The sequence below is a fragment of the Lampetra planeri genome, chromosome 8 (assembly GCF_965212315.1).
Source record: "Lampetra planeri chromosome 8, kcLamPlan1.2.h2, whole genome shotgun sequence".
Lineage (NCBI taxonomy): Eukaryota > Metazoa > Chordata > Hyperoartia > Petromyzontiformes > Petromyzontidae > Lampetra > Lampetra planeri.
Window position 1 is genome coordinate 14,564,429 of NC_136114.1, and position 103,888 is coordinate 14,668,316.

General features: G+C 56.4%; 2 protein-coding genes across 2 annotated transcripts; one reads left to right on the top strand and one right to left on the bottom strand.

Annotated features, from left to right (window-relative positions):
* The first annotated feature begins 3,301 nt into the window (after positions 1–3,301).
* Positions 3,302–42,963, top strand: LOC144720461 (DENN domain-containing protein 2B-like). Its single transcript, XM_078597264.1, has 22 exons — positions 3,302–3,339; positions 3,924–4,231; positions 5,049–5,306; positions 5,915–6,436; positions 7,969–8,404; positions 9,048–9,181; positions 9,684–9,832; positions 10,916–11,215; positions 12,514–12,610; positions 13,496–13,540; positions 14,160–14,344; positions 14,546–14,655; positions 15,323–15,392; positions 15,968–16,045; positions 25,186–25,326; positions 27,032–27,180; positions 32,237–32,414; positions 33,485–33,526; positions 37,666–37,798; positions 38,203–38,451; positions 39,362–39,448; positions 40,557–42,963. The coding sequence occupies exons 1-22, from the start codon at positions 3,302–3,304 to the stop codon at positions 40,589–40,591; spliced, it is 3,744 nt and encodes a 1,247-aa protein (XP_078453390.1). The 3' UTR covers positions 40,592–42,963.
* Positions 42,957–95,137, bottom strand: LOC144720396 (beta-1,4-N-acetylgalactosaminyltransferase 3-like). The gene is made up of 20 exons (XM_078597142.1): positions 93,804–95,137; positions 89,400–89,479; positions 85,359–85,493; positions 72,888–72,983; positions 72,070–72,160; positions 71,546–71,646; positions 68,634–68,701; positions 66,099–66,177; positions 62,966–63,032; positions 59,513–59,662; positions 57,886–57,995; positions 57,422–57,543; positions 55,204–55,289; positions 51,882–52,746; positions 50,098–50,603; positions 49,189–49,342; positions 48,079–48,151; positions 46,147–46,300; positions 45,095–45,221; positions 42,957–44,491 (listed from the first exon to the last, which is right to left on the bottom strand). Exons 1-20 carry the CDS (start codon positions 94,009–94,011, stop codon positions 44,368–44,370), a joined length of 3,396 nt encoding a protein of 1,131 aa, XP_078453268.1. The 5' UTR covers positions 94,012–95,137; the 3' UTR covers positions 42,957–44,367.
* Positions 95,138–103,888: the final 8,751 nt, after the last annotated feature.

Consider the following 103,888-nt stretch of genomic DNA (forward strand, 5'->3'; position numbering starts at 1 on the left):
GATGATGATGTTGTTGATGATGTTGTTGACGTTATTGATGTTATTGACAACGACCCACTCGGGCCACGACGGAGTGGAGGGGGGGCTCGCCAGACCGCTCCTTGACGATGACGACGATTTGATTCGTGGGCTTTCACGACCGATGTTACGATTCACGATTCATTGATTTGGCTTGGCCCGTGTGGGCACGACGCCTTGGGCACGCGGCACAGGAACCCCCCCCCCCCCCCGCAATGCTGGGTCGTGATCCTCCGGCGGCAATGCGTCCAGCAAAGGTTGTCCGCGCTTTTCGTTTCTCGCACCTTTTCTTGTTGTTGTTGTTGCGGTGAAAACACAAACTCGGTCGGCAGCTTTCATTTTTGTTCGGCCCGTGGTCGGGGTGGTGGAGTACTCGTCAGGTTGTCCATCACACCCACACGCTGCGACCCACAACACTCGACATGAATAACGATGATGATGATCACGATGACGACGACGATGCTGATGGTCGTGACCGGTAGCAGGCGTGGACGGCTCCCGCGATGACGTCGTGAAACCACGGTGGCTGACTGTGACGACGTCCCTGTGACGCGTGTCCGCAGGTCACGATGAGGCCGGGCGGTCGCGATGACGGCCAATAGGAGCGGTGGTGGCGGTGGTGGCGGCGGTGGCGGCGGTGGCGGCGGTGGTGTTGCCTTGAGGAACGGGCTCAGCACCAGCCGCTCCCAGACAGCGACGACGCCGACGAAGACGGCGGCGCCAGCGGCGAACCTGTGCGGGGCGCGGGAGTGCGGGGGGGCAGCGGATGAGCGGTGAGCGGCGGTGAGCGGCGGTGAGCGGCGGTGAGCGGCGTTTGTGGAGCGAGTGCTTTCGCGAGAACCGGTCGCGCCGGCGTCGTCGGTTCGAGCAAGCGCGGCTCTGCCGATGGGACGCCGGTAGTCCAAGCCGGTGCGTGTGCGGCGCGTTGGTTATTGACGCTGCCGAGTGTGCACGGACGTGCCGGGTTCCTGGTTGTACGAAGGGGTGGACGCCGCCTTCGTCGCGTGAATCGCCGAGGCCAGGAGAAAGTCTTTTCAATGCAGAGGTAAATAAATAATTCCCGCTGCTCTTCCTCGTGTGGTGCGTGGTGCTGGTCTGCTCGGATCAAATACGAGACCCCCTCCCCCTCCTTACCCCCTCCCCCCCCGACCACCACGCACTCCGTCGTGGTCTCCACGCGGCGCCTGCAGAACGTGCGACTCAGCAGCGATGAACGGGGAGGGGCCCTTCTCTCCGCTTCCTCTTCACTCCTGCGCTATCTTTTCCTCCCCCTTCTGCTCCTCCATCTCCTCTTTGTTCCAACCTCCTCCTCGCTATGACTCCTCCTCCTGCTCATCCTCACCGAGGCTCACAGAGACTATGCTCAGGATCTGCCCAGTCGGCCCGCCGCTGATGTTGACACTGCCGCTGCTGATGGTGTTGATGAAAGTGGATGTGTGAGGAGGAGGAGGATGTTGATGATAGTGATGTTTGCACTGGAGGTGATGGTGCGTACGTGGGCCGGGGTTGGCCTGTGGGATGTGCCTGGACCCCCACGCAGGGGACTGGGACTCCTGCCAAGGGATGATCTCATTGCGTTGAACAAGCAAATGCATTTGCAGGCCGTGCTTGCGCACGTGTGTGCGTGTGTGCGTGTGTGCGCGTGTGCGCGTGTGTGCGTGTGTGCGTGTGCGCGTGTGTGCGTGTGTGCGCGTGTGCGCGTGTGTGCGCGTGTGCGCGTGCGCGCGTGTGTGCGCGTGTGCGCGTGTGCGCGTGTGCGCGTGTGTGCGTGTGTGGGTGAGTCTGTGCGTCGGGAGTGGTAGTGTAGCTGTTAGCGCTACGCTGCGCCACGAACTCGGCGACCCGAGTTCGATTCCCGCTCACGGCTAACACCAGTGACGATTATCTGAACCGGTCCTGGGCATCCTCTAGGTTGACTCAGCCTGAAATGAGTATCTGGGTGCGGTGTGTAAAAAAAAACATCGCCACTGGGGAGACAAAGGCGGGTCGGGCGTGGTGTTAGCCACCAAAAACCCCCTTGTGTACCGTGCCGCCCTTCAGAGGTGCTCGCTAATGGCACTTGCCCCAACAGTCTGTTAAGGCTATATGGGGGATCTTTGTCTTTGTGGGTCCTGCCACATTAACATGTTTAGACAACTCCAACTGCACAGTGCTGTTGTAATCTGAAGTGGTGTTTGTCATGCGGCAATCAACGCGAGTTGTATTTTTAGTCCTCGGTGCTGTCGTTTTGCAACCATTGAATGTGCAACGGGAAGTTACAGTAATGATTTCTATGTATATTGCATCATTGGCGTTCGTGCAAATTGCATCTAAATTGCCGAGGCAGCAGAGCTGGGCGGTGAGCCAGAGCTGCCAAACAACTTCCCAAGATCTGTGGTCCTCTGTTGATTAATATACTTGTCAGCCAATTAGCGATGAGTGTTTATACACGTGGCAAGAATCGGGAGCTCCTCGAGCAAACCCACGCGTGCGAGGGCGCAACGCTCTATCCCCCGTATAGAAGGGACAGATGATGTTGGTGTTAGTCCGCCACTTTGCTGTGCCACCTTCTCCTGGCGAGCCAGGGTACGACTCCTCCGGGACATCCACAGGAACAACATCTGTGTGTGTAGTGATCTACCAGCCCTCGCTGCTGCCTCGACAGTGCTGGATTACAGGCCCCCCGGTCAATTGATGACCGGCTGCCGACACCCTCCACTTTCGATGCTTGAGAATCCGGATTAAGCACGGGCGGCTGAAACGAGGATTCAAACCCATGATCTCAGGCTTGCCGCGTTTCTTAACTCCGCGTTTAAATCGTTCGCAATTCACGACGATCCCCCCCCCCGCCAGATTCACGAGGATGCCATTCGCGCCGTCGGGAGTGAATGCGCGATTGCGAAACGTCTCCCTGCGCATGCAGCGAAGTTTCCCCTCGCTCAGCGTTCCATAAAAACTAAACAAAAAAATTTTTTTTTTACTTTACCTAAGTAAGTCCCACTGAGCTACGTAGCTCTTTTTCAGAAGCGACCTGGCCACAGATGGTAGCTCAACGAAGTGGCTTGTCACGTGGGAATGTACAGTAGCAGCCAAATACTGTACACGCACGTTGCTTCTATATGTGGGGGCACAAACGTGACCGCGGGGAGAGAGAGAGACACGCAGACTCCAAATATACAGCAGGCATCAGCGTTGGGATTGAACCGATGACCTCCTGTATACCAGGCGAGGTAGTTAACATCTCGCCTCTGTGGTGCCCTCAACTGGGATCACACACAGCAGTATCAGCATCACCCAAACGTCCATGGAGGCTTGTGACGTCCTGGGTCACAAGCCTCCATGGCATGGGTGGCGAGTCTCTCCAAGAGCACAACCTCTGTTGACCTTCCCGATGTAAAGAGCGGTACTCGTTTTATCGAACCCCCCGCCCCGGAGGGAGGGATGATGGGCCGAGCCGACCACCACCGCCCCAACCAGGACCCGAGCTCTCGACCTTCCGATTGCGAACCGCTCGCTCCACCGCTCGCTCCACCGCTCGGGCCAACGGTCCGGGTTTACTTTTACCGGAATCTTGAATGTCCCCGTTGAACCCCCCCCCTTTGCGTTACCACGGGGGGGCTGGGGGGGAGGCTGGGCGGGGGGGGTGCTTTCTCCCTCGTGCTGTTCCCGCTGCGTCTTCCCCCCTTTCCGCGCTGCGCTGTTCGGCGACGCGTCTACAGGAGCGACGCCCGGGATCGCGACCGGTTCTCACCTCGCTTCATTAAAGGGCCGGCACGCCGAGCGGCCAGCAACAAACAGCACTGGCGGGGGGGGGGGGCGGTGTGGGGTGTCAATGGCGGGTGGTGGCGGGTGCCAACCACGCCGCTGAGGCCGGGCTCTATCGACGCTCCGGCGACGCGGCCGTTATGAACCACGTGTGTCCGCAGGAGCGGCCTCAAGGCGGCGGCGGCGCTGAAGGCGTCCGTGGGGGGCCGGTCATGCGGAGCCCGCGGCGGGGGGGGGCCCTGCACGGCGGAGCCCCCCCGCTACGTGAGCTCCGCGCTGCAGGCCCGGCCCCGGGGCCCGGCCGTGCTGCCCCCGGAGCAGCAGAGGGGGGCGGGAGCAGGAGGAGGAGGGGGGGCGGCGGGGACCCCTAGGGGACCCGTGACCCCCGCGGCCGAGGTCACCGGCGCCGGCTGCCCCCCCAAAACGGCGGAGGGTGCGGTGCCGAACGGCGTCGCCGTGAAGAATGGAGGTGAGCCTTTTGGGTTTTTGGTTTTAGGTTTTAGATGTTTGGGTTTTATTTCGGGATACGGGCGTGGACGCGCCACTCCCTGCATTGCACCGGATCAATTGTAACCGTTCGCAGCTTCGGATCACGCATGCACACACGCACACACACACATACATACGGGGGGCCATTTGACCGTACTTAACTGCACTGCCCAGCGTCGGTTGGTTGGAAGGGGAGGCCGTCTCTTGGGGCCGGTTCGGACTCGCAAGCGATGTTCGCTACGGCGAGGCATTGAACCCGGCCGGATTCACGGTTGCGGAGTGTTCGCCCCTTCGCCACCGCTCATTTTGGACCTCGATGACTAAATGAGTTTAAGAGTCTCTGTGTAAGTCTGTGGGTCTCTGTGTAAGTCTGTGGGTGTCTATGTAAGTCAATGGGTCTCTGTGTAAGTCAATGGGTCTCTGTGTAAGTCGATGAACTCGGTATGTACGTATGTTTGCATGCGGTATTTCGTGCACCGGACCACAATTAACCTGGGTTCGATTCCCCGCCACGAGCAACGTTAGTTGCGAGTGATATCTGCATTGGTCCTGGGCCCCTCTCCTCGGTCGACCAAACCTTCACAGAATACCCGGCGTATCAAACGTCGCCACTGGGGAGACAAAGGCGGCCGGGCGGATGCGGTGCCGGCACACACCATCCCGTCGAGCCCACGCCATCGCTCCTCCCTCCACCGTCGCTCGATAACGCCACTTGCCCCAACAGCCTCGTGCGGGCTACACGGCTCGACCTTTGTCTGTGTAACGCCCCCCCCCTCCCCCATATGGCTGTCCCGCAGCGACGGTCCCGGCCGGCTCGGCCACGGGGGAGATGGCACGGGCCCCGGCCGGGTACCGCGTCTCCATCATCAGCCGCTTCAGCGTCACGGGCGGCGGCGGCGGCGTCGCCCGCGCGGTCACCGCCGCCCCCCCCCTCGAGGGCGCGAGGGGGGGGGCGGGGGGCCCCCCACCCGGCGAGGGCAACGCCTTCCCGGGAGGCGACGGCGCCGGCGGACGAAGCGACGGCGACGCCGGAGGTTGCCGGGGAGCGGAGAACGGTAACGGGAGTCGACCCCCGGGTTTTGCGTTTTGCTGCCGGCGTCGCAGCAACGAGTGGGCCTTGAAGTGGCTTGGGGAGTGGGGATGGGGGGTGATGACAGATGATGAGCCAGCACCGCTAAGGGTGTGGGGTTGGAATCCGGGTTTAAGCCGCACGTCACTAAAGTGGGGGGTCTCAAGGACACCAGTGACTCATAGAAACTCATGAACTCACATAGAGACCCATAGAGTTACACAGAGAGCCATATACTCGTATAGACACCCACAGATGTGCATAGGGACCCATTGACTCACACAGAGATCCATCAACTCGCACAGAGATGCACAGCAATCACATAGAACGAATTGTTCGCCGGCGTGAAAACTCAAATGATAACAAGAAACGTACGTGTGTGTGTGTGGTGTGTGCGCGTGTGCTTGCCCGTGTGTGTGTGTGTGCGTGGGTGTGTGCTTGCCTGTGTGTGTGTGCGTGCGTGTGTGCTTGCCTGTATGTGTGTGTATGTGTGCATGCGTGTGTGCTTATGTGTGTGTGTGTGGTGCGTGTGCTTGCCCGTGTGTGTGTGTGCTTGCCCGTGTGTGTGTGTGTGCGTGCGTGTGCCCATCCCAGGCGGCGTCCCTGCCCCGTGTCCGGGCGCCGGCGCGAGCGTGCGCCTCCGTGCCAGGGACCCCGACCGCGCGTGCCGCCACCCTTCCCCCTCCGACGCCGCCGCCGCCGCCAGCGCCAGCGCCGACTCGAAGCGGCGCGAGTCGGTGCTGCAGCGCGTGCGGACCTTCGAGAAGGCCGCCAAGGAAGGCCTGGCCGGCTCGCCCGGCCCTCCCGCCACCTCCGCCGCCTCCGGTGCCGGCGGGGCAACGGGGGCAGCGACCCCCCTCGCCTCCCTCCTGCAGTTCCCCGGGAACTACTACAGCCCCGACGCGGCGCTCGTCCGCAGGATGGAGTCGGCGAGCCTCTCGCTCGGCACCGCGGACGGCGGCAGGGGGAGGTTCGCGATGGGCGGCTCGAGGAGGAGTGGGGAGCGCTGCGGCGGCGGCGATGACGACGCCAGCCCCACGGAGACCGGGTGGAGGAGAGTGAGTGGGGAGTCGCTGCTGGATGACGTCGAGGCCACGCTGGGAGCCTCCATCCTCGGTACTGGGCGATCAGCCTCCCCCCGTGTTCGCTCGGCGGCCGTTGAGAAGCGACCGCCGTAGTTCGGCAGGGTTAGGGATGCCGAGTTGAAATGTCACGATGGGTTTTTTTTTGTCTTCGTTTGTGAAGTCATCGGTGACTAGGCTGACGATCCCGGCTTGATTATAAGTTCTGTCCATGTGTTTATGGGTCTCTGTGTGAGTCTATGGGTCTTTGTGTAAGTTGTTGAAAACTGACCAGGGACCATCACATCGCTAAACCTGAGAACCATGGACTGCTGAACCCCGTGACCTCCCGTTACGCTATCTGAGACAACTCTCTTGCTTATCCCAGGCGTTGGTACATGACGTTTGGAAACTGTTCGTCAGACTGCGAATGCTTCTCGCAGGGGGAGAATGCAATTGAATCGCTTGCATTTCAAATCCATTCCCTCCCACTGAGCGTTCAGTGGGAGAGTGTAATTGTTGTCCGAGTTTCTCAAGGGTTGACGAATTATCGCAATTTGGGGTGAAAATTGTATTGTTTTTTTCTTGTGTTTATACTATTCCGTTGTTCTTCTTGGTTCTTTTGGTAAAGTCACGTAGAAGGGAAATAATAAAAGAAAAATTTAAATAAAATAATATTTTATTTTATGTTTTATTTTTATTGTATTATTATTTCATTATTTCCCTTCTACGTGACTTTACCGAAAGAACCAAGAAGATGAATACCTGCAGTCACGAAAGCTTTAAATCGAAATTTATTCCGTTGTTTTTCATCTTTTTTATATCTCCTTCGTAATTGTTTTCTGTCCGTCTGGTTTTTGTGTTGTCTGCGTTTGCAGATGGGGCGCAGAAATGTGTAGCGAGACGCACAACCAAGTGTGCATATGCAAAATAAAAAAAAACCATCGGCACTTCCTGAAGCACTGCATTGTGGTCTCCTCTTGTTGAGTGACCCTGACTGACAGCGGCTACAGCAGTGACACACAGGCTCTGGAGCGGTGCCGTCCTAATCACGACTCATCGGCACAGCGCTAGTCAAGAACGCTCACAATTGTGCTGGCAGTGATCTAAGAAGAGAGAGGACCACAATGCTTTTCTTCGGGATATGCTGATGTTTATTTTTGGTTGCGAAAAGGCCGTGTGATTTGTGCGCACGTTTGTGCCTTGTTCGTGGTTTTCCAGCCTGCGCCGTTATTCGGTGGCTATGACGGCGGCGTGTTTGTAGTCGCCTACAGGCTCGACCGTCCGTGTTCTTGGCACCAGCGCCTGCCTGAATTGTCCTCCTGTCCTGTGTACTCTCCAGTCTGCGTGGTGTCACGAGTGTTGCACCGTTGCTTGGGGGCTGTCTGCTGTGTGCGTCTCATTCGATCATTTATACTGTAACACTAACCCTAACCACAACCCTAACCATAACCCTAACCATCACCTTACCAATTGCGGTGAGACTGACATGTGTTGCAAGCCTCCAAGTTGTGCGTCGTCGCAACCAAACTTTTACGCTCGCCGAGCATCCCACCGATCATTGCCGTGCCGACCCGCTGTGCCCAGACGGAGCGTCGCTCAGGCCCACGGCCGCCGCCACGGTCTCCTCGCCAGCAACGCCGCCGCCACCATCGCCGGGTTCGTCATCGGCCTCGCCGCCGAACGATTTCGCCGCCTCCGGCGCAAGGTCGGCAGCCGCGTCGGGGGGAGGGCCGGGGGGCGGCGGCGTCATGGCGGCGTTCACGCCGATCTCGGTGAACCCCGTGCCCAAGCCGCGGCGGACGTTCGAGTACCACGCCGAGCGGACGACGCCGGCACCGGGGGCGGTGGATGGCGCCGGGGAGGAGGGGGACGGGGGGGATGGGGAGGAGTCCGGCAGCGTGGGGGTGGGATGCCGAGTAGGAGGAGAGCGACTGCTGGAGGAGACGCCCGTGGTGTCGCGAAAGCCGAGGGCCGCCCGTGGCAAGAGTCGGTTCGGCAGCGGCGGCAGCGGAGGCAGCAAGTGCGTCGGCGGCATTAACGGTCACTCGCGGTCACTCGCTTTCACTGGCGCGCACAAAGAGATGCGCTCCGTTGGAGGGCTGCACTCATCATTTGGAGTTTATCTCATTTACAAAACGAGCGTCCGAAAGCGAGAGATATTATTTACACGTGTGTATGTATGTAGGTTGAACTTCTGTTGCACCGTATGAAGCCAACCGTGCTAATCGGAGGTGCGGAGGGAAGAACAACAAACTAAATACAAAGATTAGTTCGAAAGAAAAGCTTTTTCAATGTGTCCTCGTGTCTATGTACACGTGTGTATGTGTGTACACGTGTGTATGTGTGTACACGTGTGTATGTGTGTACACGTGTGTATGTGTGTACACGTGTGTCTGTGTGTACACGTGTGTCTGTGTGTACACGTGTGTATGTGTGTACACGTGTCTGTGTGTACACGTGTGTACACGTGTCTGTGTGTACACGTGTGTACACGTGTCTGTGTGTACACGTGTGTACACGTGTCTGTGTGTACACGTGTGTACACGTGTCTATGTGTGTACACGTGTGTACACGTGTCTATGTGTGTACACGTGTGTATGTGTGTCCTCGTGTCTATGTACACGTGTGTATGTGTGTACACGTGTGCATTCCTTCATGGGCAGGAAATCTCTGGAGGGCAGTGAGACCCCGAGGGATCGAGGTGATGGGCTCCCGCCCATCGGCAGGAAAAACCCGGAGCGGAGGAGCGCACACGGGCGGAACGGCTCGGAGGAGAATGTGTACGAGGATATCGTCGGTAAGGGAGCTGCCCCCCCCTCACCCCGTCATCATAGGTGCCGGCCTTAATAAACTATAAAAAAACGATTAAACTATTTTTATTTCACCAGGTTAGGCCCACTGAGCTGTACGGCTCTTTTTCAGAAGTGACCTTGCTATCACAAATGGATAGCTCAACGGAGTTCGCTTATCATCATCATGGCGTGGCAATGTATAGCAGTAAAATAGTCTGAGCGTGTGATGTTGGTTCTAAATGTGGAGAGATAAAAAACAGAGGACCCGGAAAAACATCCACGCGTCCAAGGGGATAGAGAGAGACACTGCAAACTCCAAATATACAGCAGGCATCGTCAGGGTCGGGGTCGAACCCACGAGCTCCTGTGTACCGGGCGAGGCACACAGGAGCTCTGATAGGGGCCCCTACCGGCTATGTATGTCCACCCGGTGGGAGGTGCGGGGGACTTTACCTGTGTCTGTGTCTGTGCATGGCGGTGGCGCCGGCGTCGCTGGGGGAGCGCCAGCAGACGCGTCGCGGGAGAACCCCTACGAGGACGTGGAGCCGCACTGCTTCTTCACGGGGCGCAAGCGGGCCTTCTCGTCGCGCAACGGGCGCCGCTCCTCCGCACAGCGGCCCTGGGGACAGCTGCGCAAGTTCTCCACTCCATCGCCGGTATGCGTGCGCGCATGTGTGTGTGCACACGCCTATGTGAACGTCTCTTTGCGTGATAACAGTCTGTTAGGGCTATACGGGGGATCTTTGTCATTGGGGAGTGGTGGCGCAGCGGTTAGCGCTACGCTGCACAACGAACCCGGCCACTGGCGTTCGATTCCCGCTCACGGACAACATTGAACTTGTCCTGGGCTTCCCCGAGGTCAACTCAGCCTTAAATGAGCACCTCGGCGCGGTTTGTGTAAACTGGAGACAAAGGGCGGCCTGCCGTGATGGCCGCGGGCACACCACCGCCACATTGCGCCGTGCCGGCCTCACCGGGCGCTGCTGAGCGCGGTGTCCCTGGGTTCGGCCGAGCGCCGACAACCCCCCCAAGAGTGGGTGGCGCAAGCCGTGGGCGTCCCTCGCCGGCGTCTCAACACCGTGGGGGGGGGGGGGGTAGAGGCCAACCGCACGAGCCGGTGGGACCAGGCGAGAGAAGCGGAATTAGAATCTCTCTTTAGACGGGAGGAGGAATCTGGTGAGCTATGAAGCTCTTTTTCACAGATGTCCAGTCAGGGGAATGGGGTCAGCAAAGTTACAGCAGCAACAATAACAACAATTAGCAATACAAAAAACTAAAGGAGTGAAAAGTAGAGAAAACGTAAGCAAGTCACTAAAAACTAAATAACGTTTATTAGTAGAAATTGCATAAGTAGATGCATTCCTGGCGATTTTTCAACACTCAATGCAAGCTTGGGCAAGGCAATAAAACAGCAACAGTCCCAGAGCACACCGAGGCAACTCGTAGTCTCTCAATGAAATTGCACATTCAAGTTGAAGGATCGAGACTGCAAGCTGGGGGTGGTCATCAGAGTCTCAACAAATCACAGCATCGGGTGTCGCTGGAGAATCGAGCGATGATCCAGGGTTGAGCGTCAACTAAAACCCCAAATATACAGGCATCGTCAGTGTCAGGGTCGGGATCAAACCGACGACCTCCTGCATACCAGGCGAGGGATATAACATCTACTGGCCACCGTGGCGCCAGTGCCTCACCTCCTCTTCCACATCGTTTCCCGCCCCCCCGCCCCTCTCTCCCAGAGCCACCGCAGAACCCAGAGCCTCATGGGCAGCTGTCCCCACTCTGCCTCATCGACGACGGCGGCGGCGGCATCCCCATCGTCGCCGTCGGGGGCGGTGGGGCTCAATGGGGGCGACTCGGAGGGGCGGCGACGCCTGCCGCTCAAGAAGACGCTGACGGAGCCGGCGATCGCGACGCTGGTGGGGCCCCGGCGCTCCCTGGGCGGGGGGGGATCCCCCCGCGGGGGGGCCACGGAGGACACCGCGAGCACGGCCAGCGACGTCTCCTTCCGGCAGCAGCACCCCCGCCGTGTGCCCAAGGTAAGGGGGGGGCGGGGGGGCGGTGGTCAGATGTTATCTCCGTCGCCTGGTGTGCAGGAGAGCGTGGGTTCGATCCCGACCCTGACGACGCCTGCTGCTGCTGCTGTATATTTGGAGTTTGCTCTTCTCTCTCTCTCTATCTCCTTGTGATTGCGTGGATTTTTCCCTTGGTCGTCTGCTTTTTCCCTCCACATTTCGAATCAACGTGTGCAATTATAGTATTTGGCTGCATGATGTGTGAATGTATGTTGAACTACTATCGCACCGTACGAAGCCAACCGTGCTAATCGGAGGTGCGTGGGAACAACAACAACAAATTGTTATTTTATTTCTATTATTATTTTTATAATTTTTATTATTTATTTTTATTTTTACCTACGTGACTTTACCGAAAAAACAACAAACTAGACACAAAAAGCAGCGTTTCCACACGACAAGCCACTTCTTTGAGCTCTCACTCGTTGCCAGGTGGCTTCTGAAAGAGAACTACGTAGCTCAGTGTGGGCTTACCTGGTAAAATAAAAAATAGTTGAGTTTTAGATGCGGGGGGGGGGGGGTGAGGGAGCTATGACCTGGCGTCTAGGCTGCTGCTGCTGCTGCTGCTGTTGCCACTGCACACAGAGAGGGATTGGCCACCGCGTGCGGCCCCAGTTGCTCCCCAGATGGGATCAAAAGGCGAGCGGCGGAACTGCCAACTGGGGTGGTGGGAAAGGGATGGAGAGGGGGGGGGGGTTGGGTCGGTGGGGGGGGGGCGAGACCGGAGCCAGTAGCCACGTGCTTTGCCTTAAAACCACACGGGCACGCGCGCACACAAAGACAAAGGTCCACCGTGTAGCCCACCCCACACAGGGTCCGGGGGCAAGTGAAGTGCCGTTACCCTTCACCTGCAAAGGCCGGCACGGCGCGCAAAGTACACGTGGCGTGTCCAGCACCGCCCCGCCTCGGCTACCTTTGTCTCCCCGGTGCTGAAATTATTATTATAACAAGGTAACCATACCATAGATGTAACAACACGTAAGGATGCGTATTGAGCTGGTGGTCTGGGCAAGGCTGGGAACCTTTGCACGAGCAACACCTTTGCTCCTATCGCTATTTGTTTGTTTGTTGTTGTAACTCGCTGTGACCGGAGGACATATGTGGAAAAGAGCTTCACGGCTCATCAGATTCCTCCGGCAGTCCAGATAAAGATTCTGAGATCCGTCCTTTTTTTCCCGGCCGGCGATTGCGCTGCGACGAGGTTCGCCCCGTCGCTCGCCCAGCTGACTTTCCCTCTCCGCTCGTCTCTCCCCCTCCCCAAGATGGTGCAGAAGATCAACGAGGTGTTCACGGCGAAGCGTGGGAAGAAGCGCTGGAGGAAGACCTCGCCTAGCAACGCGGAGACCGCCTCCCTGCGCGGTGAGCCCCGTCGTCGCCACGGCGACCGCTCCTTGTCACGGTTGCCACGGCCATCGTGAGCCACAAACGGCGTCAAGTCAATGGGTCCCCCATACCATGGACTCCCCCCCCCCCCACCACCCTCCCCCCCCATTGGACCCCCCTCGTTCCAGTTTTGCGAGTTCACCACGACGTCGGTTCGTTCCGTCAACCCACCATCGCGTGTGTGCCCTTCGGAGATCTGATCCGGTACCTGGCCTTCCTCGAGGTCGACTCGGCCTTTACGTGAGAACTCCGCCTTTGTCTCATTGGGAAGACAAAGGCGGTCGGGCAATGTCCTGGTCACACTACCTTCTCGTGTGCCGAGCCGCCGGCCTTCATAGGTGCTGCTCTTCGCTAACAGCACTTCAGGCCGTACGGGGGGGGGGGGGGGGGTGATCTTTGCTTTTGTGCTCGTACACTTGACGTAGCGTCGAGAGGAATGTGGTCCTGCTCTGTCTGACCTCCATCCCCACCCCAACCCCGTCATAGATCAGCAAACCAAGGGCAACGCAAATAATTAACAATTAGGAGCCGATATTTCACGGGGTTATTTTCTTCAAAAAAATTCCAGCGCGCGTAGCTTTCCCATCGTTGCTCGACCGTGAACTCTGACCCCTTGCGATTACTTCACGGGAAGGTGAAGCGTGGGGGGGATGAGCGATGGCCACGGCCTCGTGTGACACACCACCACGAGTTTATTTGATGTTTTTTTTTTTAAACTCCACATTCCTATGGCAGGGTGCAGTTTATTCAATGGGGGGACGGTGTTGACAGTGGCCATGTAATGGAATGTCATGCGACGTCTGTTTCTTCTGCTGTTCCCCCCCCACATGCCCCCCCCCGCTCACCCCCACCCACGGTCAGGCGACAACAGCGAGAGCGATAGCGACTCGGACGATCACAGCAAAGGTGCGGCGTGAGATGGCCCCGTGGTGGCGTTGACACGAGGGACGGTGACGGACGGACGTGACCCTGCGGACTGCTGCCCATCGCACACAGAGACGACGGATCCCCCGTGTAGCCTGAACACTGTTGGAGCAAGCGCTGTTTGCGAGCACCTATGACAGCCGGCACGGCATAGGAGGGGGTGGGTGGCCAGCAACCACCCCCGGCCGCCTTTGTTTCCCCAGCGGTGATGTTTGTTATCCACCCACCGCCAGGTACGGATGAAAGGGCCCAGCTAACCTAGGGGAAGCCCAAGCTCGGTATAGATATTAGTCACTGATGTTGGCCGTGAGCGGGAATCGAACTTGGGTCACCGGATTCGTAGCACGGCACGCTAATTATTACGCTCCCGCTACATGCCCACACGCACACATGCATATACGCAGTTTTTACGCACACGCAAACATTTACGCAAGAACGCACATCCCGGCTAGATTATTACGTGCATTACAATCGACCGATCGATCATCACGGTGCCCATATTTTACTTTCAACCGCTCCCCGACCACCACCCCCCTGCTCCCCCCTCTCCCTAAGCCCCGTGACCTCTGACCTCCCTCCCTCCCCATGGTGTGGCGAGCAGAGCATGCGTGGAGGCTGGTGCGCATGGCGCGGCTGCGCGCCCGCACACGTGGCCACCGCACGCTGGAGCGCGAGCTGCTCGAGTGGCAGGAGCGCCAGCTGTTCGAGTGCTTCCTGGTGGTGGCGCTGCGTGCCAAGCCGACGGGGCGCGGATACCAGCCCGAGGTCACCTACCAGTTCCCGAAGGTACGTGAGCACCAGCCCCAGGTCACCTACCAGTTCCCCAAGGGGCGCGCTGGTTGTGTTTATGAAAGCTCAAGAGAAGAGGGTCGGAGTCTCGTTCGCGCGGGGACGACCCGGCTCACCGGCAGGCCTTGTGCCCCCCCCTCTCCACCTACCCCGGCGTTGTGTGACGTCACCCGGGGGATGTTTGTCTGTGACGTGAAGCTGGAGCGCCTGACGAAGGAGGTGCGGGAGTCCGAGGAGAGGATCAAGGCCATCCCCCAGTTCTGCTTCCCAGACGCACGTGACTGGGCGCCCATCACCCACTACACCAGGTGGGGAGGGGGTGTCTCACTGTGTGTGTCTCACCGTGTGTGTCTCACCGTGTGTGTGTCTCACCGTGTGTGTGTCTCACCGAGTGTGTGTCTCACCGTGTGTGTGTCACCGTGTGTGTGTCACCGTGTTTGTCTCACCGTGTGTGTGTCACCGTGTGTGTCTTACCGTGTGTGTGTGGGGAGCGGTGGTGTAGCGGTCAGCGCGCTGCGCTCCGAACCTGGCGATCCGAGTTTGATTCCCGCTCACGGCCAACACCAGTGACGATTATTTGAACCGGTCCTGGGCCTCCCCTAGGTTGACTCAGACTCAAATGAGTACCTGGGTGCGGTGTGTAAAAACATCGCCACTGGGGAGACAAAGGCAGTTGGGCGTGGTGCTGGCCACCCACCCCCTCGTGTGCCATGCCGGCCTTCATAGGTGCTGCTCGCTAACAGCACTTGCCGCTTCAGCCTGTTAAGGCTATCTGGGGGATCTTTGTCTCCGTTGTTCCGTGACCCCAGTCGGAGAAACTTCGACACCTCACATGACAGCCTGCCGAACGTGCACCTAGCCTGGCACAAGCGCTGTGGCGACATCACCGCCACTGGCTGGCCGTTGTGGCTGTTGTTGTTGATCTGTGTTGAGCCGTGCGGTGTTGACACGCTTGCCCCGTCCGGCCGTGCGCAGCGAGATGTTCTCCTTCGTGCTGACGACGAGCGACGGGAGCCGCCGGTTCGGCTACTGCAGGCGTCTCCTGGTAACCGCCGCAACCACCGCAATCATCACGGCCACAACCACCGCAACTGCCACAACCACCACAACTGGCGCAATAACACAACCACCGCGATCAGCATCGCAACCATCACAACCAAACCACGACAACCACCGGAACCAATGGAACCATGAAATCACGGCAACCACTGCAACTACCCACAATCTTTTGCAACCGTCGCAACGACCGAAACCTTGCAGCGGCAGCCAGGGTCGTCCTGATGGGGGTGGTGCAGGGCTTGGGGCAGCTTGCACCGTGTGGGCCGCGACGCCTTCAAACTAAAGCGGGAGTGTGATATCAGACGCCGTCACGTCGAATTGTGGGGCCCCCATCGGGGATGGCTCTGAGCGCAGCAGGAGAATGGCGCTCCCGGCCTGCGAATGCGAGGCAGCATGTTTCCCCGTGTTTCCCCCACGTTTTTCCCCATGTTTCCCCGTGTTTCCCCCACGTGTTTCCCCGTGTTTCCCCGTGTTTCCCCGCGTTTCCCCGCGTGTTTCCCCGCGTTTCCCCCGCGTGCTTCCCGGTTCCCGAGCGCTGCGCTGCCGTTTTGTGTCTCGCAGCCGAGCGGCAAGGGGCCGCGCCTGCCGGAGGTTCACTGCATCGTCAGCCGCCTCGGCTGCTTCACCCTCTTCTCAAAGGTGCGCGGGGGCGGCGGAGAGGGAGAGTGGCAGGGTGGGAGATGGAGTGGGAGAGAGAGTGAGTGGGAGAGTCAGTGAGTGAGTGAGTGGGAGCGTCAGTGAGTGAGTGAGTGGGAGCGTCAGTGAGTGAGTGAGTGGGAGAGTCAGTGAGTGAGTGAGTGGGATAGTCAGTGAGTGAGTGAGTGGGAGCCTCAGTGAGAGAGTGAGTGGGAGAGTCAGTGAGTGAGTGAGTGGGAGCGTCAGTGAGTGAGTGAGTGGGAGCGTCAGTGAGTGAGTGAGTGGGAGAGTCAGTGAGTGAGTGGGAGAGTCAGGGAGTGAGTGAGTGGGAGAGTCAGTGAGTGAGTGGGAGAGTCAGTGAGTGAGTGAGTGGGAGCGTCAGTGAGTGAGTGAGTGGGAGCGTCAGTGAGTGAGTGAGTGGGAGAGTCAGTGAGTGAGTGAGTGGGAGCGTCAGTGAGTGAGTGAGTGGGAGCGTCAGTGAGTGATTGAGTGGGAGAGTCAGTGAGTGAGTGAGTGGGAGAGTCAGTGAGTGAGTGAGTGGGAGAGTCAGTGAGTGAGTGAGTGGGATAGTCAGTGAGTGAGTGGGAGAGTCAGGGAGTGAGTGGGAGAGTCAGTGAGTGAGTGAGTGGGAGCGTCGGTGAGTGAGTGGGAGAGTCAGTGAGTGAGTGAGTGGGAGAGTCAGTGAGTGAGTGAGTGGGAGAGTCAGTGAGTGAGTGAGTGAGTGGGAGAGTCAGTGAGTGAGTGAGTGGGAGAGTCAGTGAGTGAGTGAGTGGGAGAGTCAGTGAGTGAGTGAGTGAGTGGGAGAGTCAGTGAGTGAGTGAGTGGGAGAGTCAGTGAGTGAGTGAGTGAGTGGGAGCGTCAGTGAGTGAGTGAGTGGGAGCGTCAGTGAGTGAGTGAGTGGGAGCGTCAGTGAGTGAGTGAGTGGGAGCATCAGTGAGTTAGTGGGTGAGTGGGAGAGTCAGTGAGTGAGTGAGTGGGAGAGTCAGTGAGTGAGTGAGTGGGAGCGTCAGTGAGTGAGTGGGCGCATCAGTGAGTGAGTGAGTGGGAGCGTCAGTGAGTGAGTGAGTGGGAGCGTCAGTGAGTGAGTGGGTGAGTGGGAGAGTCAGTTAGTGAGTGGGAGCGTCAGTTAGTGAGTGAAAGTGTCAGTGAGTAGGAGAGAGTGATTGAGTGAGTGGGAGAGAGTGAGTGAGTGGGAGAGTCAGTGAATGAGTGAGGGGGAGAGTGGAGTGTGTTTGCGAAGGACGTTGCTACTGGGCAGTTGGAGGCAGTCACCCTCCAACAACAGCGGAGGACAGCGGAGCAACGCTCACAACAACCCGCGGAGCGCCGGGCGTATAAAACGCAGCGACATTCGTAGCACTGTGCGCTCACCACAGCGCCCCGCCGCCCCCTCACCAACCCATCGATGTTATCGTCGCGCGGAACTGTTGAAGACTTCACAGGCTAAATGGTTGCTCCACTCAGTAGGGGGTGGTGGTGGTTGAGAGCTGGGGGCTTCCGCCTCCCGGGGTACAACACCCAGGAGGAAGAGCCACGTGTGAATGCATCGTCTCGAGTGCCTGGTGCGGTGTTGTTCTGATTATTATTATTGTAATTATTACGCAATGAAGTTGCCCACTGATCGGTGGAGGTGATGGCTACCACGGGAGACGGTGTCTGAATGACAATCCACGTGACCTCCCTTACCCTCCCTTACCACCCTTACCCTCGTCTTTGCGTCCTCTGTGTCTCTGTGTCTTGTGTCCCAGTGTCCCCGTGTCTCTGGATCAGTGGCGGCTGGGGGCAGGGGAGCCTCTCTGCAGTCCAGATAATCCCCCAGGGCATCTCCACACTGTCGCAAAGCCAATGACAAATCAAGGCCACAGGAAGTCCAGGAAGTCGGAGGGGGGCTGGGGGTGGCGGGGTTGGAGAGTATAGTGGCAGGGCAATGGGGGGAGAGGGATAGTGGGGGGCTAAAGCGGGTAGGGGGCCGCTTTCAGTTAACCGGTGCCCCCTCCCTCTTCTCATTGGCCATGCCCCCCCCCCCTGCGATTCGCTGCGTTGTTGCCATTCAAGAACCAATTTATATTTAAAAAAATATTCCGCGTGACCCAAAAGTATTTTTTTCGTCGTTTTCACCGAGCCAAAGCTCCACCCAGCTCAAGCTTGACTCGCTATCACAGAGTCAACTGTGTGGAGCGCGCCAGTGGCCCCAGGTGGCCGCTGAAATCACGAGACCCGACCATGCGACCGGCGAGAGGCAGAGAGAGACAGAGAGACAGAGAGGCAGAGAGAGAGAGCGAGAGACAGAGAGAGAGAGACAGAGAGAGGCAGAGAGAGATACAGGGAGAGAGAGGCAGAGGAGCGCGCGCTTGGCTTGAGAGCCGATGGACAAGGGGTCCGATCCGTCAGCTCTCTCCGCCGCCCCCCCTCGCTACAGCGTGGGGGGCTCTTTTATCCGAGCGCTACTCCACCCCCCCCCCCCCACTCTTCTACCGCGCATTTTAGCGGGGGGGGGGGGTGGTGAATGGGACGCTTCGTAACATCGCGAACCACCTGCTCCGGATTGACGGCTGTCCCTGGTTGTACTGGACAGGTCAGGTCCTCGTTTAGCGCGCTAGGAGATGTGTCCCTACACAGTTTCGCGTTAAGCGAAAACAAGTCTCCCCTCACCCACGTAAGTAACGTGATGGTAACAGTAATGATGGTGATGGTCACGTGTGGCGAGATTCCGCCGGCTGACACGAACTGCCTCGCGGGACAAATAACCGAGTGTACGCCTCCGCGTCATTGTATCACTCCGCTCAGCCACGCAGCTCAAGAAAGTAGTTCGCCGTCAACCCCCGAGACCCTGCGTTCTAACGGGGAGGGGGGGGTCAAAGCGATATCGCGTTAAGCGAGGACTTGCCTTACTGGTTTGCGCCGAGCGTCTCGTTTCTGGTGGCGTGGGGGGGGGGGTGTGGAATTCTCTGTACGACCCTTGTGATGGAGACACCGGGCCCGACACGCGGGCACGTGGGGGTTGCGATGAGGCGGCGGACTTGCACTCAGAGTGGTTCACGCACCCAGCAATCCGAGTGCGCGCGCGTGTGTGTGTGCGTGTGTGCGTGTGTGTGTACGTGTGTGTACGTGCGTGTGTGTACGTGCGTGTGTGTGTGTACGTGTGTGTGTACGTGTGTGTGTGTACGTGTGTATACGTGTGTGTATATACGTGTGTGTGTGACAAAACGTGCGTGTGACAATACGTGTGTGTACATGTGTGTGTGTGTTTATACGTGCGTGTTTGTACGTGCGTGTGTGTGTTTCCGTGTGTATACGTGGGGAGCGGTGGCGTAGCAGTTAGCGCGCTGCGCTACGAATCCGGCTACACGAGCTCGATTCCCGCTTACGGCCAACGGTCTCGGACCACACCTAGGTCGACTCAACCTCAAATGAGTACCTGGTGCGATGTGTAAACATCGCCACTGCGGAGACAAAGGCGGCCGGGCGTGGTGCTGGCCACCCCAGCCATTCTCGAGCGCCGTGCCGGCCTTCGTGGGTGCTCGCCAACAGCACTTGCCCCAGCAGTCTATTAAAGGCTATACGGGGGACCTTTGCCTTTGTGAGTCTGCTCAAGTGGGGGTGAGTTGGCGAGTGCTGGGAACCCATCGGCGCCCGATTGTTTTCTCGCCCGGCGGCTGCTGCTGCTGCTGACTCACTCCACTGACTCACTCCACTGACTCACCCGACACGCGCCAGTCTGTCAAACTCGTTCACTCGCTCGAATCGATCGCCCTGCAGCGCTCGCCCCGTCGTAACCCCCTGCCCCCCCTCCCCTGCTCCCCCCCCCCCCGTGCCCCCCACCTCGCTACGGCCTGATTCACTGCAGCCAGAAACGACACAGCCTTGCTCCGCTGAGCTCAGAACGGCCAGGTTCAACCCCACAAACCAGGTGCGAAGGCACATATCCGGCCCCTTGCTACCTGAGATGCATACGTGTTATTTGGCACGATGTCCGACGTTTCGTTTCCCGGAGCTTCAGAATGACACCGTGCACGAACGACGCGCGGCGCGAACAACAACAAAAACAACCCACGGCTGCCATGCCTCCGACTCTGCCTAGACCCTCGTGTTGTTTCTGTCCTGAGGGGTGCCCCCCCCCCGCCCCCGTCTATCTCAAACATCAAAGAGGTGGGGGGGGGACATCTGGTGGTCTCAGGTGTGGCAGGCGCGAGACGCCGTGGTGACGTCGTCACGCCCTCACCGTCGCTCCGTTCCTGTCCCGTCAAATTACTGCGGCGCCGAACATCGCGCGCGGAATTTTTGTTGTTGCCGTTGCCCGGCGGGGGGCGGTGGGGGGGGCACGGCGAGCCGCTGACTCGGTCCCTTCCTTCGCCTGCCACGCGGGAGGGACGTGGGCTCGATCCCGGATCACCCCGACGATGCCCCCTTAGTTGTGTTGCTTTTACAAGAGCTGCTCTCAATGTCCGCGTGATGAGCAAATTGGTTGAGCGATCGTTTGTGGTCAGGTCGTTTCTGAAAGATAGCTTAGTGGGCCTTACCCGGTAAAAGAAAAAAATGTTTATAGTTTTTTTTAGTTTCTAGAAAATATTTAAAAATCCGCGTCTTCTCTCTCTCTTCCCGTGTTGGTGGCGTGGATTCTTCTCCGGGTTCCTCCGATTCTACCCCCCTCCCCCCCCACATGTATAAACGACACGCGTTTAGATGATACGGCCGCAACTATGAATTCCCACGTGCGAAGATGATGACGACGACGACGACGATGATGATGTAATCCACTTCGGTGAGCTGTCACGTGTGGCCCCAGGCCGCCTCTGAAAAGAAGTAGCTCGTAGCTCAGGTGCGAGCTCTACCTGCTGAATAATTTAGTTTTTCATTTCTTTATTTTTTTTCCTACGTGACTTTATCGAAAAAAACAAAGAGTATGAATCCTTGCAGTCACGAAAACTTCAAATCTAGAATCAATGACGACCCCTTTTATTGATCCAGTAGCTCAGGTGCGAGCTCTACCTGCTGAATGAAACGGCCCAGCTCCAGCGTAATGACGACCCCTTTTATTGATCCCCGAGAAGAGCGTTGCGGGAGCGCGATCGGAGCGCGACTGGGAGGAGACGGGGGATGGGTGGGGGGGTTGCCGCCGCCTTGGGACGTTCGGCCGATCCCATTGCGACTACGACGACGAAGGTTTTTTGGGGCTCACGAAAGGCGGGGGGACGCCAAACCCCACGTGATGGGGTTGGGAGAAAACCCAGCCGGGCACACGGCGGGGATGGAGGTGGGGGGAGACCGCCCAATGCTCCGCCGCACGGGTAGATTAAATAATCTAAATGGAGGAACTCTTCTCTTGAGCCGAGTCGCGAGCAAGTATTAACTCTCGATGTTTGAAATAAGGAGCGCTGGCATTTCCTGGGGGGTCCTGGCGCCGTGCGCGGATCTGTGGCGTGCACACACACACACGGACACACACGGACACGCGTGTACGTGTGTGTGTGTACGTGTGTGCACGCCTGGGATAGAGGCAGGGCGGAGGGGGGTTGCGCTATCAAAAGCAGCTGGCAGTGAATTACAAAAAACTAAAAAATTAAACCGGAACCAGCGACTCCTAAAGAGCACAGCCTTCCCTACGGCCCTGTCCCCCCCACCCCCCTCATCCCCTCCCATCCCCTCCCATCCCCTCCCATCCCCCCATCCTGCTCGCACGCTCCCCCCACCCCTCCTCCCTCCATTGCCCGCTCCTGAAATCGCCCCCCGCCCCCCTTGCGGTCCAAATCAGCTCCAGGTGACGTGGGGAGTTCACGAGATGCCTCCTTCCTTCAAAGCCACAACCGGCACGCACACGCACACACGTGCACGCGCACCCACGTGCACGCGCACCCACGTGCACGCGCACACACGTGCACGCGCACCCACGTGCACGCGCACCCACGTGCACGCGCACCCACGTGCACGCGCACCCACGTGCACGCGCACACACGTGTTCGTGTGTGTGCGTGCGATGCAGACAGAGAGGCCCACGCGTAGCCAACACGAAACCGTTGGGGCCAGCGCTGTTAGCGAGCACCCAAGCAAGGCCGGCACGGCGCAACGTGCACGGCCGCTGTGCCACCACTCCCCGCGCATTGTCATTGCACAAGTGTGTAACATGGCACACGTATACGTACATACAAAGACAAAGGTCCCCCGTATAACCTTAACAGACTGTGGGGGCAAGTGCTGTAAGCAAGGACATGTCACACACACACGTAGATACACATGACGCACGTACACACCATGCACACAGTACACACGAACAGTGCAGACGTGCATCACACATGCATATCTCACGCACACATCAAAGACACATTATACACACACCATACAAACGCGCTTCTCATTTAAGGCAGAATCGACCTAGGGGAGGCACAGGACCGGTTCAAATATTCACCACTGTTGTTGCTCGTGGGTGGGAATCGAACTCGGGCCGCCAGGTCGACGACGTTCCGCAGTGCGCTCACCACTGCGCCACCGCTCCCCACGCACAGGCACACACACGCACAGGCACACACATGCACACACCGTCACACCCCCCCCCCCCAAACGGGGGCGGATGTGCGTGCTTCAGCATTGGGTCCCACAAGATGACCCGCACCACGGCATGCGCCGCAATCGATCCCACGGCAGTGAGACTCGGCGCTGGTGACACTCGCGCCTCGCAGCAACAAGGGCCTGGGTTTGACTCCCTATCACGGGCGTCTTTCTTTTTTTGCAGTTTGTACGTTCTCCCCCCCCCCCCCCCCCGGTTCGGTTCGGGCACCTCTGGGTCATTTGGCCACAGGACCGCTGCTGCTGTGAGCGGCTCTCCATCCGTTTCCTCGGTGTATTCTGGTTCCCTCCCAGAACTGGTATGCATGTACGTTGGACTTCCTTCGCACCGTACATATCTAACCATGCTAAACGGGGGTGAACGTATGTTTGTTGAACTTCTTTTGCAGCGTACGTAGCCAACCGTGCTAATGGGAGGTGCGGGGGAAGGACGTTAAACTAAAACGCAAGAAACAGTTTTCGCTGAAGAAACAACCGTGCAATGCAATTGGTATTGGCCAATAAATAAATCCCATTAGCTGGGGAAATTAGCTGCAAATTAATTGGGATTCGTACGCGAGCAGCAGCAACATCATCAAAGCCCCCCCCTCCTCCCTCACCCATACTGTGACAAACGTGGCAAGACTCCAGAAGAAGATTCTTGAGACTCGGCGAGGCTCTCGTGGGCAAGCAAGCGGAACGATAATAATAGCGACAGAGGAGACGCACACGGGCCCCTTGCTCTGGAGTGATCGTCAGCGTTCATCATGGGCATAACCACCATCATCATCATCGTGCACATTCATTCATTGTCTTCATGCAGTGGTCATCATCCAATCACCATCGGCGTAATCACACTTCACCGTTGTCATTTTGCGATCGTCATGAGCATTAACTTAACGTGGGATTAACACGATGCGTGATAGTTTTACGTCACTCATGAAGTTACTCATCACACTGCATGGCCATCGAAGGCGCCACCACCGCCACCACCGCCACCATGGTCGCTGTCGTCGTCGTCGAAACGGAATGAGATTGTTTTCAAGTGACCCGTCATCATCGTCTCGGTATCATCATCATCATCATCTCGGTATCATCGTCATCGTCTTGGTATCATCATCACGACCATCGGCTCTCCATCCTTCGGTGGCTCACGTTCTCACAGTCGTCACGTTTTTAGGTCAGTTCCTAAAAAACGTACAGCTGCGCCGGGTGTTATTTTTAGAAACTCCAGCGTCGACTTCCAATTCTAGCCACGAGTAAAGAAATAAATAGGAATAATAAAAATAGTAGTAGTAGTAATAATAATAGCTCCCGGGTCGGGGTTCTGGGTGAGACCCAGGCCAGAAACACCCCCCCCCCCCACGTCGCGCGCTTTCCTGTTTGCAGTGCGTCTTCCTGTCTTTGTGTGTGTCTCTCTCTGTGTCTCTGTCTCTCTCTCCCCTCTCTTCTCTCGCCCTCCCCTCCCCTCTCGAGTCTCCCTTCCCACAACCCCCCGCTCTCAACTCCTTCACATTTCCCCCTCGTGCTGGGTTTGTCCCCTCCAAAATCTGTCTCCGCCGCTGGGGCCTCGCAGCGGCTTTTGGCGCGACCATCGAACAAAGGCGGCGGTCACCGCATCGTCACACGGCACTTTCAGATACGCTTCTGTGGCCGTCTGGAACGCTCTTTCTTCCGATATTAGGAGCCACTGGAGCTGTGTACTTTTAACTCATCATCATCTAGATCGACAAACTAATTTATTTAGAGCAGCTTGTTGTTGTGTTTAGTTTGTTGTTCTTCCCCCGCACCTCCGATTAGCACGGATAGCTACGTACGGTGGTGCGAAAGAAGTTCAACATACATACAAAGGCGTGAGCATGTGATCTCTGTGTATTGTGGCCTTAGCAAACAGGGTGAGGGGGGGTGCTTGAGCGGGGGGACCTCCATAACCACCCACAAGGTTGTGAACCTCTGGTTCAAGACTCCACCTGGGGCAGGGATCTTTATTGCAAGGCCCGTGGGCCGCTGGCAGCCTGTAGTGCGGCCCCCTGACAACTGCCAACACGTGACAACATCCCCACAATCATCATCATCATCATCGTGCTGCTGTCAAACCCCCAATGGTTTCAAATGTGTGGCGGCCGTCACACTGACGATGTCTTTGCCACTGAAAAGAAAGGTTCCATATTGTAGCTGCTCACCCCGAGCTCCCAATGCTCTGAGAGTGGCGTTGTCTTTGTGCTGTTCGCCTTTTGGCGTCCTCTGGTCGAGCACTTTGAGACGAGGCTCGAAAGAAAGCTGTCTCTGGTGTGGACCAATCAGTTTCAAAGACAAAGCCTCATATATTATATCAGAGTACGTTCTTTTGTGTTTGCATGTTCACCACAATTACGTGTGGTTAATGCAGACAGGATTCCTTTGAAAAATGTGATTCTGTTTGGTGTTATAACATCTTAACACCACTGTTTTATTACAAGAAAGAGTAAAACCTATTGTTTTATGTTTCCATGATGATCATGTCTCTGACTGATGAGTGAAGAACATTGACCCGGGGCTTCCTTCGTGGCTGTGGTGATGACGTCATGTGCCCCCCCCCCCCCGTGCCCCCACCCCCACCGCAGATCCTGGACGAGGTGGAGAGGCGGCGGGGGCTGTCGGCCGCCCTCGTCTACCCGTTCATGCGCGCACTCGTGGAGGCGCCCTTCCCGGCCCCGGGCCGCACCGTCCGCGTGTCGCTCTTCCTGCCGGGCGCCGGACACGAGGTGAGGAGGGAGGCTCCGTCCGCTGCTGGATGGCGAGGGCCTGCGACCCGCGTGGGGCTGGCGGGCGGGTGGCGGGGGGGGACGTCACGGCGTCCTCCGTTGCGCGTCAGGGGGGGTTGTGCGCCGCGAGGTCCGACGTTTCGCTTCACCGCCCCACGCGCGCAAGCGAGCTTTATTGAGAAATCCGAGAACCCGTTGCAGCGGAAAATCCACGCCAGTATTGTACCGTACTACGGTGAGCAGCATAGCGATGTGATTAGACAAGAGGAGCCACGCTGCTGTATAATCGCCTCGGTGCGACCGTGCGAGACAAATCAAAGGTTGGAGGGCCCCACCTGACCGATTGCCGCACCCCCCCCCCCCCCCCCAGCTGATAATGTCGTGACTACGTCACTGGTTAGTGCGGTAGGGGTCAGTGCCACCTTTGTGTCTCCACTGCTCACCACGCTGCTGATCAAAGGACACAACGCTTGAGTAGTAATAAGAGGCGGAGGTGCCAATTAACCGGAGCCGCCTGCCGCTGGAGACGAGACGGAGGTGCCGCGCCTTGGGCCACGTGGTCGACGCCGGCCCGAGGGCGACCACTACGCAGGCCAGGGTGCTTATTTAGTGTCATTATTTTAAAGTGCTCCTTTGAGTGATTTATATCAACGCGTTTATCTCCCACTACTTATCTCCAAATAAGACTCGGCCGTCCGGACGGGGTCAGGGTTTTAGCCCTGGAAGGATAAGGCGAGCAAAACTTGACACCGCAGAACGACAACAACAGCAGGAGCTGCAGGAGCAGGTCGTTGTGCACAGGAGAACAAAGCTTTTGTGTTTGAGAGGAGGCCGACCTGAGCGGACGAATGAAGGGAGATGCGTGCGTTGCGGTGGCCGGCGGTGGTGCCCACTATACACAGACGACGATAACGCGCGGATTGGAAAGCGTTTCGACGAAGCTGCCAGCGGTTATCTTGCTGTGTCCTATGATCAGCAGCGTGGTGAGCAGTGGAGAGACAAAGGCGGCACTGACCCCTACCGCCCTAACCAGTGACGTAGTCACGACATTATCAACTCGGGGGGGGGGGGGGGTCTCGCACGGTCACACCGAGGCTATTAACACAGCAGCGTGGCACCGCTTGGCCAATCACATCACAGCCCCTGAGACGGATGAAGAGCAGCAGCAGTGTGATGGGCACAGACACGAGTTCCATTCCCGCTCACGGCCGCCAACATCAGTGACGATTATCTGAAGCGGTCCTGGGCGTCTCCTAGGTCGACTCGACCTCAAATGAGTACCTGGTGCGGTGTGCAAACATCGCCAGTAGGGAGACAAAAGCGGCCGGGCGTGGTGTTGGCCACCCACCCTCTCGTGTGCCGTGTCGGCCTTCATAGGTGCTGCTACTCGCTTCCCCTACAGCCTGAACAGTCTGTTACAGGCTATAGGGGAGGGGGGTCGTTTACAGAATGTATCACACAGACGAGGCCTCTCCACCCTCGCCTTCACGCCCCCCCCCCCCACTTTCGCTCCCCCCCCCCCACCTTCGCCCCCCCCCCCACCTTCGCCCCCCCCCCACCTTCGCCCCCCTCCCCCCCACCTTTGCCCCCCACACCTTTGCTCTCCCCCACCTTTGCCCCCTCCCACCTACCTTCGCCCCCTCCCCCCCACCTTCGCCCCCCCCCCCCACCTTCGCCCCCCCCCCTCCCTCCCTCCCCCAAACAGACGATCGAGCTGCGGCGGCCCAGCGACTCCCGCCTGGAGCACGTGGACTTCTCCTGCCTCCTGTCGTGCCTGGGCCCGCGGCAGCTGCTGCGCGTCTTCTCCTCGCTGCTCATGGAGCGCAGGGTCATCTTCACCGCCGATAAACTCAGGTGGTGCAGGGGCTGGGGGAGGGGGGGGCATCAGGGTGGGGGGTATGGAGCAGGGAGGAGGGTAGGGGGCTAATTCTAATTGATTGGCAGTCCTAAGCCAGTGGTGCAGGTTGTACAGGCCGATTTGGATGTGTGCGCGTGCGTGCGTGTGTGGTGGTGGTGGTGGTGTCTGTGTATGGGGAGCGGTGGCACAATGGTTAGCGCACTGTGTGTGCGCGCGAGGGTGTGGGGAGTGGTTAGTAGCGCGCTGCTCCACGAACCTGGTAGAGACCCGAGTTTGATTCGCACTCACGGCTACCAACACCGGTGACGATGATCTAAACCGGTCCTGGGCATCCTCTAGGTCGACTCGGCCTCACATCAGCATCTGGTTGGGTGTGTAATTTTCGGCGCTAGGGAGAAAGAAGTCGGCCGGGCGCGGTGCTGGCCACCCGCCACCTCGTGTGCCGTGTCGGCATTCACAGGTGCTCGCTAGAACATCACTTGATCCAAGGCGACACGGGGAGGGGGTGGGGGTGTTTGTCTTTGTTGTGGGTTAGGGTTGCCACACTATCCAATGTGGACCAAACCCTCACCTAAGGCAGTCCAGGTCTCACATCAAACCTGTGCTGTCGGCAGTCATAAAGTTCAGCACAACAGCGATACCCGATATCGATGCAAATCAATTCCTGACACCGCAACACAGGAATGCCAATTCCCGGGCAGCTGGCAACCCCCCTGGCTCTGTGTGTGTGTGGAGCGGTGGCCTCAACGTGCACGTAGCCTGGCACAAGCGCCGTGGTGACGTCACCGCCACTTAGTGGCGAATGGAGGTTGTTGTTGTTGTTGTTGGAGCGGTGGCGCTGCGAAATTTGGCGACGCATGGTTTATTCCCGACTCGTGGACAAAATCTGAATATCTCTCCTGGCCACCTCCGCAAGTTCAACTCGGCCTCGTTACAGGGAGCGGTCCTTTCGCTGTGGACGTCGGGGAGACGAAGGCGGCCCCTGGGGTGGGGCTGCCCCCCCCACCACGCCCCCCTCCCGCTTCACAGGAGACTTCCTTGCGCCCTCCTCTGCTTGAGAACGGAATAGCGGGGGAAGGTGGTGGCCGGGCCCTGAGAAGAGTATCTGCTGCTGGTGCTGCTGCTGCTGCTGCGTTGGCAGCGGTGCACATGCAAAGACAACAACAACAGTGTGGCCTTGAATTGAGAATTGTACAAAAGGCGACGTTTCGGGTAATGACCCTACTTACATTTTTTTACGAGGTGTTAAAGCCCACTGAGCTATGCTGCATGGCTCTTTTTCTGAAGCGACCTGGCCACAAATGATAGTTTAGCGAAGTGGCTTATCATTTGGGAGTCTCACGACTTGTGTGTCTTCTGGAGTCATGGGCCTCAGGTTCTTGGAGACTCTTGATCTCAATGCCTCCGAATCTCAGTCCACAGGTTCTCTAAAGAGTTTCATGGTTCAGGGTCTCAATAGTCTCTGAGATTAAACGACAACTCAACTATTTTTTATTTTACCAGGTTAGGTCCACTGAGCTGTATAGCTCTTTTTCTGAAGCGACCTGGCACAAATTATAGTTTAGCGAAGTGGCTTATCATGTCGGAATTCATAGCAGCCAAATACTCTGAAGTGCATGTTTATTCTAAATGTGGAGGTTAAACCCGGAGGACCCGGAGAAAAATGCACGCCACCACCGGGAGAACATACAAACTCCAAATATACAGGCGTCGGGATCGAATGCACGACGTCCTGTATACCAGGCGAGGTAGTTACCATCTCGTCACCACGGTGCCCTTCGTAGCGAGTGACCAGCAGCAGGCTTTGTGTCTGCTTCATATCGGCTTCAGTGACACACTCGATGGAAGGCACGTGATGTGGTTCACCGATGATGAGGATAGCGTGATGTGCAGTTGTCGTTTAGCACGAGACGTGAAGTGATGTGAAACTTTAGACCGAGGCCGCTCTATGAGTGGAGCATTTTTGGAACTGTCCAGATGGAAGTGAGACATGGCGTGAGTGTGTGTCCAGGGGAGCAGTCGTGTAGAGGTTACCGCGCTGCGCTACGTAGCCGGCCACCCGAGTTCGATTCCTGCTCACGTTCAACACTAGTGACAATTATTTGAACCGGTACTGGGCCTCCCCTAGGTCGACTCGGCCTCAAATGAGTACCTAGCGCAGTGTGTAAACATTGCCAATAGGGAGACAAAGGCGGCCGGGTGTGGTGCTGGCCACCCACCCGCTCGCGTGCCGTCTCAGCCTTCATAGGCGCTCGCTAACAGCACTTGCTCCAACAGTCTGCTAAGGCTACACGGGGGATCTTTGTCTCTGTGCCTAGGGTGGGGGTTGAGGGTGGGAGCCACAGTGGGGGAATGTTAGCAGATGTCCGGGATGAGACCAGCATCGCGAGCAAAACATTCCTCAACTTCCACAAATTCCTGAATTTCCACAAGTGCTTACACGTGTGCGTCCATATGCAAGTGTGCACGTGCGTGTGTGTGTGCGTGTGTGTGTGCGTGTGCGTGTGTGGGTGAGAAGCAATGGCACAGCGGTTAGCGCGCTGCGCTACGATACCAGCGGCCCAGGTTCGATTCCCCTCTCACGGCCACCAGCGTCAATGATCTGAATCGGTCACGGGCCTCTCCTAGGTCGACTCAGCCACAAATGAATACCTTGGTGTGATGTGCAAACTTTGGCACTGGGGAGACAAAGTTGGCTGGGCGTGGGCCTGGCCACCCACCACCTCGTGTGTCGTGCCAGCCTTCATAGGTGCTGCAACTCGCTAACAGCACTTGCCCCGACAGTCTGTTAAGGCTACACTGGGGGATATTTGTCTTTTGTGGCACCACGCTCGCGTGTGCCATTCCGACCTTCGTAGCCTCTCCCATGCAGCACTTGACCCGGACCGTTCTCCGTGGGGCTGAAGGGGAGATCTTTGTCTGCGTGTGTGCGTGCGTGTGTGTGTGTGTGGTAGGCTTTGTTAAGTACGAGCCATTCACTGCTGGCAAGTGACCCCCAGGAGTTAGGTCTAATCATTACCAGCCTGGGCAACAGAGAGAGAGAGAGCGGCCGCCCCTGACCTCTCTGGGTGCTGCACATCGGAGAGAGCGGAGAGGGGGCGGTTCAAATCCCAACGGCTTCCGTGAACGATGGGAAATCATCGCATCGCAGCACGGGGGTCGAGTCACCATCCGTACTTTGTGGCAGCGACGCGCCCTGGCGGTGTCGCGTTCGCCGCTCGCCGCCGACGTGTTGGCGCTCCGAATCCAGCGGCCACTCTGGTTAATAAAACTTCATTTGGAGCTTTCGTGACTGCAGGAATGACTCTTTGGTTCTTTCGGTAAAGTCACGTAGAAAGAGAAAATAATAAATTAAAATACTAGCATACGACGTTTCGATTGCAACACAAGCAATCATCATCAGGTATAAATGAAATAGAAACACAAATCTAGTATACTTAGAAATGTAATGTAATACAACAGATAGTCGGATAACATAACAGTCAACACCCTACCTGGTTGATTACGTTCTTCCTGAGAATGCTAAATTTGAGAGAGAGATAAAACACAGAACCAGAGACATATAGACAGACATATAAGCAGACAGATATCACCTCTGGTTAATGCCGCGGGTGTAACGAGCACAGCAATACTGAATCAAGGTTGCCTCGCGCTCGGGATGTAGCGTTAGTGCGAGAGATGATGATTGCCGGAGATGACTCGTGTGTGGGGCAGTGCTTTGTCTAATGGGGCAAGGAAAGACATGGGGGCAATGGTTGTGTCTCATGGGGGCAAGACGGCACGTGTGGGGCATCGCTGCACCTGGCGGGCATGGCCGTGCATGCATAGCCAGCGGCTATGTTGTTGTGTGTTGAACTTCTTTCGCACCATACGCAGCCAACCGTGCTAATGCGTGGGCAATGGCTATCATCACGAGGCTTTGTGATTGTGTTATCCCAATGCATGCATTGAAACCCCCTCCATCCGCCCCCCCCCCCACCACCCCCACCCCACGCCCACCCCCCACACGCACCTCAGCAGAGGGGACATGGATATTTATAGGGTGAGTTGTAAAGGTTCGTGCCGTTTCCTCCGCGCCGTCCGTCCGCGTGTGCGGGGTTATTCCTGCAGGATGTGCTCGCGCGCTCGGAGGGGGGGGGGGTTAGGGAGGGGGGAGGGGGGGGGGTGGGGAGGGGGAGGGGGGGTGGGGGGTGTTGGGTGGGGAGGGGGGGGGCCGTCGGGGGCTGTCAGCGGTAGTGCAGCGTCTCGGGGGGGGGGGGGGGGCAGTGCCGTCCCGACTCACGCCACGCGCGACGATCGAAGGCGTGCACCTAGCCTGGCACGAGCGCCGTGGTGACGTCCGCCGCCACTTGGTGGCGAGCGGTGGTTGTAGTTGTGACGATTTGGGAGTCGGATGCAAGAAAAACATTTCACCCATCGCGGTCGAACTCGCTCATTCCCTGCGGGGCTCCAATCAGCGCCCAGGCACCGGCGCTCATCGCACGTTTACAGCCCTGCAGAGCCAGTGGTGGAAATTCCTCGTTCATTGGCCACTCACAATTTAATAAATAGAGGACCGCAGAAATTTGGGGAGGGGGGGCATTCTGTGCCGCCGCATTGTCCGGCGGCTCCTTTCCCCACTCAGCAACAACAACAACTACCACAACGGTGGTGCGCCCTCTGGGCTCGTGAGTCTCCCGCCAGGGTGTGCGTGTTCACGATGTGAATACAAAACAAATGTTTTATTGGACAAGTGCCCCCGAGGGCAGGTTGCTGACGGGGCAAGAGACGGGGGAGGAGGAGGTTCCGCTCTGTCCTCCTCGCGTCGAGGCGGCGGCGGCGAACCATGGTGTTTTCTCGAGGAGGGTGGAATGTACCCACACACACAAACTACCACGTAGAACGGCGTACACGTGCCGAGCGAGCTTGTCGTCAACGTACATCCCCTGGGGCAGCGACTATCTCATGCCTAACCACGGAGGTGGTGAACAATTATTCTTCAAATCTGAATTCTAACCCTACCCCCTTCTTCACGCCTTGGCCGTGTGCCCCCCCTGCCCCCCCCCCCCCCAGCACCCTGTCGAAGTGCGGGCACGCGGCGGCGGCGCTGCTCTACCCCTTCGCGTGGCAGCACACCTACGTGCCCGTCCTGCCCGCCTCCATGCTGGACATCGCCTGCTCCCCCACGCCCTTCCTCATGGGCGTCCTCTCCTCCACGCTGCCCAAACTCCAGGAGCTGCCGCTCGAGGAGGTGACCACGGGGAGGGGAGTGGAGGGAGGAAGTGGAGGGAGGCAGGGAGTGGAGGGAGGGAGGGAGGGAGTGGAGTGGAGGGAGGGGAGTGGAGGGAGGGAGTGGAGTGGAGGGAGTGGAGGGAGTAAGTGGAGGAAGTGGAGGGAGTGGAGGGAGTGGAGTGGAGGGAGTGGAGTGGAGGGAGTGGAGTGGAGGGAGTGGAGTGGAGGGAGTGGAGTGGAGGGAGTGGAGTGGAGGGAGGAAATGGAGGGAGGGAGTGGAGGGAGGCAGGGAGTGGAGGGAGGGAGGGAGTGGAGGGAGGCAGGGAGTGGAGGGAGGGAGGGAGTGGAGGGAGGGGGAGTGGAGGGAGGGCCTCGCCAAGTCCCACAGCTCGTTCCACGGGGCACTGTGGAGGCTAGGAGATGTTAACTACCTCGCTTGGTATCCCAACCCTGACGCCTGTTGTATATTTGGAGTTTGAGTGTCTCTCTCCCCGTGGCTGCTTGGTTTTTTTGGCTGCTATAAATTTCCACACGATGATAAGCCACTTCCTAGAGCTATCATTTGTGCCAAGGTCATGTCTGAAAGAGAGATTTCTAGCTCAATGGGCCTTACATGGCAAAACAAGTTGATAGTTTGTCGTTCGCAGGAGGGTCCTGCCAACTTAGTTCTGACAGTGGCCCGAGCCATGGTTGTTTATTATATGTTTCCGGTTGGGAGTAATTTGCGAGTAATCTTTGCAGCATTGGGATGTTTACATTGCGTGGTTTTTATCTACGTCTGCGGTGGTAATTCTTCAACTTTGGACCATGACGCAGGCACACAATGACCCCACGGGGGGACCTTTAACGTCGACGGTGAAACGCACCCTGCACAGTGGCAATATTATTGCGGTTATTCCACCCGCAGTACTAACGAGGGCGGCCGCTGGATTCGAACCTCTTCAACGAGTGGCCGCTAGTTCACGATCGCTGTGCGCGGTGATCCACCCAACCCTCGCTGCTGCCTCCACACTGGTCACGTGCAGCAGCAGCGTAGCCACCAGCACCACCACCTGGCTCACCACAGTCTGTGCCGCGTGTCGCGTGCAGGTGCTCGTGGTGGACCTGTGCAATAACCGCTTCATCAGACAGGTGAGTAACCTCGCACACAGACACAGATCTCCCGTGTAGAGCCTTGACAGCAGCCTGTTGGGGTAAGTGTTGTTAGCGAACACCTATGAAGGCCGACACGGCACACGAGGCGGTGGGTGGACACCAGCACCAGGCGTGGGTTTGAATCCCGCTCATGGTCCAAGCCAGTGACGATTACCTGAACTGGGGCTGGAACCCCGACTTGAACCAAGCATCATGCTGCTGAAGGACGTCGTGTGCATGTCACTTTGAACCCGGTGACCCGAGTTCCATTCACACCCACGGCCAATAACAGCGACGAATATCTGAATCGGTCACGGGCCTCCCCGTAGGTTGGCTCAGCCTCAAATTAGTACTTGGTGCGGTGTGTAAACCTCAGCACTGGGGAGACAAAGGTGGCCGGGCGTGGTGCTGGCCACCCACCCCCTCGTGTGCCACGGCAGCCTTCATCGGTGCTACTCGCTAACAGCACTTGCCTCAACAGTCTATGAAGACTATCCGGGGTATATTTATCTTTGTCTGGGAAAGCGGGTGGGGGTTCGGCAGGAAGCTCTGTCCGAGACCAGCTACACAAACACTCGTTACCACCACCACCACCACAAGCAGCAGCAGCTGCCCCACATCCACCGTCTCCACAGGGCCACTTTCATATCGTTTCACAAAATACATAAGGTGACATCATACCTCCGTCCCTTTATCTGTGCATAAAATAAATAAATAAACATATATATATAATTATATAACTTGTATTTTTGTTACACATTTATTTACATGTCCCCATCAATCCGCCGCACGGCCTTCTGGGGGTGCATCTTATCAGCAGCTTTTTTTTCCTTTAATACGAGTACAACTTGCATCGGTTTCAACACTCAGTGCCTCATCAGTAGAGGTCATACTCTCTTGAGTCAATGCTGATGATCTGCCAGATGTTTGCAGACAGAGAACTCTCTCTCTCTCTCTTAGAGATGTGGGTGGCAGTTCAACGCAAAACGATGTAAATATAAGCAGATGCAACTCCTGCTTAGGCATCGTTATTATGTCGTTTGGATTCGTGTGCGGCGTTCACCGAAATGAAGCATCGCTTGTAGAAGCAACGGTAGAAACACCACAAATCAAACTGTTTTAATTTCAGTACATAGACAGCATTTGTAATTTTTGTTTTGTCGTCGAGTGATTGAAGGAGTACGGCGAAACGCCTGCACGACACCGGGCAGCGTGGTGGTGCTGTGATGAAAACTCGCGGCTATCCGTACGGAGTTCGTACGTGTCTCCCCCTGCTCTCCGTGGGCTTTCTCCGGTGGCCTCCCGCAGGCCGGGCCAGCGAGTGGCCAAACCCTTCCCGCGGCAGGGACTGCCAATCTTGAAAACTTCAACAACACGGACAGCAGAATTCTTATTGATCATTATTGTTGTTTACCCAAGAAAGCCTCACCGAGTCTCGAGACTCTTTTTCAGGAGGGTCTTGCCACTCTTCCGCGGTAGGCGGGGAGGGGTGACGATTGCCAAGCAGTTCCCCAATGAAGGAATTGGCGGTGTGAAGTTTCAAATGTCGACAGTAACGTCGGCCCGCTGCTTCCTCGGATGACGTCACGGGATTTTGAACGCGCCTTCGACCGGCACGGTCGGCTACGTATACGGCGTGGAAGAAGTTCAACATACGTACGTATGTTGAACGCACGTACGAACATACGTACGGCATCCACTGAAAAGCCAGACGGCGGGTGGAATTTTACTCTTAATGCTCATGGCCACCAACCTCCCCACTGGAGACTAAACCCACGCACACATTTCTCAGTCCGCACTCGGCCTCTAATCAAAACTTTGCAGTGCGTTGCAGCGAAGTCACAAAACTGCGATACCGCAACCACATCCCGTAAAAACAAATCGATTCCCGCTTCCACCCGAAGACAGACGTCGATTATTCCCGACCTGTCCTGGCCGCAGCCGATCGGGCGACGATCCTCATACACCCGGCAGCATCAACCAGGGCGGCTCACTGGGGTCAGACCCGCGAGCCTCTGCAACGAAAAGGCGATCGCGCTGCGTCTGGGCTGCGCGTGCGAATCGCCCATCCATCTCCACGCCGCCCCTCGCTCGCCGTCCCCCCATCTCCCGGCTCTCGATTTCACAGTGCCGGCGTCCCGTGGGCTTTTACGGACGGCATTGGTCGATGGAATTTCCAGGAAAACGGCGGTGATTTACGGACGGGGAGGCCTCGTGCATTGAGTGGGCGAGGACTCGCGTGAGTCAGCGCGAGTGTGCGCAAGCGTGTGTGTGGTAATGTGCGTGGGGAGCGGTAGCGCACTGCGCTATGAACCTGGCGACCCGAGTTCGATTCCCGCTCACGGTCAACACCAGTGACGATTATCTGAACCGGTCCTGGGCCTCCCCTAGGTCGACTCGGCCTCAAATTAGAACCTGGTGCGGTGTGTAAATGTTGCCACTGGGGAGATAAAGGCAGTTGGGCGTGGTGCTGGTCACCCACGCCCTCGTGTGTCGTGCTGGCCTTCATAGGTGCTCGCTAACAGCACTTGCCCCTACAGTCTGTTAAGGCTATACGTGTGTGCGTGTACGTGTGTGTGTACGGGGAGCGGTAGTGCAACGGTTAGCGCGCTGCGCTACAAACCCAGCGACCCGAGTTCAATTCCTGCTCATGGCCAACACCAGTGATGATTATCTGAACCGGTCCTGGGCCACACCACCCCACCCCCTTGTGTGCCGTGCCGGGCGGGATCTTTGCCAGGGTGTGCGTGTTCACGTGTTCGTGCGTGTTCACGTGTTCACGTGTTCGTTCGTGCGTGCGTGCGCACGATTCGGTGGCTCCCAAGACACCTGATCTCTTCTCCCACGCGTCTGATCGATAGAAATTCTCGTGACCGCAAAATGTGAATGGATTTTTCTGGTCGGAGAGGCCGGTCACGATGGTCTTAAAGAAACGCATGTGGGAGACTGTGTGCGTGTCTTTGTATGTGTGTACGTGTGTGTGTGTACGTGTGTGTGTGTACGTGTGTGTGTGTACGTGTGTGTGTGTACGTGTGTGTGTGTACGTGTGTGTGTGCACGTGCGTGTGTGTGTACGTGTGTGTGGAGCGGTAGTGTAGCGGGTTATCACGCTGCACTGCGAACCCGGCGACCCGAGTTCGATTCCCGTTCACGGCCAACACCAATGACGATTATCTGAACCGGTTCTGGGTCTCCCCTAGGTCGACTCAGCCTCAAATGAGTACCTAGTGTGGTGTGCAGTAAACATCACCACTAAGGAGACAAAGGCGGCTGGGCGTGGTGCTGGTTACCCACCCCCTCGTGTGCCATTCTGGCCTTCATATGTGCTCGCTAACAGCACTTGCCCCAACAGTATGTTTAGGCTATATGGGGGATCTTTGTTTTTGTTGGCAGTTAGCGTTTCACTGCGCTATGAAACCGGCTACCCGAGTTCACGGCCAACATCAGTGACGATTATCTGAAGCAGTCCTGGGCCTCCCCTTGGTCGACTCAGCCTCAAATTCGTACCTGCTGTGGTGTGATATAAACATCGTTACTGGGGAGACAAAGGCAGTTTGGCGTGGTGCTGCCCACCCACCCCCTCGTGTGCCAACCCAGCCTTCAAAGGTGCTCGCTAATAGCCCTTGCCCCAACCATCTGATCAGGCTATTTGGGGGGTATTTGTCTTTTTTAGAGATATGTGTGCGTGCCTTAGTCATCTGCCAGTCATCTCAGTCAACTCATAACACCTGGGCCTGTTCCGTGACCTCCTATCAGCATTCCTTCAGCACTTCACGTGATAGCCTCAAGGTGCACTTAGCCTGGCACAGGTGCTGCAGTGATGTCACTACCATTTGGCATCCAATTATTCGTGTGTGTGTGCCAACGTTGTTTGTGTGCTGCACTACAAACAATTCCCAGCAATGGCTGTTGCCTCCTTTTGGGTCGACTCAGCCTTAAATGAGTAGCTGGTGCGGTAACTAAACATCAGCCGGGGGGAGGGAGACAAAGGCGGCCGGGCGTGCTGCCGCCAACACCACGCCGTGGCGGTCTTCATAGGTTCCTGCTGCTGGCTTTTAACAGCACTTGCCCCGAGAGGCTGTGAAGCTATAACGGGGGGGGGGGGATCATTTGCCTTTGCCTGTGCGGCGGTGCCAGTTGGACGATGACGACGGCGTCATTCCGCGCAAGCTGCACGCCGCCCTCGAGCAGGTGCTGGAGCAGCGCAAGCTCATCGCCAGCAGCGCCGTGGACAGCGACGACGACGACGACGCGGACGACGGAGACGCAGGTGACCCGCCCACCTCCCCCCAACACCAACACGCGCCATTGGCCACTGAGTGACGGTGACGTCGGAGCCTGCGCCAGGCCAGGTGCGCTTTGACAGGAGGTCACGTGACAGACGCAGCAGGTGCCGTGGTTGGCTGACTGAGATGACCGGCAGACGCGCCAGCTGTGCCAACTTGGTGCATTTTAGCTGCCGGGCGCTCCGCTGGTTGTTGTGAGTGTTTTGTAGTAAAGTAAAACAAATAAAACGACGCCACGACGAGGCAACTCTAAAACCGGCTAACGGCGCCCACGGGGCCTTTCTTCCCCCCCGCCCCCCTTCCCCCCCCCCTTCCCCCCTTCCCCCCCCTTCCCCCCCCTTCCCCCCCGCCCCTGCCCCTTGCCCCCCCCCCACGCGCACGGCGACAGGCGAGGCCAGCGCGGCGCTCAACGCGCTGGTGTCGGAGGCGTTTGTGCGTTTCTTCGCGGAGACGGTGGGACACTTTGCGCTGCACGTGCGCGCCGACGAGCAGGGCGCCCGCCGCCTGCACGCCGACGCCTTCCGCAAGGCGGTCGCCTCCAAGAGCGTCCGCCGCTTCCTCGAGGTCTTCATGCAGACGCAGATGTTCGCCGGCTTCGTGCAGGACCGCGAGCTGCGGCGCTGCCACCACGCCAGAGGTGAACTAAAGCCCCTGTCGACCGATAAAAAAAAATATATATATGATTTTGCCGTGCAAGGCCCTCCAACCCCACCTACCGAGCTACGCAGCTGTTTCTCGCGAAGCGACGTGGCCTGCAACGAATGATAGCTCGGCGAAAGCGGCTTATCGTCGTCGTCATCGTCGCGTGGAGATTGGTGGCAGCCGCAGCAGCAGCAGCCGAATACTCGAAACGGTGGGCCAGGACGCGGGGGGCGGGCAACGTGGTTGGGGGGCGGTGGGGCGGTGACGCGGGGCGGGCGACACGGGGGGTGGGGGACGTTGTCGTGTCGTGCGGCTCGCCCCAGCGCCGTGACGTGCCGCGGCTTGCCGAACCCAAGTGCCGCGTCGCCCTTTACGCCGGCGGCGGCGCCGTCCCGGTCTGTCGTGCTCGAGGGCTCCGCGCGACACGGCGTCGCCCCGTGTCAAACACGAGTCCCGCCGGCTACCTCCACGCGGCTCACCGATGGCCGTTTACGGAGGGGCCGACGCCGGGCCGGCTGCACCGCTGGGATCCCGGGCTCGAGGCCGGGTGTCAGCGGCACCGAGCACGGCGAGTGGCCGGTCACAGCTCCGTCACCGGTGACTTGTACAACAAACCCAGAGACTCGCACAGAGACCTCTGGGCTTCGTATAAAGATCCATTCCAGACTCGCATGAACATACGATTGAACCGACGGCCCAGGCCTGGTCTGTCACTGCACCAAAAGGAAGAACGCACGACGATAACCCCGGTGTGCGTGGGCGACTTGCCACGGCTGCTCCTCGACACGAGGTGGTTCACCGCTCACTGATGATGATGACGACGACGGTGATGATGGTGATGATGGTGATGATGGTGATGATGGTGATGATGATATTAATCGCGGTGTTTGTGGGCGACCCTCCAGGGCTGTTCGAGCTGCGGGCGTCGCAGTTCCTGGACGAAGTTCCCAACGTGGAGCAGAGCGGAGTGAACCGCTTCCTCAAGGAGCTCGGTGAGCAGAGACACCGCCCCCGCTGCTTGTTGTGTTTCGTTCGTCGTCCCCCGCACCTCCGATTAGAACGGTTGGCTACGTACGGTGCGAAAGAAGTTCAACGTACACACGTACGTACAACCCCGCGCTGGCGCCGGCGCGGGCACGGCCACCGGCCCTGAGTCGTAGCGCCGAGGACTGGCGGCAGCGCCAGCAGCAGCGCCAGCAGCAGCGGCAGCGCCAGCAGCAGCGGCAGCGCCAGCAGCAGCGCCAGCAGCAGCGGCAGCGCAACCCAGCGCACAGGGAGCCTTGCCTCAGCGGTGCAGGGTGGCGCCACCCCCTGGCACAGAGCGTAGATACCGCACGAAGCCGACGGGCAGATTGCCACGAATGTCAGAAAGCTAAGCAGAGTTAAGCCTGAAGGATGGATGGGATGGGATGGGACTGCCCGTGGACAACCCGGTGTTGTCGGCCAGGGGTGTTGTGGTCCGGGAGACGGGAGTGAGGGATGTTAATTGTTGATGTGTGCGTGCGTGTCCGTGAGTGTGAGTGAACGTTTTTCTTTACACTCGCGCCATTGCACGCCATTTGTGGCACTTGAGCCGGAGAAGTCTGTAATAAAAAAAAAAATTCGTACAATCTTTTTTATCTTACATAACTTTTTTTTTACGATTATCTGTCAAACAACGGATGGACTCGAAACCTCTACGATTGATATTACAGATGGGATTAAGAGCACAGGAAGGCTTGGCTTGTATAACATGTGGTGAATGAGACTAGGCGTCTACGCGCTAAATAGATAGGAAGACTGGGATTGGACTCGAACCAATACGATCAATCAGCTGTTGTTAAACCTCCAGCTCCAGCCCCGAGTCAACCCACTGCGGGATTGAGGCCTCCCCCACACCATGTCGCTCGTGATCATACTTCACCACGCTGGTCAACCTGAACAGGGCACGATCGGGGGAATAGGGGAGGAACCGGTCCAGTTGAGATATCCCTCGCCGCTGCCGTTAGCCCAGGCGGGGAATCGAACCCGGGTCGCTGGGTTCATAGGTGCAGCACGTTAACCGATGCTGCTCCACTGCCCCTAAACCTCTCAATGGGTGTTGCCTGCCGTGTGTTGCAGGGAGTCGCATGAAGTTCCTTTCCAAGAAGCAGTAGTCTCCTCCAGGACCAGCCGGCGCCAGGATGGGAGCAGCGCGGAGACACAGCTCTCCGCCGGCGGCAGCCTGTCGCAGCAGCTACAGCTGCACCAGCTGCACCAGCTGAACCAGCTGCAGGAGCACCGGCAGCACCAGCAGCAGTAGCAGCAGAAGTACAGCAGCAGAAGCACAGCAGAACCAGCAGCACCAGCTGCACCAGCAGCAGTAACAGCAGCAAAAGCACCAGCTCCACCAGCTGCAGTAGCAGAAGCACCAGCAGCACCAGCTGCATCAGCTGCAGTAGCAGCAGAAGCACCAGCAGCACCAGCTGCATCAGCTGCAGTAGCAGCAGAAGCACAGCAGCACCGGCTGGGCACCTTTGGCCAGGAGCTACCGGTGTGGACCAATCCGATCACGCCTGCCGCTAGATTTCCTCACCGAGTGCTGAATAAACGCCGATGCCGACGACGCCACCTGGGGTGCAAGCGGCGCCACTCGCGGTCGCGCGGCGGCTGCCGAATGCGGCCTGGGAGGAGAACGCACGGCGAGCGAGAGAGGTCGGCGCATTCGTTTGCGGCGAAGATTTTGCACGCGGATCCGTCCGCACTTGGGTTTTCGCGGTGGACGCAACAACGGTGGACACGAGACGTTCGAGCGGACGTTCAGTGGCGAGATGCTGCGGTGCCGGCGGTGGGTGCCGGTGGTGGTGCGGGTGTCGCGGCGAGCCCACGCCCTGCGGCGATTCCCGTACGGCACAGAACCACGGCGCGGTTCCTTGGCAGCCCGAAAAACGAGCAGCTCTTATCTTGTAGCGACGTCACACCCAGGGTGTCACACCCAGTAGGGTGTGACGTCCCGCGCTTTTGTTCAACGCGAGCGGGAAGATTCATTAATGGGGGGGGGGGGGGGTGAAAAGACTTTAAAGTGACGGGCCGGTGCTCTCGACCGACTCCGTAGCGCAGCAAATGGCTCGAGCTTCCAGAGACTTCCAGCTCCACCCTGCAGGGCCCAAGTGGGATTAACGATGATGATGAGGAGTTGAAGTTTGAGGAGGAGGGAGGAGGGGGAGGGAGGGAGGAGGAGGAGAGGTTCGGCCAAGCAGCAGTCGGATGACAGTGAGCATGGCCACGTCTGGGACGGGGTGATCACGCCAGACATTGTGCACATCGACCGCCGACGGCCGTGAGAGGTGCGGAGGGTTTGCGGCTCGTGTCGGCGGCTCGCTGCGCCGGGTACGCCGTACGCCGGACTCGCTGCGATTATCGCCACGCACGCGACGCCCCCCGCTGACCGTGATGATGTCGAGAGCTTCACAGCCAACACGGGAACGGTAAAGGTGCAGCCGGTGCCTGGTGGACTCGGTTTGTGCCGTCGCCGTTTGCAATCGCTGGGTGGACACAGGCGGGGTGGCATCGGGGGGACTGGCGCACCGATCTTTCACCCGCCGCGCCAGGACAACAAATGGAGCCCGGCGACATTCCGGTGCGTCGCCAAAAACACATCGTGACCCCCACTACTCCCCCTCGCGACAACCACGAGGAGACCCGCGAGGACTTCGAAGGCTGCTGCTTTTTCCGGGGCAAGTAAAGCGACACCACGAGACATCTCCCTGCGCTGTGCCCTCGAGGAGACCATCACCTCGGAACCACGGCGACAAGGACCACGGCAACAGGAACCACGGAGACGGAAACCACGGCAACGGGAACCACGGAGACGGGAACCACGGAGATGGGAACCATGGCGAGCCTTACTGCGGGTCGGGCACGCTGGGCGCTCGTTGTGTTCAATGCAAAACGCAAAGCGTCAGGGGCACGCGAACATAGAGACAATTTTTGCAACTCTTATTTTCGAGAGTCTGGCGGCAAACCGCAGCAGATTCGGGGAGCCATCGCCTCTGTCCCCGACCCTGACGAGGTACTCGCGACCGAGAGATCGTGCGTTCTCTCTGTCTCACTCTCTGTCTCGCTCTCTCGGCTCCCGCTGTCTCTGTCTCGCGCCGTCACTTGCCGCCCGCGGCAACCGCTGCCGGGGAGGCGTCGCCGCTACGGGGAGGAGCGCCGCGTGATTCCGGGATCCGTTCCGGCCTCGGGAGGTGGCGATGCCTCGCAGCGTCCGAGATGCCCGTTTAGTGACGGCCGCGTTTGTCTCTCCTCCTCTTCCATTGCTCGATCGCGCCTGTAAATGGCTTCTCGTTTAGTCGACGCTCTCCTGTAAATGCGTTCCCCGTGATGGCGTTTGTCCTGCAGCATCATAAGCAAAACAAATTGTTCCGGTGCCGCCTAACAGTACATGTATTATTATTCACCCCTCCACCCCGTTTTTATACAAGTGTAACAAATCTAACGGCTTTAAGAAAAACAGTGTAAAATAAATCGAAAGGATAGATTCGAACGAGAGTGGAGGAGAGCGTCTGTGTTTCCCAACACGAAAAAGTGACCGATTCTGCTCCATGAGCAGTGGGGGCGGGTTTTGTCTATCGAACAACCACTCGTTTGACGGCCCCCAACAAAGCTGTTCTCATTTTATCGGCCCCAGAAGAATGATGGACTCGATCAGCTCCCAACCCAAGGAAATGAACACCGCAGGCGTGCTGCTCACGCACAGCAAGAGGACGCCACTCCCATCATGCATTGCACGCACGTCACCTGCCTCCTAATTGGCAAGGCGAGGTTGTGTGGCAGTCATATTCTTAGGTTTTTTTCGGTAAAGTCACGTAGGTAAAACATCAAAATTAATGAAAATAAAATAAAATAAAAAAAAAATCACGACGTTTCGGAGGCAACACAAGTCTCCGTCATCAGCTAATTCGGCTGTGACGGTCCCACCTGATGACGGAGACTTGTGTTGCCTCCGAAACGTCGTGATTTTTGTTTTTATTTTATTTTATTTTCATTAATTTTGATGTTTTACCTACGTGACTTTACCGAAAAAACCTAAGAATATGATTCCTTGCAGTCACGAAAGCTTCAAATCTAGAAGTTGTGTGGCAGCTTTACCTCGACGTTCACACGGTGCGGTTGGCAACGTTGACTCCATGTCCACGTGCGTGTGGACAAGTGTTTGTTTGCGAGCGCCTGTTAATGCTGGCACGGCACGTGCCGGGGTGGGCGTGGGCCAGCACCACGCCCGGCCGCCTTTGTCTCCCTAGCGCTGATGTTAATACACCAGAGCAGGTACTCGTTTAAGGCTTAAGTCGACCTAGGGGAGGCCCAGGAATTAGGATATCACTCGCCTCTGATGTTTGCCGTGGTCGGGAATCAAACCAAAGTTGTCAGGATCGTAGCGCATGGCACTAACCGATGTACCGCCACTCCCCCACCACGGCCTGTGCAACAAAGATCCCCCATATAGCCTTCACAGACTTTTGCGGCAAGTGCTGTTAGCAAGCACGGCACACGAGGGGGTGGGTGGCCAGCACCACGCCCGGCCACCTTCGTCTCCCCAGTGGCGATGTTTACACACCGCACCAGGTACTCATTTGAAGCTGAGTCGACCTAAGGGAGGCCTAGGAGCGGTTGAGATAAGCGTCACACAAACATAAATACGCGACTTTCACGCACACCCATGAACCAGTGGCATAGCTATCGAGTGTGTAGGCGGTGCAACTGCACCAGGGCCCACGGGCCAGCGGCGTGCCCAGGTTCCGGGCCACACATTTTTCGGGTGGGGGGAAGGGGAGAATTGGTGGTGCCCTGTGCCAACCTCTCCCGCCCCAGCCTCTGCCGCCCCAGCCTCGCCCGCCCCACTGCGACGAGCCCGGATTTGGCGATCGCGACGTCGCGACCTGCGTGGCCGTCAGCCCCCGTGGCGGTCGTGCGGAGCGGCCCCGTTGCGGTGCCACATGCCGCGGTGCGAGTGGTGGTGGTGGTAGAAGTTGCGCAATCGCAGGCGCTCCACCTCCAGGCCGGCGGACAGCACCCTGCGGGGAGAGGGCGGCGCCGCACGCAAAGACAAAGCTCCTCCGTGTAGCCTCTACAGACTGTTGGGGCAAGTGTTGTCCGCGAGCATCTACGATGGGCCGGCACGGCGCACGAGGGGGTGGGTGGCCAGCACCGCGCCCGGCCGCCTTCGTCTCCCCATTGGCGATGTTTACACACTGCATCAGGTACTCATTTGAGGCTTAGTCGACCTAGGGGAGGCTCAGGACCGGTGCAGACAACCGTCACTCATGTGGTGGCCGTGAGCGGGAATGAAACTCGCCGGTTTGTAGCGCAGCGCGCTAACCACTACATCACCGCTCCCCACACATACACACGTACACACTCACACTCATAAACACAAAGACCCACCCCCCAAATAGCCTAACAAGACTTTTGGGCACGCAAATAATTTTGTCGTGCAGACCCTCCACCACCTGACGTAACCCAAATGAATCATTTGTCATGCGTACGAGGATGTAACGCACCAAGACGTTTAATTTTGTGTCCAATTTAATTGTTTTCGAAAGTATCTGAAATAATATTTACTTATTTCTTTATTTTGACAACCCCCATCTCTGTCCCACGGAGTGTCCACCACTCACCGGTCCAGCAGCTCCCAGTCCTCCCCGCCCCAGCGGTCCCGGAACTCCTGGGTGTTCATCCCCCCGACGCGGTCAAAGTCCGACTTGTAGATCCCGAGAAGGCCAAAGCCGTTCACCTCCCAGTAGCCTTAGACGGGAACGGAGGGGACAGAACGGAGGAGACGGAACGGAGGAGACGGAACGGGCGAGATTGATACGACGAGACGGTACGAGACGGAACAAACGAGAGGGAACATACAAGATGCAACGAACGAGATTGAACATATGGAATGGAATGAAACGGAACAAGTGAGATGGAACAAGTGAGACAAACTGTATAAATGATTCTGGCTCCTTGATCGTGGATGACAGAGGCATTCGTGTCCAGGAATCTCGGGGTCTCTCAATCTATGGATCTTGGAGTCTCTGGGTCTCAGGGTCTTTGGATGTCCAGATCACAGAATATTGGGGCTTAAGGTCTCGATGTCAGGTCTAAGGGTTCAGGGGTCTCCGTTTATTAGCACCTCAGTGTCTCAGTTGTGGGATCCAGGCATCTGGTGAGTGTCAAGACCTTTAGGGGTCCAGGAGTGTTTGGGAGTCTCGGGGACTGTGGGTCTTCTGGATTCATGGGGCTCAGGTTATTGGGGTCTCTGGGTCTCAATGCCGTAGAATCTCAGTCCACAGGTTCTCTAAAGAGTTTCATGGTTCAGCGTTTCAAGAGTCTCTGAGACTCAACTACAACTAAACCATTTTTTTTTATTTCACCAGGTCAGGCCCACTGAGCTATATAGCTATTTTCAGAAGCGACTTGGACACAAATGATAGCTCAACAAAGTGGCTGTCACGTGGCAATTTATAGCAGCCAAATACTCTAAAAGCTTGACGTTGATTCTAAATGTGGAGAGAAAAACCGGAGGACCCTGAGAAAAATCCACGCGACTTGGGAAAAAACAGATAACACGCGAACTCCAAGCAAGCGTCGGGATCGAACCCACGACCTCCTACATACCAGGCGAGGTAGTTAACAACTCTGAGAGTCGGGGGGTCTCGGTGTGGATGCGGCCGTCCCTCACCGTCAGGCTCCGTGGGAAGGCTGCCGCAGCTGAGCCGCATGAGCATGGGGGCGAAGGTCATGCGGCCCTCCACGCAGTGCCTCCTCACTGCGTCCACCAGCCCCCACGGGAAGTGCAGGTGGAGGTCGCACAGGAACACCACGCTGTGCGCATCCTGGCGGCCACACGGGGACGGTCAGACAGGGAGACAGGGAGACGGGGCCGGTGAGACGAGACAGGGAGACGGGACGGGATGATGTGGGACGGAGGACGTGTGACGGGATGGGACAGGATGTGATAAGATTAAGTGGGACGGACCAAGCTGGGATGGGATGAGATGGGATTAAAACGAGACTGGTTGGGATGAGATGGGATGGGACGCGATCGGATAGTGATAAAAGATGCCAACGATAGTTATTTGGATTTTTGTACGTGCATGTTTTCGTTCAAAAGAGAACGATTCAGAGGCGTGATAAACCACAGAGAAGCAGGAAGGCAGCCAGAATGGGCGCCATCAATTGTCCAAGCCCTGTGGCCCTATCGTGGGATGTTTGGCCAACTCCATTAAGGAGAAGGGGTGCGATGGCGGGATGCAGTGAATCACATTTTGAGACGTAAGAATTGTCTCCGCCAGCGATCTCTGCTGCCGTGGTTTGCGATCCAGTGATATTTATCCAGGCCTTGGGCCAAATCGCCCACGGTGACCCTGATCTCGTACGACTCGGAAGCTATAATTGTAAATGTTTTTGGATTTCCTCTCCAACACCGGTGGGCTGAAGTAGTAACCAATTGGCGCGTTGTTTACGTGAAAAACCTTACTGGCTGTTTCGGCTGGTGGAGTGGTACGACACATTTGTACTTACGCGATCTAACCCAAAAACACCTTTATTATCAAAACATCCCCGCATATGTATGTTGAACTTCGCCTTTTGGCATTCGCTGGTGAGACTAGGCCCTAAAGAAGGCCGACTCTTTAGGGCCTAGTCAGATACAAATCTCGTTGCATGAACGTTGTAGGAGATACACATATCGTGGCGTGAACGTTGAGTCAGGGATATAAATTTCGTGGCGTGGATGGTGAGTCAGAGATAGAAATCTCGTGACGATTGCGCCCCCTCTTGGCTTCACCGGACACTTCGGTTTGTCTACAGCTGCCCCCCCCCCCACCCAACTCCCCATCGTGGCCCTGACGAGGAAGTCAAGACAACTGGAGACATTCCCCCACCCCCTTACAATCCCCTCTTGTCAATCCACTGCTGGATGGATGATGAGGGCCTCCCCACGTCGTGCACATCATGGGTGGGGGGGGGGATGGATTGGGGGGGGGGGTCCAGAGCCGGCCCAGCCACTAAGCGATCCTTGCAATTGCAAAGGGCCCCGTGGCCAGCAGAGGGCCCCCTAGAGTCACTGCTAGTTAGTGGGTGAAAAAAATCATACATCAAAGGGGCCTCCAACCAAATTTTGCTTAGGGCCCCCAAAGGTCTAGGGCCGGTTCTGGGGGGGTCAACTGACCATACTTCACCACACTGGTCAGTGCGGGTATACAATGTACAAAGGTGGAGATTTACATTTTTATTTTATTTTGCTCGCACGCCACTACAACTGGGAGCCCATTAACATTTCTACTTTGGCCGAATCTGTGCGCTTCACGCCAAAGTTGTTATCATCGCTCAGAGCTGCAGTAGCTGCTTGTCCGTCGCTAGAAACGGGGGGAGGGGAGGGGGGGTCGGTGCGGGGGGCTGGGCAGGCGGGAGGTATCGACGCAGTTCATCTCGAGTCTATTCCGGAGGTACTCGCTCGTCACGAATACCGAACACCCGGACCGACTTTTCTGGAAGGTTTTAGTTTGGGAAGGCCGCGTGAACCCACATCGCGATCCACCTCGACGGCTTCTCCCCGCGAGGTGGAACTCTCCGGGCACTTTGCTGGTCAGCGCCGGTCGCGTGAACTCACCTTGACGAGGTCGGCCCCGGCCTGCAGAGCGGCCGACCGCTCGAAGTTCCCTTGTAGCCTCACGTACTGATGACTGCGAGCACGCACACAAAGACAGAGACAAAGATCCCCCGTGTAGCAGGGACAAGCATTCGGGGCAAGTGCCGTTAGCGAGCGAAGCCGGTGCCGTACACCTACGACGAGGGGATGGTGTAGCCAGCGCCACTCGCGCCCGGCCGCCTTCGTATCCCCAGTGCCGATGTTTACTGCACACCGCACAGGGTACTCATTTAAGACTGAGTCGACCTAGGGGTAGGCCCATGACCGGCTTGTGCCGTGAGTGGGAATGGTGCGCAGGTCGCCTCCTGGGGACGCGAGCACACACGAGGTCCGCTGTGCAGCACGTGGCGGAGTTCAAGTCCCGGGGTTCCAGCCCCGTGCTGAGCAGTCCGGGGTGTAAGTGTACCCAGTTGAAGGTCTCAGCCCCGTCACCAACGACCGCACAGAAGAACTCCATGACATTCAAGTTTTTGTTTTGTTATTTGGCAAAAAAAAAAACTTAGTTTGGTTGCCGCACGCGGTGGGTGGCAAAGTGCTGCCCCCCTCGGTGTGGGCCCGGAGCGTCACTTGAAGGGATCTCAGAAGTGGCTCTGTGATAGCCACTTCTGTGGGCCGTGACCGTCCGACCGAGACCGACGGGCGAGCAGAGCCAAAGCGACGCGTCAAGCGAGCTTCGCGTGGGGCTAGGAACCGTGTCTAACAGAGAGGGTCCTCGCCTAGAACTATCTGGCAGTTCGGCAGCATTGCCACACGCAAGCCTGACTCTGCTGATGAGACACTGAACGTTGAAACCGGTCAAGAGTTTTGATTAGTGCTGAACCAACGCCGCTGAAATTACGAACTCCCAGAAGGTGGGCCGTGTGGCCGATGGGATGTGTGAAACTGACGTTGATACTTCACGTGGAGAGACAGATGCCAGAATGAGGTGGGGGGTGGATACATTGTCAGATTATTTTTTGCTTCATTTTTTAGAAAAAATTACATTGTCCACAACGGCGCTCGCGACGATTGTGCGCACTGCCTGGACGAGGGGCGGTGATGAGGGGGGTGAGGGTCAGGAGGAAGGGAGACCTGGGAAGGGAGCTCGCTTTCAGGGCCCTCTCGATGTCCATGTCGCCGCTGTCGTAGTCGGCGATGACCAGCGAGAAGCGCCGATCACCGGTCACCCTGGACAGTTGCTCGAGGTCCCAGATGATCTGGCGCACCCAGCGGGCCTGGTTCTTCACTGCTCGGGGTGGGGGGGGCACACACACACGCAGGAGGAGGAGCACACGCGCACGCCACCAGCACGGACGGGAGGATCTCCCCCCTAGGAGGGACACTCCCCAGGACGGACATCCCCCCCCGCCTACCCCGGCAAACCTCGTTTTGTTGATAGATGAAGAAGCAAAACCACGTGACCGACGCGTCGATGGATTGCGTCACGGAAACGCGGGCAGGGCACGTGCTGCACGGCAATTTGTACGAGCGACATCGTTCCGTGTCCGTGTGCTCAAAGTGTCATCGTCGTCGTGGTCGTCGGACGTGATCAATTTAGTGCCGGGTGAAGGCCTCCCCACGCCGTGCCGGTTACGGGTCTCGCTTCATATCACCATACTTCCCCGTGCAAGTTAGTGCGGGCTCGGGAAGTGTGGAGCGGCCCAGGGACCGGATAGCACTCGCCGCTGATGTTGGCCATCGCCAGGAAGCCAAATCGAGTTCGCCGAGTTCGCAGCGCGATACGCTAAACACCGCGCCACCCACTCTCCCCCGCAAGACAACACCAGTTCACCCACACACACATCGTTCCGTGCGTGTCTCCTGACACCCACATTCGTCCACCTCTGCACTCACTCTGGCCTCCTACCTCTTATCATCAACAACAATAACATCATCATTATTTTATTATTCTGCTCGTTTACCCAGGAGAGCGTCGTTGAGCACGATTTACGCAATGGGTGGGGGGGGGGCGATGTTGCCACGCGGTGTCCCGCTCTGTACCTGGCACAATGAAGTGGACCATCACGTTGGGCCTCCACGAGAAGCCCTGGGGCCTGCACAGGTGGAAGGCCCTCGCCCTGGAGGCCGGCACGGGCAGCACCACGTCGCTGCTCGTGTCCACGCCGTCCTCGTTCTCCTCCTCGTCGTATCCGCCGTCGTTGGCGGCGTCGTCGTCGTCGTCATCGCGGGCGGCGCCTTCGTAAACCTCCGCGCCGCCGCCGAGTCGCCCGTCGCCGCGGTAGTCCTCCTCCTCATCATCGTCCTCCTCGTCGTCCTCGTCATCCTCGCCGTCGACGTGACCGCCGCCTCTGCCGCGACGGCGGAGGGGACCTTGGGCCCACGTGGCGTACACGTACTGCGAGAGGCGCGCCACGGGGGCCTCGCTGGAGCCGGCCTCGACCCCGACCCCGACCTTGACCTCCACCTCCAGCTCCAGGAGGTAGCGGCCGCCCCTGGCGCCGTCGCGCCGCTTCTCCACGGCCACGGCCCGGCGCAGACGCAGCGCGCTGCGCGGCGACCCGGGGCCGGGGACGATGGACGCAGGCGGCGTTAGAACGGAACGCAACGGGGGGGGCGGGGAAACGGGGGGAGTGGGGGGGTCACAGCAGAGCACGGCACGGCCCCTATTGTGCCGAGGAGTGATCGGCAAATCACTCAATCGGGAGTGCACGGAGCAGCGGCATCGTTCCCCCTTAACAGGAGAGCGACGTCACAGGTGACGACGTGGGCCATGGACCCTTCGTCGTGGCGCCTGACGATGGCGATTCGTGCGTCTGGCCACGTGCGGTGCGACACGCAGCGCGACGTGCAGTGCAGCGTGCGTGCTCGCCTGGCACACGAAACCAAGGGTACGGGATTCACTCGACACGTGCCTCGCGTGCAGCGGGGACCCCTCGTGGGAAACTGCCTCGAGACTCGACGAGGCTCTCCTCGGTTTGATAAGCGAAGAGATAAAGCGACTCGGAGGTGCGCATCGTCCTCTGCTGTGCGTGAGGGTAGCCCGTCATCAGCGCTACCCGGGGTCGAGTCTGCGGCCACGCTTGATCTGGATGAGGCGTATCTGATGCAAGGTGGAGGAGCTCAGTTGTCTATTTATTTGCATGTGAATAGCACGAGTCTGCGTACCGTTCCTCACCAGCAATCATTCCCTACGACTGCTGCTCGCCACCACTCACCGCTCCTCACCACCGCTTACTCCCGCGCGCCACTCCTTACCACCGCCACTCACCACCACCCAAAAAATCCTCACCGCCACCGCTCATCACTACCACCGCTCACCGCTGCTTGGTTCCGCTCACCAATCTTCACCATCGCTCACTACTCCTCGCCACCGCTCACAGCTGCTCAGGACCGCTCCTAACCACCGCCACCCATCAATCCTCACCGCCACCACTCACCACTACCACCACCGCCACCACTCACCACCACCACCGCTCACCACCACCACCGCCACCACCCATCACCACCGCCACCACTCACCACCACCACCGCTCACCACCACCACCGCCACCACCCATCACCACCGCCACCGCCACCACTCATCACTACCACCGCTCACCACCACCACCGCCACCACCCATCGCCACCGCCACCACTCATCACTACCACCGCTCACCACCACCACCGCCACCACCCATCACCACCGCCACCGCCACCACTCATCACCACCACCACCGCCACCACTCATCACCACCACCGCCACCACTCACTACTCCTCACCACCACCACTCACCACCACCACTCCTCACCACCACCGCTCACCGCTCCTCACCGCCGCTCCTCACCGATGGCCTCCGCGGGCGTTGAGCAGCTGCACGAATCTGCGCGCCACCGCCAGCGCCTCGCGCGCCGGCGCCAGCGCGTTGCCGGCCACGTTGCACCGCAGGTCGATGCGGTCCGACCTCGCGCGCTCCACGTCCACGCGGCCCCGCGCAGCGAACGTGCGGCCCCAGTCCAGCGCCGCCTCCCCGCGGCCCGGCCTCTCGGAGGGCCCCGCGGACGAGGGCCCGGGCCCCCCGCGTCCCGGGCCCCGGCTCGCGGCGGCCGTCGCCACCGCCGGGGCGCGGGAGGGCGGCGGGGGTTCGATCGGGGGGCGCGCGGCCCCTCCCCCCGCCCGGAGGCCGCCGCCACCGCCGCCGAGGAGGAGCGATGTCCCGGTTCGTGTCCCGGTTCGGTCGAGGTCGCCCCGACGCGCCGAGATGTTTGGCTCGGGGCCGAAGCCCTCGAGGACGAGGAGGGAGCGGCTGGAGGGCGCCCGACTCTCGCGGGAGTCGCGGCCGGACCGCCGGAGCCAGCCGCGAGTGTCCCCCGCCTCGGGGTCGGGGTTCGAGTCGCGGCGAGGTCGCCGCGTCGCTCCGCCGGCAGACGCCGACTCGTCGTCGCGCCGGACGCCAACGCCGCCGCCGCTGCCGTTCGTCCCGGGCGCCCCCGGAGAGACGGAGGCCCGCGGCCCCTGCGCCCCGCAGCCACGCGGAGGCCGCGACCCCGAGGGCCTCGCGCCGGCCGTGGGTGCCTCCTGGGCTCGGATACCCGTCCGTGCGGCCCGCGCGGAGCGGTCCCAACTCGCGGGGCCGTCGCAGCCACGATCGCCCCCCGCTACGGCTGCGGTCCTCCCCGTGACCCTCCCCGTGACCGCTCGTCTCTCCGCGTCTGCGGTTCGCGACGGGGAACAGGAGCGGTGGCGCAGCGGTTAGCGCACTGCGTAATGAAGCCAGTGGTGTTCCAGGTTTGATTGCCGGGCACGGCCAACATCAGTGGCGAGCGATATCTGAACTGCTCCTGGGTTATTTCCCTCCTCCTCCCACCACCTCCCGTTCATCAACTCACACCGACCAGCGTGGTGAAATATGGTCAGATAGCGCACATGATACAAGGTGTGGGGAGGCCTTCATCCCGCAGTGGATAGGTCATGGATCCTGCTAATAATAATACTAATAGCAAAATCGATCATCGGGCTCCTTCATGTATCCGTCTCTCCACAAAACAAACAAAACTCGAGACCGGTTTCGACATTCAGCGTCTCATCAGCTGGGTCGAGGCTCGCTTCAATGGCATCGACGCTGCCGAGTCCGTGCGCAGCCTCCCACCGAGGGCAGCAGGGGGCGACTCGGGCGCGCTCGGCCAACGCGTCTCCTGGGTGACGGCATGCGGTAGGAATTCCACATTGCTATGGTGGGGGCGAGGCCATCCGTTACAGGACAACCACGCTCGACGTCCCACAAAGTGGTGCTCGTTTTATCGACGTCAAAGGGGTGGTGATGATGGTGATGATGGTGATGGTGGTGATGGTGGTGATGATGGTGATGGTGGTGATGGTGGTGATGGTGGTGATGATGATGGTGGTGATGGTGGTGATGGTGGTGATGATGGTGATGGTGGTGATGGTGGTGATGATGGTCATGGTGGTGCCGAGCGGACCTCCGACCGGGATCTGAACTCGTGATCTTCTTGGCTACACCGCGGTTTCTACATTCTGTGATAACCAACTATCAGTTACGTGCAGCGTTGTGCGTCGGTTATTTCAATATGCATATAAAATCTTGGGGTGATCGTCTATAAAGCTGGACCGGTCATACAAATAACAGTGGGCAAACATATACATTGCGATAACATGAAACATGCATGGTCTGTCTCAAATCGAAGTCAAATCCTGGGCAGACTCTGGGGGAGAGAGGGGCTATCGAAACAAAGGGGGAGACAATATGTAGACAGACAGAAAGATACAGAGAGACACATGACATGAGACAGAGAGACAGGTAAGAGAGACAGATGCATTGATAAACAGGGTTGAGCTTGGGCAGTGTTTGGATTGCCCAGGATGCACGGCAGGTTGCTGTACGATGCAGCGTGGTAGGACCCAGAGGGCAGTCTTCACCAACCTGCTCGGATCATTGGGGTTAAGTCTGGTCACGTAACCCCCACCCCGTGACCCACAGGGCACGGGGAGGCCCTCATCCAGCAGTGCCAGCACAGGTGGTGGCTCCGATGTCACGGCGAGATTCCAGTTCATGCCGCAAATGCGCTCCAAGACGCATCGGCCGCGCGCGTTGAAGACCTTCCGCTGTACCTCTCGGGCATGGACCACTCTGCGCTGAGATCATCGTCGTCGTCATAACCCCCGCTCATAAATCCCAATAATACTCATTACCTAATTGTACAAAATCAATAAGCGGCAGGCCCCAGAATCTTAGCAGCGGTCGCCAGGCCTGATTGTGAAAGAGATGGTGAATCTTAATGCCATCAAAGCCTGCACATTCTCGATCATGGTGGCTACGCTGCTGCACGCGGGCTGTGTTCACTCACTGCGGAGGCAGCGGCGAGGGTTGGTGGATCACCGCATGAACGTGCGCCGCACCCTGGCTCGCTCGGAGAGAAGGCGGTATAGCAAAGTGCGGACTAGCACCGTCTGTCCCTTCCGTGTGAGATCGAGTGCTGCCCCCTCGCACGCCTGGGTTGTCACCGGGTGCTCCCCGGTTTGCTCCCCGCATTCGTTGGCTGATAATATCCCAATGCGTAGGGGATCGCAGAGCTTGGGCAATCGTCGATAACGCCGGCTCACTACAGCCTGGCTGCTGCTGCCGCCTTCCAGCTTGTGCCTGTGGATCCTCGACGATTGCGAGATTGTGGGAGATGCACTTCTTCTATACGCTGCTGCGGCGTATAAACGTGAACAGCGTTATTATTGTTATCATCATCGATATTGTTATCTTGCAAGGTGTCCGTCCACCTGGCACCTGCTCTCCACACGGGCCGATTGTGTCGCTACCGACCTCCTGTCTCACGCGATCCATTCCCTCGGCTGGCACTCCGCGGTTGTGCGTGTCTCAGGGTAGCCCTCGAACAAAGACGTTCAGACGCGCGCGATGTGGCCGTCTGGAACGATCTTCTTTCCGTTATAGAGAAGCCACTTGAGCTATGCACTTTTAAATCGTCTAGATTGAAAACTCACTTGTTCATAAATGATTTGTGTTTCGTAGTTTGTTGTCCTTCCCCCGCACCTATTGATCACGGTTGGCTACGTACGGTGCGAAAGAAGTTCACCGCACATACAATACGCACACGAAGGAATGATGATCGCGGCGTTGTTCTCGTTTGGTTATTGTTTACCTGGGGGTCGTGGCATTTGAGTGGATGCGTTCTCCTGCCCTCCGGCCTCGGCAGCGTCCACCTTCATGTAGCGGCTAAAGTCCACCCTTGCAGGGCAGGAGAGGAGGGGGTAGTTCGGAAAAGAGGAAAGCATTGGCATTGGTAATTAAAGTTTTTTTTTTTGGGTTAGATCGCGTGAATATAAATGTGTTTGTTAACCCGCCACCAACACCACTCGACACAGCCAATTAGTAAGATGTGTCGTGAAAACAAAGTGTGCCCAATTAGTTACTACTTGAGCACATACCGGTGGGGTGGAGAGCAAACACGCAACATTTACAATTTGATTACAACGTTTCGCTGCTGATTACAGCAACCAGCTTCCCCTGGCGATTCGCCACATTTTTTGTTTACGCGACGAACTTTACTAATTGGCTGTGTCAGGTGGTGGTGGTGGTGGTGTGTTCACGACACGTTTAGTGATTTGAATAATAGAGAGTCGGTTCAAATGAGGGTCAGGGGATGGGCAGAATGGAATCGCGGTTTGACTCCGGAGGGCCGCCCCGGTCATAACCGCGGTGTGGATGCATTAACCGTAACGCATCACTGCGCGCCGTCTGCTCCGCTCGCAGTGGTGGACGTTAAAGATCCCCGTGACGTCGGCAGGAACGAGCAGGGCGTTGCGTGCCGCCGATGGCGCACACACACGCAGCGGCAGCAGTGACCGACACATCGCCCCCTTCTGTGAAAACTACTGCGGGCTGTGCGGTGGAGACGTAGCGCCTCGTCTTCGTGATGATAGCCGTGCGCTATAAGTACCAAATTTATTAAATTACTGTTGTTGTTGTTATGATGACTGTCATAGCTGTCATGTAATGATTCACACCCACCCCACCCACCCCGTGACCATGATTTCGGGTCAAGAATCGATTCAAGAATATCATTCAATAATCGATTGTTTTTTTATTGAACTCCTCTCCATAGTCTGCCTCGTTAGTTCTCGCTCATGCGCTCCGGAAGCCTCAAGTCCACCTTGAAATATAATTTGCATCGATCGGAAACGATCGATTCAAATCCCTTGTCGATTATCTTACCCCGCCGACCGCAAGCGCTCGCCCTCTCGCCAGCAGAGGCAACCATCCCGCGTGCTTCATAGACTCTGTTAGCGAGCACCTATTAAGGGCAGCCCTTGCACACGACTGGGGTAGTAGCAGCGGGCAGGTGTTGACACGCGGTGCTTTACGCACGGCACCAGGTGCTGTTTTCAGGCCGAGGGGACCTAAGTGTCGCCACCAATGTCAGACGTGGCTGGGAAGTGAAGTCAGGATGCTGGGTTTAGATTGCAAGGTCGCTAACCACTGCGCCGCACTCCAATTACATGGACACAGATCCCCCCCCGGCATTGCTTTTAACAGGCTGTTGGGGCAAGTGCGGTGAGAGAGCAGCTACGACCTATGAAGGCCGGCACGGAACACAATTGGGACGGTGGCCAGCACCACGCCTGGCCGCCTTTGTCTCCCAAGTGCTGAAGTTTATACACCACACCGGGCACTCATTTGAGGCCGAGTCAACCTAGGGGAGAGGCCCAGGACCGGTTCAGTTAATCGTCACCGTTGTTGGTGGCCGTGAGCGGGAATCGAACTCGGGTCGCCGTATTCACGACACTACCGCTCCCCACCCACGCACACACACAACAGACAAAGATCTCCCGTATAGCCTGAACAGACTGTCAGATCAAGTGCTGTTAGCGAGCACCTATGCAGGCCGGCATGGCACACGAAGGGGTGGGTGGCCTGCACCGCGCCCGGCCGCCTTTGTCTCCCTAGTGGCGATGTTTACATACCACATCCGGTACTCGATTTGAGGCTGAGTCGACCTCGGGGAGGCCCGGGACCGGTTCAGATAATCGTCACTGGTGTTGGCCGCGAGCGGGAATCGAACCCCCCGGGTCGCCGGATTCGCAGCTCAGCGTGCTAACCACTGCACTGCCGCTCCCCACACTTACACACACACGTGTACACACACACACGCGTGTACACACACACACAGACACACACGTGTACACACACACACGTGCACACACACACACACGTGCACACACACACAGACACACGCGTGTACACACACACACAGACACACGCGTGTACACACACACACACAGACACACGCGTGTACACACACAGACACACACACACACGTGTACACACAGACACAGACACGCACGTGGGGTGCGCGTTACCCATGGGGCCCCCCCCCGGCCGCCCCCCCACCCAGGGCGCGCTGCTCGTAGACGCACGCGTTCTCGCTTTCCATGTGCGCGAGGCGCGTGAAGTCGTTGGGGTAGACGTAGGAGAGGTACACCTGGCGGCAGCACCAACACGCAGCACAACACGCAGCACAACACGCAGCACTCGTATGGAACAGCATTGACACAGCACGTTACTACAGCAGACACACAGCACAACAGACAGCACAACACACCACTAACACAACAACAACACAGCACTAATATAGTACAATGCTAACACAGCACATCACTGGCACGGCTCGTGCCAACACACAGACATCACAACACATCGGTCAATAACACTGCGGCCATACACGGGAAGAAAAAAAACAATGTAAAATCAGCGACGTTTCGGGCAATGGCGCTTCCTCATTGCACGAACGTACACAGCAGGCACGCGCGCGGCGCGTACGTACGAACTGGAGGCCCTGGTAGCGCAGGAGCGGGTGGCCTCGGATGGTGTAGGTCGGCTTGTAGGCACAGCCAGGCAGCCCGCCAGCCAGCCAGCGCTCATCCAGCAGGGGCACTGGGCAGGGCGCACACGGGAGCGATGGGGTGGGTGTGGTGGGTGTGGTGAATGGGGTGGATGGGGTGGATGGGCTCTCGAGCAGCGTTTAATTTGACTCGTTCATCCAGGAGAGCCACGCGGAGTCATGTGACTCGTTTTCAAGAGCGTCCTGCCACGTAAGGGTTTATTTTTTATTTTAAGATGTTTTCAGCCAGTTGTACGTATGTTGAACTTCTGTCCGCACCATACGTAACCATCGGAGGTGCGGATGAAGCACAACAAACCAAACGCAACGACAAACAGTTCTCACGTGATGATTTGTGTTTAGTAGACACGTGGGGGGGGGGGGGGAACTGGAGCATCCGGAGCAAGCCTACGCATTGCGCGAGGGGGCAACGCTGTATCCCCGCACACAGATGGAAACGGATGGCGATTAGTCCACTTGCTGGCACCGCCGTCTCCGGGCGAGCCAGGGGACAGTGCCTCTCGACCCCCACGGGAAGGGAGCTTCACAACAACATCTGTGTGCGGTGATCCACCTACCTCTCCCTGCCTCAACACTGCTGCCTTGAAGGCCAACATGCAGGGCCACAGCTACCCGGCTAATTGCTGTGCTGGGATATCGCCCGTGTCGTCGATAGGTACCACCGCTATGCCCACGTCGCTCCTGAGCCTCCCACCGCCCCTGTTGCCAAAGGCATCTGATCAATTGACCAGTTGACACGAGGCATGCTGAAAACCCAACAAAGACAAAGATCCCCTGTATAGCTTTAACATAATGTAGGGGCAAGTGCTGCTAGCGAGCACCTATGAAGGACGGCAAGGTAGACGAGGTGGTGGGTGGCCAGCACCACGTCCGACCGCTTTTGTCTCCTTTGTGTCGATGTTTACGCGTCGCACTAGGTCCTCATTAGAGGCTGAGTCGACCTAGGGGAGGCCCAGGACCGGTTCAGATAATTGTCACTGGGTGTTGGCCGTGAGCAGGAATCGAACTCGGGTGGCCGAGTTCGTAGCGCAGCGTAGCGCTAACCGTTGCACCACCACTCCCCACTTGAATCTCAACGCACTCGTTCGTTAGCAACACCGTGTATGTGGCCTTGAAAGTAAAATAATGAGGCGACGTTTCGGGCGATGGACCTTATTCACAGAACACGGAGAGGCAATAGAGGTGGAGTGCGCCTCTCTGATGTGGCCTCTGTGTCACCTGAATAAGGTCCATTGCCCGAAACGTGGCCGATTTTATATTTTGTTCTTTGAAGGCCACAGTTGTTATTGTTGACGAGTGTGAGTTTGTTGTTGTTGACGAGTGTGAGTTTGTTGTTGGTGGCTGTGTTTGTGCACCAATGCCAACGTTGCAGCTGCAGCATCATCATCACCAAACAATTTATTTATGTTTATATGACACGCTTAGATTCCGAGATCTGGTAGTAGTAGTAATAATCCGCTTTTTGTTGTTGTACCTGTCTGTCAACCCACTTTCTGCACTGCCCGTGTACAACGTGTGCATCTCAAGATAATGAGCGTGGCCTCCTCACCCGTGAAGAAGGTGTCCTGCGGGCTGTACGCCAGCATGGCGGCGGGGTGTTTGGGGGAGGGGCTCGTCCCCCCCCGGGGTGGAGGCCTCCCTAACCCCCCCGGGGTCAGGGGCACGTGACCCGTCTCGTCCATGTGCAGGCCCCTCTCGTCTGTGCGCACGGGAGTCGAACACAGACCCCGTGCGGTCAGCGGCGGGGGTCGAGCCGAGGCGCCTCTCTCGCTTGCCCTCGCTAAGGCAGTGGGCTGCGAAACGTCAAACTGCAGTAATTTCGTTGTCCTATCTTTGACTGTTCGTTTGGTTGTTGTAGAGCACCTCGTTCCAAGGCGCTTTACAGCAATGTTAACATTGCACACGCGGTGATGGTCGTTGAGATAGCGAGTGGTGTGGGTTGTTGTTACTGGTGTTAAAAGTGGTGGTGCAATGACAGGAGAACAGGTGGGAGTGGTTGAGGAAGGGTTGGAGTAGTGATAGGGGTTGGGGTAGTGATAGGGGTTGGGTAGTGATAGGGGTAGGGTAGTGATAGGAGTTGGGGTAGTGATAGGAGTTGGGGTAGTGATAGGGGTTGGGTAGTGCTGGGGGTAGGGTAGTGATAGGGGTTGGTTAGTGATAGGGGTTGGGGTAGTGATAGGGGTTGGGGTAGTGATAGGGGTTGGGTAGTGATAGGGGTAGGGTAGTGATAGGGGTAGTGGAAGAGGTTCAGGTAGTGATAGGGGTTAGGGTAGTGATATAGGGGTAGTGTAGGGGTAGTGATAGGGGTAGTGATAGGGGTAGGGGTAGTGATAGGGTTGGGGTAGTGATATGGGTTGGGGTAGTGATAGGGGTTGGGGTAGTGATAGGGGTTGGAGTAGTGATAGGGGTAGTGATAGGGGTTGGAGTAGTGATAGGGGTAGTGATAGGGGTAGTGATAGGGGTTGGGGTAGTGATAGGGGTTGGGGTAGTGATAGGGGTTGGGGTAGTGATAGGGGTTGGGGTAGTGATAGGGGTAGTGATAGGGGTTGTGCTAGGCCTGGTCGTAGCTGGGGGGCAGGGAGTAGCAGCAGCAGGATGATGATGACAGGATCGGGCAGAAGAGGTGGGGGTTGTTGAGAGAGAGGAAGAAGCTGCAGTATGTTGTTGTGATGGTGAAGATGGTTGTTGTTGTGATGGTGAAGATAATGGTTGTTGTTGTGATGGTGAAGATAATGGTTGTTGTGATGGTGAGGATGGTTGTTGTTGTCATGGTGAAGATGGTGGTTGTTGTCATGGTGAAGATGGTTGTTGTTGGGAAGGTGAACAAAACATATGTCTCTACTTCTCTCGCACTGCTCAAGTTTGCAATTCCATCCCATCGCCTCTTTCAAAGCTCTTGCAACAATAACATTCGTAATAATCACCACGCTCGATTCAAGAAATGTCTTGCGCTCATCGAGTACAACCCCCATGGTGCTGTTTGTTCCTGGCCGCTTGACGTTCTGGGCCTCCGGGCCCTGCAACTGTGTGGCTTTAAAAAAAATACTCCACACCGAAACGATGCCCACGAAGCGTGAAGCGATCTTCACATCTCCCTTCTGCCCATCATCACCCATCAGCACCCATCACCACCCGCACACCGACTCTCATCATCATCGTCATCATCCGCGATGGAGCTTCACGGAGGCGCGAGTGGCTGGCCGTGAGTGCTTGGGGCACGGCTCGCGCGCCGATGTGCGAGTCATATTGTCGCAGCGGTTAGCGCCGCACTGCCCTACGAACACCGGTGATCCGAGTTCGATTCCCGCTCACGGTCAACACCAGTGACGATTATCTGAATCGGTTCTGGGCCTCGCCTAGGGCGATTCAGCCTCAAATGAGTGTGTAAACATCGGCACTGGGGACACAAAGGCGGCCGGGCGTGGTGCTGGCCACCCACCCCCTTGTGTACAGCAACGGCTTTCATCGGTGCTGCTCGTGTCGTCTCTTCAGGCTGTACGGGGGGAATGTTCGTTTGGTGAAGGAGAGGGACTCTCAATACGAAGCCACTTCATGCGAAAGAGCTGTCAGCGAGCCCCTGTTAAGGCTGGGAGGTCTCTTGTGACCAGCACCACACCAGGTACTCGTTTGAGACCGAGTCGACCTAGGGGAGGTCCAAAAACGGGTCCACAATTTCGCCACTGTTCAGATAAACCACCACCACCACTGTCGGTGGCTGTGAGCGGGAATCGAACTCGGGTCCGCCGGTGTTCGTAGCGCAGTGCGGCGCTAACTGCCGCGCCACTGCTCCCCACCGCGAGCACACAGAGACAAAGATCCCCCGTATAGCCTTGACAGACTGTTGGGGCAAGTGCTGTTAGCGAGAACCTATGAAGGCCAGAACGGCTCACGATGGGGTGGGTGGCAAGCACCACGCCCGGCCGCCTTTGTCTTCTCAGTGGCGATGTTTTAACGCACCGCAGCAGGTTCTCATTTGAGGCTGAGTTGACCTAGGGGAGGCCCAGGACCGGTTCAGATCATTGTCACTGGGCCGTGAGCGCCAGTTTCGTAGCGCAGCGCGCTAACCGCTACACCACCGCTCCCCACACACATCACACACACACTCCACACACACCACACACCACACACACCACACCACACACACCACACACACGCGTGTGAACACAACAATATAAACCCAAAAAACTTGCTCATAAAATCCACAGGGAGTTTTGGGTCAGTCATGATGGAAATGTAGTCAATATATATGCTAAGCAGCGAGAGGGGATGATGGCGGTGAAGGTAGAATGCGACGGGAGGGCTGGGGGTGAGGGAATGAGAGTCGGAGGTGAGTGAGTGTGTGTGACAGGGTGACGGTGAGTGTGTGACCGTGTGTGTGGCATTGTGGGTTTTTTTTTTAATACCTGTGTAGGTGTGTGATGGCGATTGTTCGTGTGTAGGTGTGTGTGTGTGTGTCTTTGCGGCAGGTGTGAGTGTACACGTGTACGTGTGAGCGTGACGGTGTGTGTGAGTGTGCAGCAGAGCCCTGCCTCAGCAGTTCGCCTGCTGTATTTTGTCACCTGAAGACGATCGCTTGTGTTGCGATCGAAACGTCGTGATTTATTTATTCATTATTTATCTCTCTACGTGACTTTACCGAAAGAGCCAAAGAGTTTGTGTGGGACTGTTGTGAGACGAGGAGCGGTGGTGCAGTGGTTAGCGCACTGCAAAACGAATCCCCGGCCAGCCGAGTCGCCTTCCCACTCGCAGTCCCCAACACCGATGACGAATATCTGGACCGGACTTGGGCCTCCCCTAGGCTCACTCGGCCCAAAAAGAGTTAGCTGGTGCAAAGTGTGTCAAAATGTGTCAAAATCTCCACCGGGGGGCCGCAGGTCGTGATGCCGACCACGTCACCTCCTCGTGCGCCGTGGCGGCCTTCATCGGCGCGACTCGCTCACGGCACTGGCCCCCTGCTGAGAGGCCACGCGGGCCACCTTGTCGTACTCTGTGCGGCTCTCACCTGCGTAGAGGGACAGGTGGCGCGAGTCGACGGTGCGGAACCGCCCGCGAGCGCCGAGGCGACTCCACTGGGCGGGTGACGCGGGGCGGGGCGGGGACGGAGGAGCAAAAACACGACAGGGAATTGCGTTGTCGTTTAAAGAAGAAAAGAACAAACAAGCAATATTTAAAAAAAAATTAAAACACGCGTTAATGAAATGTACCGTACGAGTAACGGCAGAACTCCACGACTCCAGGAAGTGGCCCCGAGGCTTCCCCATAACTTAATGGACCGTGGTGATTTACAGCCAATGCTAGTTGAGCGTGGACAATTAGAGCCAAGCCGATAGATAATTTAATAAAAAAGATGGTTTAAAAATATGTTTTTATATTTTTAATGATGGAATATAGTATTGTCATCAGTATGACATAAGTATACCAAGTTTGCAGTCGATAGCACATTGGGAAGTGGGTTAAAATTGAGTTCCAAGATTTGAGGATACGACAACAACAGCGACAACAACAACAGACAGTGAGTTAAATAAAAGCGTGTAAAAAAAACGGGTAACTCTTCTCTCGTAGCTAGACTGATCTAAACTGGTCAGTTTCGATTTAAAGCTTTCGTGACTGCAGGGATTCATCTTCTTGGTTCTTTCGGTAAAGTCACGTAACAGGGAAGTAATAAAATAATAAAAACAAAACATAACAAAATAATTCTCACGACGTTTCGGCCACAACGCAAGCAGCCGACCTGGTTTTCACCTGATGACGGCTGCTTGCGTTGTGGCCGAAACGTCGTGAGAATTATTTTATTATGTTTTATTATTTTATTACTTCCCTTCTACGTGACTTTACCGAAAGAACCAAGAAGATAAACTGGTCATAGTTTACCGGGTAAGGCCCACTGGTCTATACACGCTCTCGTTCAGAAGCGACCTGGCCATCGCACGTGGTAGCTGGCTCCGAGTGTGGAGATGCAGAGCAGACAACTACTCTGAGCCGCGCGTCTCTAGATGTGGAGGAGGGAAACCCGGAGGACACGGAGGCAAATCCACGCGGCCACAGGGGGGGACGTGCGAACTAAACAAACCACAGGCGTGAGGGTGTGAATCGAACCGACCTCTTCCTGTGTCCCAGGCGTTACACACGGGGCTATCTGTCCGTAGCTGTCCGACATGAGTTTGAGCGCTTCGTTCAGAACACCCTCGCCTTTTGTGATTCCATCGCGTTGACATTTCATCAACGTGTAAATAACGGGCAGTCGATCGCATCACGTGCTCCCTTGGGCGACTGAGACATTGGTTGGCCTCAATTAGCGCGCCCGTGTCCAAGAGATGAGTGTGACGAGTAGAGTCACCGTTATAACAATGACCTTAATTTACCCAGGAAAAATGCACCCAGGCAATGACGAGGATTATTTTATTATCAGGAGGTTCCTGCCACATTGCGCTTTTTGGAACGATTCCGCCGATGAGAGTGCGGCTTCGCGTGGGGAGGAAAACCGGTGCACCCGGAAGCAAAAACCCTCGCGTGCGAGGGGGCAACACTCGATCCCGTACAGAAGGCGCAGTCGACTGGGACATGTGTGACAACGTCGGCATAATGTGATTCGTGCGAATCTTGCGATGATGCATTAACATAGACGCGACGTCCCACGGACATTATCAGGATCACTTTCAATCAATGAACAGCAGCCACGGTGTCCGCAAGAGCTCCGTGTTCTTCGTGCAAAAAAACCGATGTTCTCGATCGATCGCGAGCCCCTACCGGGCGGTGGAGACGGTCTCCGTTTGAGACAGAGCGGCGCAGAATTACCTCCCCCCCCCCCCCCCTTGCGTCGCGATCGATCGGCCGTTCGTCAAAACCAGACGAGACTAAAGTTTCTCAGCTGCCACACACACACGCGGACACACACAAAACAAGAAGCTACGATCTCTTTAAGAATGAGCTCGCCCACACACACGGAAGAAAAAATGCAGCGGATCGTTGGGTCTTAGTTACCAACAAATTTGCCACCGGGCACTGAGACGCTGAATCGTTCAATAGCGGCTGAGGCCCGAGGATTCAATTGTGAGGAGAGGGCGCAGTGCCAGGAATAGCTTCATCCTCGTCGTTGCCCCCCCCTGCCTATCCGTCTCTTGTCTGTGAGAAGTCTGTGAGACGAGAGAGATAGGGGGGGAGGGGGGCATCGATCTTCCGGAGTGCCGTGCCACGCTTCCCCCTCCTGGCGTCCGGGTAAAGTCGCGTTAATAATGCATCGCCTGGCAATGCGCGCGGCTCAGCCTCATCATCGGCATCATCAATCTTCCCTCGACTATTAAACACACGCACACACACAAACACACAAACACACACACACACACAGACACAAACACACAGACACAAACACACAGACACATACACAAACACACGCACGCAGACACAAACACACAGACACACACAAACACACACACACACAAAACACACAAACACAGACACACACACAGACACAAACACACACACACACACAAACACACAGACACATACACAAACACACATAGACACACGCGCGCGCGCACGCAGACACGCGCTCGGAGTGACCTCCTGCTGAAGTGGACGTCGAGAACGTCGCCGCGCATCCCGCCCGTTTGCAGCTTCGCTGCAGCCAGTGGCAGAAATTCCACGTTCACGTGGCGGGGGCACAGAGGGAGAGGGGGGGGGGGGGTGCAGCGGGGGGAGGGGGTGGAGGGGTGGGGGCTCTTTCTAGCGCAACCACTTTGGGTCTTCCCGCACAAAGTGGTACTCGTTTTAAAAGCGCCACGAATAAGGATGATGGGTTTAGTCAACCACCCAAAGGTCCCGAGCCTGCTCCTCGCTCTGCCGCTCAGCCCCTGGGTAGCTGTGAACAACTCTACGACGTTGTGTGGGTGCTGCTGGTTGCTGGCCGCTTGCTATATCGGGCCTTTGGACCCTGTGCTCAACAAAAAAATCAATCAAACACTGCTGGATGAAGGCCTCGTCGAGCTATAGCCCATCATCCCCACTGGGGTTCGTAAAATACGTACCATATTGTGACTGCTGTATCGTTAGACTCGTCCCTAAATGTATTTTTGACAGCCGTTGTTCTACGGACGGACTGGCCCTGCCTTGGGAATGCGGAGTGACGGTAAACTCACGGCCACCATGACGTGGTCAGTCCCCTTGTCGTCCTGTTTGTGGAGGAGCTCGAAGAAGTAGCGTTGTGACGACACCAGCCTGCAACGGGAGTCGAACCCGGACACGTGTGCCTCATGGGTTTGCTATCACACAGAGCCCCTCGGAGGCAATCGTGGTGTCGGTGGTGGATGGATGGGGGTGGGGGGGGGGGGTTGAAACATTGATGTTCTGGACGAGCTGATGAGTCGTAATGAGGACGAAACTGGTCTCCAGTTATCTCTCCGTTTCACCGCTGCCTGACGGGAAGGCCAATATTTTAATCCCCTTTGAGTTGGCGGCCGAAGGGCCCGTACTCTTAGGTTTTTTCGGTAAAGTCACGTAGGTAAAAATAAATAATAAACATAATAGAAAAAATTATATAAATAAAAAAAATTAGAATATCTTTTTTATTCATATTATTATTTATATATTGTTTATATAATGATTTAAAAAAATATTTCTATTATTTTTATTATTTATTTTTACCTACGTGACTTTAACAAAAAAACCTAAGAGTATGAATCCTTGCAGTCACGAAAGCTTCACATCTAGAATGAAGGGCCCGTAACCTGGCCCAAGTCAAGATCCGTGTTCCCTTTCACCTCCTCTTGCAGCTCTGATTCTTGGGAGTGCCGTTTGTTGCTGGCCGTCTGACGTGAGTGTCGGCGTTATAGACCCGGACAATGCGGCAAATAGGAAGAGGCCAAACATCCCAGTGTAGCGGGACCCTTCTCGGGAAAACGACTTCCGAGACGAACAACAAATCACGTTTTTTTCCCATTCACATTAAACTTGACAAGATTGACAAAGCGCGTGATGATTGTAACTTTTACAAAAAATATATCATCTGTCACAACGAGGCGCAAAAAGTTCCACGCTAGAATTCAAGGCTGTCTCGCTCGCTCGCTCGCCTTGCGAAGGTGCGAATCGGAGTAGGCTTGAGCGGCACTGACGAAATAACACGGAATGAAAGTGCGATCATGCACGCGACTCGGCTGTGATCCGGCGCCACCAGCAATTGCCCAGGCGCCGATGTCCTCTCTGTACTAAGACGTCTCTCAGCCAATACATGAGTGTGTGTACATGTGGGAGGACACCGGAGCACCCGGAGAAAACGCACGCGTAATGCGAGGGGGAAACACTCGATCCCTGTGCAGACGGAACCGGCGGAGGCCACATTTTTGTGCCGGGGGAGTACGCGGCTCTTCCTCGACGCCAACCCACGGGAAGGGAGTTTGATAAGAACATTCAGACGCGGTGATCAACCAACTCTCGCCGCTGGGTTTACAGGCAGCCACGAGCAGCGGCGTGGCCACTACCACCACCACCACCGTCACCACCGTCACCACTACCACCACCACCGTCACCACCGCCAACACGATGACCACCACTACGACCACCGCCACGCGACCCAGCACGCGAATGCTGAAAGCGCGTCTCCTCTCGAGTGGAGATGAGTGTCGCGGCTTAACGAGCCCACCGACGCGACGCCTCCTCCCCGAGCGTGCGTTGGGTGTTGTCGCTGTCCGCGTGTAAATCTAATCCCAGAATCGGTCTCTTTTTTTTCTCTCTCTCTCTCTCTGCAAACTTATGCAAGATTGGTTTTCATTTCACATTCGGCACTTTGAGGCGGCTCTCGCGAAATGTGCTTCATGCATTCAAATTGTTCGACAAACTCATCAGCATTTTAATACGGGTGCGTGGGTGCGTGAGGTCGGGTGAGCGCGCGTGCGTGGGGAATTCTATTCCCGCTCACGGCACAACACCAGTGACGATTATTTGAACCGGTCCTGGGCCTCCAGGTGCGGATTGTAAACATCGCCATTAGGGGGACAAAGGCGGTCGGGCGTGGTGCTGGCCACCCACCCCCTCGTGTACCGTTCCGGCCTTCGTGGGTGCTCGCTAACAGCACTTGCCCCAACAGTCTGTTAAGGCGATAAGGGAAATCTTTGTCTGTGTGTGTGAGCACTTGCTCCTACAGCCTGTTAAGGCTATGGGGGGATCTTTGTCTTTGGAAAACTACGCGCTGTGCCGGCCTTCATAGGTGCTCGCAAACAGCACTTGCTCCAAGCAAGTGCTGTTTACGTGACTTTACCGAAAAAACCTAAGAAGATGATTCCTTGCAGTCACGAAAGCTTCAAATCTAGAATTGCTCCAAGCGTCTGTTAAGGCTAGACGGGGGATCTTTGTTTTTGTTGTGTGCGTGCTGCATTACAAACCCAGCGACCAGAGTTCGATTCCTGCTCACGGCTACCATCAGTGGCGAAATTGTAAAACCAGCCTTGGGGCTCATTTAGGTCGACCCAGCCTGAAATGGGTACCTGATGCGGTGTGTATGAAACTTCACCACTTGCGAGACAGCAGAGATGGCCGGGCGTGGTGCTGGGCACCCACCCACCCACCCCCTCGTGTGCCGCTCTGCCGGGCACCTTGGTAGGTTCTCGCCGACAGCAATTTGTCGCTCCATTCTGTCGAAGGCGGCTACGTGGCGCGGCCTTTGTCTTTGTGTCACTCACCGGGTTGGTCTGGAGATCTGCGAGCTAAATTTTCGGAATTCTCCCGGCGCTGTCCACTCGCGGCCGGTCTGCGAAAACGTGCAACGGTACCGACCGTCAAATTCCGTCGCGCGTGACGCACAGACCAAGCAATGAAACGTCCTGGCGCGCGCGATTAAATGCACCATCTGTTGGTGGCTTATCGAGGAGGGGAGGCCTCGCTGAGTCGGAAGATGTTTTTGTTTGTTTGGGAGGCGTCCTGATTTCGCGATCTTCGACTCAATTTCCGAATGCAGATGGCAAGACTCCAGTGAAGGCCACAACGCGTACAAAGGGGGGGGGGGGGGGGGGGCAGACACTGTACATTCCCGTTCTGATACGTGGAGCAGCGGGAAGCCTTTGCGCTCGAGATTCGTAGGTCCTGTTGTTAACAACCTGACGATGCCGGATGTTATCCTCCAGCGAAACGGCTGCACCCTTGTGAATATTGCCAGGTTACTCTCGAACAACAACAAAAGCAGCAAACACCAACGATGCTGCTGAAGCAATAATACAACACGGCTCCCCATTAGCACCCCCCCCCCCCTCCCACTCCGTGTTACTCACACAGTATACCAAAGTTAGCACACTGGGCTTTATTCACTTTTTATTTGACCAGGTAAGGCCCACTGAGCTATGCAGCTCGTTTCAGAAGCGACCTGGCTATCACGAAGTGGGCTTGTCGTCACCGCGTGGAAATGTATTGCAGCCGAATGCTCTGTACGCAACGTTGATTCTGAATGTGGAGGAGAAAAAGCCGGCAGCGGTGGTGTGAGCGCGCAATTGCCGGGCTGCGCCTCTGCCCTCATCCAGGTCTGCAGAGACGCATGCAAATTAGCAATTGGCAAGCTCAGGTGGTGGTGGTCGGGGAGAGTGACGCGGGGTTTGTGGATTAAGTGTCACCGTTATTGCATCTGAGAGCGCGTGCCGTGTGCATCTGCAAGTGTCTACGTATGCGTGTGTGTAGGACCGTCTGTGCGCATGTGTTATCATGGCGAGCAGTGGCGCAGTGGTTAGCACGCTGCTGTACGAACCCGGAAACCTGGAGTTCATTTCCCAGCCACCGACAAAAAAAAATGCCAGAACCAATAACGGAAACGGGGTTCCTGGCCCTCCCCTAGGTCGACTTAACTTTAAACGAGTGTAGCATTCATAGGTGTATCTATGTATGTTGCACTTCTTTGACACTGTCCGTAGCCAATTGTGCTAATCGGAGGTGCAGGGGAAGGACAACAAACTAAACACAAAAATAAATTATAAAAAAAATGAGTTCTCCATGTAGATTATTTAAAAGTGCATACCTCCAATGGTTTCCTAATATCGGAAAGAAGAGCGTTCCAGACGGCCGCAGAAGCGGCACTCGCGTGAATGGGAAAGCAAGCCCGGCAGGATGGACGCCCAGCGCGCATACGGAGCAAAATTAAACCATCTCGCGTGCACGGCTGCCGTCTGGAAGAGCATTCCAGACGGCCACGGAAGCGCATCTGAAAGCGCCCCGCGATGCGGGTGCTCGCCAACAGCGCAAGTCTCACTCCCACCCCCCCCACTCCCCTCTCCCCCACTCCCCCCCACCACCACCAACAGTCCACGGGACGGCCACACGGCAGAAGAGGCCCGCACGGCGCGCCCTGCCCGAGGCGCGGCCCCACAGAGACGACGTCCCGCCTGCAACGGGGACGCGACATTCGCTACTTTCGCTACTTTTCGTCCATCCTCCCCCCACGCCCCCAAACTCTTCAAACCGCCACCGCCACCACCACCACCGCAATGCCCATAAATCTCGCGACGGAACCAATCTTATCAGCCACCCCGAACTTGGCAGCATCCTAATCAGATTAAAACTCCGCTCCGCGTGTTACATTCAACGTCCCCCTCCCACTTCCATCCGTCCACCCCGAAGGAAAACTTTTGATTTATAATTCTTTTTGGTTTCCTCGACGCCGTTATTGGACGTTTGGTTTTGTTCGGAGCCACGGGCGCGAAGTTTTTCGCGGTTCATGCCGCGGAAAGCTCACGGAGGGAGTGTGGAAGAAAAATAATGGCGATATCATAAAAACATTACGGTGTGTATACATATATATTATATATATGATGGACGAGGCGTCATTTCTAAGGCTCGCTCAACATCAATTACTCTCAGTGGAAAATCCATCACGTCGTGGTGCATTGTGGGCGATGAAATAAAAAATGAACACGCGGCGGGGGCTTCTGTTTTAACATCTCGCCACCGTGCCCCCCCCCCACGGTCCCCCCCCCCCCCCACGGTCCCCCCCCCCCACGGTCCCCCCCCCCCCAACGGTCCCCCCCCCCAACGGTCCCCCCCCCACGATCCCCCCCCCACGGTCCCCCCCCCCCACGGTCCCCCCCCCCCCACGGTCCCCCCCCCCCCACGATCCCCCCCCCACGATCCCCCCCCCCCACGGTCCCCCCCCCCCACGGTGCCCCGATGATGATTTCAGCCAATTAATGATGAGCGTGTATGTACCTGTGGGAGGAAACCGGCACATTCGGAGAAAACCTCACACGTGTGAGAGGGGGCAACGCTCTATCCCATGCCAACGGAACAGATGGGAGTCCACACTTTCGCTGTACCGCCTTCTCCTGGCGAGCCAGGGGGTTACGGCTCCTCCTCGACGCCCACGGGAAGGAAGTTTCACAACAACACTTGCGTGCGGTGATGCACCAACCCCTCGCTGCTGCTACCTCCACAGCGCTGGGTAACAGGCAGCAGTGAAGCCACCAGGACCGCCCGCCTAATTGCTGCAATTATTCCGAGCGTGGCAATCGTCCTAACTGATGCCAACATGAATACGCCAGCGTGAAAGGGGCCGCGGCAAGGCGATGAGAGTAACGACGGCGACGGACCGATGACCGAGAACAGCGCGTCGACGTACCGGACCCACGGAGGCGACGAGAGTGGCGTTGGCCGGCGCCGCGTCCCGGCTGAGCCAGAGCTCGCTGTTGTCGTCCGACGTGACGGCGAACTGGTAGAGGCCTTCACAAAGCGACACGCGCACAGTCAACTCGCACGTGTAGGTAGGTAGGCAGGTCCACACAACAGGTGAGCGCGGCGTCGCCAACGCGACGCAGCCAAGCGCCGCGGTGCACCGGATCCGAGCGCGCGGATTGTAGACGTTGAATGAATGAAACGCATGTCCCGATGAATGAAACGACGCCCCAGTGAATGAAACGCATGTCCCGATGAATGAAACGCCGCCCCAGTGAATGAAACGCATGTCTCGATTAATGAAACTGCGCCCCAGTGAATGAAACGCGTGTCCCGATTAATGAAACGCCGCCCCAGTGAATGAAACGCGTGGCCCGATGCATGGATGAATGAAACACGTACCCCGAGGAATGAACGAATCTTATCGCGTGCCCCGATGAATGAAACCCGTGCCCTGATGTAGGTCACAACCTGTGGCGGTGGGGACGACGTAGCCGAAGATTCTGAGGCCGTAGTTGACCCAGCGGGGAGACACGGCCAGCTTGCTGATCACGCTGCGAGACTATCACACACACACACACAGACAAAGGTCCCCCGTGTAGCCTTTAACAGACCGTTGGGGCAAAGTGCTGTTAGCGACCAACATATGAAGACCGGAACGGTACACACACAACGCGTGGTGCTGGATGGCTAAACCACTCCCGGCCGCCTTTGTCTCCCTCGTGGCGATGTTTACGCATCGCTCCAGGTACTCATTTTAAGGCTGAGTCGACCTAAGGGTAGGTCGGGGGTCGTCTCAGGTAATCGTCACTCGAACTCGGGTCGCCGGGTTCGTAGCGCAGTGCGGTAACCACTGCGCCACCGCTCCCCATGCACAGGCTGGCACACACAAACACGCACGTGTATATACGTGCACGCACAAAGACAAAGGGTCCCGGTAAAGCCTGAGCATACTTTTGTGGCAAGTGCTGTTAGCGAGAACACACACCCGCACACACACGCGTGTACATATGGCCCCATGAGGCTGACGGAGGACAGCCAAGTGAACTGGAGATTGATGCAGACCGAGAGAGAGAGAAGATGTTTCGGCTGAACACATGGAATGGTGATGTTTACGATGATTACATTGAAGATGATAATGCTGCTGCTGATGATGATTATGACGATGATGGTGACATTGCTGCTTGATGATGATGGCACTGAAGATGATGACGATGCTGACGAGGCTGCTGCTGATGACGATGTGTTATTGCAGAGGCCTCGAGGTGTGTGTGTGTGAGAGAGCTCACGTGCGGGTAGAGAGGGAAGTGGAGATTCTTGCGCAGTTGAGCCACAGAAGCGCCGCACCAGTCCTCGTACACGTGCATGTTGGCGCCACCCAACAACTGCCAACAACAGCGGATCATCATCCGCACCAGTATCATCATCAGCATCATCTTTGTCAGTAGACACCCTCAGTGCCCTATATGTGTCTACAAGGCGTCTTGTTTATACCCAGAGATTCTGAGCGCCCCCTGCTCGTTCACCCATCCAGCCAACGGCACATATAGACTCACAGACACACATAGAGACCCGTAGACTCACAGAGGCCCATAGACGCACATAGACCCATGGATTCGCACAGATTATCATAGATTAACAGAGAGACCCATACTCACAGAGACCCACAGACTCACACAGAGACCCACAGACTCACACAAATACCCACATATTCACACAGAGATGTCACGGCTGATAGATTTAGAGCCGTTCGTGGCCCTGGTTTATTTTTTTTCGGTCAATGGAGGAGGGGGGGCGGCAGTGTTTGACCATACTTCACCACTCATACTGTTAAGAGAAGTGACTGGGGCTTGGGCAGGACAGGAGGAGATGGAGCGATGAAACCAGCCCGTGTGTGCAGGAGGAGGTGGCGGCGGCATGGATGGAGGCCTTCCTCTAGCAGTGGACGGACCATGGCTGATGATGATGGGTCTGACGGGTGTGCGTGTGTGAGGAACAGTCGTGTAGGGGTTAGCGCACTGCCTAACGAAACCGACCACACGAATTCGATTCGCGCTCATGCCCAACACCAGTGACGATTATCCGAACCAGTTCTGGGCCTTCCCTAGGTCGACTCAGCCTCAAAAAGAGTACCTGGTGCGATGTGCGAGCATCGCCACTGACAAAGGCGGCCGCGCGTGGTGCTGGCCACCCACCACCTCGTGTGCCGTCCTTCATAGGTGCTACTTGCTAACAGCACTTGCCCCAAAAGTATGTCAAAGGCTATACTGGCGGCGGAGGTCTTTGTCTTTGTGAGAAACCGAATCGCGAGGAGCCTCGTCAAGTGCTCGTGACGAGGAGTCGGCACGTGCGCTCTCGCGCAGCGCCGTGAGCCATCCCCGTCGTCAGTGAGTCGCGTGCGCATCGAGGGGCCGCTGATCCCCCTCATCACGAGCTTGCCGGAGTCGCCAATTAGTTGGGGATCGTGGGGGATGGGATGGGGGGGGGGATTTGAGATGAGGTTTGTTGATGGTTGGAGAGGGGGGGAGGGGAATATGTAAAATTAATTACGGCGCGTTTGATTCGAATGTGGAGCGATTCGAAATGATTGCAGATGCCGCGCGCGCGTGTGTGTGTGTGCGTGTGTGTGTGTGCGTGTGTGTGTCTGTCCTGGGTTTTTAATTAGCAGCATCGCGCCTCGTTCGGACTACAAACTGGCCGGGTCCACTAAGGGAGCCTTCGCTCCCCTCCCGTGGAGGGGGTGGAGGAGGCGCGCGCGGTGTAACGCTGCAGCAGCAACAGCAACAACAACATCAGCAGCAGCAGTGATGGCAACGATGTCGACGGAGACTTACGGGGCGTCTCGCATCCTCAAGGTGCGCTTCGCTGGAAGTAAAACGACGATTTAAGTTGCCATTTGAAAATGCTGCAGGCGCGTTGGGTAAAGCGCGGCATCGCCTTGCCCCCTGCCCCTGATAGCCACGCAGATCGGGGCATCGGTGTTGGTGTGGTCGTGCCGTGAGTTTACCAGTGGTCCTCGTGAGCTGCGTGGTGAGTTTTTAGCAGTGGTGTTGGTGAGCTGCGTGGTGAGTTTAGCAGTGGTGTTGATGGGCTGCGTGGTGAGTTTAGCAGTGGCGCTGGTGAGTTGCGTGGTGAGTTTAGCAGTGGCGCTGGTGAGTTGCGTGGTGAGTTTAGCAGTGGTCCTCGTGAGCTGCGTGGTGAGTTTTTAGCAGTGGTGTTGGTGAGCTGCGTGGTGAGTTTAGCAGTGGCGCTGGTGAGTTGCGTGGTGAGTTTAGCAGTGGTGTTGGTGAGCTGCGTGGTGAGTTGTTCAGCGACTGTAGCCTCCGGTGAGACACGAGATGAGTTCTCGCACGGACGCGTCGCGTGTCCAGGACACCACGATCCGTTCGTAACCAAAGAGGTGTCCCCCTCCGTCAACGCAAATTGCACAATCAAGTTAGACAACTCGCGTCTTTACAGCTGCCTTTTGTGTGTTTACTTTGTTGTCCTTCCCCGCGCACCTACGGATTAGCGTGGTTGCCTTACGTGCGGTGCGAAGGAAGTTCGACGCACAGGTACATGCACACGAGCCGTGTTCTCCACTACCCCCGTGCAACGTGGCACCCGGCTTAGAGGGGTCGGGGTGCGCACTGCACGGCAAGCCTTGAAACCAACTGGAAGCGAATGTTAAACACTCAGCAGAATGAGTCGCGATCGTCGATAAGGCAGAGGGGGGAGTCTCGCGTTAGTCTGCCTGTCGCCACGCTGCACGCTCCCAAGCCCCTGGTGGCACACCGCTCGTGTTGAATATCGCACCCGTTCTGACTTGACGATTAGAATGTACGACGGTGTGTTTGGGGTAGGGTGAATGAGTGACTCTTCTTCTCCAGCCCCCCCCCGTCCCCCCTTCCGGTAGAGCGAGCGGCTCACGATCTGAATGTTTTGTGAATCCCACTGGACGTCTGTGAAAATGCGCTTCATAGCTCATCGGATTTCCTCCCAGGTCTATCTAAAGCTTCTGAATCGGAGGTCACATTCTGGTGAGCGCTCCGTTGGGGATGGGGAATGCCTCGGCACAATCATCCCCCTTCTCCTGGGGTCGATAAAATCCATACCGATTCGTTGGGAATCCAACATCGCCCCCGCCATGGGAATGTGGAATTTACCCTTCACAGGCTCGAGCCTGTGAAGGGGAGACGCGAGGCATCGCCTGCGAACGCTCACGTGGGAAGGAAGTCGTCATGACCTTGTCGCACGAGAGTTTTGGAGCGACCGCGGAGGGAGCCCAGGGTGCGTGTCGTTTTTTGTGTGCGCGAGGTTATAACGCTCGCTCGGCTATTTTTGTAATTTTTGGTAATTCCTATAATCCCCCCCCCCTCACACACACACACAATACGGCAGTGAGTGAGTGTGGGGGGGGGGAGGTTTTCAATTACGCCACAATCGAGACGCGCGTTTCACCCCCGCACGCCAATACACCTGCGGATTTAATTCCAGCAAAAACCGAATTACAGTCACATTTCCTATTAACCTCGCCGGCTCTCTGATTTCAAGGGCTGATTTAATTTGCTCGCCTAAGAACGACACTCACCAGCGAAGAGGCGTTAGTAAGCAGGGGGGGGGGGAGGGGATACAATAAAAAATAATGCGACATTTTTTTGCCAGTATAAAAAGTATGAAAAATGAGAATGGGGTTTTACCCTTTCTGGCAATAAAACACAATATGTTAAGATGTTCAAACACCAAATAGAAAACATTTGCAAGGAATAAAGTCACTGCATTAACCACACAGAGTACTTGTGGTGAACATGCAAACACAAACATGCTCTGATAATTATTGATCTACGCATTACCTGTGAAACTGATTGGTCTACACCAGAGATGGCTTTCTCTATGGCCTGGCCTATCAGAGCAAGTTTATTTATATGTTCACCACACACACCTACGTGTGGTTAATGCAGTGACTTTATTCCTTGCTAAAGGTGTCCATTTGGTGTTTGAACATCTTAACACAACTCCTGTTTTATTCTAGATTTGAAGCTTGTTTTATTGTCAGAAAAGTTTAACACCCCATTCTTATTATTTTCATACTAAAATGACGCGTTGCTCGTGTTGGGTTTGCCTCGCGGCGGCGATGAGATGTCATCTCCCTCGCCTGATACGCAGGAGTTGGTTTGATCATGGACCCTGACGATGCCCGTATATTCGGAGTCAGCGTGTCCTCTCTCTCCCCGTGGAGATCACGTGGAGTGTTCTCCAGTCTAGCCCCCCCCCCCATCTCCTCCACATCGAGAAACAACAACGCCTTGAGATTATTTGGCAGCTGCTATAAATTGGTGATATAAAAGCCACTCGATGATCGATCACGTGTGGTCAGGTTGTCTCTGAAAATAAAAAGAGCCAAAGCTGTTAAATAAAATAGTGATACGATAATCTAATGAGAAGTTCGATTGTTTTTGTGGTCGTTGTAAACGTTTGGAATGGAGAGGATTAGCATCATCAGAAGTTAGATTTTTTTGTATGATCCACTGTGGCGATTTAAATAATCGATTCCTTTTCATTACCGTCGCGGTGGATGGTAGCGCCTCTAGTGGATGTCAGTGATTTTATTAGTAGTATTGTCATGTTATTTTGTAGTATTGTCATGTTATTTTGTAGTATTGTCATGTTATTAGTAGTATGGTGATGTTTGTGCTTGTTTACTCCGGAGAGCCTCCTTGAGTCTCAAGACTCTTTGTCAAGAGGATCGTCGTGTCAAACCCATTACGTGCAACATGCAATGTAATAAAAAAAAGGAAAATAATTTGCAGTGAGATCTGAACCTGCTCTGGGGCCCCACTACAACAAGCCACACTTACCAGTGTGGTGAAGTATGGCCACATAACCCCCCCCCCCGTCACCCATATGGCGTGTGGATGCCTTCCTCCAGCAGTGGATTGACAAACCACTCAACATTATTATTGTAATTATTATTTTATGATTTTAACACTCGCGTTCAATTGATTTGACCATGTCACGACATACAATATTTGACTGCAAGTGATGTCTCTATCCGTAAATGTTTTTATTAAAAATAAATCATGGATCCCTCTCTGATTAAACCAGGTTCTCAAGCCTAGTGAGCTAATGGTCCCAGCCCCGTCACGAATAACTGCGCAAAACATTACGTTTGGTTCTGCTACGTACGGTGCGAAAGAAGTTCAACATACATACATTATTTGGCCAAATTTTCAGCTCGGAAAATTAAAAGCATCGGCGTGGCCGTCAAGTAACCAACATCGCTATCATGGCAGAGCGGTTGCCAAAGTGCCTGCCCCCCCCACCTCTCTCTCTATCTCGAGGGGAGGCACGATCGATCTCAGCCTTGAGCCGGGGGATCGAACTCGGGTCGCTAAGTTCACTGCGCAGTGCGCGAGCCGCTCCTGCGGCGCCACCGCTCCTCGCCCTCCTCCTCCTCCACTCGAAGCGCTGCAGCCCGGCACGAGGTGACCCTGGGGCAGGCGCGAGTGAAGGTCGCGCACGGGAGCCGGCGGGGCACAGCCATGCAGCCCCCCCCCCACCCCGCGGCCCCCCGCCACCACCCCCGACTGTGTGCAAGTGACTGTGATCGAGAGCGCGGCGAGGGGAATTCGTGAATCTCCCGGCGAGACGGCCCGACCCAGGGCTCGGGCTCCAAAAGCTTCCTCCGCTCTCCACCCGGTCCGTGTAGCCTGTGACGTGGCCTCGCTAATGGCTCTCCTTCTGACCCCCCTCCTTCACCCCCCCTCCCTCCTCCACTCCTTCCCCCCCTCCTTCACTCCCTCCCCTTGCTCCTTCACTGCTCACGGCTCACGCCCTCGGCTCGACCCTTCGCTCTCCCCTGCCGCGCTCGGCTTGTGATCGATGCTCCTCTCCGCCGTGCCACGCAAAGGGCCTCCCTCTGTGGGTTTTTTTTCTGTTCTTCGGCTGTTGCCATCAGCCCCCCACCGTCTCCCCGCTGTGTAAGCCGCAGTAATTGCCGAAGGTAAACAAGTTCCGCGGTGAGTTCCAGCTGCGTCCCTGCAGCGCCGATGAGATGAACGTGCGAATGAGAGCTGGATGGAATGCGTTCGGGAAGAGAAAAAAACTAAATTTGATGGGGTTTTTTAAAAAAGCGGCATACCGACATTTCTAGAGCAGCATACCGACGTGTCTCATGAAATTATTTTGTGCTGCTGCTGCGTTGGCAGAGGGGCACACGCACAGCCAACAACTCAACACGCTCGTCAATGACGCTGCGTGGCCTTAACAGGGCAAGTATATAATAGGCGACGTTTCGGGCAACGGCACTTCACAACACATAGCCCACTCTAACTCTCTGGCGATCTCTGTGCTGTGAAGAAGAGCCATTGCCCGAAACGTCGCCTATGATATATTTGTTTTTTTTCTTTTTAAGTCCAGAGTGTTGTTGATAAATGTGACGTTGTTAATGTTGTTGTTTGTGTACTTAGCGAGCCGACGACGAAGGGGCCATCAACGAGGGCTGGTGGCGTAGACTCAGGAACAGCAACAAAACAAATCTGCAGCGAAGCGTGCAGAGGAGGTTGCGGCCGTGAGGCCTGCACCGAGACGCCGAGGGGGAGGAAGCGCGTGGGATGATGATGATGATGGGGAACGAACGCCGTCGGCACGTCACAATGAGACCTCGCACGTGCGTTCAGGCAGCGCACGTGGTCACGATGGCAGATGAACACGAGACCGGTGACCCCGCAGTGAGCAGACCCCGTCTCTTCTCCACCCTACCCTACCACACCAAAGGCAAAGGTCCCCCGTATAGCCTTAACGGACTGTTGTGGCAAAGTGCGTATCCCCGTGAGTGAGCACACGATGAAGGCTGGAGCGACACGCGGGGAGGGTGTGACGAGGCCAACAACACTCGGCCCGGCAGCCCGGTGCCTGCCCGGTGCTGATGTTGTTGTGAACACAGCCGCACCCGCAACTCGTTTAGTGCTGAGCTGACCTAGGACGGGTTCAGCTTTTCGTCGCCGGTGTTGGCCGTAAGCGGAAATCGAACGTGGACCGGCGGGGTTCCGTTGCGCGGTGCGCTAATCACTGCGCCACCGTTCCACACTCCTCCTCCCCACTCCCCACACTCCCCGACTATAGCCGCCTCTTATTAAGTGGAATTTCAGAAAGCCTTCTTCGCGCCGTTGTTTAAGGAATACAAAGCTTGCAAGGCTGCCCGTGTTCCATCAGCGTTCGTGACAATGTTATTCCCGGACCTTTACAGAGATTGATTGCGTGGCCCACGGAATCCATTCCTCGGGGGGGAGGGGGGGGGGGCAGTGGATGTTGTTGTTCAGAAATCAATTACCAGCGGTCCCTCCGTCATCGATTTTATGCTGAGACACATTACCGGTAATCCAGCATCATCGTTAGGATGCTTCAGCAGGCTGCCCCTCCCCCCCATTCCCACACCGACTCCCGCCCCCCCAATCCAATAACCCAGATCCAGCTCTGTATACCCCCTCCCCACTCAGCCCCCCCCCCTCTCCACCACTCCCCGCCCGCCCTCCACCGACTTGCCCTCCAAACGACATCCCAATCGCATCGCAATCAATTCGTGCCCTATATTTGACCAGGCGAGGGCTGTCCAGGGTTAGAGGTGGGAGTAAGATGGGAGTGTTAGAACAAGGAAGGGGGGGTGTGGGGGAGGGGGGTGTGGGGGAGGGGGGTGTGGGGGAGGCGGGTGTGGGGGAGGGGGGTCATTATCTATTTGGCGAGGAGCAGGTAGACTGGCGTGGTATTTCACAGCAGCCCCCCCGCCCCCGTACTCCCCGCGCCCCCCCCCCAGAGACAGCTGTTAATTGCCATCGAATAATTGCAATAATGCGGGGAGCGGTGGCGCAGAGGTTAGCGCGCCGAGCTGCGTAGCTGACCGTGGGCCACGCAGCACGGGTTCGATTCCCGGCCACGGATTCGATGCCACCACTGTTCCGGGCCCTTCGTTGCCGACCAGCGCGGTGAAGTATGGCTACACAATCCGACCACTGAGCGTGTCGTCTGCAGACAGCTCCTCTGGTGGTGGTGGTGTTGGTAGTGGGGAGGGGGGGGGGTATTTGATCATACTTCACCGCGCTGGTCAGCTCCGAGTTGGTGAAGGCGGCGCGCATCGGCGTGGGAGAAAAGTCGAGGAGGGCGGTGGACGTTGGCTGCCCGGCCCTCGGTGCTCGAAGCCCTCGATTTACACCTCGCTTTCTCGTTGACACTGTCCGTGTCTCGGTTGCGCCTAGGTCGACTCGGCCTCAAATGGGTACCTGGTGCGGTGTCTAAACATTGCCACTTGGGAGACAAAGGCGGCCGGGCGTGGTGGTGGCCACCCACCCCCTCGCGTGTGCCGTGCCGGCCTTCATAGGCGCTACTCGCTAACAGCACTTGCCCCAACAGTCTGTGAAGGCTACACGGCGGAATCTTTGTCTTTGCGGGAAAAGTCGTGGGGGGGGAGAGGGCGCGGAGGCATAGGGGGGAAATCCAATCCAACCCGGACAGAGGCGGGGGGGGGGGGTAATGGGGGGGGTGTGGGGGGTGGAGAGTGGAGGGTGCGGGAGGGTTGTGCTACTCTGGCCGATTGCCTCGCCGCGTCTTCACAATGGACACCACTCAGCCTCGGCGCTGTCCGAGTGCTGAGTCTGCGTCTCTCGCTGTCTAAGTCTGTGTGTCTCGCTGTCCGAGTGCTGAGTCTGCGTCTCTCGCTGTCTGAGTCTGTGTGTCTCGCTGTCCGAGTGCTGAGTCTGTGTCTCTCGCTGTCTGTGTCTCTGGCTGTCCGAGTGCTGAGTCTGTGTGTCTCGCTGTCCGAGTGCTGAGTCTGTGTGTCTCGCTGTCCGAGTGCTGAGTCTGTGTGTCTCGCTGTCCGAGTGCTGAGTCTGTGTGTCTCGCTGTCCGAGTGATCGGTCTGTGTCTCTCGCTGTCTGAGTCTGTGTCTCTCGCTGTCCGAGTGATCGGTCTGTGTCTCTCGCTGTCCGAGTGCTGAGTCTGTGTGTCGGTGTGGTCGATTCTTCTCCGTCTCCGTCTCTACGCTTCTGTCTGTCTCTCTGGGCCACTGCTCCTCTCTCTCTCTCTTTATGTCTCTCAAACCACCTATGTGTGTCCGTGTATCTATCAATCTGTGTCTGTCTAGCCTGTCCCTTTGTGCATTTGTCTGTCTGTGTTCATGTTCATATCTACCTTTGTACATATATTTCGTAACTATGCCCATTCCCCGTGCTGTCTGCCTGTCTCTGTGTATTTCTATATTGCTTCCTGGCTTGATGCTGATGCTGGGGCGCCGTGGTGCCGAGAAGTGAACTCCCTCTTGGTACGCAGGATCGTGGGTTCGATCCCCACTCTGTGATGCCTGCTGCATATTTGGAGTTTGCGTGTCTCTCTCCGCGTGGCCGCGTGGATTTTTATCCGGGTCTTCGGCATTTCCCTCCACATTTAGAATCGACACCACGCGTTTTAGAGTATTTGGCTGCTACAAATTGCCACATCGTTAGGCTACCATTTGTGGCCAGGTCGCTTCTGAAAACGAGCTATATATAGCTCAGTAATTTTTTTTTAATATTTCTCGATTAGTTTCAGATTTAAAGTTCATTTGCCAGAGTGCCCACGTAGCTTGATTCGTCCAGTAGGGTGCAACAATTGCTGCTCTGCGTGTGATCCCACTTAATCAGGATCAATATTTACAGATATCTAGGAGGGGGGAATCCGATGAGCCATGAAGCTCGTTTTCACAGATGTCCAGTGAGGGGTTGCGGGTCACCAAGTTGCACAGTGGCCGACTCTTTGCGAATGACCTCACGGGATCTCTAACGCCCGCCGTGAAGCAGAGGGACGCGTGATATCATTACGGACATTGCATTCGTAATAATAATAACAATCAGGGCGGCCACTCGATTCGAACCGCGAAACCTTTGCGACAACGGGCAGCGAACGCGCTACAACTGGACCGTGTCACTGCCCGATGCTAGTGATGATGGTGGTGATGGTGGTGTTGATAGTGATGATGTCGGTGATGACGGTGAAGATATATGTATGCATGTTGAACTTCTTTCCCACCATACGTAGCCAACCGCGATGGTGATGCTGTTGGTGATGCTGTTGGTGATGTTGCTGGTGGTGGTGATGGTGATGTTTCTGGTGATGCTGCTGGTGGTGGTGATGGTGATGTTGCTGGTGGTGGTGATGGTGATGATGCCTGGTACTAATCTGATGGTAGCCGTGGTCGGGAATCGGAACTCGGTTGGGAGGGGGTTCACAGTGCTGTGCGCTAACCGCTGGGCCACCGCTGCACGCAATGCGATAATGATGATGATGATGATATTGCTATGCAATTGAGTTTCGGTTCTCTCGGGGTATGAGCCTGGCTGATAAACCCCAAATAAATTACTTTTAAATCAGCTTTAAAAAAATAACCTCATGAAACTAAATTTAATTTATATATAAATTTCATGTGATGGAGTAGTGGTGCAATGGTTGGAGCGCTGCCAAATGATGAACCCCGGTGACCGGAATTAAATCCCTGGCGAGGGGCAACATTGTTAGTGGCATCGAGTGATTATCTAAACCGGTCCTGCAGCCCCTCATTCCCCCCACTCCTTCACCAGCGTGGTTGAAGTATGGTCAAACAAACCCTGACAGACCAAGAGAGACAAAGACACAGATGCATACGAACGCAGAGAGATGAAGATAGACGGACGGTATCAGGCGGAGGCGGTGGTTGTGGTGGCGGCTACGCTGCTGTCGCACGTGGCGACTGCCTGTAAATCCCAATTGTGTGGAGGCAGCAGCGGGGGGTTGGTGGATCACCGCACAGATCACGTTGTGAAACTCCCTTCCCGTGAGCGTCGAGGAGGAGATGGCCATACCCCCCGGCTCGCTAGGAGAACGCGGTACAGCAAGTGGACTAATCGCCATCTGTTTCCATCTTCACGGGAATTGAACGTTGCCCCCTCGTGCAAGGCGTGCTCCGGTTTCTTCCTCCTCCCCCCACCTCCATTCATTCACTCGTCACGCACAGCCAGCGAAGGGGACCTTTGGTGCCCAACGTGGGAATACCTTGTGCGCCAGCATTCGCATGAACTGCTCTTGGCTGCCATAGACCGGCGTCTCGAGTGATTTGTTTGATCCATGGATCACGAGGAGGGATGGAGGGAGGGGGGAGGAAGGGAGGGAGGGGTGAGGGAGGGAGGAGTGGGGGTGGCGACCACGCTGGACGGCGCTCCTCCTTTGAGCGTCGCAGTCCGCTTCGAACCTCGACCTCCTCCCCACGCGTCTCATTATAATCATAACAATAAGCACTCGTCAATAATTTGCTGAAAACTTCTTAAAATAAAACCCCCAAATGTAGCGGCGGCAGCAGCAGCAGGAACCCACGCGGAACGAGTCCTACGACTGAGCGTGGCCCCCGCTGGACGGACGAGTGAGTTGCCAACATTCGCAGACGTCCCGCAGTGGAAATTAGTGAGCGGTTTTAATGGATCGGGGTTAAAAGCCCTGCAGAGCGCCGGTTGCCTCCTGGTGTCGAGACGCGGAGCTAATGCGCCTGCCCACACGCGATAGCGATCGTAATTGGTTCCAACTCTCCTCCTCATCGGTGCGTCACGCGTGGGGATTGCTGTGCCACGCACATCGCTAGCCGGAGCTCGAGAAGAGACGCGGGTACAGGTCTACCACGGTGGCTAGGAGATGTTAACTGCCTCGTCTGGTATACAGGAGGTCGTGGGTTCGATCCAGACCCTGACGGCCTGTGTACTTGGAGTGTGTGTGTCTCTCTCCCCGTGGTCGCGGGGATTTTTCTCCGGAATTCTCCAGTTATCCCCCTCCACATTTAGAAATGTACGTTTAGAATATTTGGCCGCAATAACTTTCCATGTGACAAGCCACTTAGTTGAGCTATCGTTTGTGCCCAGGTCGCTTTGAAAACGTGCAACATAGCTTAGTGGGCCTTGCCTGGTAAAATACAATTTTAAGTTTTAGTTCGTTTAGTTTAGACTGCAGGCAACTCACCAAAGAATGCCTCGCTGAGTTTCGTGACTATTTTTTCTGGAGGGTCCTGCCAAGTAGATGCAGTAATGGGGGGTGCGGGTGATTGCCGTGTCTAAATTACAAGTGAGTAATTTGCGGCGTGATCGTTTAAACCCGGGCCGTGATGTTGGAACTCGATTGACCAACTCTTGCGATTTTACGTGACGGGATCTCTAACGTCCGCTGTGAAGCAGATGGCGCGGACCAGTGATGGTGAGTGCACACACCGCAGTACTAATCAGGGCAGCCGCGGGATTCGAACCGTGAACCTCTGCAATTCATGGGTGTACATCCGTGTATGTGTGCCTTTGTGTGGGAATCGGTAGTTCGGCGATTAGCACGCTGCGCTACAAACCCGGCAACCCGAGTTCGATTCCCGCTCACGGCCAACACTGGTTCTAGGCCTCCCCTAGATCCACTCGGCCTCAAATGAGTACCTGACCCCATGGTGTGAACATTACCACAGGCGAGACAGGCAGCTGGACGTGGTGCTGGTCACTCACCCCCTCGTGTGCCGTCCCGGCCTTAATAGGTGCTCGCTAACAGCACTTACCCAAACAGTCTTATCAAGACTACACGAGGGGGTCTCTGTATGTACGTAGTGCACAGTCGCCCCAAGAAGCTGTCTGAATAGGAGTGCAGAATAGGAGGCAGAATAGGGGACAGATGGTACGGGGAGCATTTCTGCTCATTAAGGGGTGGGGTGGGGGGTAAGGGGGGCATGGCCCCCCACACAATGGCCGCTTGAGATGACTCACGTCAGGGGACCAGGGCGCGGGGGCCCCCCCCTCCTCCTCCTGGCGGCGCGGCGCGGGGCCTCGGGACGCGAGCATCGCGGCCAAGTCCACCCTGTTGTGGGGCCCCGCTGGAGGCACGGACCGCCGGTCTGGGGACTGTGGGGGGGGGGGGGGGGCACGGGGACATGGGGACGCGTGTGCTCGTCATTCAGCGACACGGGAAACACGTGGGGGGGGGGGGGGGACAGGAGGAGATGCCGAGACGCGGGCACGACAAAACGCAAAGACACGGGGACACGGATGTGGGGGACACGCGGACACGGGGAGACACGAGGAGACATGGGCACGGGGAGACGATGACATGCGGACACGGGGACACGGGACACGGGTTATACGTGGAAACGGGGAGACAGACGAGGGGGCACAGGGACAAAGGAATGCTAGGATTCGGAGATGGGCACGCGAGTATGTAAGCGCACACAAACAACACGCGCTTACCGAGCAAAATCAAGTCAACACGAGTGGATACATCAATTAGTGCAGTTCATGTGTGTTCATGCGCGTATGTGTGCGAACTGCACTGCGCTACGACCCCGGCGACCAGAGTTCGAATCCCGATCACGGCCAACGAATAAACGAAACCGATCCTGGGCCCCGTTCCACTGGCCTCCCCCAGCCTTGAGTGAGTACCTGCTGCGGAGTTGCGTACATCGCCACTGGGGAGACAAAGGCAGTCGGGGTGTGGTTCTAGATATTTTGTCTGGGTTGGGACCCCCAGACACCCTAGAAGGTTTGGTCCCCCCCAATGTTGACTCCCTGGTTGCGGCCTTGCTTCATTCACGTCGTCTTGGTGAAACAGACTCGTTGTTTAAACTGCTACGCCGCCTCGACGGAGTTTCACACTCGCTACGTTGCATATTCGGGCAACCCAATTGCATTCAACATCGGAATGCGGTCACAGCTTCTCACATGCCGAGTCCTTGTTGCGCTTCTTAATTACGGTGCATTCTCTGCCAGCGTTGTCATCGGGCATCATCTAATTCACCGCCAGATGAAGCCCCTCGCTCGCCAAGCCGCTGACATTTCTCATTCTCGCGATGCCACGATCCAGCCGGCTCCTGCACGTGATCACATTTCGCCACTTTGTCTCCGTGACGGACGTCCCGCGCGAGCGTGGCGTTCCCTCTCTTGGCTGTCATCACATCATTCGTCTCGATCACCCGTCATCCATCTCGTCTCGCGAAATCCACTTGCCTTGACTCTCAACGTGATATTCAACAACCCGTGTATATGTCGTTTAATCCGCGTGTTCGCCTTCCAGTCTCTCAGTGTAATTCCACGACTCCCATTCTCCCTCTCTATCTATCTCGTGCCTCCGATTAGCACGGTTGGCTACGTACGGTGCGAAAGAAGTTCAACATACGTCTCTCTGTGTCCGCGTGTAAACCTCAATGTTTCCTGCACGCAGCCGGTCCTTCTGTAACATCCAACATCTCCCTCTCCTCGCAGTGACTGTGCTATTGCCATCGTAGGGTGGCGTTCATCCAGCAGTGCATGAGCCTCAGCTGCTGCTGTTGCTGACGATGGTGATAGTTGGAGAGAGAAAAACCTGTTATTATCATACATAATTAACCTATTATTCTATGCATGGGTTCACTGAAGCGGCAACTGGATAAATCATCCCGTCGTCTTATCGACGTGAAATGGAGCTATTTCTGGTTTCCAACATCGCACGAAAATCTAATTTGTCCAGTCCACGGAGAACCTGAAACAAACCCGGTAGCCGCGGCGATGGGAGGAAAGGCCAGCGCCGGCAAGTTATAGATTTAAACAGTTTAGGAATGAGAGCGTGCAAGAGAGAGGGAGAGACATCGTGCATTGAAAGATATCCAAAACCTTCGCTAACGAACCCCAGTCACTGAACGTTTTTATTATCCACCACGTGGCAGGGCTTCAATCCAGCCGGGCCTGACCCGGAACCAGCCAGCCAGAAAGTGCTTGCCAACCCGGCACACCACGTCCTGAATGTACCTCTCGCTGGCGTGGCTGCTACACAATACTGGAGTCACATGCGGCGCCGACTCCAATTTTAGGCAGTGAGCCAAGAAAATACTGAGCCAAAAATATAAATACAGGTCGCTTCAAAAAAATGTTAACACTTCCGAGAATTTGCAACAACACCACGAGAAATGTGCCTCCGGGTTCTGGAGACCACCTGGAGAAGATTCCAGACACGTGTTGACAATGATGGTGCACAAGTGGAGACTCTTTGACTTTTTGAACCTCTTAGGGTCTAAGAGTATCCCACCAGACTCACCGAGACCCATAGGCTCGCACAGAGAGATCGATAACTCACACGTATCCATAGACTCGAATAGAGAGTCCCATAGACTCGCATACAAAGACCCAAATACTCACACAATGAGACCCATAGACTCGCACAGAGAGACCCATAGACTTGCACAGAGAGACCCATAGACTCACACAGAGACCCATACTCACACAGAGACCCATAGACTCGCATCGACCGAACCTAAACATCTAAGACGACTGCCAAAATAAAACATGACCGCCACCCAACAATGGTGGCCATATTCTTGATTCTTTCGGTAAAGTCACGTAGAAGGGAAAAAAATTATTGCTATGGATTTCACACCTGATGATGATTGCTTGTGTTGCAGTCGAAACGTCGTGAGAATTGTTATTGTTTTATATTTGCATTATTTTATTATTTCCCTTCTACGTGACTTTACCGAAAGAACCAAGAATATGAATCCCTGCAGTCACGAATGGTTTAAATCGAAATTTAATGGTGGCCATCTTTGATTTGCAGGTGGCTAACGTGGGTTTATTTTGTACGAAAAGAACCACCCCCTGCCGTGCACATCTCGCGCGAATGTCACTGCCTGCTCGTATCGGCTCTCTAAAACAATTTCTGTCGGGAGGGGGGTGGTGGGGGAGGGCGAACACCCCCACGCGCTTATCTGCTTCTACCGCGCTTGCCAATGCTGCTTACTACTGCCAGTCGCTCAGATGAACTCAGATGCTCGCGTCACGCAGGCACATGGAGGAAGGGGTGGTGGGGGGGGGGCACGGAGCCCCGGGGGGGGGGGTGGGGGAATGGGGGGGGGGCACGGGAGGTTAATGAGAGTGGCCCGCGCTGCGCCGCCGGGGGTCCGTGCGACAAACGGCGATGCCGTCTCTTCGTCCTGGCGATAATCCCAGCCGAGATGAGTGGACGCGGGCGTTAATAACTCTCCTCCGGTGCATCAACGCACCCCCCCCCCCCGCGTAATTCATCGCCCGCGACATCATCCACGCTGCCCCTCCCACTCGTCCACCTGCCGTGAATGATTTTTGTTTTTAAAGAGATCCCTTAGAGGATACTTGCTTTTGCATCCGACGAAGAATAAAATATTCAACGTAATTTACAGGACCCTTTGGCAGGCCACTGATGGATGAATGCCTCCCCGTGTGCAGTGTCAATCACGGGGCTTTTGTTTGACCATACTTCACCACGCTGGTCAGCAGTCCGGGTTGGTGATATTCGGGGGTGGGGGTGGCGGGGGGGAGTGGTTGGGCAGTGCGGGGAGAGGAATTATGCATTTTTTTGTAATTGTTGTTCTTGTTGTTCGTGTTGCTGTTGTTGTTCCTGCCTTCTGTTTGCTCCTCACGAAGTCGGTGGACGCCCGTCCACTAGTCGAGGTTCCCAGGCCGCGTGGCTCACCGGAGCGCCGAGCCTGACCCAGCGCGTCCCGCGGGCTCATTAGAAGTGCATGGGCGTGAGAACACTTTTGTCATGGTCGAGAGGAGATGCAACTTTCCTCTGCGCTATCGATTTCCCAAACCCCCTTGAACTCGTGCCGCGAACAGCAACATCGGAAGGTTGGTGGTAAAAACGGCGTGGTTGTGGTGGTAGAGACAGCGTGCCTCAAGGTGCCCCTTAGCTTTGTACAAACGCCGTGGTAATTTCACCACCGCTTTGTGGCTGACAGCGGTTGTTGTGGTGGTGGTAGACAACGTGGTTGGTGGTGGTTGTGTTGGTGTCAAGGCAGGACTCACGGAGAGGTGAGAGACTGGACCGCCGCTTCTCGTCTCGTCTCGTACTCTGCCCCGCACGCTGTCTGACCTCCCGACCCCTGGGAACGACACGGGGTTGGTGGCGCACAGAAGGATGGGGAGGGAGAGAGCGGGCGGTCAGGGAATGTGCCCAGCTCAGAAGTGATGAAGGCTGGTCGCGCAGTCGTGAGACAGGGACTCTGTGCGTGGTTGACATCAGAGACGTGTGTCTTTGTGTACGTGGGGAGTGGTGGTGCAGCGCTTAGCGCGCTGCGCTACGAATCCGGCGACCAGAGTTCGATTCCTGCTCACAGCCAACACCAGCGACGATTATATGAAAGGGTCCTGGGCCTCCTCTAGGTAGACTCTGTCTCAAATGAGTACCTGCTGCGGTGTGTAAACATCACCACTGGGGAGACAAAGGCGGCCGAGCGTGGTGCTGGTCACCCACCCCCTTGTGTGCCGTTCCAGGCGTTCTTAGGTGCACGCGAACAGCACTTGCCCCAACAGTCTATTACAGGCTATACGGGGAATCTCTGTCATTGTTCGTGTGTGTGTGTTTATGATAGGTGTTGTGTTTGTGTATGACGCTGTGGTGCCGACTTGTTGGAATCTAATTAGGGGGAGCATTCCCACAGGAAGTAACGCGGGTTCTACCAAACGGGAGACGAAACGACGTTTGCAAACAAATGTATAACACACGGCAACGAGATGCAATTGATTGGCGGTTCAGAGACCTGCATTCAGCGGTGGATTGAGAATGGCTGTTATGCGAAGGAGATTACACACGTGTTCATTGACCAGTGCGGTGAAGTACGGTCAAACACTGTGCTCAATTTTTTTGCCGGAAGAGTCCAGAATGCTGTGCTCATCTTCCCCATTGGTGACATGTGATAGCTGTAGCTTGTACTCTAGTGGTAGTGCCTTACGCCATGAATCCCTCTTTCAACCCAGCAGCAGCGTGCTGGGAAATATCGCGTGAGAAATTGAACCCTGGTCCAACAACCCCTGCGAAACGACACATCACGGGGAGGTCATCATCCAGCAGTGGATTAATAAAGGGCTGCGTGTGTGTACACACAAAGACCCCCCGTGTAGCCTTAACAAACTGTTGGGATGAGTGCTGTTAGCGAGCACATCGACGCACGCCCCACACACACACGGCCAAGGTGTGTGTGTGCTGATGAGGGCGTGCGAGTGGGAACTGCACACACACGAGCGCGGTGTGTGTGTGCGTGTGTTTGAGGGCGTGCGAGTGGGAACTACACACACACCGCTTGTCCCACTCGCACGCCCTCATCAGCACGCACACACACACACAAGCGCCGTGTGTGCGTGTGTACGTGGGATGTGCAGAGTGAGGCGCGAAGCTGCAAATGAATGCTGCCCAAGGTCTTCAGCATTAATACCGCCCCAAGGTCGCCGTTTATTAATACGCCCTTTGTACTACACACGCACTCACACACACACACACCACACACACACACACACGCAGATATACAAAGACAAAGATCTCCTGTATAGCTTTAACAAACTGTTGGGGCAAGTGCTGTTAGCGAGCACTTATAAAGGCCGGAACGGCACACGAGGAGAAGAGTGACCAACACCACGCCCGGCCGGCTTTGTCTCCCCAGTGCTGATGTTTACATGGTGCACCAGGTACTCATTTGAGGCCGAGTCAACTTAGAGGAGGCTCATGACTCGTTCAGATCATCGTGTACTGGTGGTGACTGTTCACGGGAATCGAACTCTGGCCGCAGGGTTCGCAACACCGCACGCTGTCCGCTGTGTCCACGCAGAGACACCAGCAGAGACACCAGCAGAGACACCACGACGCCGTGGTGTCTTCACTGCGACACGGATGCTCGTCCATGCGAGCAATGACTGCCGGCTATGGTTGTGATGATTCAGTCGTCCGGTGCAGGTCTCCCTGCAGCTGCGTTCACGGTCTCCATCTCGTTCGCAAAAACAAAACAAAAAAAACCTTGAGAAAGACTTATTTAATCAATAACAGAGGGTTGTCACGTAAACAGAACGTGGCCAGTTCGTCACTCGTACAGCACTAACCGGTGTGTTGGAGAGCCAAGCCACAACATTCACAATCTGAGTCCGACGTTTCGCCAGTAATTACAACCAGCTGCATCAGGCGGACAGCCAGATGCTGTGGAGAAATCCTCCAGTTTCGTTCCTTAAATCGACGGATAAATGTGATTACGTCACTTGTGAGCCCTTCACATGCAAAGGAGGGGGGGGTTAATGAATGCCTTCCCATTACTTCATGAACACCTTCCATTACTTGCAGGTCTGAGGGTAAAGAAGAGGGCATTTGAGGCAGCAGAGCTGGACTCTTGACTCGAACTGCAGCTATTGGCATTTGACCTCAGGTGTCCCGACCGCTGATGCTGCTGTGCGAGTGTGTGGGTCTCTCTCTGACTCTATGCGTCTCTGTGTAAGTCTAAGTATCTCTTTATGAGTGTATGGGTCTCTATGTAGGCGTCATGGGTCTGTGTGTGAGCCTTGGGTCTCTCAGTGTGAGCACATGGGTATCTTTCTCGCCGCGGTGGTGAGATGTTAATTCCTTCGCCAGGTATACAGGAGGTCGTGGTTTCGATTCCACCCTGACGGTGGTGGCGGTGGTGGCGGTCAGCGCACTGCGCTATGAACCCGGCAAACCGAGTTCGATTCCTGCTCACGGCCAACGCCAATGAGGATTATCTGAACCGGTCATGGGCCTCTCCTAGGTCGACTCAGCCTCAAATGAGTACCTGGTGTGGTGTGTAAACATCACCGCTGCGTGGTCTTGGCTGCCCACCCCCTCGTGTGCCGTGCCGGCCTTCATAGGTGCTTGCTAACAGCACTTGCCCCAACAGTCTGTTACAGTTTATACGGGGGATCTTTGTCTTTAGTGGTGGTGGTGGTGATGACATCGCGATCTTGGGTCCACACGCGTTCGCTCACGGTCTCCTTCATTTCACCGCGACAGTAGCGGCTCTTATCGTGCAGCTACACACCCAAGGCCGCGCGTGGCCTGGGCCGCGTGCCACGAGATTGCAGATCCATGCGGCGAGACGTGAAGAAGTTCGTGACATCGTCAACAGGCACCAGTGACGTCACCGTGGTGTCAATTAAAGAATAACGAGGTGACTGCATTGTTCATCATCATCATCATACCACCTCCATCGTCATCATGATCATAGTTCATACCACCTCATTCATCATCATCATTCATACCACCTCATTCATCATCATCATTCATACCACCTCATCATCACCACGTTATTATAATTATTACCATCACAACTGCCAAGTAATAATCATCATCAATTCCAAAATCATGATCACAAATACTATCATCATCATCACAATTACCAAATCGCCATCGCAAAAACGACGCCACTACCAGCATCATCAATGATCGTCAGACTGTTGCTAAAAGCTGTCAGAAACCCTCCTTAAAAACCGCGTCACGAGATTCGGTGAGCCTTAGCCTTGGTAAACAAGAGGGAAAATGATAATAATATTAACATACAATATTAACGATGATTCTTTTTACGAAGTAACCGCCTCGCAGTGGCAAAGCGATGTCCGCCCGCGACTCCACACGCGGTCGGTTCGTGTTCACGTGGGGGGTGAGGGGGGTGTGGGGGTGTGGGAGTTTGGGGAGTGTGGGGGGTGTGGGGGTGTGGTTGTTGTATGGGGTGTGGGGGGTGTGGGAGTTTGGGGAGTGTGGGGGGTGTGGGGGTGTGGTTGTTGTATGGGGTGTGGGGGGTGTGGGAGTTTGGGGAGTGTGGGGGGTGTGGGGGTGTGGTTGTTGTATGGGGTGTGGGGGGTGTGGGAGTTTGGGGGGTGTGTGGTTGTTAGCGCGCTGCGCTATAAACTCGGCGACCTGGGTTCGATTCCCGCTCACGGCCAACTCCCATAACGATTATCTGAACCTCCCCTAGGTCGACTGAGCCCCTAATGAGTATCTTGTGCGGTGTGTGAACATCGCTAGTGGGGAGACAAAGGCGGTAGGGCGTGGTGCTGGCCACCCACCCCCTCGTGTACCGTTCCAGCCTTCATAGGTGCTCGCTATAAAAGCACTTGCCCCAACAGTCTGTTAAGGCTACACGTGGGATCTTGGTCGTGGGTGTGGGTGGGTGTGTGTGGGTGGGTGCCAGGTTGCGTGTCTCTGTGTGCCCCCCCCCACTCCACCCCCAAATATCGGGAGCGGTGGCACAGCGATTAGCGTGCTGCGATGCTACTAACCCGGCGACCCGAGTTCGATTCCCGCTCACGAACAATAACAGTGTCGCCGACTATTTGAATCTCTAACAGCACTTGTCCCAACAGTCTGCTCAGGCTATACGGGGGATCTTTGTCATGGTGCCCCCCAATCCCCGATGCTCGTCAGTCCTCCCAACATCGTACCTCTCGCGCCCTCCTCCTCCTCTCCTCCTCCTCCTGCTTCTCCTCTCGTCTCCTCGGCGCACGCCGCAGCCCACGTGGCTATCGCGCCCACAGCTGCGAGCAGCAGCAGCAGGAGCAGCAGCAGTGCCCGTGCGCGCTTCCGCAGCTTCTTGAGAGGGCAGGCGAGGCTGCCCCGGGGCAGCACGGCCATGCCCCGCCTGCCCATGCCCCACGCCTCTCCAGACAAGGGCCCCTCTCCGCTGCCCGCTTCGTCTCCCTCAGTGGAGCCGCGCCGGGATGAGAGGTTCCCGGCGCATGGGGGCCGCGGGCGAGGAGGAGTGGCTCTCGCCGCGGGGACGCATGGTCTTCGGGGTCCTGGGCCCCTGCAGAAGGAACCTTGTTCCTGCAGAGGGGTCCCGGGTACCTGCAGAGGGGTCCTGAGTCCCTGCAGAAGGAACCTTGTTCCTGCAGAGAGGTTCTGGAACCCTGGAGATAGTACGTGGGGCCCTGCAGTGGGGTTCTGGTTTCCTAGAGATAGTTCCTGGGTCCTTGCCGAGGAGCAACGGGCCCCTACAGAGGGCACCTGGGTTTCTGCAGAGGGGTCCTGGGGTCCCTGAAAAGTGTTCCCGGGTCCCTGAAAAGGGTTCGCGGACTTCCCAACTCGGGACTTGGCGAGGTCGAGATCTTTGCTCCGCGAAGAAGAACAGACTGATTCGGTTGGAGGAGGAAGAGGAGAGGGGTTGCGAGGATGATGAATGTGACTCGGATAAAGATAAAAGTGTAGGATGACGATGATGATGCTAATGACAAGTCAGAGGAGGGAGATTAGAAGGATTCATATGAAGACAGAGTTGACGATGAAGATGACTGTCGGATGATGGAAATGAAGATGATTATTAGGATGATGAGGAGCGAGGAGGATCAGGAAGTTGTAGAGAAGGAGGAGGAATGAGAATGTAGATGGTGAATAACAGCTGAATGAAGCGGATTATGAATGTGAGGAGGAGGAGGGAGGATAAGATGAGGATGCATGAATCGGAGGACGAAGTCAAGCGGATGAGGATGATTATGAAGGATTTAAGATAAGGAGATTGATCAACAAGGGAATGCTGATGATGATGATGACGACGGGACGCTGATTAAAGGGACGCAGCAGATAATGACGATGATGATGGAGATGACGAAGAGATTGATGGAACTCAGAAGAGAGGTTGGAAATTAAGAATATGTGAAGGATGAATATTGATATGACGCAGACGACGATGATGATGATGACGACGACGAGGATGATGACGGGACACAGATGGAGACGTTGTTGGAGACGACTGCGATCCTCTCCGCCCTCGCGAAGATCATCGCTGCCTCTCTGACTCGGCTCCGCGCTCCGCCTCAAAAATAAACCCTGCCCCCCCTCCCTCCCTCCCTCATCCTCCTCCCTCCCTCATCCCTCAACATCCATCCCTCCCTCCTCCCTCCCTCCCGCATCGCTCCCTCATCCCTCATCCCCATCAACCCCAATCCCCCCCTACTCATCCCCCCCTCCCCCCTCCCTTATCCCTCCCTCATCCCCATCAACCCCAATCCCCCCTACTCATCCCCCCCCCCTCCCTCTATCCCTCCCCCTCATCCCTACCGGCTCCCACATGCACCTTGTGCGCCCTGCCGCCCTGAATAGGCGCTCGCTAACAGCACCGGCAACCCAACCCACCGTGCTCCATCCGCACGCACAGCGCCAGCGCGGTTTGCATGGACCCTGGTGCAAGGGATCAAATCATTAAAGCCCCCCCCCCCCCACGTCTGTTAAATTCCCCCCCCCCCCCACCCCACTTTTCGTAGCCCGATGCCTGAGCCCTCTCTGGCACGTGGGTACCGGTTGCAGTTGCACCGTCTTCACACTTGCTAACGATGGTAAAAATACAAAGATCTCTCCTATAGCCTTAACAGACTGTTGGGGCAAGTGCTGTTAGCGAGTAGCAGCTATGAAGGCCGGCACGGTACACGAGGGGGTGGGTGGCCAGCGCCACGCCCGGTCGCCTTTGTCTCCCCAGTGGCGATGCTTACACATCACACCAGGTACTCATTTGAGGCTGAGTCGACCTAGGGGAGGCCCATGACCGGTGCAGATAATCGTCACCGGTGTTGTTTGCCGTGAGCGAGAAGCGACCTCGGGTGGACGGGTGAGTCGTAGCGCAGCGCGCTAATCGCTGTGTCACCGCTCCCCACACTTTTACACAACGAAAAGACACACACAGAGACATAGATACACAGAGACATAGACACACAGAGACATAGACACACACAGACATAGACACACACAGATAGACACACACAGAGACATAGACACACACACACAGACATGAACACATACACACAGACACACAGACACACACAGATATAGACACACACACAGACGTCGATATACACACAGACATAGACACACATACAGACGTCGACACACACACAGAAATAGACACACACACACAGACATAGACACACACATACACATAGACACACACACACAGACATCGACACACACACATACACATAGACACACACACAGACATAGACACACACACATACACATAGACACACACACACAGACACATAGACACACACACACAGACATCGATATACACACAGACATAGACACACACACAGACACACACACACACTGCCCTCTGGCTCGCCTTAGATAATATTGTGTGGCATGTTCTAACAGCGAGAACCTATTAGCGGCGTGGTACAAATCCCGGCCGTCTTTGTCTTCCCGGTCCTAATTAGTTTTATTCTATGAACATTTTACCGAAATATACACACACAAGACAGGCACATACCATGGCTGAATAGGAAGCATGTTGAGTTGAGTATCGTGCCGTTAGCAAGCAGCTCTGCGAGCGACTCGACATAAGAAGGGTCGATTTTATAGACTGTACGGACTACATTTAGGGTTGAGCCTTCCTAGGGAAGGGTCCACAAACGGATTTAGAGACCACTTAAATGCCAGCGGAACTGGCGTTTTTATAAATCGGCTGAAAATAATTCCACCAATTAATTGTCATTGTTTATTGTGCAGTTGTTTGGGATCGCCGGGTTGAAGGGGAGGGTGACGGGGGGGTGGGACAGTACGCATCGTTCCTGTTGGGAGAATCTCATCACGAGCTGTTCCTCGCAGTCACGGAGCTTGACTCTTCCCACTGAACAATCTCCGGATCGCTTGGTAGACTGGAATAGATGGCACGTGACGAAATCTCTGGCCACGGCTGTCGTGAGATGCATACTGGATGTGGTGGACCGCGTGCGCACACACACACACACGACTTTCTCCAGGTTAACGACCCTGGACAGACCCGGCCGAATTTTAGCCCCCCCCCCCCCCCCCCTAGAACACGTCCCAACGTCGAAGACGAATAACTCCTATCCAGAAGGCAGCCTGGGTTTCCTCCATGTATCTTGAACTTCTTTCGCACCGTACGTAGCCAACCGTGCTAATCGGAGGCGCAAACTCAACACAACAGGCAGTGCCAAAGAAATGAGTTTTCAATTAACGAACACGTGGTCTCCTGCTCCTCGGTCTCCTCGTTACGGTGGTGACGTCGTCGACTTGATTGATTGGGAAATGCGCGAACATGATCACAGCAATAACAATTACAGCTCGAATCACAGCGGAACACTTTGCGGTGATGTTTTGCTTCGTTTTAAGTGCAAACAGTGAAAGGTTTACGCTTCCTCGCCAACGAGAGTCACATCACAGAAGTTGCCATTTAGCCTTGCGCTCAAGGAATCATGCGAATACCAAATGTGCGTACGAACTTCTTAGGAATATTCCGAATCTCGGTACCGTGCTGCATTCCGTTCTCATCGCGGTGTTGTTGAGTCAGTGCTGCCCTCTAGCGGCGTAAAGCGGTTGTGACAACGCCGCCCCCATACAGGAGTTGGGATATTAAACACATTCCTGCGGAGGGAGCTGGTAGGAACGTTGGGTTGCTCGGTCAATGGCCAGGGTCAACGGTGGCGTGGTGTATTCTGCAAATATGGCCGACTGTGAGGGCGGGCACAAGCCGGCGTGAGTAGGTTAAAGTTGAGTTTTATAAGGGCACCACGGGGTGACCAGCCCCTCCCCACCCAGCCCCACCCCTCCCACCCCCCACGCAGCCCCATCCCCCACCCTCCCCTCCCTACCCAGCCCCTCCCCACCCTCCCCTCTCCACCCAGCCCCACCCCTCCCACCCCCACCCAGCCCCATCCCCCACCCAGCCCCTCCCCACCCTCCCATACCCACCCAGGCCCACCCAGGCCCACCCGTCACCATGTTTGGATGCACGACGGACGGACGGACACAATAATCCCCTGTGGACTGGTGGAACCAGGTGGTTCCTACCAGTACAAGTCTCCGGCAGAGTGCGACCGTGGCCACCCAGAACAGAGCGCGCGACGCAATTCCCCGATCGACAAATGTGAAGCAGGAGACGTCAGAGCGAGGACGACGAGACCACACTCCGCAGCTCCTGACGCCGTTGTCTGGGCTTGAGCACCTGGATGTGACATCGCAGTCGTTGATCTGCGTCGACATCAGCGGCCCGCACGACATCAAGGAGATGAATAGGTGCACGGCAGATGTTTGCGAAGCTATAAAGGCACAGCCCTGCAATTGCCAGCTCGCTCTCCTGCTGGCGGAGTGACCTCTACCACGCAGAGAGAGAGACCTTGAGGTAGGAGAGGATGATGAGGTGGAAGAGGAAGCTGGTGGAGCAGGAGGATGAGGTGGTGAGATCAGAGGATGAGGTAGGGGGAGGAAAATGAGGTGGGAAGATGATGAGGGGGGTTGGGGGGGTAGGGAGTTCGGGGGGGGGGCACGGGAAGGGCGGAGCACGGCGCCGTGCTCGCGCGGGGTGGTGTTGACCTGGCCGTGACCTCGTGGGCGGGGCACCGTGACCTCGTGGGCGGGGCACCGTGACCTCGCTCACGGCCAACTCCACTGACGATTATCTGAACTGGTCATGGGCCTCCCATAGGTCGACTAAGCCTCACATGAGTACCTGGTGCGGTGCGTAAAAACATCACCACTGGGAAGACAAAGGCGGCCGGGCGTGGTGTTGGCCACCCACCCCCTTGTGTGCCGTGCCGGCATTCATATGTGCTCGCTAACGGCACTTGCCCCAACAGTATGTTAAGGCTATACGGGGGATCTTTGTGCTATTGTGTATGGGAGGATGTGTATGGTTGTTGTGTTTGAAGCGCCAGCAACACAGAAGGTGTAATATTTGAGTGAACAAGTTAGTTGAATTGAGAAGGGCGATTATAAGACGAGAGGGAAGTCCACATTGGAGCATTGCGAGGCAATACGTCGACATAAGTGAGGTGACCTGCAGTGTGGTGGGTAAGTGGGTGAGTGAGTAGTCTGTGGGTGTGTGTGTTGTTGTGACCCGTTCGTGTGGTGGTGATGGTGGAACACCGGTTGTGTGTTGGAGAGTAAACCCACAAAGCACGGTAAACGGACGCTGCCGTTTCACGGTGTCACGGCGCGTTGCGACTGTGATCGCGGGGTTTACTGCGTGCTGCCGAAACGTTGAACACACGGTGGAGGTTCATGGCGTGGCGGACACTAAAAGCGCACCCCCTGGAGGTGACAGGGCCTCCTAGCGGTGACAGGGCCCCCTAGTGGTGACAGGGCCCCCTAGTGGTGACAGGGCCTCCTAGTGGTGACAGGGCCCCCTAGTGGTGACAGGGCCTCCTAGTGGTGACAGGGCCCCCTAGTGGTGACAGGGCCTCCTAGTGGTGACAGGGCCCCCTAGTGGTGACAGGGCCTCCTAGTGGTGACAGGGCCCCCTAGTGGTGATAGGGCCCCCTAGTGGTGACAGGGCCCCCTAGTGGTGACAGGGCCTCCTAGTGGTGACAGGGCCTCCTAGCGGTGACAGAGCCCCCTAGTGGTGACAGGGCCCCCTAGTGGTGACAGGGCCCCCTAGTGGTGACAGGGCCCCCTAGTGGTGACAGGGCCTCCTAGCGGTGACAGGGCCCCCTAGTGGTGACAGGGCCTCCTAGCGGTGACAGGGCCCCCTAGTGGTGACAGGGCCTCCTAGCGGTGACAGGGCCCCCTAGTGGTGACAGGGCCCCCTAGTGGTGACAGGGCCCCCAAGCGGTGACAGGGCCCACGAGGGGTTACAGGGCGCACGTGGCCTTTTGTACACGCGCGCCGACGTCATCCCGCACGGCGTGACGTCTTCGCGTCGATGTGTGTGTGTGTGGATTTGGACTCGGGTTGCCAGCGTATGAGACAACCAAGATACCCGCTACACCTCAACCTTAGTGACTGATTAATACTCTGGCGTATTACACCATTTGCGTGTTGTAATATTGCCGTTTCAATGCATATTTTCCCCCATTAATATAATGTGACCATTCTCCTCCTGACACTTGTGATTGCTTTCAATTCTCACCAAGAGAAAATTTAAAAAAACATTAAATGAGAATAATGCGAGCGTTGAACTGCATCGCCCCATGACTCATCACGCAAGCCGCGCGTTCCGATCCACCCTCGAAGAACAAAGAAGCGGTGGCATCACGCGGATTTCCCGGTCGTGACGTAAGCCACCACGCAAGCCACCAAGCTAGCCACCACGCTAGCCACCACGCAAGCAACTACAATAGCCACTACAATAGCCACCAAGCTAGCCACTACAATAGCCACCAAGCTAGCCACTACAATAGCCACCACGCTAGCCACCACGCTAGCCACTACAATAGCCACCACACTAGCCACCAAGCTAGCCACCATGCTAGCCACCACGCTAGCCACCAAGCTAGCCACCACAATAGCCACTACAATAGCCACCACGCTAGCCACTACAATAGCCACCACACTAGCCACCAAGCTAGCCACCACGCTAGCCACTACAATAGCCACCACACTAGCCACCACGCTAGCCACTACAATAGCGACCACACTAGCCACCAAGCTAGCCACCACGCTAGCCACCAAGCTAGCCACCACAATAGCCACTACAATAGCCACCACGCTAGCCACTACAATAGCCACCACAATAGCCACCACACTAGCCACCACGCTAGCCACTACAATAGCGACCACACTAGCCACCAAGCTAGCCACCACGCTAGCCACCACAAAATGTACCAGAGTCGCCCGCGAGCCGCCGCTTTGTTTAAGCGGGAGGCAAACACCGGGACCGGGATTCGGTTTATCTGCGTCTCATCAGCGGGGTGTGGCCGCTGCTGCTGCTGCCGCTGCTGCTGAGTTGCCATACGTCGAAGGGCCCGAGTCGAACCCAAGCGCCGTGGAGGCGATGTTTACCGCTGAAGCAAACACCCCCCCCACATCCCTAAGGCGCAGGCAGGAGGCCAGCGGACTTTGTTGGTGTCTCCGAGTGTCTCGTGCATGGCGCGTTCGCCCCATGGTGTCGCTCCCTTCCCGTCGCCTCTCACGCCACGCCACGCGAATCACTCGGTGCACCGATGATGGGAGGTCAATACCTCACAGTATTTATTGTAACTTTTATTTTGTAATTGCGCTGTGATCGTCTAACAAAAACATCATGAAAAATAAGAAAGGGGGTTTTACCCTTTCTGGAAATAAAACAGGAGGTGTGTCCAGATGTTCAAACACCAAATGGACACATTTTGCAAGGAATCAAGTCTGCATTAAGCACACGTACGTGTGGTGAACATGCAAATAAAACACGCTCTGATAATATAGTCATTGTCTTTGAAACTGATTGGCCTACTTCACCAGAGACAGTTTTCTTTATGGCCGAGTCTCACCACCAGTGTCACACCAGAGCACAACGCCAACAGGCGAACAGCACAAAGGCGATGCACTATCAGAGCATCTCTAGCTCGTGGCGAGCAGCTACATCGTGGGAGATACCCTTTTTGCCCGGATCAAAGTACGAAAAAAGCATCTTCCCGAGGCGATTCGCGCTCCATGGGGTCGATTATTTAACCTGGATTTGTGTTCGTCGTGATGGTGGCCGCAGTTGTATTTGTTCTCGCTGCTGTTTGCTTCATTGCTGCAACTTTATTTGTTTTTGATGTTGTAATGTCGATGGCCCAAGGTCACCCTTTCCATTGAGACTCTACCTTGGTCAAACAAAACTCATTCCTGCGGAGGGAGCTGGTAGGAACGTTGGGTTGCTCGGTCAATGACCAGGGTCAACGGCGGCGTGGTGCATTCCGCATATATGGCTGACTGTGAGGTCGGGCACAAGCCGGCGTGAGTAGGTTAGACGTTGAGTTTGATAAGGGCATCACGGGGTGACCAGCACCTCCCCACCCAGCCCCTTCCCACCCTCCCCACCCAGCCCCTCCCCACCCTCCCCACCCAGCCCCTCCCCACCCTCCCCTCTCCACCCTGCCCGACCCCTCTCATGTTTGGATGCACGACGGACGGACGGACACAATAATCCCCTGTGGGCTGGTGGAACCAGGTGGTTCCTACCAGTAATACACTTGAAACTTGTACACCACGTTAGAGTTAATCGCGGGACATTGTTGTGATATGTGGTGCCTCTAGTGCTGCATTGAAACTGGTAAACCGGTGTTATTTATTGTGATTCCCCTGGTGGCCTTTAGTCCGGACCCTCGACAATAGACAACACGTGACAACACCTCCCATCATCATCACCCTGCTGCTGTTAACCCCCCAATGGTTTCAAATCTGTGGCGGCCCTCATACTCATGGCTTATGGGCGAAAGTGGACCCCCCTCTGAAAATCAGTGAAGAACTCTGGTAAACATTGGATACCAGTCCATGAGTCTTTGAAACCCTATTACGGTAGTTACATGTTAAAAACTAATTTTTGCCATTAAATACAGAGCAATGTACATGACCCAAGGCTAAGGGTTTTGCCAGCCCTTCCAATCTCAGCCAGCACTGGGCCAAAAGCCACGGCAGTGCAGATATCAACATGCTAGCGGCACCAGATCTCGGCACGAATCAGAATATGTATTTATACTGGAGGAATCTGATGAGCGATTAAGCTCTTTTTCACAGATGTCCAGTAGTTTTTCACACGTGCTGCTACTGCTGCTGCCTCAACACAGAAATGCCAATTCCAGAACTGGCCGGGTCAAACCCGGGGTCAAACCCGCGTGACAACCCCGAGCCACGCGATTTGTCACCAGAATTTGTAAATCTCACTGGTGGATGAGGGCCTCCTCACCTCGTGCGGGCCATGAGGTGGGAGGGGTCATTTGACCATACTTCACCACGCTGGTCGGTGCGGATAGGTGATAGTGGGGAGCACACACGTGGGAGCATAGAAGAACAGCACAGCGATACCCCGCTGATGGCTATAACGATTGACCACAGACAATACAATTTTTTGTTAAACTCAATGTATTGCTCTTGTCTGCCCACTCCAGCCCGCATAATGAGATGATTGTGTGCGATGGTTGTCTTTGTGTGGCTTTCACCTGCTTCGCTAATTCGGTGCAGTGCTACCGCCTAATGATGGATCGTGGTCGTCACAGGCTGTGGCCGCACACGCACAGGCCACGTGTATCCTGGCGTGCTCACGTCAAGATATAGACAGCGCTTATTTAAGTTTAGCTCGAACGATGTTCCGGAAATTATTTTTGGCACTCAAACCACATCAATCCCGCAGCCTTACTTTGACCCTCACACGAGTAATTTGTCCACACACACACCTGTTCAAAGGATTATCGAAATGTAGGGTATGATAATACAGGGTTGCTATGAATAGGCGTAGCTTGTTCTCCCGTGGTAGTGCCTTACGCCGTGGTGGGAGGGGGGCTACTGGGCCCGTGCGCCCCTGCGCAGTTGCACCGCCTGCACACCCGATCGCTCCACCGCGGCGTTCGTGTTCGGGCATTCGCCCCGCGGTGGCGTGGAGGAGGAGGCGGCCCGCTCGTCACGGCTGCTCCACGTCACTCGCTCTCTGCGCCGCGGGCAAACGCTTCGCTCCGGATTCCTGAGCGCTGAGCGCGACGCAGAGAGAGAGATTGGCTGGCAGCCAAGGGACTCGATGTTTGTTATCCAGGGTGGGGAGAGGGGGGCTGAGGGGAGTTGGGGGGCGGGCGGATCGGATTGGTGGGTGTGGGGTCATGCCGGAGAGTGTGATGTGCCACAG

Bases quoted from the DNA above. Each gene is read 5' to 3' on its own strand.
- LOC144720461 (XM_078597264.1), top strand. From the start codon at position 3,302: ATGGAGGCTTGTGACGTCCTGGGTCACAAGCCTCCATG. The intron at 12,611-13,495 runs GTGAGCCCCGTC...ACCCACGGTCAG, and splicing joins GGAGACCGCCTCCCTGCGCG to GCGACAACAGCGAGAGCGAT. The intron at 32,415-33,484 runs GTGACCACGGGG...TGTCGCGTGCAG, and splicing joins AGGAGCTGCCGCTCGAGGAG to GTGCTCGTGGTGGACCTGTG.
- LOC144720396 (XM_078597142.1), bottom strand. From the start codon at position 94,011: ATGGGCAGGCGGGGCATGGCCGTGCTGCCCCGGGGCAGCCTCGCCTGC. The intron at 85,494-89,399 runs GTGAGTCCTGCC...CCCCCCCCACAG, and splicing joins GTCCAGTCTCTCACCTCTCC to TCCCCAGACCGGCGGTCCGT. The intron at 45,222-46,146 runs GTGAGGGACGGC...TTCCCGTCTAAG, and splicing joins CCTTCCCACGGAGCCTGACG to GCTACTGGGAGGTGAACGGC.